The sequence below is a fragment of the Triticum aestivum genome, chromosome 5D (assembly GCF_018294505.1).
Source record: "Triticum aestivum cultivar Chinese Spring chromosome 5D, IWGSC CS RefSeq v2.1, whole genome shotgun sequence".
Lineage (NCBI taxonomy): Eukaryota > Viridiplantae > Streptophyta > Magnoliopsida > Poales > Poaceae > Triticum > Triticum aestivum.
In genome coordinates, this window is record NC_057808.1 from 381905784 (window position 1) to 382049962 (window position 144179).

General features: G+C 46.4%; 2 protein-coding genes, 1 long non-coding RNA gene and 1 pseudogene across 6 annotated transcripts; all 4 read right to left on the minus strand.

Annotated features, from left to right (window-relative positions):
• Positions 1-22623: 22623 nt before the first annotated feature.
• LOC123120681 (cinnamoyl-CoA reductase 1-like) lies at positions 22624-63468 on the minus strand (annotated as a pseudogene).
• LOC123121952 (uncharacterized) lies at positions 24581-29681 on the minus strand. Of its 4 annotated transcripts, none has more exons than XM_044542053.1 (5): positions 29354-29681; positions 29186-29266; positions 28617-28662; positions 26870-26971; positions 24581-25132 (listed from the first exon to the last, which is right to left on the minus strand). In XM_044542053.1, exons 1-5 carry the CDS (start codon positions 29456-29458, stop codon positions 25053-25055), a joined length of 414 nt encoding a protein of 137 aa, XP_044397988.1. In that variant the 5' UTR covers positions 29459-29681; the 3' UTR covers positions 24581-25052. The 4 variants fall into 4 exon arrangements, with proteins under 4 accessions (XP_044397988.1, XP_044397987.1, XP_044397985.1 ...); XM_044542052.1 differs by having other exon boundaries at positions 29186-29270; positions 29354-29680; XM_044542050.1 differs by having other exon boundaries at positions 29186-29678.
• Positions 30224-31942, minus strand: LOC123121953 (uncharacterized). Its single transcript, XR_006459992.1, has 4 exons — positions 31717-31942; positions 31017-31147; positions 30759-30936; positions 30224-30672 (listed from the first exon to the last, which is right to left on the minus strand). It is a non-coding gene; the product is annotated as an uncharacterized lncRNA (long non-coding RNA).
• Positions 63469-65226: 1758 nt separating the features above from the next.
• Positions 65227-69352, minus strand: LOC123125022 (phenylacetaldehyde reductase). The gene is made up of 6 exons (XM_044545564.1): positions 69067-69352; positions 68825-68994; positions 67057-67242; positions 66101-66263; positions 65712-65901; positions 65227-65605 (listed from the first exon to the last, which is right to left on the minus strand). Exons 1-6 carry the CDS (start codon positions 69179-69181, stop codon positions 65398-65400), a joined length of 1032 nt encoding a protein of 343 aa, XP_044401499.1. The 5' UTR covers positions 69182-69352; the 3' UTR covers positions 65227-65397.
• Positions 69353-144179: the final 74827 nt, after the last annotated feature.

Genomic DNA, 144179 nt, shown 5'->3' on the forward strand with positions numbered 1-144179 from the left:
ATGAGCCACTTCGGGCAACACATGACGTATACAAGGAAGATTCCATAAGACTTGGCGCATAAAACAATGACTCGTCTAATCCCTAGGCCTCTAGTGCATTATATAAACCGAGGCCAGGCTAGTCAAAAGATCGTCTCATATTCATTACAACAATCTCGTGGTAGATACCTGTACTATGTACTATACCCCATATCAATATAATCAAAAGCAGGACGTAGGGTATTATCTCTTCGAGAGAGTCTGAACCTAAATAAAATCCTGTGTCCATGTTACCATCGTTCCAAGATGCCTAGTTTAGGATCCCTACCTCGAGTTATGCCGGATTTAGCACTGACACCCTCCTTGCCAACTTATCTATATACCTAAATATTTGAACCCCACTACATATAAAACTTTCAACATGCAAGCCTTCCAACTCATCAAGTGTGCCTCGGTAGCATCCACTAACACAATTTTCAGCCATGCAAACCATATCTTATTATCTCTAATTCTCCCGACATGCAAGCCTCCCACCTCACCAAATGTGGCACATCACCATCCACTGACATTATTCTCAGCCAAGAAACCATATCAACATATTTACTTTTGTTACTAAAAAGAAGTGTAGTACATCCGATAATTATTCTTTGTACTCTCTAAAGGTTGCGAAATGCCCCGATCTAATTGTTGCAACTGCTATGGTATAGTGTACATGCATACTCGTTATTCACACACAATGTAAACACAAAATATTTATAGGTTAAAACAATAGTTTTGCATTTACATTTTTTCCTTCATAACCAATTCATCTGCAATTAATCTTTATATCCCTGCAGCAACACGCGGGGAAATTACCTAGTTTTTTCTAAGGCCAAACCTGTTTAAAATTTGACCAAGTTTATTTAAATAAAATATATTAGCATTTACAAAATCTAATATTTTTTGGGACAGGATCGTCTAAACACTTCTCTCCTAGGATGGTTACCGACGATACCTTTCAACATTTCCACAAGCACAATGGCATATGTGGGAGTACTGGCACCACCACTACCACACTCGATTTTATTACTCGGCAGCATGAAAAAAGCTGAACATTTCGGGAAGGTGGCACGGGTTGTTGGGGAACGCAGTAATTTCAAAAAAAAATCCTACGCACACGCAAGATCCATCTAGGTGATGCATAGCAACGAGAGGGGAGAGTGTTGTCCACGTACCCTCGTAGACCGAAAGTGGAAGCGTTATGACAACGCGGTTGATGTAGTCGTACGTCTTCACGATCCGACCGATCCTATTACCGAAAGTACGGCACCTCCGTGATCTGCACACATTCAGCTTGGTGACGTCCCACGAACTCTAGATCTAGCTGTGGTCGAGGGAGAGTTTCGTCAGCACGACGGCGTGATGACGGTGATGATGAAGTTACCGACGCAGGGCTTCGCCTAAGCACTACAACGATATGACCGAGGTGAAAATCTGTGGAGGGGGCCACCGCACACGGCTAAACAATTGTAACACCCCCAGTGTCAAGCTACAGTAACCCTCTGTGATTAAACTAATCATTTTTCCAAACAATGCTTAATCACCTTTGTTCGATATCCCATTTGAAATTCCAGTCAATTCAAATTCAAGTGAAGTTTGAAGTTGCTCAAAAGTTGATGGAAAAATGTTCATCATTTGTCAAAAATTCCATAACAATTTTTTGTTAAGGAACACAACATCAGTTTTGTGCAAAGATGAGCATTAGCGATTATAACAGCACTAATTCAGCATTTTTAAATGTTATCCTATTTATGAAAAATACCAAATGAATTCCTATGGTCTCCAAAATATTTGTGGCACTGTCTATAATGACCAAGGATTTAATGGAACACCTCCCAAATTTTTCCTAAGTGAAATAGTTGCCCAAATAATTCCCTTTCTCTCTCTGTTAATAAATAAAAGCTAAAACAGAAAAGAAGAAATAGAAAAGGCCTAAATGCTACTATGGGCCTAGGCCTCTAGTTCTACAGTGCCACGGCCCAGCCCATCTGGGGTTTTCCCCTACCTCTGTTCATCAGAGCTCGGTGGATGCCCGTGCGACGTCCACGGCTCAGATCGGCCACGGGGCGGCCATCCGCCACTCTCCGGCGCCTACTTGACCCTCCCACTAACCCTAGCCAGCCCCAGTCTTCCCCTCGCTCTCTCCCTCGCGCCACTGTCTTCTCCCCGACACGAATCCCGGCGGTCGTCGCCGTGCCCTCATCGATCCCGCGACCACCGCCCACCCCAAGCTACGCCACGGCATCCAGGCGGTCCGCCGTCGTTGTCTCCCTCCTCTACGCCCCTCGGCTCATCTCCAGGCCGCCGCTAGCGCTCGCCATCGGGCTCCTCCCCACGCACAGCCGCCACGACCTCGCCGTCGATCCGCTCTCCCTCGACCCCTCCGGCTTCATCAAGCCCTCGACGAGCTTCGCTGTGAGCTGCGCCTCCGATCCCCCCTCATTCCCGCTCTGTTCCGCCTCCGTAACCCGCCCCCTTGATTCGTTGTCGTAGTCGCCGTTCCCGAGCTTGTCCGAGCTCCAGTGTACGCGTATGTGCGCTCCGCTGCCCTCTGTCTCTGCTAACTGCAGCAGTAGTCACACTGCTGCTCCTCTTGCCGCTGCTGCCGCTTGTTCCTACTGCCGCTTATTGCTGCGCCGCTTGCTGCTGCTCTCTGCTATGCTGGCTGCTGCTGCTGCTGGCCGCCTGGCTGTGCCCTGTCCCACGGCCGTGCGTGCCCCGACTTGGCGTAGGTGCGGCCGCCCGCGCCGCTGCCGCTACTGGCCCCGCGCTAGGCCTGCCCGCTGAAGCTGGCAGCGCCCACGGCCGCACCTCTGCTGGTGCCCATGTGTGCATAGCTGCCCATACGTGGCCTATGCCACTACCACCCGGGCCTCCCTCTTGTTAATTATTAGGCCTAGCTAATTAGTGTTAGTGGTAACACTCCAGCAAATACTCTATGACATGTGGCCTCATGTAGTTTAATTTAGTTTAGCTACCTTTATCAGCAGATGTGACACATGGGGCCCCTCTGCTATTTAAACTATTTAACTTTAGTCTAATGCAAAGTATCTCTATGACATGTGGACCCCATGCCCATGTTGACTGGTCAACCTATGACTAGGTCAACCCAGTTCCCTGGCCCCACATGTCAGCCTCTCTGGCTATGTACACAGAGGGTACACCTAGCAATTTCCTGCTTAATTTCGAATTAGTAATAATTCCAGAAAATGCTTTAATCTTTGAAAATTCGTAGAAATTAATCCGTAACTCGGATGAAAAAGTTTTATACATGAAAGTTGCTCAGAACGACGAGACGAATCCGAATACGCTCTCCGTTCATCTGTCACATGCCCCTAGCATGCTGAACATGGAACCGTCCCCTCTCTTTTCATTTGTCCGGAAAACGACAGACGCCGGAAAAACCCCTCCGGATGTTTTCCCTCTCCGTCTGCAACGTCTAGCACTGCATTAGTTCACCCCTAACACCGATTATTGCCATGTTATGCTTTGTGATGCTATGTTTGCTTTATATTTGTTGTTTCTTCCCCCTCTTCTCTCCGGTAGACCCCGAGACCGATGCTGCCCCTGTGATCGACTACGTCGACGACGACCCCTCCTTGGCAGAGCAACCAGGCAAGCCCCCCCCCCTTTGATCATCCCGATATCGCCCATTCCATTCTCTCATGCTTGCATTAGATTTTGCTACTGTAATTGTTTGCTCCTGTTCTAATGCATAGCCTGCTTTTGTATCTGTTGTTGTACCTTACCTGCTTATCCTAAACTGCTTAGTATAGGTTGGTTAATGATCCATCAGTGACCCCCACCTTGTCCTTGTTACCCCTGCTTCATCATCGAAGACCCGATCAACGGAATCAAAGACCAGGCCCCGGCACCGCACATCACTTTCCCTTAGTTGCTCGACACTACTGGGTTACTACCGAGTACCGGGGGTGAGACCTCATCAGCACTTCTGATGTTAACTGTAGTGTAGCTATTCGGTCGTGGTCATCGAGGGTGATTCCGCCTTAACCACTTCCGATATGACTCTGTCGTGCAACCCCTCAAGTGTGAACCTCGGGGGTGGTTCCTCTTACGTTCACCTTGATGATTACATCGAGTGGAATTCACCGGGGGTGATTCCTCGGGTTTTCCCCTTGATGTTTGAACACACGGATACTTGGACTTTATCACTGTTACTTGGAAAGGCAGGTCGACCCTGAGGGGTACCCGTGAGTGATGTGGAGACGGGTTGACCTGGAGGGTGCCCGCGAGATAATTACGAGGCGTGGCCGGGCATTCCTAGCCCTTGCCGCAAGTCCTCGAGACGGGGCAACGGGGTCACATCTTTCGTGAGTCTCTGCTTGTTACAGCGTGCTCCTAATCCACTACGATTTGGATATTTGATCCGAGGGGCCTCTGGCCTGATAGCACTAACCATCACGTGGGCATAGTATGGGCGTTCTGCGTCGTATGCATCAGCCGAAGCTTAATAGACGTCAGCGACTGAGCGGCGCGCGCCGGGTTGGACTGGTAAGCACCTTCCTTTTTGAAGGAGGTAGCTAGGTCTGCTCACTGGCCGCGTAGGCAACGTGCAGGAGTTCCCGGGGAGATGGCCCATGAGCCCTGGGGGCATAGGTTTAGTCCGGCGTGTTGACCTCTCTATTAAGCCTAGGTCGGGTTGCGGCGTATTGTTTGGCCGAGGCCGGGCATGACCCAGGAAAGTGTGTCCGGCCGGAGTTAATCGAGCGTGGTGGGTAAGTTGGTGCACCCCTGCAGGGAAGAAAACATCTATCGATAGCCTGTCCTACGGTAACGGACACTTGGAGTTGTATCCCGATCGATACAACTAGAACTGGATACCTGAGATGAGAAATGGATATGAGAACTGGATAGTATGGCTCTGGGATTGGTTTCTCGCAGGGAGTCGAGAACGGATCTCTGGCCGAGGTTGATAACACTTCTACTACTTTACTTTATGCTACTCTACTCCCTCCTATTGCTGCAAGATGGTGGTTTCCAGAAGATGCTAGTCTTCGATAGGCTAGGTTTTCCCCTTCTCTTCTGGCATTCTGCAGTCCAGTCCACAGATACAACCCCTTTCCTTGATACCGATGCATATGTAGTGTAGATCCTTGCTTGCGAGTACTTTGGATGAGTACTCACGGTTGCTTTGCTCCCCCTTTTCCCCCTTTCTTCTTCTTTCCGGTTGATGCAACCAGATGGTGGAGCCCAGGATCCAGATGCCACCTTCGACGACGACTGCTACTACACTGAGGGTGCCTACTACTACATTGGAGGCCGCCGACGACAAGGAGTAGTTAGGAGGCTCCTAGGCAGGAAGCCTTGCCTTTTTCGATCGTTGTTGCTTTTGTGCTAGCCTTCTTAAGGCAAACTTATCTAACTCATGTCTGTACTCAGATATTGTTGCTCCCGCTGACTCTTGTGTATTCAAGCGTATGTATTCGAGCCCTCGAGGCCCCTGGCTTGTAATATAAAGCTTGTATTATTTTAATTTGTGTCTAGAGTTGTGTTGTGATATCTTCCCGTGAGACCTTGATCTTGATCGTACACATTTGCGTGTATGATTAGTGTATGATTGAATCGAGGGCGTCACAACAATCAACTTGTGTGTCTATGGGGTGCCCCCTCCCCCGTATATAAAGGAGTGGAGGAGGGCAGGGCCGACCCTCTCATGGAGCGCCCAAGGGGGAGTCCAACTCCCATCGGGAGTAGGATTCCCCCTTCCCTAGTTGGGGTAGGAGAAGAAGGAAGAGGGAGAGGGAGAGAAGGAAAGGGGGGTCGGCCCCCTCGCAATTCGGAATGGGCATGAGGGGGGGCGCCCCCACCTTGGCCGCCTCCTCCTCTCTCCCACTAAGGCCAATTAAGGCCCAATGACTCCCCGGGGGGTTTCGGTAACCTCCCGGTACTCCGGTAAATGCCCGAACTCACCCGGAACCATTCCGATGTCCAAACATAGCCTTCCAATATATCGATCTTTATGTCTCGACCATTTAGAGACTCCTCATCATGTCCGTGATCACATCCGGGACTCCCAACAACCTTCGGTACATCAAAACACATAAGCTCATAATACCGATCGTCATCGAACGTTAAGCGTGCAGACCCTACGGGTTCGAGAACTATGTAGACATGACCGAGACTCATCTTTGGTCAATAACTAATAGCGGAACCTGGATGCTCATATTGGTTCCTACATATTCTACGAAGATCTTTATCAGTCAAACCGCATAACAACATACGTTGTTCCCTTTGTCGTCGGTATGTTACTTGCCCGAGATTCGATCGTCGGTATCTCAATACCTAGTTCAATCTCGTTACCAGCAAGTCTCTTTACTCGTTCTGTAATGCATCATCCCGCAACTAACTCATTAGTCACATTGGTTGCAAGGCTTATAGTGATGTGCATTACTGAGAGGGCCCAGAGATACCTCTCCGACAATCGGAGTGACAAATCCTAATCTCGACCTATGCCAACTCAACAAACACCATCGGAGACTCTGTGGAGCATCTTTATAATCACCCAGTTACGTTGTGACGTTTGATGGCACACAAAGTGTTCCTCCGGTATTCGGGAGTCGCATAATCTCATAGTCATAGGAACATGTATAAGTCATGAAGAAAGCAATAGCAACAAACTAAACAATCATCGTGCTTAGCTAACGGATGGGTCAAGTCAATCACATCATTCTCTAATGATGTGATCCCGTTAATCAAATTACAATTCATGTCTATGGCTGGGAAACTTAATCATCTTTGATTCAACGAGCTAGTCAAGTAGAGGCATACTAGTGACACTCTGTTCGTCTATGTATTCACACATGTACTAAGTTTCCGGTTAGTACAATTCTAGCATGAATAATAAACATTTATCATGATATAAGGAAATATAAATAACAACTTTATTATTGCCTCTAGGGCGTATTTCCTTCAGTCTCCCACTTGCACTAGAGTCAATAATCGAGATTACACGGTAATGATTCTAACACCCATGGAGTCTTGGTGTTGATCATGTTTTCCTCGTGAGAGAGGCTTAGCCAACGGGTCTGCAACATTCATATCCGTATGTATCTTGCAAATCTCTATGTCACCCTCCTTGACTTGATCGCGGATGGAATTGAAGCTTCTCTTGATGTGGTTGGTTCTCTTGTGACATCTGGATTCCTTTGCCAAGGAATTCCACCACTATTGTCACAAAAGATTTTCAGTGGACCCGATGCACTAGGTATGACACCTAGATCGGATATGAACTTCATCCAGACTCCTTCATTTGCTGCTTCCGACGCAGCTATGTACTCCGCTTCACACGTAGATCCCGCCGTTCAATATAAATACGTATCCGGTTTGTGACTTAGAGTCATCCGGATCAGTGTCAAAGCTTGCATCGACGTAACCATTTACGACGAGCTCTTTGTCACCTCCATAAACGAGAAACATATCCTTAGTCCTTTTCAAGTATTGTAGGATGTTATTGACCGCTGTCCAGTGATCCACTCCTGGATTAGTTTGGTACCTCCCTGCTAAACTAATAGCAAGGCACACATCAGGTCTGGTACACAGCATTGAATACATGATAGAACCTATGGCTGAAGCATAGGGAATGACTTCCATTTTCTCTCTATCTTCTTCAGTGGTCGGGCATTGAGTCTGACTCAACTTCACACCTTGTAACACAGGCAAGAACCCTTTCTTTGCTTGATCCATTTTGAACTTCTTCAAAATTTTATCAAGGTATGTGCTTTGTGAAAGTCCAATTAAGCGTCTTGATCTATCTCTATAGATCTTGATGCCCAATATATAAGTAGCTTCATCGAGGTCTTTCATTAAAAACTCTTATTCAAGTATCCTTTTATGATATCCTGAAATTCTATATCATTTCCAATCAACAATATGTCATCCACATATAACATTAGAAATGCTACAGAGCTCCCACTCACTTTCTTGTAAATACATGCTTCTCCAAAAGTCTGTATAAAACCATATGCTTTGATCACACTATCAAAACGTTTATTCCAACTCCGAGATGCTTGCATCAGTCCATAAATGGATCGCTGGAGCTTGCACACTTTGTTAGCATCCTTTGTATTGATAAAACCTTCCGGTTGCATCATATACAACTCTTCTTCCAGAAATCCATTCAGGAATGCAGTCTTTACATCCATTTACCAAATTTCATAATCATAAAATGCAGCAATTGCTAACATGATTCGGACGGACTTAAGCATCGCTACGGGTGAGAAGGTCTCACCGTAGTGAACTCCTTGAACTTGTCGAAAACCTTTCGCAACAAGTCGAGCTTTGTAGACAGTAATATTACCGTCAGCGTCAGTCTTCTTCTTGAAGATCCATTTATTCTCGACAGCTTGCCGATCATCGGGCAAGTCAACCAAAGTCCACACTTTGTTCTCATACATGGATCCCATCTCAGATTTCATGGCCTCAAGCCATTTCGCGGAATCTGGGCTCATCATCGCTTCCTCATAGTTCGTAGGTTCGTCTTGGTCAAGTAACATGACCTCCAGAACCGGATTACCGTACCACTCTAGTGCGGATCTTACTCTGGTTGACCTACGAGGTTCAGTAGTAACTTGACCTGAAGTTACATGATCATCATCATTAGCTTCCTCACTAATTGGTGTAGTAGTCACAGGAACTGATTTCTGTGATGAACTACTTTCCAATAAGGGAGCAGGTACAGTTACCTCATCAAGTTCTACTTTCCTCCCACTCACTTCTTTCGAGAGAAACTCCTTCTCTAGAAAGGGTCCATTCTTAGCAACGAATGTCTTGCCTTCGGATCTGTGATAGAAGGTGTACCCAACAGTCTCCTTTGGGTATCCTATGAAGACACATTTCTCCGATTTGGGTTCGAGCTTATCAGGTTGAAGCTTTTTCACATAAGCATCGCAGCCCCAAACTTTAAGAAACGACAACTTGGGTTTCTTGCCAAACCACAGTTCAGAAGGTGTCGTCTCAACGGATTTAGATGATGCCCTATTTAATGTGAATGCAGTTGTCTCTAAAGCATAACCCCAAAACGATAGTGGTAAATCAGTAAGAGACATCATAGATCGCACCATATCTAATAAAGTGCGGTTACGACGTTCAGACACACCATTACGCTGTGGTGTTCCAGGTGGCGTGAGTTGCGAAACTATTCCGCACTGTTTCAAATGAAGACCAAACATGTAACTCAAATATTCTCCTCCACGATCAGATCGTAGTAACTTTATTTTCTTGTTATGATGATTTTACACTTCACTCTGAAATTCTTTGAACTTTTCAAATGTTTCAGACTTATGTTTCATGAAGTAGATATACCCATATCTGCTCAAATCATCTGTGAAGGTCAGAAAATAACGATACCCGCCGTGAGCCTCAATGTTCATTGGACCACATACATTGGCATGTATGATTTCGAATAAATCTGTTGCTCGCTCCATTGTTCCGGAGAATGGAGTTTTAGTCATCTTGCCCATGAGGCATGGTTCGCAAGTACCAAGTGATTCATAATCAAGTGATTCCAAAAGTCCATCAGAATGGATTTTCTTCATGCGCTTTACACCAATATGACCCAAACGGAAGTGCCACAAATAAGTTGCACTATCATTATCAACTCTTCATCTTTTGGCTTCAATATTATGATTATGTGTGTCAATACTATCGAGATTCAACAAAAAATAGACCACTCTTCAAGGGTGCATGACCATAAAAGATATTACTCGTATATATAGAACAACCATTATTCTCTGATTCAAATGAATAACCGTCTCGCATCAAATAAGATCCAAATATAATGTTCATGCTCAACGCTGGCACCAAATAACAATTATTCAGGTCTAAAACTAACCCCGAAGGTAGATGTAGAGGTAGCGTGCTGACGGTGATCACATCGACTTTGGAACCATTTCCCACGCACATCGTTACCTCGTCCTTAGCCAATCTTCGCTTAATCCGTAGTCCCTGTTTCGAGTCGCAAATATTAGCAACAGAACCAGTATCAAATACCCAGGCACTACTGCGAGCATTAGTAAGGTACACATCAATAACATGTATATCACATATACCTTTGTTCACCTTGCCATCCTTCTTATCCGCCAAATACTTGGGGCAGTTCCGCTTCCTGTGACGAGTCCCTTTGCAGTAGAAGCACTCAGTCTCAGGCTTAGGTCCAGACTTGGGCTTCTTCACTTGAGCAGCAACTTGCTTGTTGTTTTTCTTGAAGTTCCCCTTCTTCCCTTTACCATTTTTCTTGAAACTGGTGTTCTTGTTGACCATCAACACTTGATGCTCCTTCTTGATTTCTACCTCCGCAGCCTTTAGCATTGCGAAGAGATCATGAATTGTCTTATCCATCCCTTGCATATTATAGTTCATCACGATGCTCTTGTAGCTTGGTGGCAGTGATTGAAGAACTCTGTCATTGACACTATCATCAGGAAGATTAACTCCTAGTTGAGTCAAGTGGCTGTGGTACCTGAGGGAGTCCTGGATTAGGGGGTATCCGGACGGCTGGACTATATACTTTGGCCGGACCGATGGATAGTGAAGATACAAGACTCAAGACTTCGTCCCGTGTCCGGATGGGACTCTCCTTTGTGTGGAAGACAAGCTTAGCGATCCGGATATTAGATCTCCTTCTTTGTAACCGACTTTGTGTAAACCCTAGCCCCCTCCGGTGTCTATATAAACTGGAGGGTTTGGTCTGTATAGGGACATTCATAATCATCATAGGCTAGCTCCTAGGGTTTAGCCTCTACGATCTCGTGGTAGATCAACTCTTGTAATACTCATATCATCAAGATCAATCAAGCAGGAAGTAGGGTTTTACCTCCATCGAGAGGGCCCGAACCTGGGTAAAACATCGTGTCCCTTGCCTCCTGTTACCATTAGCCTTAGACGCACAGATCGGGACCCCCTACCCGAGATCCGCCGGTTTTGACACCGACATTGGTGCTTTCATTGAGAGTTCCTTTGTGTCGTCGCTGCAAGGCTCTATGGCTCCTTCAATCATCAACAACAACGCGGTCCAGGGTGAGACCTTTCTCCCCGGACAGATCTTTGTGTTCGGCGGCTTCGCACTGCGGGCCAATTCTCTCGGCCATCTGGAGCAGATCGACAACTGCGCCCCTGGCCATCAGCTCAGGTTCAGAAACTTGAACTACACGGCCGATATCTGCGGAGATTTGATCTTTGACGGATTTGGGCTATGTCAGGAGAGTCGAACAGTCACGATGAGGACGGCTTAGACCTGCTGTCGGTTAATACTCGGGAGATCACACCTGCAGGAGCCCCGGACCTAAAACCGGGGCAGATTGCGTCGTCCGAGGACGGGCGGATGGACCCCGCCCTGGAGGACGCACACTCATCGGCGGTAGAGCCGAACACAGACTTCATCCCCAAGGAAGCATGTGTCTCTAGACCCCCGGGCTTGTGTTCGGTTGTAGGTCCCAGACCGCACGCCCCCGAGCCTGCCGATTCTGGCTGGGCTCCGGTAATGGAATTTGCCGCTGTGGATATCTTCCAGCACTCGCCCTTTGGCGACATGCTGAACTCATTGAAGTCTCTCTCTTTGTCAGGAGACTCTTGGCCAAACTATGTCCGGCTCAAGGGGGAAGAAGGCGACGAAGAAATTTGTTGCCCACCCACCACCCACTTCATAGCCACTGTCGACGACGTAACAGACATGCTTGACTTCGACTCTGATGACACCGATGGTATGGACGTCGGCGCAGGAGACGATTCAGAACACCACCGACGGGGCGCTGGACTGCCACCTCATCATATGATATATACATGGTGGATACTCCTAAGGAGGACGGTGGCGACAAAACGGAGGATAAAACCCCCGGACAAAAGCCAAAACGACGACGCAGACGCCGCTCTAAGTCCAGCCACAGTAAACATAGCGATAACAGCGCTAGGAAGATCGACACCCCAGTCAACTTCGAAGGCAACAACGACCATACAGACCCAGCGATGGAGCAAGATGAGCCAGGTCACGCCGAACAGAGCCCGGAGCAGACGCCCGATCACAGTGATCCCGAGGGACGAACTCATCAAACCGCCCCGGGACAGGAGCACAGTCCGGACGACGACGACGGCTTCATCATCCCGGAAACATGTGAGGAACCAGATAACCTCCACAGAAGGCTTATGGCCACTGCGAGAAGTCTAAAGAAGCAGAAGCAAAGGCTTAAAGCCGCACAGGAAACGCTCAATCGCAGATGGAATAAAGTGCTAGACACTGAAGAAAAATACGGCGACGATTGCCACACAAAGAGCTACCCAAAGCGCAAGCTGCTGCCAGAATTCGACGACGAGGCCATTCCACCGAAGAAAAATACGGCCAGTAGGCCGGGCCAACCACCTCATAACCATAATAGAGCAGCTACTGACGCCGCACGCGATTTACGTGGGCTCCTGGATAAAAAGGCCGGCGCGACTAGGTCCATCTACGGATCTAGAGGACACGCCCTGGCGCAGGACTATGGTCACAAAAATGATCAGACTGATCGAGTACCAGTTCGGAATCAGCACCGAACACAACAACAGCCGACTGCACGCCACAACACGTCCAGATACAGAGGAGCTGCTCACCCTCTGTGCTTCACCGAAGAGGTACTGGACCATGAATTTCCACAGGGTTTTAAACCTGTGAACATAGAGGCATATGACGGAACGACAGACCCCGGGGTTTGGACGGAGGATTTTATCCTGCATATCCACATGGCTCGTGGGGACGACCTCCATGCCATCAAAGACCTTCCCCTCAAGTTGAAGGGACCAGCTCGGCACTGGTTGAAAAGCCTCCCCGAAAATTCAATCGGAAGTTGGGAGGAACTCGAGGATGCTTTCAGGGCCAATTTTCAAGGGACCTATGTCCGACCTCCGGACGCGGACGATTTAAGTCACATAATTCAACAGCCCGGAGAGTCCGCCCGCAAGCTTTGGAACAGATTCCTCACTAAGAAGAATCAAATTGTCAATTGTCCGGATGCCGAAGCCTTAGCGGCCTTCAAGCATAGTATCCGGGACGAGTGGCTCGCCAGACACCTCGGCCAAGAAAAGCCGAGGACAATGACAGCCTTAACAAGCCTTATGACCCGCTTTTGCGCGGGTGAAGACAGCTGGTTGGCCCGTAGAGGCACCAGCGACCCAAGTACATCCGAAATTAGGGATGGCAACGGGAAGCCACGGCGCAATAAAAACAAACGTCGAAACAAGGAAGAAAGTCCGGACAACACAACGGTCAACGCCGGATTCAAGGGCTCTCGACCGGGTCAACAAAAGAAGCCATTTAAAGGCAGCAAAGAGGGATCGTCCGGCCTGAACAAAGTCCTGGACAGAATGTGCCAAATTCATGGCACCCCCGACAAACCTGCGAACCACACTCACAGAGAATGCTGGGTCTTTAAGCAGGCCGGCAAATTAAATGCCGAACACAAGGGAAGGGAAATACCAAGTGAAGACGAGGATGAGCCTCGCCAGCCGAACACTGGGGGACAGAAAAAATTCCCACCAGAAGTTAAAACAGTAAACATGATCCACGCGACTCACATACCCACGAGAAGGCGCGAACACGCGCTCAGAGACGCATACGCTGTAGAGCCCGTCACCCCCAAACTTAACCACTGGTCGGCCTGCCCGATCACCTTCGATCACAGGGACTACCCGACTAGTATGCGGCACGGAGGATCAGCTGCCTTGGTGCTCGACCCAATAATCAACGGATACCATCTTACTCGCGTCCTCATGGATGGCGGCAGTAGTCTTAATCTAATATACAAGGACACTGTCCGCAGGATGGGGATAGACCCATCCAGAATCAGCCAAAGTAACACCACCTTTGAAGGGGTGATACCAGGCGTTGAAGCCCACTGCAGGGGCTCCCTCGTACTAGAGGTGACATTCGGTTCCCCAGGCAACTTCAGAAGCGTAGAACTACTCTTCACCATCGCCCCCCTCCAAAGTGGTTATCATGCATTGCTCGGGAGGACGGCCTTCGCCCGCTTCAACGCAGTACCGCATTACGCCTACCTTAAACTCAGGATGCCCGGTCCATGTGGCATCATCACCGTCAACGGAAATACGGAGCGTTCCTTACGCGCGGAAGAGTATGAGACGGCTCTAGCAGCCGGACTCTAAGCGACCTCTAATACCAGAACGCATGATTGGTCGTTAAGACCACGGACACGGTTAGACGAGTCCGGCAGCCCAGATAAACCTGATCTGGGCGCCACACATGTAATCCCATAGAGGACACCAGGGGATATAGATATTTAATAACGCCCAACTCTTGGCTTGACCTTATTAACAGGCCAATGTCTTACAATTTTTCTATCCATTGGTGATAGCCAACTCTTCGCACGCTTACATCATACTCTTCTACATGAGTTTTTCTTTTTTACAGACACCATTCGTGCGACACCCTTCCAGGACACGGCACAGCAGAGACAAAGGCGCAGACGTGCAGCAGGGCCCCGCTCAAAGGTTTCTCTTCAGATTAAGCCCCTGTGTAAACCTTCTTTATTGTCTCTTGCTGCTTACACATCCCATGGGTACTACACCCACAGAGGATACTGCCGTTATTGGCATTTCGCCACGACAGACTAATGCACGTACATGGAAATACAGGGTTCATAATAAAGGGCGTTACTCAGCCCGATATATGTTATAAAGTCCGAATACCTTCGGGAGTGTTCGGCGTCGCGAGTTTGGCCTTATATGCATCAGCTCTGAATCATGTCTTTGGTCCAATGTTGGGTTTGCCCGGCTCCTGGGTTTGCCGCCTTACGTTCCGTTCTTATCGGCTAAGGCAGGCCAAAGGAGAACTACTGCGATTGTGCCCTGGTTATTCCGGATGAGCACCTCAGTAGAGAAAGTCGAAAACTGACTGTCATGATATAGCGAGAGACTGTTCAACCACTCGAAGACTTATCGGAATCTTTAGGATTCCTCCGCATTAACGAAGGACCATTTCCCGGTCATGTACAGATGCGCCCGTATTCGAATGCATGCAAAGGTACAAGGGGCTACATAGTAGCCCCACCATCAAACTCCTATGGCTAAGTGAAAGTGTTAAAGCTATATAGTCTGGTTGCCTAGTTCGCCATGCGATCACCTCCTTAATGGACCAAGACGTTGGATTAAGTGTGATTATGCACATTTTTGCGAACACCCCCGCATCGTATGCGTGGGGGCTGAAGCCAACGACTGCAAACTTTCAGATTACATATATACATAAAACGACCGCACAGGAGGCACAATAGCACTTTCGGGCAAAAAGTATAAACATAGCCTCATAATTAAAATTGTTTTTACAATAAAACGATTTGTCACTCGAACATGACATTCTTCGAGCACTGAGCCTCAATTATACGAGCACCTTCTGTTACCTGCTCCAAGATGTGCTCGGCCGGATCCTGGCTTCCTGCCGGATTCTGGGTTGCTATAACGGTGGCCTCCATATCTGTCCAATATGCCTTAGCGCGGGCAAGAGCCATCCTTGCACCCTCTATGCACGCCGACCTTTTTATGGCATCGATTCGCGACACGGCACCAAGGATTTGTTGCACTAAACCAAAATAACTGTCCGGCTTCGGCCCCTTTGGCCATAGATGGTCTATTACATACCTCATTGCAAGACCGGACAACCTATGGAGCTCGGCCATAGCAGCCATCTTCTTGCTCAATGGCAACGGGCGCGTTGGAGCACTGAATTGTGACCAGAACAACTTTTCCACTTCATTATCTTTTTGATCCTCGAAAAACTTGGCCGCATCAGCCGCACTCTTCGCCAGATCCGCATATGCATCTGAAGGGCTCCAGCGTTGATCCAGAGGAGCATACTTCGGATCTAAGAACTTCATCCACAACAAATAGGGGTTTCCAGCCGCGATCTATCCGACCTGTCGAAGCTCCTCCCGCGCATCCCTAATTTTGGAACGCGTCTCCTTGGCTGCATCAAGGGCCTTCTTCAGGTCAGCTGAATTAGCCTTATTCTCTTTTTCAAGGAGATCATACCGGTCGGCGGCATTTTTTAGCTCCACAGCCATCTCGGCTATTTTGTCTTCGCTTCGGCGACGAGCAGCCTGTTCGGCTCTCAACTCTTCGGCCGCCTTTAGGGCAGCCGCATTGCTAGCCCGGGCTTGTTCCTTGGCCAGGGCAAGTTCTGCCCTCAGGGCTTCCATGGCAGCAGCTTCGTCTACAGTCCAAGCATATAACAGTAACATAATGCTCCTCTTAGTTTTTCCCATAACTAATAAGGAAAGCAGAGCACATACCTTGTGACTCGTTAAGCCGCTTGTTCACAAGTGTGATATCGGCATCAATAACTCCAATCTATCGCCTTAGTTCGGCGACTTCAACGGACTGGTCGGCTGCCGGACCCTTCGCCACCTGGGCATATACACAGTATGATCATTACTCAACGTTGTGATCCTCCGTTTGCCGCCTTAGGCTGGCAACCAGAGTCTCAGGGGCTACTATCTATATGGAGCACACCTAGCGCGTGCGCCACAATCAAGAATTATATATTTCGTTACATACCTCAAAGCCTCTGAGCAGGCTTGTAAAAGCCTCATTCAACCCGCTTGTGGCGGATGAAATCTTCTCAAGCACCGTGCTCATCAATGAACGGTGATCCTCCGAGAGAGCAGCTCGCTCCAGAAGGCCCGTCAGCGTATCCGGCCGATCGCCGAACTGTGTCGGACCTTCCTTATCGCCCCCCGTGGGAGCCGAACGCTGCGGGCTCAGGGCGGCCGAAGTACTAGCCTCTGGCCTCAGCAAATCGGGACTCCTCCGTGACGACACCTCGGGGTCGCCCGCCCCATGAGGCGGCGAGGTCGGTGGGGTTTCACTCTCCATCATCTCCGGAAGGAGATCCCCCGAAGACGAACTCTATCGAGAAGAGCTGCTTGCCGGACTGCAAAGAATGGATCCTGGTTACTATTCTCGGAGGAGGAAGCACTAGCTTCGTATTTACGACTAACTTACAACTTGGTTGAGGGCTGGCCCGTTGGCGGGCATGGTGCGGTGAGGACGCCCTTCGGGGCAGGGCCCTCTGGTGAAGTTTTCTTCCCTTCTCTGGGCACCTCCGTCTCCAAGTCTTCGGAGGCGGCCCTCTTCTTCCCGTGAGGGGAGGAGACCTTAGATTCCCCTCCCCGACTATCCTCCTTTGGGAAGGTAAAAATTCCCCCGGTTTGGATGTGCAATGTGTGAAGTTCTGCTTCTCTGTTCTTCCCTTCGCCTTTCCCTAAGGGCACCTTACTTAGCACACAACCAAGCATCTTGGCTATGGTGGGTCTAGGCGAGCCTTCGGGAAGTGGCGCCGGACACCTGATTCTCTCCGCCTTGCTGAGCCATTCCTGGCCACGGAGGATTTTTTAGAATAGTGTTATGATAAATATAAACAAAGTGTTCGGTTTCTGGGTTACTTACTTGGGTATCTGGGCGGTTGCAGCTCAGGCCCGCATCCTCGGTGGTGTCCGGACACTTTACTTGTGGTCCGAAGAATAACTTACACATCCCTTCGAGCGTCAAGCCGAAGAAGTGCATAATAGTCCGCGGACCTTCCGGATTGAACTCCCACATCCGGAGAGGCCGGCGTTGGCACGGCAACATCCATCGGACTAGCATCACCTGAATTATGCTGACAAGGCTAATGTCCCTCTCAAGAAGCTCCCGGATGCGGCTCTGCAATGTTGGTACATCATTAACAGGCCCCCAATCCTGTCCTACATTGGCCCATGACGCCAGTTGAGGCGGAGGGCCCAAACGGAAGTCGGGGGCGGCCACCCACTTTGTGCCCCTGGGAGCCGTGACGTAAAACCACCTCCGCTGCCATAGATCGGACACATCTGGGAAGGATCCCTCTGGCCAGGGGGCGTCGGCATTCCTGCTTATTACAGCACCTCCGCACTCCGTGTGTCGCCCCTCAATCATCTGTGTCGCCCCTCAATCATCTTCGGCTTCACATTTAAGGTCTTGAGCCATAAGCCGAAGTGCGGGGTGACGTGGAGAAAAGCTTCGCACACAACGATGAACAACGAGATGTGAAGGATGGCGTCCGGAGCCAGATCATGAAAATCCAGCCCATAATAGAACATGAGCCCTCTCACAAAGGGATCAAGGGGGAAGCCTAAGCCGCGGAGGAAGTAAGAAACAAATACGACGCTCTCGTTGGGCTAGGGAGTAGGGATGACCTGCCCTAGAGCAGGAAGCCTGTGCTGCATGTCGGCGGTCAGATATCTGACCTCCCTAAGCTTCGCGATGTCCTCCTCTGTGACCGAGGAGGCCATCCACCGCCCGTGAAGGTTGGATCCGGACATGATTGAAGATCCGAAGTGCTTAAGCTTGGGCTTCGGGTGTTAGAACTCGAGATGCGAAAAGGCGCAAGCGTGGTAGAAAAGAGGGATAGGCCTCGGCCCCTCAATAAAGGGGGTGAATATCAAGCGTCCTCAGCGTAACCGCACGGGACTTACCTAAAAACACGGAGTCATACCAATAGGCGTCGTGGGGTTGCACGCCCCCGTATTGATGGAAGATCCCGCGATAAGAGGAACACGATGTCTGTTCTGGCGAGGCGTGCCAATGAAAAACCGGTCCGTGCTGGGCCAGGCCACAGGGCATGCCGCTAAAAAAAATTTGTTGTCAGCAGATCAGATTTGTGAAGTGTTAGGCTCTCTACGGCGGCATGCGGAAATTATCTCGCACAGCCGGACATGATCCCTAATCTACTTTCGAGTATTCGGAGATGGAACCCGCCTTGCAATGCCGAAGACGAACTGCGCGCCGGACTCATCGTCATTGAAGCCTGGTTCAGGGGCTACTGAGGGAGTCCTGGATTAGGGGGTATCCGGACGGCCGGACTATATACTTTGGCCGAACCGATGGACCATGAAGATACAAGACTCAAGACTTCGTCCCGTGTCCGGATGGGACTCTCCTTTGCGTGGAAGACAAGCTTGGCGATCCGGATATTAGATATCCTTCTTTGTAACCGACTCTGTGTAAACCCTAGCCCCCTCCGGTGTTTATATAAACCGGAGGGTTTGGTCTGTATAGGGACATTCATAATCATCATAGGCTAGCTCCTAGGGTTTAGCCTCTACGATCTTGTGGTAGATCAACTCTTGTAATACTCATATCATCAAGATCAATCAAGCAGGAAGTAGGGTTTTACCTCCATCGAGAGGGCCCGAACCTGGGTAAAACATCGTGTCCCTTGCCTCCTGTTACCATTAGCCTTAGACGCACAGATCGGGACCCCCTACCCGAGATCCGCCGGTTTTGACACCGACAGTACCCAGACATTCTGAGTATATGTTCACTGACAGAACTATTCTCCTCCATTTTGCAGCTGTAGAACTTATTGGAGACTTCATATCTCTCAATCCGGGCATTTGCTTGAAATATTAACTTCAACTCCTGGAACATCTCATGTGCTCCATGACATTCAAAACGACGTTGAAGTCTTGGTTCTAAGCCATAAAGCATGGCACACTGAACTATCGAGTAGTCCTCAGCTTTGCTTTGCGAGACGTTCTTAACGTCATCAGCAGCATCTGCAGGAGGCCTGGCACCTAGTGGTGTTTCTAGGACGTAATTCTTCTGTGCAGCAATGAGGACAATCCTCGAGTTACGGACCCAGTCCGTGTAGTTGCTACCATCATCTTTCAACTTTGCTTTCTCTAGGAAAGCATTAAAATTCAAAGGAACAGTAGCACAGGCCATTGATCTACAACAACATAGACATGCAAAATACTATCAGGTACTAAGTTCATGATAAATTAAAGTTGAATTAATCATATTACTTAAGAACTCCCACTTAGATAGACATCCCTCTAATCATCTAAGTGATCACGTGATCCAAATCAACTAAACCATGTCCGATCATCATGTGAGATGGAGTAGTTTTCAATGGTGAACATCACTATGTTGATCATATCTACTATATGATTCACGTTTGACCTTTCGGTCTCAGTGTTCCGAGGCCATATCTGCATATGCTAGGCTCGTCAAGTTTAACCCGAGTATTTTGCCGTGTGTAAAACTGGCTTGCACCCGTTGTATGTGAACGTAAAGCTTATCACACCCGATCATCATGTGGTGTCTCGGCACGACGAACTTTTGCAACGGTGCATACTCAGGGAGAACACTTGTACCTTGAAATTTAGTGAGAGATTATCTTATAATGCTACCGCCGAACTAAGCAAAATAAGATGCATAAAGGATAAACATCACATGCAATCAATATAAGTGATATGATATGGCCATCATCATCTTGTGCCTTTGATCTCCATCTCCAAAGCACCGTCATGATCACCATCGTCACCGGCGCGACACCTTGATCTCCATCGTAGCATCGTTGTCGTCTCGCCAACTATTGCTTCTACGACTATTGCTACCGCTTAGTGATAAAGTAAAAACAATTACAGGGCGATTGCATTGCATACAATAAATTGACAACCATATGGCTCCTGCCAGTTGCCGATAACTCTGTTACAAAACATGATCATCTCATACAATAAAATTTAGCATCATGTCTTGACCATATCACATCACAACATACCCTAAAAACAAGTTAGATGTTCTCTACTTTGTTGTTGCAAGCTTTACGTGGCTGCTACGGGCTGAGCAAGAACCGTTCTTACCTACGCATCAAAACCACAACGATTTTTTGTCAAGTGTGCTGTTTTAACCTTCAACAAGCACCGGGCATAGTCACACTCGAGTCAACTAAAGTTGGAGAAACTGACACCTGCTAGCCACCTGTGTGCAAAGCACGTCGGTAGAACTAGTCTCGCGTAAGCATACGCGTAATGTCGGTCTGGACAGCTTCATCCAACAATACCGCCGAATCAAAGTATGACATGCTGGTAAGCAGTATGACTATTATCGCCCACAACTCTTTGTGTTCTACTCGTGCATATAACATCTACGCATAGACCTTGCTCGGATGCCACTGTTGGGGAACGCAGTAATTTCAAAAAAATTCCTACGAAAACGCAAGATCCATCTAGGTGATGCATAGCAACGGGAGGGGAGAGTGTTGTCCACGTACCCTCATAGACCAAAAGTGGAAGCGTTATGACAACGCGGTTGATGTAGTCATACATCTTCACGATCCGACGGATCCTAGTACCGAAAGTACGGCACCTCCATGATCTGCACACGTTCAGCTCGGTGACGTCCCACGAACTCTAGATCCAGCTGAGGTCGAGGGAGAGTTTCGTCAACACGACGGTGTGATGACGGTGATGATGAAGTTACTGACGTAGGGCTTCGCCTAAGGACTACAACGATATGACCGAGGTGGAAATCTGTGGAGGGGCACCGCACACGGCTAAACAATCAACTTGTGTGTCTATGGGGTGCCCCCTCCCCCGTATATAAAGGAGTGGAGGAGGGGAGGGCCGGCCCTCTCATGGCGCGGCCAAGGGGGAGTCCTACTCCCACCGGGAGTAGGATTCCCCCCTTCCCTAGTTGGAGTAGGAGAAGAAGGAAGAGGGAAAGGGAGAGAAGGAAAGGGGGGCCGACCCCCCTCCCAATTCGGATTGGGCTTGGCGGGCCCACCTTGGCCGCCTCCTCCTCTCTCCCACTAAGGCCCATTAAGGCCCAATGACTCCCCGGGGGGTTCCGGTAACCTTCCGGTACTCCGGTAAATGCCCGAACTCACCCGGAACCATTCCGATGTCCAAACATATCCTTCCAATATATCGATCTTTATGTCTCAACCATTTCGAGACTCCTCATCATGTCTGTGATCACATCTGGGACTCCGAACAACGTTCAGTACATCAAAACACATAAACTCATAGTACCGATCGTCATCGAACGTTAGGCGTGCGGACCCTACGGGTTCGAGAACTATGTAGACATGACCGAGACTCGTCTCTGGTCAATAACCAATAGCGGAACCTGGATGCTCATATTGGTTCCTACATATTCTACGAAGATCTTTATCGGTCAAACCGCATAACAACATACCTTGTTCCCTTTGTCATCGGTATGTTACTTGCCCGAGATTCGATCGTCGGTATCTCAATACCTAGTTCAATCTCGTTACTGGCAAGTCTCTTTACTCGTTCCGTAATGCATCATCCTGCAACTAACTCATTGGTCACATTGCTTGCAAGCCTTATAGTGATGTGCATTACCGAGAGGGCCCAAAGATACCTCTCCGATACACACAGTGACAAATCCGAATCTCGATCTATGCCAACTCAACAAACACCATTGGAGACACCTGTAGAGCATCTTTACAATCACCCAGTTACGTTGTGACGTTTGATAGCACACAAAGTGTTCCTCCGGTATTCTGGAGTTGCATAATCTCATAGTCATAGGGACATGTATAAGTCATGAATAAAGCAATAGCAACAAACTAAACGATCATCTGCTAAGCTAACGGATGGGTCAAGTCAATCACATCATTCTCTAATGATGTGATCCCGTTAATCAAATGACAACTCATGTCTATGGCTAGAAAACTTAACCATCTTTGATTCAACGAGCTAGTCAAGTAGAGGCATACTAGTGACACTCTGTTTGTCTATGTATTCACACATGTACTAAGTTTTCGGTTAATACAATTCTAGCATGAATAATAAAAATTTATCATGATATATGGAAATATAAATAACAACTTTATATTGCCTCTAGGGCATATTTCCTTCACGGATATCCCTCTCCCCCGGCATCTAGCAGAAGCCCCATCTTCTGGTAGTATTCGATGCTATCCAGGAGTGTCTCCTCCAATTTCCTTGGCTTCCAGCCCAGATTTCTCAATTTTTCCGATGAGGTCGGTGTGATGGGAGAGTTATGTTCCACATCAGTCTTGCTGCAAAAAACAAAGAGAGCTATTCAAACCATGGAAACAAAGCACGACCGTTCAGGAAACAGAATGCACCATTTGCTGCATACAAGGAACGCATGGTAAGAGACCCACCACTTCACGTAATTGTAGTTAGGGCGCGCCTTCCTTAACAATTCCAGCATGGCTTTTGTGGTAATGTAGTTTGATGCGCTGATATATCTTCCAGATGATTCCGGTTTCTTGTATACCATACGCAAAGCATCAGCCACATCACGGACATCGACTATCTCCCTCATCACGTCGTTCATCACATTAGGACCTCCTACAATAAAATTGACAAAAACTAGATAATAAGTAGTTCTTCCAAGACACACCGTAAGATTTTCCATGTTTTCCCCTTAAAAATTGTAATAGTTGAGCCACTCCATAACACGATATGACATGTTTGCCAGATAAGTGATACTACTAGAAATAAACAAGAAATGGAAAAGAACAGGAAATGATGAGGGGACCTTTAATAACATAAGAGAAGAAGTTCGCTGGTCGTATTGACAACTGGTTGTAGTTGTGGGCCAAAAACAATACTAACCGAAAGTACCTTTCTACACCCGGGCTCAAATACTCCTGGTGTGAACAGTGAATTCAAATAAAAAAGAAAAAAAATCAAAAAATTCTGATTTTTTTGTGGCATACTTTAAAAAATGTTTGTTGTGCATGCAAAATTTCATCACGAAATCACATTCGTGAAAGTTGTCGCAATAAAAACAAAATCAGAGCTCCAAAATGCATTTGAAAGTAACATTTTTAGAGCATCAATTTTGTTTTTTTACTCCGCCTTCCACAAATGTGATTTCTTGATGAATTTTTGCGTACACTCCAAACATTCCTTAAATTTTGCCATAATATTTTTTAGATTTTTTGAATTAATTTATATTTTTTGAATTTACTGTTCACCCAGGATCATTTGAGCCTAGGTGTAGAAACTCCACGTCCAAGCCCATTCTTTTTTGCATATTCCCACGTTGTCTCTCCGGTTGCAAGAAAGTACCAACGTTGCCAAGCAAAAGTGTAAAGAGTTGAACTTAGCCCACGAAGGAAATTGAAATACAACGGTGATATTACATGACAAATATATAAAACTCCGACAGAACCACTGAATGACCATTGTTGCCGCCAAAACGAGCCGCCTACATGCTGCTCGCTGCTTCCATAGCGGAGTCAGCCTAACCTTATCAATGAAAACCAGAAGTATTCATGCACGTGCCCTAAGACTAGTGGTCTGGAGCCACAGTCCTCGTCATTGAACCTTTGAACCCATCTGAAGAACCTGGCACCAAATCTTGTTGTTGCATACGCACTATGAGAAACCCTAACCTCGTCGCCCCAAGGCGCTGGCAGGAATCTACGCTAGAGCTCAAATTAATTTTTTTTGACGGGCAAATTTGAGGACGATCGGAGTCCGGAAGACTGACCTGAAGAAGAAGCATCGATATCTGTTCAAGCGCCTCTCCTGCGAGGAATAAAACCCTAACATATCTACTAGTCAGAGCCGAGGCACTAGAATTCCACTCCCCGCCACTGGGCGCCCGGGTGGTAAACAAAGAGGAGGTGAATCCATAACCTCGCCGATGGAGATCAAGGGAAGACAAGCTTGAGACTTCTAATACTAGATGACCCGGTTGCGCCAATGGCGCAAAAAGCGAGTTAGAAGCGATGCTAGTGGTGAGTAAGTAAGATATGTAGAATGAAAGATAATGCAATGTGGATTGTATTGCAGATAATACAATGACTTAGACTAGTTTACAAATAGTAGAATAACTTAAATTGGTTTACAGATAGTAGAATGACTTAGATCAGTTTATAGAAAAACACTTATATATAGGCAGCCTCATGGCTTATTTAGGCATCTTCTTAGTCTGACCATGGTCTTAAGATGATATGTACGAAAAAGCAGTGTCATCGTCGGATAATGCTTGCATGGTAGACTTCCACAGGTACTTGAGGGCCTATAAAAGTTGGTTCCACTGTCAGACCATTTGGAGTAGCCCATATAGTTATTATCTCCAAAATATATTTTCTTTCATTGGTCCATATGACACACTTGTAGAACGAGATATCAGGGAAATCACCAACGTGATAGTTGTTGTTATCTAGCATGCAAAACAATGAGTCGGGATGTCTTCCATTATAGGTGAGGTGAGGATGTCTTCCATTATTGGTGAGGTGAGCTGTAGAACTCAGTTGGTAGTCCTTTAATCCTTATCTCATCTCTTTGAGAGAGGATATGAGATACTGCACCAATAGACACGATGAGAGGATAGCAAGCTACCTGTGGTAGACAGAATAAATGGCTTAGGAGGGGAAAACAGAAATGAAGAGAGTGTATAGTATTCATACTACACAAAGGATAGGTTAACCATGCATGCAATCACCATAAATAGAATTAGCAACAACTACCTATCCGTTACTTGAATGGAACGCAGGTGAATGCATCTCCAATAAGAGAAGAATAGGTAGTGAGCACACAAGTTTGCACTTTACACAGGTAAGTAACTGGATCAGGTCATCAGGTTTGACAATGAGGTTAGAACAAAAGTTTGGTATCAAAAGTAACTTAATACAATTGAAGAGGAAAGGTTTTGTAAGAAAGGTACTCTGTAAGCAATTTCTTCTGGTCAACACAGATGCAAAGAAAAGGTGAAAACACAGTTTATCTTGGATTTTAGGCCTATTATCAAACATCTTGGTTTTTAGGCCTATTATCAAACAACCTGTGAGTGTCACAAAAACAATCAAGTAGGTAAAATCTGGGAGTTATTCAACTAAGTTTGACAATACATGGTTTATTTCCGGCGAAAAATACATCCTCTGGTTTTTAGGAAGATCCAACTTACAAACAACACCGAGCATACGTTCATAGGAATAGATCAACACCGAGCATACGTTCATAATGACCATGGGCAATGGCACGGAATGCAGAACACAATAGATGGTTTAATTTACATGTGCCATCATCATAGGAAAACTAAATACACCTACCACAGATCCTTGAACCTAGAGCAGATAAACAGTTTCAGGTAAAGAAAAGCGGGAATGATTGTTAAGGAGCTATTTCTGTCAAGGATGTCAGTTGTAGTTTCCCAAAGCATAGGAACAACATAAATTAGGGGATTCACTAAGAGTATTATGTTAACAATCTGGTATCACATACATAGCCTAAGTATATACTCACAGGCATGTTCCTTAGTATATAACTAATAGCAAAGAGGCATTGTCGATAAGTTAAACCAAAGTTAATAGTGCAGCATGTTGTCTGTAAAGTCAAGTGACCACGCAGTTTTTTTCCTGGGATAAAAGATGGTGTGATCTTTTCCATGGTCTTTAGTTATTATCTTTCAGCCTATGTATATGAAGTTTTGGTTCACCTGCACTTCAATTGATAGTTTGGTGAAGTCTTGTACTAAAGATCAGAAAACAAGTTGGTGGTTAGCATGTACTGCTCCAATAAACCTGGGTCACCATCTGAATGAAAATGCACCTAGAGGAAGGTGTATCACAATTTCTATCACGGGAAATACACAGGTCGTCATGATACCCCTTAAAAAGGCGCTCTTTGAGGCAGGCAGCTTGGTCCGGACGCCCTCGTTATTAGCATAATTGACTAACTATCAAATGGGCATCCACTCAAATTATCTAAAGGGAGATTATTCTTTGTGGTGGTCCATATATACAAATGTTCAAGTAATGTTATACATGAAATGAAGGTTATATGGTTAACTACATATCAGCATCACTCAAATTATCTGAAGGGAAACTCAGTATTTTTCAGGCTAAAGCACTGAAACGGAGGAGCTACCCCACTTTTCTTTCTTATTATATACAGGTTATACATGAAATAAAATGAAGTATACATGGTGCATAAATGATTATGGAATTGCTCCTCCCTATCCAGACGAATTGATTTCAACTACCAAATCACAGCAGAGAGGACGAACAGTGAATAAATTGGATGGGAAGGAGTTGCAATACCTGTCCAGACGGAGGGGTTGGAGACAGCGAGGTCGCCAGCAAGGACACACATCCAAGCATGTTTATGTTTTTGTGAAACCTGGGAAGGATGTGAAAACTGAGCTGCAAGTAAAACCATAGTTTAGGTTCTGCCGAAAAGTCCCATAGCATGATATCTTCAGAGAGGGGAGCAAGTAGATGGATTAGGACTCCAAGAAAGATCCCGTTACAATAGAAAGAACAGAGAGGGGGACAAGTAGATGGATTAGGACTCCAAGAAAGCATGGACTTTTGGGAGTTGGGTTACGACCACAAGGAAATCAAGCCTGCGGGAAAAGAGAAACACTGAAGAAAGCATCCAACGTCCACCTGACCGGGGGTGCCACTTGTACAGCCATGCCATCGGGTCTCCTTCAGGATATAGATGAAAGAAGAATAGCTAAAGATAATTGCTAGTACTTTAATACCAATGGCAGCAAGGCTAACCTTGTAGAGTGCACTCAGTGCTCAATAGAGTTAAAAAAAGTTTCCTTATTTTTCTATATAGAAATTGGTAGCATTCAAATAATTCAACACCATGTAATCGAGTGGTCGATAATTTTTAGTTCTCGGGGGTAACAGAAATTTCCAATCCTTGTCAGCAAATCCAGGAATGAAGTGAGAGAATGTGCCAGCATATCATGGAAGCATTTATGGTTGAGTAAAAACCATCAACTCGTAGAAAAAGCATAGGATGTTGAAAGTTTGTTATTTTAGATCCATTCATGTAATAAGTTGGAAATATTGAAACAGTGAAACAGAGCAAGGCGATCAGAGACTCGCCCGCGGCGACGCGCGGCTACCTGTGACAGCCTAAAAGTCAAGGCATCAACAAACAAAATGCAGCGGTGAACCTACCGACCATGAAGTGAACTTATAATTTTATACCACCACACTAATTCTACCATAGAAAATACCGTCTTCCAATGGTCATGCATAATACATTAGCCCACTCATGTTCCTGACTTGAAATCATCCAAATCAAAGCTAGCCCATACCAAAATCACAAATAGTAATTTTATTCCAGGAAGTGCAAATTAGTTGTGTTCTCTACCAGACTGGAGCCAGTCAAGTCATAGCTAACACATACCAAAAATACATGAAATAATCACACTGTACAAAGTGGCAAGCTTGATTTAATTAGTAGTCCAAGGGTAAGAAGTTTGCATAGTAGAGGAAAAATGCAGGGAATACAGTAGGCATGAGTGTATACACAACTGTGATCAAAAGACAGTGAACACATATATACGATGGGCATTCATAGGCATGATCAAAAAGTCAGAGAACAAAAAATGAGCACGAACACACATGTGCGGTGGAAATGGTCTGAAAAGGGTGCATCGTAATTAGACATATGGCAGAACCATGGTGGAGCTAATGCAAAGAAGGCACATCTCTTTTTTTCCCTGAGCGGTTGATCTAATTAGTGGGACATAAAACTTTATTTTCATCCTCAGGTGTAAACAAATAACACCTCAGGAAAAGCGTTTGACAATAATGCAGAATCTGCTGAAGCATCATGCACTCCATCATTTTCTGCATCCTCCACATACCGTGAATCAAAAAACATCAAATTAGAATATAAAGATGGAAACATCTAACTGTCAAGCTGGGAGTTGATAGATGGAAGCAGTTAACTATCAAGCTGGGAGTTGATAAAACCAAGTGTTCTTTATGCACAATAGAACCAAATAAGACAGGTCACAACAAAAGAAAGAAAGATTTTTACCATAGTAGCCCTTTAGCCTTGTCGCACTATCTTCTTTCTTGAATATCTCTAGAAAGAAAGAAAGCAGAATATCAGCTCAAACATGATGGCCAAGCAGTAAATCCATAGCTTTCAACAGTTGAACCTGCTTTGCAAAAGAACTAATCAAGGACTGAATGTAAATGTCAGTACAAATTTGAGCAGGTCATCAAGCATATATTATTACACATATATTAATCTGCCCCTGTAGCAGTTTGGATTTTCATCAAACAACTTGTAGGTAGGTGGATACCTAAACGAATCTACACAAAAGAGGAGAGACATGCTGGCGTTAAATCAAAAAAAATGAGTGGAAAAGAGAGGGGAGGAGATTAATAAGGAGGGGTGAAGGGGTGTGGTTACCTGCAAAGGCCAGATGCTGCAAGGTTGGTGTGGCAGAGGATGTGTCGGGGGCTCGGGGCTATCTTACATGGAAGCTCAGCTGCGGTCACCCGTGCTTCTCCTACTGGCCATGGCGGCGCCCCAGGCTCCCGCCGACAAGCAACAAATCAGTGGGAAGTAAATATTTTTTCAGATCAAGGACAACTCACCAGGGGAAGAAGGAAGTGCAGGCCGCTAGCCAAAACACGCGAACGCCGCCAAACGGGAATCGTCACCCCGTCCTGCTCCATCTGCCTATTGATTTTCTGGTCATACGTCATGCACGCCATCCTTCGGCGATAAGGGATTCCAGCCACCGCCGGATCCAACATTTTTACCTTGCCTGGGCCAATGAGTTGGAAGATCTGGCAGGTTGGGGCGCCCTCGGGAAGGACTCTCTGCTTCCTCGCCCCTGCCTCTGAAGCTCTCGCCTCCTCATCCATACCGCCGCGGACTGAGCCGATGACGTCTAGGCCCTGGCTACATGGATGAGACGAGAGGCGGCGGCGGTGGTGGGAGAATTGGGGGAGAGGAGAGGGGGGTGGCTGCGGCAGCAGAAGAATCGAGGAGGAGAGGAGGCGGCTGCGGCACGCGGGTTAGGTCACAGTGCCTCTGACCAATGGTTGACCCACCCCACGGCACTCTTATCCGGTGCCAGTACCCCTCACCCGAGCCACTTATAACCCAAGCCACTGCACCACTGGCCCAAGTGCTAACCGGAGCCACCAAAGCAGCAGGGTAACGCACGGTCGAGTAGGCCAGCGAAAACCCATCCACAGATGTCGACCTCACCCAATCACAAACAGCTAATTATCAGCCAATCGTGCACGCAGCCGCGAGAGAAACCCAGCCTCTGCTCACGGGCCCCATACAGTCACGACCCCATCAGTCATAGAGTTTTAAAATGGCATGACGTGTGCAAATGCAACGAACGGTTGGCCAATCGCAACAAGGTAAAAATGCAAACAGTAAATCCATCGTGGGGTTGAAAATGCCCGACGCTCGCAAGTGCGGTAGAACGGCGGGTTGTCTAGAGCTGTTTATATGTTCGATGGGTGATCGAATACACTCCTAATTATTTTCACTAAGTGTCTTCAGAGTTCAGATGGAAAGTCTGCCCCGTGCGTGCGACATGGCAGGTTCTTGTGTGTTTCCTACTACTAGATGATCAGTTGCGCCCATGGCGCAAAGGCCGAGAGCAAGCCAAAGATTGAAAGAGTGTGCATCAAAATATGTAGACATAGAAGGAAACATATGGATATAAGTACGGATTGATGATAGTCATATGGACAGGATTATCGTAATTTTCTTACATAAGATCCAAAATGATGCCAGATATAAAAGTCTCGATCGGTACTTATAGTAATAATAAGTTACGTAGCAAAGGACTATTGTGACCTGCTTAGATTGGATAAACAACCATGCAGAGGCCCTTGGACGCGCACTTGAAGGTGAAAGCATATGCACATCCTTTCTTCATGTTTGCCTTATGGAAGAAGCTGCTCCAGTTCTTTGTGAGTGTAGCCTTGTTGTCGACGCCCTTGATAAAGAGGGCCATGACACTGGTGGTCCCGTCTCCTGTACTGATTGGTAGCTCATCATGATCAGCATCCATGTGCGGGAAGAGACTTCTCTTAGAAAAGTGTGTGCTACAATACTGCAAAAGAGGATAAAGGTTATTCAGTACATGGTTTGCCGGCAAGTTCTTGTAGGAACTACGAGAATGCATTTGTTTAAGATTACCATTCTTTTGCCGTCAGTAGAAAATGTTTCTGTCATGTGGCATACGTAGTAATGGTCAGGTGTTTTCTTGTCTTCGATGATATTTTGCAGATTGCGAATATTTTTGTTATACAGCTTAACTGTATTTCCCACACACAGTGGGCAGCGAACTCATCTAAGTAGTGCTCACCAGGCTTGCCTGCCAATTTACATAGAACTGTAGTATTTAGTATTTGTCGGAGGAGTTGCTGCAAATAGGAAAGTAATAAGAGTTTTTACAGCGAGTAATGTATTTTCCAGCTTTCAAATGGATATTTCCCCTTTGAACTTTCGGACTGACCCGGCCTTGCGATGAATTTGTACAGCCTGGGGCCAGTATGTGCCATTCCATGGTTATGCATATGATTTACCTGCATAAATTAAGATCAACAGAACAATAAATACATTAAAATCTTTAACTTTTGAAGCTTAGACCATTTAGGAGGCCTCATCAATATCCCGACTAAAGTGTGTCAGGCAGATGAAGGAGGACTAACAGATCTTGGTTCTAAATTTGTGGAGGCTACCATATTGCGTCATATTTTCTCTCTTCAGCTAAAACTAATTAAAAGCATCCATGTCCTGACTTGATAAAATAATCTAGTGTTTTGTTACCTCTTTTCTCTCAAGGATATTTCTCTCAAGAAAATGCTTGCAGCAAAAGTGCATATAAGAAACAACAAGTTGAAAGAATTAAGCTTATTGGCCATAAAGGTACAGGCAAAATAAAAGCAACACATAAAAACCTGGCTATAAAATGCAGTTCAAACAAACCAAACAACAGGAAGCAATAAGAAATAAAACAAAACCATAATATGGCAATATGTTGGAATAGGTAGGTTACATTTGCAAAGTTTATTGTTGTCTGTCTTATCAATAAAGTTTCAATGATAGAGAGATTCAATCTAACAAATCAAATAATAGTCCTAATGGGATGTACCTTGGATTAACTAAACAGGGACCATCTAGCACCATGCAATGGACGAGCAGACATGTAGAATTGACGAGAGAATAAAAAATAGGTCTATGAGGCAGTGAAGATCCATGTGAGATGTCGCAGCTAATCGGTCAGAGAAACAAGCCCAAGCACCTTCTAGAGCAATGAGCGAGTTCATCGGCGAAGCTGTAGTTGCAACCTGGTGTTCCAGTAGAAAAATAGAATAGCGGTGTTATCTTTGTTTGCATATTTTAGATGAAATTGCTCCAGAAGAACCTAATTTCAGTGAAGGAAAGCTATAGCCATAGATCTGGAGATGAATTTTGTGTTCAATACACCGTAAATTTGTCGGGTGGTAGGTGCGACATATGCCAACGGGTGGCTTATCATTGTGGGAGCCAGTAAGACTTCGTCGGTGCCTGGAAACGGGATGAGGCGAAGACATGCACGCCGGCGGATCTTACCCAGGTTCGGGGCTCTCCGTGGAGATAACACCCCTAGTCCTGCTCTGCGGGGTCTCCGCATGATCACTAGATCAAAGTGACTAGCTACAAGTGCTCCTTGAGCTGTCGGATTCGAAGGAGAAGAAGAGCAAGGCTAGCTCTCCCTTTCCTCTCTATATGGTGTGTGTGTAACTCTATGAGACCAACCCTTTGCATGGGTGCCCCGGGGGGTTTATATAGGCCTAACCCCCAGGGGTACAATAGTAATCCGGCTGGATGCGGGCCCCAGCCGTGAGTGTCCGTGCCCGCCGACTTCTCCGCCGGTCTTTGGGTCCCGCCGGCTGCCGGCCTCTTGGTCGACAGACCGGCCCCACCGCTTGGGGGTCTTGTCGGCAGCTGGTTACTGTAGCCTCGCCCCTGGTGACGAGGGCTTTGTCAAGGTAAGCGTGGCTACAGTGTGCCGCCTTGTGGGCTCTCACTGTAGCCTTACCTCGTCTTGTCTCCTTAATGTGGCACATGTTTTGAGGGAGGGGGTAGCCGGCTTCTGGGGGCCGGCTACGCCCCTGGCCGACTAGGGGAGGCCGGGCTGCCTTCGAGCGTCTCTCTGGCTAAAGGGGCCCGCCGCCCACGGGCCGTACTGGCGTCTATCGTGGATGACGTCGAGGCCAACATGGCTACAGTGCCGCGCCGGACGGGAGATGGCTGACCCGTACGGCGTCCTGTGGCCATGCCTGCTTCGGGATTCGGGGGTAGTGGGTTGTACTGTGGCCACGTCCCGACTTATCTCCGTTATGAGAGCGTAGTTTTGGTGGGTGCAGTCTTGGCCGGCTTCTTGGATTCGGCGTTCTTCATGGCCGGCTTTTGGGAGTCGGTGTTCTTCATGGCCGGCTTTTGGGAGTCGGTCCTTTCGGAGCCGGCTTCCTGGAGTCGGCCACCTCGTAGCTATCTTGGGGGAGGTTTCTGGGAATGGGTCGCCTTCTGAGAGCCGGCCCCTGGGATAGCCGGCCGAGGGAAGGCGGCCCTGTGCTTTGAATGCTTGAAGGCTCAAATGGCCTGATAATTTCTTGAATAGCCAGGGGGAGTCGGTTAGGCTACCTGTGGCTATTTACTCCGACAGTAGTCCCCAAAGGTGATTGAGCTTCGAGGTGTGGTGGGAGTCGAGAAGCTCGGTCAGCTTCCTATCTTGACAAGCCGGCAGCTGGGAGCCGGCTTCGGCTAGGCGCGCCGTCTTGGCGAAATTTTTTGAAGTCGGAGGGCGGGAGTCTGCCGGCGCGCGCACCGGGCCGCGGGCCGGCCACTTGCCGCCTGCAAAACACATGGCATCCCTTGGCTAAAAAGCCTGCCAGCCCACGCGCGCGACGAGACGTCGCCGCAGGTCGGGGGCCCACCACTCCTACGCCCGGGCCCAGGCGTGGATTCTCTGCGGCCCAAAGCCGCCCGCACGTCTTCCTGCGGCGGTTTCGGCACGCCTTTAGGGCGTAATAATCGCGGGGCGTGGGGGGAGTGGGTGCAGTTAATCCCACGTCTCACCCCACGCCTCGCCTCCTCGGCTTCGCCGTGCGAAGCTATAAGTAGGGGGAGGGGGAAGCGGCAGGCACTCGCACAACCCTCTCCTCTCCGCCATCTTCTTCTTTCTGCTCTTCCTTGTAACAGCGCCTCGCCGCCGCGCCGTTCTACCGCTCTTTTCTCCGCCGCCGCGCTCATTCTCGCCAGCCCTGCGCCGCGATGCAGTACGGCGGGGATTGGGACGGCTCCAACATCCATGAGGATCACGTCGAGTTCCTCCGCAAGACGCGGCGGCTGCCCGGCGCGGACAAGGTGCGGGTCCGTCTCGCGCTGGAGAAGGAGATCACGCCGGAGCCGGAGGAAGGCGAGCGGGTGGTCTTCCGCTCGCATTTCTTGCGCGGCATCGGCCTGCCGACGAGCGCCTTCTTCCGCTCATTTCTTGAGTTCTACCAGCTCCAGCTGCACCACCTCACCCCGAACACGGTGGTGCTGCTGTCCGCCTTCGACACCTTGTGCGAAGGCTACCTCGGCGTCCTCCCTACCCTCGAGCTCTGGGGGGAGTTCTTCCTGTCCAAGCTGGGCACGCGCATGCAGGGCGTGCCGGCTCAGAGTGGCGCCTTCATCGCGATGCGGAGGGTGACAGCTGACAACCCCTTCCCCGTCATCACGCTGATCCAGTCGGTGAAGCTATGGCAGAAGTCATACTTCTATGTGAAGAACGTCGCCCCGCAGGGCGACTACGTCAATCTGTCGGCTTACGAAGCCGGCCCGCCGGCGGGTAGGCGGCCCCAGTGGTCCTATCGGGCCGTGACGCTGACGCCGGCTGGAGCAGCAGCTGTCGCCCGACTGCGGGTGATGATCCAGTCGGAGGGCCTATCGGGGCCCGACCTGCTGGCCGCCTTCGTCACGCGCCAGGTGCTTCCGCTCCAGAGCCGCCCTCATCTGATCTGTCAGATGAGCGGCCAGCTTGATCCGAGTCGGATGTGCACCAAAGACATGCCGCACGACGAAGTGGCCCATATGGTGAACTACCTTGCGAACTGCAAGCTCTCTGTAGAGTGGCAGTTTGGCAAGGAGCCATATTGCCGAGCTCACCCGCCGCCCACGGTATGTTCTCTTTTTCTCTTTCTCCTCTCTCAGTTTTGTCGCCGAGTTCCTTTTGGCCGACTCTGACTAGTCGGCTTGTCTCGACAGAGCCCTCTTCTTCGGCCTGCAGGCGGGTCGGACACGGAGCGCTGATTCGTCCCCGACCGGGCGAAGCACGATCTGGAGGACCCCGACTTGGGGGCGGCCGCCATGGACGACAACACCGAGGCGGGCGGTGGCCAAGCCGGCGGCGAGGCAGGCGGCTCCTGGCTTGGAGTCAGCTTCGAGGACTGGCCGGACGATGACGAGGCGGAAGTCGTCCCACGCCGCCAGCCGGCGCCTGGCCACGGCGCGGGTTCCTCCGCCGCGCCGCCTGCTCGGGGCGGCGGGCAAAAGCGTCGTGCCGCGCCGGGCTTGTTCGGCAGTCGGCCGAAGAAGCCCAGAGGCGGGGCAGCGGCGACCAGGCGGGAGGAGGCGGCCGCGAAGGCGGCCCGCTTCCGCAAGGCGGTGAGGCAGCCGCAGACGGTGTCGGCGTAAGTATATACTCCTTCGTGTATTCTTTTTTTCTTTTCTCTGACGGTGTCGAGCGGGCTGCTGCCGCCTCCGTCGTTGGGTCGCCGGGAGGATCTGGGAGCACTACTCGCCGCGTGGACCCCCGTGCCGATCTTCAGGCAGCGACGGAGCGGAACGCGCGGGAGGTGCGGGAGGAGCGGGAGGCGCGGGAGGCGGAGGCATTGAGGGCGGCCGCCGCCAAGGCGGCGCAGGAGGAGGAGGCGGCGAAGGCGCGCGCTGACGCCGCGGCCAAGGCCCAAGCGGAGGCTGCGGCTGCGGCGATGGCGGAGGGGGCCTTGCTGGTCACCCCACTGCGCGTCGCGGCGCCTGGGGCCCTAGAGCCCTCGCCAGAAGAAGCCGGCGGTGACCAGCCGGGGCTGGAGAGGGAGGACGACGTCTTCATCCTGGAGAGGGTGGCGGCACCGGCCCCGGCAACTGGGGTGACTCAAGGCGGCCGGCCTGACCTGCCGCCTGTGCAATCAGCCGGGGCGAGCCGGCCGCGAGGACTGATCTGGTGGTCCGGACGCCGTCGCGCCAGCGCACGGGGAAGGCCGCATCAGAGCCGCAGAAGGCTGCATCGGAGCCGCAGCCGGCCGCGGGCTCCAGCTCGTCGGCCCAGGATATGGAGGTGGCCAGCGCCAGCTCGGGGTGGACGCCAGGCGGAGGGACGGCCGTGATGAATGTGGTCGCGCAGGACGTCCGGACCCGGCTTCAAGCCCAGACTACGGCGCTGAGAAAGTACAATGACGAGTTCCTTGCGACGCGGGCGGCCATCCGGGTTAGTCTTCTTGTCTTGCTTTTTTTATCTTGGTTTCTTCCGTGGGGGCGCGTCAGCGCACCCACTGGGTGTAGTCCCCGAGTTCCGAGTCGGCTGCTGAGCAGGCGGCTTGGAACTTCTTAGCGGATTTAGTTTTGTTATTCTTGCTCTTATTTCGCTCTTCTGCCTGTCTTGCAGGACTACTACAACCTCCGCGCGGCTGCCTTCAACTCCCAGGCTCGGGAGCTGACCCAGAAGACCGCTGACCTATCTGAGAGCCGGGGTAAGTGCTTCGTCCTTTATCTCACGTGGGGCGCGTCAGCGCACCCACTGGGTGTAGTCCCCGAGATTCGGGCCGACTGCTGAGCAGTCGGGTCGGATCTTCCTTGACGACTTCTTCTTATTGCTTCTTTTACTTTGCCATCCCTGCAGCGGTCAACGCCAGTCTGAGGGAGCAGCTGGGAGGGTCTCAGGCTACCCTCCGTGTTAAGGAGGCCGAGTTTGCCGCCTTGGCGTAGGAGCGTGACCGCCTGGCCAAGAGGTTGGCTGACCAGGAGGAGAGTCACAAGGCGGCCCTGAAGGCGGTGCAGGACAGCGAGGCCGCCCTCCAGGCCGAGTACGAGACAGAGGCGGCTAGCTGGGCCGAAGCGAAGCAGATGCTGATCAATGGCTATGGCCAGATCGAAGATTTGGTTGACGGTAAGCCGCCTTCTTCTTCGTCCTTTCTTGCTGCTTGCCGTCTTTGGCTCGTTTTCTGACTTGGTGTTTTCTCTTCTTTCTCTTTCTTTCTTGCGCAGAGTACTTCCCTGTCTACTCTACCGCCGCCAACCAGATCATCGGGGCCCGCCGCGAAGCACAGAGGTAGGCTGGCGCCGAGATTGCGCCAAACGCTCGCCGGTCGCTGGAGGAGCAGCTCTTGGCGATCCAGGCCCGCCTCCAGCCGGCTCATCGCCTGCTCCGCCGGCTTCAACGTGCCGGGGCGCAGATGTTGGCCGCCCTCTCGCCTGGCGAAGTGGTTCCCCGCACCCCCAGTCAGACTGCCGACTGGCTGGAGGTGGCGGTCGGCTGCTTCGAAGCCTGGAAGGCTTCGGCGGCTCGGTCCGGCGCCAGGCGGGCGCTGGAGTTCGTCAAGGCCTGGTATCCCGGACTGAGTCTGGACCAGCTGGCCACCTGGCGGCAGCAGGCCGACACGGAGCTGGAGCCGGCGCGGCCGGCTATCATCCGGCGGGCTTCAGCGATCGCTGACTACACCGACACCAGCGCCTTCGCCCCTGAGCTGGACGACAACGGTGTTGCCCAGCCGGAGGAATGGTTCGGGCTGAACCCGGCAGACAGCGAAGACTCGGCGGAGGAGATCGACTCCAGCGACGAGGGCGAAGAGGAGGAGGAGGGTGAAGACGCCGGGCCGGATGGTGGAGCGGCCGGCCAGCCTCAGCTTGACCGTGCCTCCAGTAACACGGCACGCGCGGGTGCACCGCCTGCCGCCGGCGATGATCAAGCTGAGACCCGCTAGCCGGCCACTCCTTCAGCTGGTGACGCCGTCTCCACCGACCAACCCGGCTCCCACACCGCGCCTTTAGTCTAGTCTGCTATCTTTATTTTCCTGTCTTATCACTTTTAGAACAATATTTTGTTAAGTTTGCACAATTCCACTCACTGGGTGTATTCGAACTATGTTGATTGCTGGCCTACTGGGGGCTTTATATGTAAATATGATTATGCATGCATTTGGCTTTCCCTTGTTCTTTGCTTTTCATCCTTCTGCTGTTTCCTTTGCCGCCCTCCCTTGGTTGTCGCCTTCCCAGTCGGACAGTTGCTCTGCAATCTGTGGCTGGAGAAGTGCTTGGCCAATTGGGAGGGCAAGTACTCGAGCTTTGTTGGATTATAGCAAAGTGTTTGGGAAGCCGGCCAGCCGGCTGTCAGAACAGCCGGCAAGCGTGGTAGGAGGCCGTCTTTTCACTATACAAGTTCATTAGTCCCTAGCCGTTTTTTGTGTGGGCATCCTTTCTGTCTTGGCTCTTGCTAGTCGGACAGTCGGTTCTTTGAGCTGCGACTTTCAACAAGAGAGGACTTGTCTGACTTCAGGTAGAATTTTAATATAACTTAAGGCGGCAGTCCCCGGGCCGACTAGTCGAACCCGGTGCCAGACAGGAATCAAATGTAATAATACATTTGTGAATATGACACTCGTCATTCATAGATAAAGGAAGGCAGTCCCCGAGTGCCTCTCGGGGGGCCTGTTGTTTCGTACTTAATACAAAAGGGTAGCATGATACATACTGCTTTTAACTGTAAATCTTCTCAGGAGGTTCGCGTTACATGGTCACTCCGACTCCTTGCCAGAATCATCCCTCTTGCGTGCTCTTGGCTTTTGCGCGTCAATCAGGTAGTAGGAGTCGTTGCCTAGTGCCTTGCTGATGACGAAAGGGCCTTCCCAAGGGCCGAGAGCTTGTGCCGGCCGGCTGTTCGCTGGATTAGCCGAAGCACAAGGTCGCCCTCCTGGAAAGATCTTGGCTTGACCTTGCGGTTTTGGTAACGGCGCAACCCCTGCTGGTAGATGGCGGACCGACTGAGTGCTAACAGCTGGCCTTCTTCCAGCAGGTCGACACCGTCTTCTCGCGCTTCCTTGGCCTCCGCCTCCGTGTACATGGTGACCCGAGGCGAGTCGAACTCGATGTTGGTTGGGATGACAGCCTCGGCACCATATACAAGGAAGAACGGAGTGAAGCCGGTTGACTTGTTAGGGGTAGTACGCAGACTCCAGAGGACAGCCGGCAGCTCATCGAGCCAGCAGCCGGCCGATCGCTCCAGTGGTACGACCAGTCGGGGCTTGATGCCGGAGAGGATGAGTCCATTTGCTCGCTCGACCTGGCCGTTTGACTGCGGGTGGGCAACGGATGCTAAGTCCAGTCGGATACCCTGTGTCGCGCAGAAACGTGCTAGTGCTCCTTTGGCAAAGTTTGTGCCGTTGTCGGTGATGATGCTGTGCGGTACGCCATACCGAGTAGTGATGTCGGTGACGAACGTCATGACAGTCGGCCCGTTCAGCTTCTTGATCGGCTTTGCTTCGATCCACTTGGTAAATTTGTCCACGGCGACAAGCAGATGTGTCAAGCCGCCGCGGGCTGTCTTGAATGGGCCCACCATGTCCAGTCCCCAGACGGCAAAGGGCCAGGTGAGGGGAATGGTCTTGAGTGTAGAAGCCGGCAGGTGTTGCTTGGAACTGAAGACTTGGCATCCTCTGCAGCTCTTGACTATCTCTTTGGCATCTTCCAAAGTAGTCGGCCAAAAGAAACCATGGCGGAAAGCTTTGCCCACAAGTGATCTTGAGGCTGCGTGGTGGCCGCATTCGCCTTGATGGATATCCTTGAGGATTGCCACTCCTTTCTCTGGCTCGACACAGCGCTGGAAGACTCCAGTGACACTGCGCTTGACAAGCTCTCTGTTTATTATTGCATATGCTCCGGCTCGTCGTTGCACTAGTCTTGCTGAGATCTCATCAGCCGGCAGCTCTCTGTTGACTAGGAATTTGAGGATGGGCTGGGCCCATGATGGAGCTGTGACTTCTTCTACTGTTAGTACGGCCACCATGACTCGGGTGGGTGGGTTGGGTGGCGTGGAATTGGAGTCGGCCACCGCTTCTTGTGTTGCTGCAGTCCCCGGGCTGACTGCTGCAGTCCCCGGGCCGGGTTCTGAAGTCCCCGAGCCGGGTGCGACTATGGCAGTCCCCGGGCCGGTTGTCGAAGTCCCGTGCCGCCTGCGGGGTTCCTCCAGTCGGATCCGGCTGCATCGGGGGCAGGCGGTACGAAGATAGAGTCCGACTCTGGAGACGGCTTGATGGACGGCTTGAGGAGGCGCTGGAGGGAGACACCGGTCGGTATAGCTTGTCGGGTGGAGCCGATTCGCGCTAGGGCATCTGCTTGGTCGTTGTCGGCCCGTGGTACGTGAAGGAACTCGCACCCTTTGAAGTATCCACTGATCTACTGGACGAGGAATCGATAGCTCGCCATGTTTGCATCCTTGGCGTCCCAGTCGCCAGATGACTGCTGGACCACCAAGTCTGAGTCACCATAACACAGGATCCGGCGTATGCCGAGTTCTTTGGCTAGCCGGAGCCCGTGTATGAGCGCCTCGTACTCGGCCATGTTGTTGGAGGCGGCGAAGTGGATTTGCAGCGTGTATCTCAGTTTGTCGCCTTTGGGAGAGGTGAGGACGATGCCGGCTCCCAAGCCGGTGCGCATCTTGGACCCGTCGAAGTGCATCCGCCAATGGGTAGAGTCGGGAGCCGGCGGTAGGTACTGGGTCTCGGCCCAGTCGACGAGGAAGTCGGCCAATGCTTGGGACTTGATGGCGGTGCGGGGTTGGTAGAAGATTGTGTATGGTGCCAGCGCAATGGCCCATTTAGCCACCCGGCCGGATGCGTCTCGGCTGCCTATGATTTCGGCAAGCGGGGCGGTGCACACGACCGTGATGGGATGCTCTTGGAAGTAGGGCTTCAGCTTCTTGGCGGCGAAGTACACCCCATAGCACATCTTCTGGTAGTGCGGGTAGTTTTGCTTTGAGCTGGATAGTACTTCGCTTAGATAATACACCGGCCTCTGAACTAGCTGGGCTCGGCCTTCTTCCGGGCGCTGGACCACGACAACTGTACTGACCACTCGGCTAGTCGCGGCAATGTAAAGGAGCATGGGCTCCTTCTCAGTCGGCGCCGCCAGGACAGGTGGAGTAGTCAGCATTTTCTTCAACTCATGAAAGGCTTGGTCGGCTTGGTCATTCCACTCGAAATGAGTGGATTTCTTCATGAGTCGGTACAGGGGGAGGGGCTTCTCTCCTAGCCGGCTGATAAATCGGTTTAAGGAGGCCAGGCACCCGGTGAACTTCTGCACGTCCCGCAACTTGGTAGGAATCTCCATCCTCTCAATGGCCTTGATCTTCACAGGGTTGCACTCAATGCCGCGTCCGGAGACCAGAAAGCCTAGCAGCTGGCCGGCTGGTACTCCGAACACGCATTTCTCGGGGTTGAGCTTGATCTGGAATCAGCGCAAGTTGGCAAATGTTTCTTTGAGGTCCTCCAGCAGGGTGCCGTGCTTCTCTGTCTTCACCACAATATCGTCTACGTAGACGTGGGCATTTCTGCCGAGTTGCTTGAGGAGGCATTTCTGCATGCACCGCTGAAAAGTGGCACCGGCATTCCTTAAGCCAAATGTCATAGTCAGGTAACAGAAAGCTCCGAATGGAGTGATGAAGGCAGTCTTCAGGCGGTCTACTGGGTCCAACTTGATCTGATGGTACCCTGAGTAGGCATCCAAAAAACTCAACAGCTCGCATCCGGCCGTGGAGTCTATCACTTGGTCAATCCATGGCAAAGCAAACGGATCCTTGGGGCAGGCCTTGTTGAGGCTGGTGTAGTCTATACACATACGCCACTTGTTATTCTTCTTCAAAACCAAGACGGGGTTGGCAAGCCACTCTGGGAAAAATACTTCCATAATAAAGCCAGCGGCGAGGAGCCGGCCTATCTCTTCTCCTACGATTCTCCGCTTCTCTTCTGACAGTCGGCGGAGGGGCTGCTTGACCGGCTTCGCGTCGGCTCAGACGTGTAATTTGTGCTCGGCGAAATCCTTCGGGACACCCGGCATGTCCTTTGGGGACCATGCAAAGATGTGTCGATTCTCACGGAGGAAGTCGACGAGCTCGCCTTCCTATTTGCTGTCCAGGTTTGCCCCAATGACAGCAAACCTTTCCGGGTTCTCCGGATCCAGAGGTATCTTCTTCGTCTCCTTGGCCGGCTGGAAGGAGCCCTGCGTATCATAATCTTTGGGGTTGGGGGACAAGGCCGGCTGCTTGCCGGCCATGGCCACAACCCGTTCCAGCATCTTCTTCTCTTCGGCCACTACGAGGGACTCGGCCAGCCGGCTGCTAGCCATAGCGCACTCGATGGACTTCTTGTAGTCGCCGGCTATGGTGATGATCCCCTTCGAGCTCGGCATTTTATCTTCAGGTAGGCGTAGTGGGGCACAGCCATGAACTTGGCCAGAGCAGGTCGGCCAAGCAAGGCATGGTAAGGGCTCTCCAGATCCACTACCTCAAACCAGATCGCTTCTCAGCGAAAATGATCCTTGTCTTCAAAGAGGACATCCATCTTGATCTTGCCGATCGGGGAACAAGACAAACCGGGCACAATGCCATGGAACACGGTCCGGCTTGGCATGAGCTGCTTCGCCTTGATGTTCAGCTTCTCCATGGTATCGCGGTACAATATATTGATAATGCTTCCGCCATCAATCAGCACGCGGGAGAATCGTGCAGCTCGCCTCTCCGTCGCGAGGGTGACATCCAAGACTAGTGCGTAGGAGCCAGGGGATGGCATCACCTCTGGGTGGTCGGCCTGGCTCCAGCTGATGGGCTTCTCGGACCAGTGCATGAACTCGGGGGTCCTAGAGGCGACTGCGTTGACCTCTTGGTGCTGTCGGCGCCGACTACGCTTGTCTTCAACTTGGCTTGTGAAGATGACGTAGGCGGCGTGCTCTTCAGGGAACTCATCTTGAATGGCTCCGACTGCTGGTCGAGCCGCCGGCTGCTGGGGGGCTGGAGGCGGCGGGCCGGGAGGCGGAGGCGGCACCAGCCCCTCACCCTTGGAGATTCGCGTGAGCCAGTGGCACTTTCGGGTCGTGTGGTTGGACGGCTTCGCGCCGCTGTGGAACTTGCAGGGGGCGTCGAGAGTGTGCTCGTAGGAGAAAGCCGGCTGCCAAGCCAGCCTGCCACCCTTCTTCTTGGGAGTGGGCCGCTCTTCGGGCTGCTCATCTTCAACTATGGCCACTTGCCGACTGGTGGAGGGCGGCATAGGGGCCTTGCACTTGTGACCGTTCTGGTAGGGGCGCCGATTGGAGTCGCCAGCCGGCGTCTTGGGAGCCGGAGCGATCACCTTCCCAGAGGCGTCCACTCGAAGCTCGGTCTTCATTGAGGAGTCGGCCGTGGCGTACTTGTCCGCGATGATCAGCAGCTCGTCGAGGGTAGCCGGCTCGTCGCAGAGGAGTCGGTGCTTGAGGAGGGTGCCCTCTCGGCACCCGGCGGTGAAGTACTCGATGGCCTGAACCTCGTGCACCCCCTCGCAGGAGTTGCGGAGCTTGGCCCACCGCGTGAGGTAGTCGCGGGTCAACTCGTTTGGCCCTTGGACGCATAGGGAGAGTTGGCGAGGCTTGGGAGGCCGCTTGTACGTGCTGGTGAAGTTACGGACAAATACTTCCGTGAAGTCCAGCCAACTGTTGATGCTGTAGGGCTTGAGGCTGTTGAGCCAGGTGCGCGCCGTGCCCTGCAGCATGAGGGGGACGCACTTCACGGCTACACGCCGATTGCCGTTGGCTATGCTGACAGCGGTAGAGTAGTCGATGAGCCAATCTTCCGGCTTCATAGAGCCGTTGTACTTAGGCGTGTCTCTGGGGAGCGAGAACCCTTTGGGGAAGGTCTCGTCGCGGATGCGGGGGCCAAAGCATGGCGGACCGACATCGTCTTCTTCTTCTAGCACCAGGGACCGAGCCAGGCGGTCGATCCGGTGGCGGGCGTCGTTCTCGCCGACTCCTTCGCGGTGGCCTACTCGGCCACCAAGAGTCGGATGCGTGACAGGCGGCGGGGTGGGGTATCTCTCCCCTCGAGGCGGGGGAGGAGGCGGATTTCCCTGGCGCTCCACCGCTCGAGGGCGGCCTTCCGCGTCGCGCTCGATGGTGGTACGAGTCCGGCTGCGGCTAGCAGCCGGCTCCTTGTCTTTCCTCACGCGGGCGCCGCTCGCAGTCGGCGACCGGGATGTCGTGGCGTGCTCCCGGCGCGGGGGAGGACTCTCAGCGCGGGCGCCGGCTTCGTGCCGTTATGCGGCCGCGTCGATCAGCTGCTGGATCCGCCTTGTCATGTAGGGGAGCTCATCGGCTCCCAGCCCATTTAGCTCTTCAGCGGCCGCCTGAGCGGCTCGCAGATTCTCGAGCGGGGTGGCGTAGACGGGGCGGTCTGCCCCCAGCATGCTGGCGATAGCCGCGCCGCGCTTCTGGACGAAGCCGGCTCGGCTCGGCCCGCCACGAGGCGGCGTGCCAAAGGCGGCGCGGTCGACTTCGCGCTGGTGAGCCTCGGTGAGGCGTCTCATGGAGGCTATCTTCTGGCCTTCCGCGATGAGGGCGAGGGGGCGTGCCTCCAAGGTCTCGGCGTCGGTGTTGGCCGGGATGGGGACGGATAAGTCGTGCATCGCTGCTTGCAGGGCGTCGTGGGCGTTCTCGCCTGAGTTGGCGACGTGGCTGATCACCAACACTTTGGTGACAGCACTGCTGCCGCTGTCATCTCGAGGGAGGGGGTCGTCGAAGACCACCACGTCGCAGGGGTAGGCGTCGAGCGATGCCGTGTCGGAATCGACAAGCATCGGGTCGGTGGAGCCAACCGACTCCAAGTCTACAGCAGGCTCACCGGAGACGTGAAGTTGGTCGAGGAGGCTAACGAGGCGGCTCTCGGGGTAGTCCGTGCCCGCGTCGGACGCGGGCTCGTCGGAGATGCGAGTCTCGCCGAGCAGATCGGCGAGGCAGCTCGCTGCGCAGGCGTCGTCGACGCCTTGCAGCGCGTCGGGGCAAACGCCATCGGGTGCAGCGGGCTGGCTGCGCTCGCGGGGGAGAAAAAGGGTTCCCGTCCAGAACAGGTCTCCGGACGACGGTGCACCTGGCCCCACGGTGGGCGCCAAATGTCGGGTGGTAGGTGCGGCATATGCCAACGGGTGGCTTATCATTGTGGGAGCCAGTAAGACGTCGCCGGTGCCTGGAAACGAGATGAGGCAAAGACATGCACGCCGGCGGATATTACCCAGGTTCGGGGCTCTCCGTGGAGATAACACCCCTAGTCCTGCTCTGCGGGGTCTCCGCATGATCACTAGATCAAAACGAGTAGCTACAAGTGCTCCTTGAGCTGTCGGATTCGAGGGAGAAGAAGAGCAAGGCTAGCTCTCCCTTTCCTCTCTATATGGTGTGTGTGTAACTCTATGAGACCAACCCTTTGCATGGGTGCCCCGGGGGTTTATATAGGCCTACCCCCCAGGGATACAATAGTAATCCGGCTGGGTGCGGGCCCCAGCCGTCAGTGTCCGTGCCCGCCGACTGGTGGGTCCCACCGGCTGCCGGCCTCTTGGTCGACAGGCCGGCCCCACCGCATGGGGGTCTTGTCGGTGACTGGTTACTGTAGCCTCGCCCCTGGTGACGAGGGCTTTGTCGAGGTAAGCGTGGCTACAGTGTGCCGCCTTGTGGGCTCTCACTGTAGCCTTACCTCGTCTTGTCTCCTTAATGTGGCACATGTTTCGAGGGAGGGGGGTAGCCGGCTTCTAGGGGCCGGCTACGCCCCTGGCCGACTAGGGGAGGCCGGGCTGCCTTCGAGCGTCTCTCTGGCTAAAGGGGCCCGCCGCCCACGGACCGTACTAGCGTCTGTCGTGGATGACGTCGAGGCCAACATGGCTACAGTGCCGCGCCGGACGGGAGATGGCTGACCCGTACGGCGTCCTGTGGCCATGCCTACTTCGGGATTCGGGGGTAGTGGGCTGCACTGTGGCCACGCCCCGTCTTATCTCCGTTATGAGAGCGTAGTTTTGGTGGGTGCGGTCTTGGCCGGCTTCTTGGAGTCGGCGTTCTTCATGGCCGGCTTTTGGGAGTCGGTGTTCTTCATGGCCGGTTTTTGGGAGTCGGTCCTTTCGGAGCCGGCTTCCTGGAGTCGGCCACCTCGTAGCTATCTTGGGGGAGGTTTCTGGGAATGGGTCGCCTTCTGAGAGCCGGCCCCTGGGATAGCCGGCCGGGGAAAGGCGGCCCTGTGCTTCGAATGCTTGAAGGCTCAAATGGCCTGATAATTTCTTGAATAGCCAGGGGGAGTCGGTTAGGCTACCCGTGGCTATTTACTCCGACAAAATTGATTTTCTCTTTATGGAATATGAATTTAAAAATGAGAACTGCAGCTATGTTGCCACTATTTCCCGAGGGTTCTGAGAATGATATGACTTTAGAAATGAAAAGAGAAATGAGGTCTCTGGAGGTGAACAAGCGATGGAAAACACATATGGATAATAATATTACTATTTAGCAACTGCTAAACTAACAACAAGTCAAGTCACCAAATATATATGTAGTAAACCCAAACCTTTTGATTGGTACAAAACTAAGCAGGTAATATTGAGTAAACAAAAATCTTGAAAAGGACCACTCACAGAAGCATGTTACTGCATAACCAGTGGGCATCGGGGTTGCAGTATGACATAGTCGAGATAGTCAGTGGAGTTGACGAAGTCGAAGTGGAGCCATCGGTCACATTCGTGGCACGGGAGATCAATACGGCCACCAAGAGTAACACTCTCTTTTAATAAATGTCCCCCTCGTGGATATATAAGAATCTGAAATGAGAAAGATCTAGTAATGTGCCAATCTTGCGGAGATACTAACAGATTGAAGAAAATCAAACCACTTCAAATAAAAAAAATACTCTTCTGAAATTGTGCTCCTCTTAGAACATACACACTTCCTGTGCATATGGTTGCAGGTTGTATCCATGCCAAGATAGCACCTTGTATGCATAAGATGGACCATATGTTGAATATACAAACAATCAATTTGTTTAGTTTTCTTGTTGTCAGAATAAGAACATGAAACCAACTTCCAGTGAACACATATCTTTAGCATCTATACAATGTACAGGGCGCAGATATATATATTTGTTGACCAAGCAATTCCCTTCTTCCGAGACAAAGACCAAATATATGACTACATATCCCCCCAATGTCCTCTATTTTTTATTGCAACATAACATATTGAGGTATTCTCAGTTTTCTAATCTCGGTGTAATCTGAAATCAGACTGCTAATATAGATGCCTTTATTCACAAAAAGCAAGCAGTGTAAGTAAAGAACGCCTAAAACAAATGAAAAATGCAATTACTGACAACAAATAAATGGCCATTTGTATTTCAGGTAACAGTCCTGAAAAGAAAGAGGACGATGGACCTGAGGGGGAACGGAGGTAGGAGAGCATTCTAGATGGCTATGCTGAGGCGGCTGTTTATTTGATCCATGGTGTAGGAAGCGCCGGTCAACACGGTGGAGCTGCGCCGTGGGAGGGTGCTGGTTTGGAGATCCGCGTGACTATCCAAGCGCTAGTCCACCTCAGAATGGAAGCAAGCGGTGCCTTGCGGGTGCCTCGCCATGCCATGGCAGTGCCCTGTACGAAACCAATGCACATTACGTTTTTCATGACCATGGAAAGATAAACGTGAAGGTCGGGCATACGCTATAACTTGATGATGCATATAAAATATGATGTCTAAGAAAGATTCGGTACACATGGTTCTGAATGTAACGATTGGTGAGCAATTTTCCTATTTGACATTCATTGTTCACCCATATATATGCAACACAAACTGAAGGCATGACACTAGAAAAACATAGATTCAGAAATAGACAACCTCAAGTGGATTTGCTCATTTCAGTTTAGAAATGTGTGAGTTAAAATTTAATGACCTAATGAAGCTGCTGATCATAATCCCATAATATAAAAGATCCCATTGAAATTTCACTAAACAGGAGAGGAGCAATCAATTTTAGCAACCAATGGACTGTAGCGCTAACTGTCCAAGTATCATTTTTCTCAGCACCTTTTATCTTTTCCTTTTTTATCTCCCTCTGAATTTCTCTTTCACTTATACCAGCGGGCATACATACGTCATTTTCCTCAGCAAAAAGTATACTTGATGTCATTGACATTCTTGTCAGCTCCAATGTCTATCCTATGGCACGAACAGTAGTTCAAAGACAGAAAAAAGATGGTTATCTTATATGTAATTATGTATTCAAAATCCTTCACAGCGATGGAGATGACGGTGCACAAAAGTCTCAGAATTACAAACAACAATTCAAAGAAAAAAAGAAGGATGGAATGTGTATTAAAAATATTGTTTATATGTATGAAAACGATTAAAACAAATTGTAGACCAAGATTTGCATATGGTAAATGGGGGAACGAAGGCATGCCTGCAGGAGAAATTCGTCGCATCATGTTGCAAAACCAGAAAAGAAAAATCAAACCCCCTGCCCAGAGCCTCTTCCCAGTGAATTTCTTAAGAGACATAAGCATCACAAATCAATATTTTCCTTCGCATATAATATTCACAAATGGAGTTTTTACACATTATCGATTATCTATGGATTCGTCTTAATAATATGTTTTCCTGATAGACAAGCAATTATAAGTCTCAACATTGTTTTGTTGACACCAGTAACATATTAAAAGTATCAATAAATTTAGGAAAATGGGTGAATAATGGCTAAATTGACAAAAGCAAATAAGGTCCAGAAATCCGTGCACATATGAAAGCATATTTCCTTCCAATAACCCGCTAGGGAGCTGCTCAGATATAGCAATATGCATGGCGAGGAAAGCTTAAGGCACAATACATATTTTCTAGATCTCTAATCTATGACAAATTTCACAATAAATCTTCACATAAAACTGACAAAAGGCCCAAGCACGCATTGTACCATCTGGATAGCACACGTCTTTTTAACCCAAAATCATAGGTGCTAGCAGATTATGAAATTCTGAACATATAATTTATACTACATCTTAAAGTTCACATGAACATTGGCCCAGCAACCTAAAATTACTCCTCATTTCCATGAAAATTCTCTGCATGCTATCGATTTAAAGCATACAGGAATAGAATTACTCCTCATTTAAAAGAAAAAACCTAGAAAAATAATGAGGCAATGAAATAGACATAACTGAAGAAGTGCATACCACACCATGCTACACATCGTCAGGTTTGATCACAAGGCAAGCCTGCTAAACTTCGTGCACAAAAAAGCTGAGTTAGGAAACATTTCAAGTTAATGAGGAAGGAAAGACTCGAATGGAGAACTACATAGAATTTGATAGCACACCTATGAAGCAGTTATCCTTTAAATGCAGAGACGGAATTGGGCATTGATTATTATTTCTATGCCTCTGTAGCCAACACATATATTGGTAGCGTCAACTCATGCCTTCTCTGTTTAAAGTTTTAAAATAGACAAAACTGTGAGAACATGAAGATAGAAAGAAAGAAGAAAGCAGTCAATGTATACCTTTAATCAAATAGTCGAAGGAGCTTATGCACCAGTCATTTGTACGTCCTAATCTGCAGCTAGCACATAAAAATTCTTAAAATGAACATGGAGAAAATTAGAGTAGATACAGCACATACACACTACCATTATTCAGCAAGTCTCGTATATTATAGAAAAACTACTGCAATGAGCACCACATAAAAAGCTTTGACAAGAGTCAAGCAATTTTCTCTGGAACTTACATCCATTAACTTGCATCCCGTGCAGCCTGAAAACTCATGAACTCCACAGCCTTGCCTCGCCACATCCTGATGCCTCGCCGGTCGCTACTGCATACTACAACACTCGGGTGCCATTTACGCCTCAACAGTCAACCGAATGTGGTGTGTCGTCAACTCGTTATCTCATAGAAAGCTGTTTCTACATCCGGCAAATACAAACTGAAAATCTAGAGCCAAATGTATGGCTTAGTTACTCCCTCCCAAGTTCCAACATTATCCTAATCTAGAGCCAAAGCATATGATTTTGTATAGCTGCAGACCAAAGCTTCAAGCATGATTAAAAATCAAGAGCAACGTGATAAGGTGGGAATTAAGTAGGACAACCGACAAGTCTGGCTAACAAAGATGACGATGACACATTACCAGCAAACAAAATATGTAAACTTCTGGTTGTGTGTCCATTCTTTAGATTTTCATCATCTAATAGCAAAATAAACATCAAAGACGTGTGAATGAAGATTGTAGGGAGTAAACAAGGTCATGTTACCCACAACAGTTACAAGCAATGACCAATCCTAAAGCTTCCAGAACTGTATGTATCAAAATTGATGATGACAAAGCATCGAAGGTGCTAGGTTTGAGGGGAGCAAAATGGTCACCTCAGAAGAATCTGGGCCTTGGAGGGGGCACCTCGGCAAGACTTTTGCGCCAAATTCTCTTGCTTCTTCTATTTGGCCTTCTTCTCAACCACAGAGAGAGAGGAGGTAGAGGTTAGCCATTGACCACCATTGGCGCATTGCTCCTGCTGCTCCGCCCGTCGAACGACCTCAGCCTTCCACTCCTCATGGCGCCCCTGCAGCCGAAGTCGTCGTCAATGAGAAAAGGGGGAGGCGTGAGTGAGGCAGGGAGGATGGAAAGGCAAACCGTGAACCAACTCGAGCTCCCAGCCCCCGTCAACGACCCCGTCCGCATCCGCCATATCCACCAACTCCTGCCGCTTCAGCCTGCACGCGCCGGATCCGTCAAGCATCCTTCCCTCCGCTGCAGCTCCACCCCACCATGAAGACCTTGCCGCTCATGCTCTCCACTACGACAAGCTACGCCAGAGGTGAGCGGGGAGGAGGAAGCTGCATGGTGGAGCAAAGAGGGGGCGCGGAGTGGCGCGGCGTGCGACGGCTGTGGGGTTGGGGAAAACCGACACCGGCGCACCTCCCTCTCTCTCTCCTGCAGATCAAATCCAGCGCCGCCGCCGTCGCCGGGAAGCTCGCTGATTGGGCGTCCGGCCTGTTGGACACGGGCTGAACTAATGGGCTGTGAAGATACAAGACCAAAGACTCTCTCCCGTGTCCGTATGGGATTCTCCTTGCGTGGAGGGCAAGCTTGGCGTTCGAATATGACGATTCCTTTCTCTGTAACCGACTTTATGTAACCCTAGATCCCTCCGGTGTCTATATAAACTGGAGGGCTAGGTCCTTAGAGGCCAACAATCATAGACATAGTCATACAGGTTAGACTCCTAGGGTTTTAGCCATTACGATCTCGTGGTAGATCAACTCTTGTAATACTCATATTCATCAAGATCAATCAAGCAAGAAGTAGGGTATTACCTCCATAGAGAGGGCCCGAACCTGGGTAAACATTGTGTCCCTTGTCTCCTGTTACCATCGAGTTTAGACACACAGTTCGGGACCCCCTACCCAAGATCCGCCGGTTTTGACACCGACATTGGTGCTTTCATTGAGAGTTCCTCTGTGCTGTCCTCAAAAGGTTTGATGGCACCTTCAATCATCTACAATAATGTTGTCCGAGGAGAAGTTTTCCTCCCCGGACAGATCTTCATGTTCGGCGGCTTCGCACTGCGGGCCAACTCGCTTGGCCATTTGGAGCAGATCGATAGCTACGCCCCTGGCCGTCAGGTCAGATTCGGGAGCTTGAACTACGTCGCAGATATCCGCGGAGACTTGATCTTTAACGGATTCGAGACCACGGCAGCCGCTCCGCGTCATCACGATGAACATGACTTAAATCTGTCATCGGACCATACTCAGGAGATAGCACCTGTAACTGCTCTGTCCTTAGAACAGGAGCAGATCGCGCCATCCGAAAATGGGAAGCTCAACCCCGCCACGGATGCTGCAGTCTCAGCGGCGTCAGAGCCGCACACAGACCCAGGCTCGAGTGGAATCTGTGTCAACGGAGCCTCGGACTCGTTTCCGGCTTCAGGTTCCGAACCATGTGCGTCCACGTGCATCGAGCTCGATCAGTCATCGATCGTTGAATTCAGCTCCGCGGACATTTTTCGACACTCGCCTTTGGGTGATGTGTTAAACTCGTTAAAAGCACTATCCTTGGCAGGGGGCTCACAGCCGAATTATATCCGGTTCGAACTGGAGGCTGATGACGGAGAACTTCGCTTCCCACCCACCGCCCACTTCATAGCCACTGTCGAAGATTTAACCGGCATGCTCGATTACGGCTCCGAAGACATCAATGGTTGTCGGATTTTGGGTTTCGGCAAACCCTTGAGGTTCGAACACTGGGGTGCGCATGAAGATTTCCCCCTACCGAATCTCGCCCTCACCCTCACCGTGATCTCTAGGGCTAAACTCGACTAACTCGCAACACAAGGGACACAAGATTTATACTGGTTCGGGTGACCGTTGTGGTGTAATATCCTACTCCAGTGTGGTGGTGGTGGATTGCCTTGGAGCCTGATGATGAACAGTACAAGGGAAGAACAGCCTCCTGAGGAGAGGTGTTCTTGTGCTTAGTGAGCTGGTGAAGGCTTCGATCTAGCTCGGGTTCAGTTGTCCTCCCTACTGTGGTGGCTAGTCCTATTTATAGAGGCCCTGGTCCTCTTCCCAAATATTTAGCGGGAAGGGATGCCACAATGGCCAATTTGAAGGGGGACAGCTAGTACAAGCTATCCTGACTAAAGGTGGTCTTCGCCTGCCAAAGGCTCTGGTGGTGACGCCGTCTTGTGCTCCACGGTGACCTCTGTCCTGTCGTCCTGCTGGTCTTGGTCTCATTGCACCAATATGGAAACCTTTGCCTGATGCCTCGGTACTCCTCGCCTGCGCTTGCCTCCCAGAACACCGACAACGGTATGGACGATGATGCCGATGAGGAGCACGGCCAAAACCCGCCGTTTACCGGACGTTGGATGGCCACCTCTTCTGACGACGTGTACATGGTGGATACAACTAAAAGAACTAACGACGATGACAAAGAATATCCAGTTGAGAAGGAACCTCCTGTGATACAGCCAAAACGCCGGCGTCAGCGGCGCTGCTCTAAGTCATGTCGTGGAAAAGACAGCAATACCGGCACAGGAGAAAACAATACCCCAGACGATGCCGAAGATAATGAAGACCCCGTTGAGATATCTTCCAAACAGGAGGAACGGGAAAATGGGCAAGTTAGCCCTGACGAACAGGCCATAAACGACGACTCGAAGGACAGTAATTATCTTCCGCTCTCCGAGGATGAGGTGAGCCTCGGCAACGAGGATTTTATCGTACCCGAGGAACCTCTCGAGCAGGAGCGCCTTAAGCGCCGGCTAATAGCCACTGCAAGGAGCCTGAAAAAGAAGCAGCAGCAGCTTCAAGCTGACCAAGATCTGCTCAACGATAGATGGACTGATGTCCTAGCAGCCGAAGAATAGGGCCTCAAGCGCCCAGCCAAAAGCTACCCTAAGCGCAAATTTCTACCTCAGTTCAGTGATGAGGCGCCGGAGCCCGTACCATCATCACGCAACGCGGCTGACCGACCACCACGCGGTCGGGATAAAGCGGGAACTCAAGCTGAACACCAGCCCGCCCCACCTCATCATAAAGGCAGAGATAAAACAGTTCATGGTTATACACACGACCTTTGACAGGAACTGGACAATAGAGCAGGACATACCAGATCGATCTACGGATCGCGAGGACGTGCCCCGACACGCGACGACGGCTATCTATTCGGACGTGACAAGCCTAGTCACGCCCGGGCCGAAAACTGCAGACGGACTCCATCTGAGCTACGTCGCGATGTGGCCCGATATGGAGGCGCCGCACACCCTCTTTGCTTCACTGACGAAGTAATGGAGCATGAATTCTCAGAAGGGTTTAAACCCGTAAATATTGAATCATATGATGGAACAACTGATCCCGCGGTGTGGATCGAGGATTTTCTTCTCCATATCCATATGGCCCGCGGAGACGACCTCCATGCCATCAAATACCTTCCGTTAAAACTCAAAGGGCCAGCTCGGCACTGGTTAAACAGTCTGCCTGAAAACTCTATTGGAAGCTGGGAGGATTTGGAAGACGCCTTCCGCGACAACTTCCAAGGTACATATGTCCGGCCACCAGATGCCGATGACTTAAGTCACATAGTTCAACAGCCCGGAGAGTCAGCCAGGAAATTCTGGACTAGGTTCCTAACTAAAAAGAACCAGATCGTTGACTATCCGGATGTCGAAGCCCTAGCGGCCTTTAAACACAGCATCCGCGACGAATGGCTCGCCCGCCACCTCGGCCAAGAAAAGCCGAAGTCCATGGCAGCCCTCACGGCACTCATGACCCGCTTCTGTGCGGGTGATGATAGTTGGCTGGCCCGTAGCAAAAACACGACAAGCTAAGGGGGCACCTCCAAGGTCAAAAACAGCAACGGCAAGCTCTGACGCAACAGGGACAAGTGTCGAAGCAATGGTGATAACACCGATGACACTACAGTCAACGCCGGATTCAGATGCTCCAAGTCCGGTCAGCGGAAGAAACCATATAAAAGAAACAACTCGGGGCAATCTAGCTTGGACCGCATACTCGACCGTCCGTGCCAGATCCACGGCACCCCAGACAAACCAGCCAATCATACGAACAGAGATTGTTGGGTTTTTAAACAGGCCGGTAAGTTAAACGCTGAAAACAAGAAGAAGGGATCGCAAAGCGAGGACGATGACGAGGAACCCCGGCCACCGAACACAGGGGGACAGAAGAAATTCCCCCCTCAGGTCAAAATGGTGAACAGGATATACGCTACCCATATCCCCAAGAGGGAGCACAAGCGCGCGCTCAGGGACGTCTATGCGATAGAGCCAGTCGCCCCAAAATTCAATCCATGGTCGTCATGCCCGATCACCTTCGATCGTCGGGATCATCCGACCAGTATCCGTCATGGCGATTCAGCCGCACTGGTCCTTGACCCAATAATTGATGGGTTCCACCTGACACGAGTCCTCATGGACGATGGCAGCAGGCTCAACCTGCTCTATCAGGATACAGTGTGCAAAATGGGCATTAATCCATCACGGATCAAGCCCACAAAGACTACCTTTAAAGGAGTCATACCAGGTGTAGAGGCCCGCTGTACGGGCTCAATCACACTAGAGGTTGTCTTCGGATCTGCAGACAAATTCTGAAACGAAGATTTAATCTCCGATATAGTCCCCTTTCGCAGCGGCTATCACGCACTGCTGGGACGAACCACATTTGCTCGATTCAACGCGGTGCCACATTATGCTTATCTTAAGCTCAAGATGCCCGGACCACGCGGCGTCATAACAGTCAATGGAAACACAGAACGCTCCCTCCGCACCGCGGAGCACACTGCTGCCTTAGCAGCAGAAGTACAGAGTGGCCTTTTCAAGCAGAACCTTAATTCGGCGGCCGAGCTCCCGGACACTGTCAAGAGAGTCCAGACTATTCTGCAGCAGGACAGCTCGGCTCGTCAAGAGCTTGATTAGCAATTTAGCCTCCGTCCCAGTCCCGATCAAGTGGCGGCATTCGCACCGCGCGTACATAACTATGCACTCAAAATACCATGGGCATAGACAGAGGCATAACTAGCTTGTGATCCACAATACGGCTCGACCGCCCCCGGACACATATACTTTCACTGTTTCCCATTTTCTCCTTTTCAGGTTTCTTTTCCACAGGCCTTCCCTGATGGCCTGATCACAGGTCCTTTCGAAGGATCAATACACCAAGACGTCAGCAAGCATGGACGTAGAGGGGAACTTTCAGGTGGTCTCTTTAAAATGACCACTCTACCTATTTTCAAGACCCACACGCAGCTTTCCCTTGGTTGTGGCATATTAAATAGCCTGTTGCTTATGGCACCACTTGTACCAATGCGCTTTGACGTATTAACTAAATTATAATGGAAACAGTTTGCGGCCCAAATTCTATGGCTCTAGCTTACTATCCTCTCTTATTTTATTTTTTGATAACTTTATCAAATAGCACCCGTACACTTTGGTACGTTTCAATTTGCTAGGGGCTTCATAGCGCCCCGCAACACGGCAACAAAGTCCGAACACTTTTTACAGTATAGTTCGGCACCCCGAATTTAGCACTATATGCATTGGCTCTGAATGATGTCTTTGGTCAATAGTTGGGTTGCCCGGCTCATGTGCTTGCTACCTTATGTTCTGTTTTATCGGCTAGGGTAGTAAAGGGAGAACTACTGCGATTGTGCCCTGGTTTACCCGGATGAGCACCTCAGTAGAGAAAGCCAAAAACTGACTGTCATGATGCGGCGAGAGCCGGTCAGCTCTTCAGAGGTCTCAAATCTTTAGAGATTTTTTCCGCATTACGCGAGGGATTGGTACTTGCCTGATCAGGTGTTTACAACATCCTAGTTCGGATACTAGGGGCTGCGCCTAAATTTTTATTGTCAAACTCCTATGGCTAAGTGAGGGTGTTCAAGTCGCATAGTCTGATTGCCTGGTTCATTGCGCTAAACACCTCCTTCAAGGACCAAACAATTGGATCAAGAGTATTTATATTCCATCCCGAACACCCCCGTACTACCTACGTGGGGGTAGAAGCCGGCGACTAGCCAACTCTCAAATTTCATACAACACGACCGCATAGGAGGTAAATGTTTTTAAACAAACATTATATTACATAACAACTTTGTTTCATCATACAAGGCAGAGACAACATGAATGTATTCATTCAAAAATAATGTCTTGCGCACATTGCGTCGCCACAATGCGAGACCCCTCCAGGACGTCTTCAAAATACCGCTCGGGCGTGCCGTGCTCCTTGCCCTCAGGCTGCCCCTCGGCCACAAGCTTGACGGCGTCCATCTTCGCCCACCACACCTTGACGCGGGCGAAGGCCATGCGCGCGCCCTTGATGCAGACTGACCGCTTGACGTCGTCCAGCCGAGGGCAGGCATCTACCAACCACTTCACGAGACCGAAGTAGCTGCTAGGTATAGCTTCGGCAGGTCACAGCCGGATTATTAAAACCTTCATGGCCAGTTCGGCCACCCTATGCAGCTCGACCAGCTGATTTAGCTGATCAGTAAAGGGTACTTGATGTTCTGGCGCAAGGTATTGTGACCAGAACAGCTTCTCCGTTGAGCTCCCTTCTTCGGCCCGGAAGAATTCCGCAGCGTCAGAAACACTGCGCGACAGATCCTTAAACGCCCTTGGAGAACCCCAAATCCGGGTTAGTAAGAAATACTTCTTCTTCACATACTTGCTTTGCATACTAAATGCCTTACCCGCCGCGATTTTCTTGGCTGCCTGGATCTCCTGGAGGGCACCCTGGGCTTCAACCTGGGCCTCTTCTGCGCTTTGGCGAGCCTTGGCGAGTTCGGTCTCTTGAGCCGAAACATCACGCTCCATGGTCTCACACTTTTTCATAGCATCCTGGAGCTCTTGCTGGACCTCATTAAGCCTAGCCTCGTGCTTCTTACGAGCGGCTTGTTCCTTGGTAGCTTTCTCCACGGCTTCGGCCAGGGCCTTTTTAAGGGCCTCGACCTCGGCCGCCGCTCCTACAAATATCATGGCACTACGATCAATACACATCATCATTCTTTCCGAATAAACAGCTAGTTACAACATACCTCGCTTGTCCTCCAGCTGCCTTTTTACAAGGCCGAGCTCTTCTTCGGTCTGCTCCAACCTCTACTTTAGTCTGGAGACCTCCGCAGCATGAGAGGTCGCGGCCAGCAACGACGCCTGCTTATTCATATAAGACATGTTTAGTTAGTTCCCTGCAAAAATGAGTTGATCCTCTGTCCGGCCTTTCTTTCCGAGCACCGGACAATGTCTCAGGGGCTACTGTCTATATTGGGACTTTCTCTTTTGCGACGCTTACCTCAAAACCTATCAGCAGGCTGTTGCAGGCTTCGGTTAGTCCGCTCTTGACGGACTGAACCCTCTCAATCACCGTACCCATAAGGATACGGTGTTCATCCACAATGGAAGCACCTCGTAGCGCTTCCAGCAGATTATCCGGTTCCTCTGGTTGGACAGAGGTCACCGGCGGAATAGGCACACCCCCTTCTTTCAAAGGAGGTTGCTCGCCAGACTCCGGAGCTGTATAGGTCTCCGGAACCGTATTCGGCTGGGGGATGAACTGAACAAGTCCCCCATCGCCAGTCTCCATGGGGGCCTGCTCTCCCATGTGTCCGGCGACTGAGGTCTCGCCATCCGGCGCCTCCTTGAAAGCCTCCTGAACCTCTCCCTGGCCGGGGAAGGTCCTTCGGGACAGCAGCTTGGCGCCGCCCTTGGCCTGGGGAGATTGAGCGGCCGGTGGTGACTCGCTGGCCATCGCCTTCGAATCCAGCGAACCTCCAGATGAGGATCGCAGGGAGCTGTCATGAGCCGGACTGCAATAGCATAATTTAACATATTAATACCATGAAGTAGGGAGGCCGGATACATGGATGTATGCGGGTTTTTAGTACTTACGATGCGACCAGGGGCTTGTTTCGGGGGCATCGCTCCGGGCTGCTGTCAATGTCCCACGCGGAGTTATCCGCAAAGGGGCCCTTCGCCCTCTTGGGCGCCTCCGCCTCCAAATTTGTGGAGGCCACCCTCTTCTTCATCCCCCCATCCGGGGGAGAGTTGCTTTCTTCCTCCTCCGTGTCATCGTTTTCAGCGGCGGAGGAGTGAGTCTTGTCTTCGGACGACACGTCCGAAGCTCCCTTGCGGCAGGGGCCACTCCGGACCCCCTTGGCCTTCTTCTTCGACGTCTTCTCCCGCGCCTGATAGGGCGCCGGGACCAGCATCTTCGCCAGGAGCGGGATGACTGGTTCCTCGGGAAGCGGAGCCAAACATTGAATCCGCTCCGCTTTCTCTGTCCATACCTGGAAAAATAAAAAATAGTAAAGTTTAGATATCCTCCTTGAACAAGCAAGTAGAGGATGCGCCTTGAGACATGAAAGACTTACCGCACTGGCGGGATGGGCAAGATCGTGCCCGCGGTCCGAGTCTATGGCCGGCGGCATCTCATTGCCCTTAAAGAGCAACTTCCAGGCATCTTCGTGGGTGGTTCCGAAGAGCCTTTCCAAGGTTTGGTGCTTCTCTGGATCGAATTCCCATAAAGGGCAGGTTCGGCTTTGGCATGGGAGGATCCGGCGAACTAGCATCACCTGGATCACGTTGACGAGCTTGATGTTTTGGCCCTGCTCTATCAGTTCATCCGACGAAGACCAATTTTGGCCCTGCTCTATCTAGGAGGTGAGCTGCATTGGAGCTCCGGACTTGAATTCGGGAGCCGCGGCTCAGGTGGTGTCGCGGGGCTCTGTGATATAGAACCACAGTTTCTGCCACTCCTTGACGGTCTCCACAAAAGTACCTTTGGGACATGTGACATTGGGCAGCTTGCTCACCATGGCGCCTCCGCACTCCGCGTGGTGGCCATCCACCACCTTCGGTTTCACGTTGAAGATCTTGAGCCACAGACCGAAGTGGGGTTGGATGCGGAGGAAGGCCTCACACACGACAATGAATGCCGAGATGTTGAGGAAAGAGTTCAGGGCTAAATCATGGAAATCTAGCCCGTAATAGAACATAAGTCCGCGGACGAAAGGGTGGAGAGGAAACCCTAACCCGCGGACGAAGTGGGGGATGAACACCATCCTCTCGTTGGACTTCGGGGTGGGGACGATATGCCCCTTGGGTGGAAGCCGGTGGACGATTTCTTTCGCCAGATACCCGGCCTCCCGAAGCTTGGTGATGTCCTTCTCCTTAACGGAGGAGGCCATCCACTTGCCTTGCCCTCGAGATCCGGACATGGTTGAGTGTTTCCTTGAGGTGGAAAAGATGAGGACTTGGGCGCTGGAGCTCGAGAATGGAAGGGAAGAGAAAGAGAGAAGGCGTGGGTGAAGAAAGGGAATCCTTATCTCCTTATAAAGGCAGTGAATATCAAGCGCCTCCCCACTCGCCTTAAAACTCGCCTGTTCCCAAGGGCTGTGTAAACGGCACGATAGGATTACCCACGCCCGTATTGATGAGAATCCCGCAATAAGGGGACACGATCTCTGCTTCGACAAGGCGTGCCAATGAAAACCGGGTCTCGAAACGCGGGACGGCAGACGAAAACGGTTCGAAATAATGACCGGGCAGACGTGATGTCACATTACAAAAAGGTGTCAGCGGATTGGACTCGTGAAATATTATACTCTCTGCGGTTGTGTGTGGTACTTGTATTGCAGATCCGGATACATTCGTTGCGTCCGAAGACTATTTTGGAGTATTCGGAAAAGGGAACCCGCCTTGCAATGCCGAAGACAATCTGCGCGCCGGAGACCTCGTCATTGAAGCCTGGTTCAGGGGCTACTGAGGGAGTCCTGGACTAAGGGGTCCTCGGGCGTCCGGCCTGTTGGATGATACGTCCATTTTGCATCATGCTTTTATATCGATATTTATTGCATTATGGGCTGTTATTACACGTTATGTCACAATACTTATGCCTATTCTCTCTTATTTTACAAGGTTTACGTGAAGAGGGAGAATGCCGACAGCTGGAATTCTGGGCTGGAAAAGGAGCAAATATTAGAGACCTATTCTGCACAGCTCCAAAAGTCCTGAAACTTCACGGAAGCAGTTTTTGGAATTAATAAAAAGTACTGAGCGAAGAAAGTACCAGAGGGGGGATACCCACCATCCACGAGGGTGGGGGGCGCGCCCTACCCCCCTGGGCGCGCCCCTGCCTCATGGGCCCCCTGGCAGGCCTCCGGTGCCCATCTTATGCTATATGAAGTCTTTTACCCTGGAAAAAATCATAAGCAAGCTTTCGGGAAGAAACACCACCGCCACGAGGCGGAACCTTGGCGGAACCAATCTAGGGCTCCGGCGGAGCTGTTCTGCCGGGGAAACATCCCTCCGGGAGGGGGAAATCATCGCCATCGTCATCACCAATGATCCTCTCATCGAGAGGGGGTCAATCTCCATCAACATCTTCACCAGCACCATCTTCCTCAAAACCCTAGTTCATCTCTTGTATCCAATCTTTGTCCCAAAGCCTCAGATTGGTACCTGTGGGTTGCTAGTAGTGTTGATTACTCCTTGTAGTTGATGCTAGTTGGTTTATTTGGTGGAAGATCATATGTTCAGATCCTTAATTCATATTAATACCCCTCTGATTATGAACATGAATATGATTTGGGAGTAGTTGCATTTGTTCCTGAGGACATGGGAGAAGTCTTGCTATAAGTAGTCATGTGAATTTGGTATTCGTTCGATATTTTGATGAGATGTATGTTGTCTCTCCTCTAGTGGTGTTATGTGAACGTCGACTACATGACACTTCACCATTGTTTGGGCCTAGAGGAAGGCATTGGGAAGTAATAAGTAGATGATGGGTTGCTAGAGTGACAGAAGCTTAAACCCTAGTTTATGAGTTGCTTCGTCAGGGGCTGATTTGGATCCATATGTTTCATGCTATGGTTAGGTTTACCTTAATACTTCTTTTGTAGTTGCGGATGCTTGCAATAAGGGTTAATCATAGGTGGGATGCTTGTCCAAGGAAGGGCAGCACCCAAGCACCGGTCCACCCACATACCAAATTATCAAAGTAACGAACGCGAATCATATGAGCGTGATGAAAACTAGCTTGACGGTAATTCCCATGTGTCCTCGGGAGCGCTTTTCTCTATATAAGAGTTTGTCCAGGCTTGTCCTTTGCTACAAAAAGGATTGGGCCATCTTGCTGCACCCTATTTACTTTCATTACTTGTTACCCGTTACAAATTACCTTATCACAAAACTATCTGTTATCGATAGTTTCAGTGCTTGCAGAGAATACCTTACTAAAAACCGCTTATCATTTCCTTCTGCTCCTCGTTGGGTTCGACACTCTTACTTATCGGAAGGACTACGATAGATCCGCTACACTTGTGGGTCATCATTGGACATGGGACGGACTAATGGACTGTGAAGATACAAGACCAAAGACTCTCTCCCGTGTCCGGATGGGATTCTCCTTGGCGTGGAGGGCAAGCTTGGCATCCGAATATGAAGATTCCTTTCTCTGTAACTGACTTTATGTAACCCTAGATCCCTCCGGTGTCTATATAAACCGGAGGGCTAGGTCCTTGGAGGCCGACAGTCATAGACATAGTCATACAGGCTAGACTCCTAGGGTTTTAGCCATTACGATCTCGTGGTAGATCAACTCTTGTAATACTCATATTCATCAAGATCAATCAAGTAGGAAGTAGGGTATTACCTCCATAGAGAGGGCATGAACCTGGGTAAACATTGTGTCCCTTGTCTCCTGTTACCATCGACCTTAGACGCACAGTTCGGGACCCCCTACCCGAGATCCGCCGGTTTTGACACTGACACTTGCCTCCGCACCCGGGGCGGACGAGATGCGGGGGGGAAGGCGGGGGGGGGGGGGGGGCTGAGGTGGGAGGAGGAGGAGGAAGGGGCGGCGGCTAGGGGGAGGAGGCGCCCTGGGGGGAGGGGTGAGGTGGGAGGAGGACGAGGAGGGGGCGGCGGCTAGGGTTACGCGGGCTGCCTTTTTCTTTCGCTCGCTGCCGCCTCCGCTGCTTTTCCTTTCGCTCGCTGCCGCCCTCGCATCGCTGAACTATTCACAGCCTACGTGGATAGCGCGAGTCTGCCTAGCACCCCAGCAGGGTTTATATGTTCAATTATATAATAGGCTTCTTATATCACGATGGACATTGCGACCAACTTTTTATCGATTCTTAACTTCAAATATACTAACCTCATTTTCCATGCAAACTTTTTTGTCCGACCAGCAACTCACGTCTTGGGGTTTACCCTGAGGCCAATTCGGATTGAAATGAACAGAAGCAGTGGATGACACCATCATAACTTTCTTTACCTTTATAGTTGAACAAACTTCTAGAATATTCGAGGTGCCCTTCAGAGTAGGTGCAATTACTTCCGACTGCAAGTTCAAATTGGCATAAGATTAGAATCATACCATCAAAGATTTTACAACAACAACACTTGTAATCATCTCAACAACAGTAAGTCGATTTCTTCTAAGAGTCTATCTATCTCTATCAGTTATCAATCTATATCTATTCATCCCTAATATTAAAGGGAGGTGCATTTCTCAGATTTTTTGGTTTGTTCGCCGTCGACAAGAAAAAAATAACAATCCGATGTGGTACTAAATTTTTGCATATCCGTCTGCTACAAAAGGAAAAATATTTGTCCATAATTCCATACGTGGGCCGCGTGCACTATGGCCCAGCTAAGCTAGCCCACCTATTTTCCTACCTACACAGATGGGAAACCCCTATTTGCCACACCATGCGGCAAATAGCTGGAGCTTCACACGGGCGCCCAAGACTGGGCCGGCCTATTTTTATTTTTTCTGTGGTTTTTTCTATTTTTCTCTGTTCCTTTCTCTTTTTCTTTCTTATTTCTTTTTTCTTCGAATTTTATTTTCTTTTTCCCTTTTTGTAAACTTAATATTTTAAAAATAATTAAGAATTTCTAATTTTGTTCAATTTTTCAAAAAATATTAATAATTCCAAAATTTTGTTCCCATTTCAAAAAATATTCGAAACATTAATTTTTTATGTGTTTCAGATTTTCCCAAAATTCTATTGCCATTTTCAAAAAATATTTATATTTTCCAAAAAAAGAGAATTTAGAAAAATGCTTTAGTTCTTTCCAAATTCGAAAAATATATTTTCTTTTAGTGTAATATTATTTTTTTGTATTTTTCTAAAATATCCGGGATTTAAAAAATTGTTCATGTTTCTAAAAAATCAGAAATTCATAGTTATTATTATTATTTTGAAAAGTTCAAAAATAATCAATAAAAAGGAAAAAATGTTTCGTACACTGTAGTACGTTCTTATATTCGCGATGGCCATGGATTAGCTGGACGTGTTTGTTCGAATGGCTATCAGCATGTGGTCGGGTCTTTGAGTGTGTAAGTTTGATTCTTCAACGTGCTTTTTTTTTTTGAATTTTTACTCGTGGCTTACAAACACAAGCTGTTTAGGTGCCTGCCAGTAGGCTGGCCGAGATAAACCCTGATAAAGAAGGGACATTTATGCCTGGTTATGCTAATGAAACAGGATTTATGCGCTACAGTTAGTAATCCATCCGATTACGCCGTTGTATGAGAGAGTGGTTGAAGTAACCATGCCCCGAAGTTCGCCAGGCAGCCACCAAATGGGAAGGCAACCACAACCTCGAGACGGAGGTGGACCCGGAGAAAAAAAGGCACGAGTTGGATGGTAGATGCCATGCTGACCAACCCAACAATTATCAGGATCTCAGAGGACAAACATAACCCGGGAGAAGACTGCAACTCCTCGCCGTAGAGACCTTTTTTGATGGACACATCAATTATATCTCCTGTTGCTTCTCACAAAAACAATTATCTCCCGTTGCAACGCAGGGACATATGTGCTAGTTATATACTAAAAACACAATCTGAAGAAAATAGAGGGATTTGCTAGAAAAACCCATGTTAATCAGAAAAATACGGGCCTACAATCTAGAGGAACTTTAAAATTTGTGACCGTTCAATCTACCTAACATAACATGGTGGACCCAAACCTTTTAGCATATGTACTTATCACTTTATGGGCCGGTGGTGGGCCTTTTTATTTATTTATGGAGGAATTCAGAAGGTGGAGAGCTAGCAGATCCATAGAAAAGGGTCCAGAGTGAATATGAAAAGTAACGTGCAATCGTGCATATGTACGAACAAATTTTTGTGAGAAGTGCATGTGCAGGAACATGGTGGTGTTAGATTAAATAAAGCAATGGCAAAGAGTCGGTGTTTGATTTGTTTCTCAGAATAAGATGTATGGCGCCTTTTATTTCACCTATTTATATATCAAGATGCATACCAATTAGATAATTTTGATGAGGTCGCATGAAGAAAGAGAGGGTTGAGTACCATATCATGATACCAAATTATAATAAACACTGTACTAGTATGTGTCTTGCATGGCAATAAATAAGGTCATATAAGATATTGAATTATGATATTATGCGTTATGGAGATAGTATCATATGCATGATACTAACTTATGATACTACTCACTATGGACAGCCTCATAGAACTCTTTTCTTCTGAGAAGGATTACCTCGTCTAAATAAAATAGAAGTCCAAGTTAATCTAGAGATGGTGATCTCAAAGTAACTACCTCCACTTGCATCAACTTTGATATCATGAGGCCAGAATAGTGAATGGTAGTATAGAAAGCAAAAGTGCTATTGTGAGCTCGAGCTCACAGGCACCCTTGGCTATGGTACAGACGAAAAAAATATTTAGAAAGTTCAAAAAAATCTGAATTTTTTTGGCAACATACATTGATATCTTTTCCACATGCGTGCAAAATTTCATGACAAAATGACATTCATGCAGGTCTCGGCAAAAAAAAACAAAATCAATGCTCCAAAATGCTTAAAAAAACAGTTTTTTTGGAGCATGATTTTGTTTTTTTTTTTGCCGAGCCCTCCAAAAATGTCATTTCATCATGAAAATTGGCACGCATGTAGAAAAAACATGAAAGTTTCTTGACAAAAAAATTCAGATTTTTTGAATTTTTTTACTATTTTTTCGGATTTTACTGTTCATCCAGGATCACTGGTGCTCGGGATCACATGCTCCATGTCCGCATTATATAAGCATTTACAAACTTGAATATTTTACATTGGGGCAGGACCGTCTAAACACTTCCAGTCCTGTCTTCTGGGATGGTTACCAATGATACCATTCAATATTTTCACAAGCACAATGGCGTATGTACGAGCACCGGCACCACCACTACCACACTCGATTTTTACTTGGCCGCATGAAAAAAGCTGAACATTTCAGGAAGGTGGCACGAGTATCCATTTCCCTCGGCATCCTGCAGAAGCCCTGTCTTCTGGTAGTATTCGATGCTATCCAGGAGTGTCTCCTCCAATTTCCTTGGCTTCCATCCCAGATTTCTCAATTTTTCCGATGAGGTCGGTGTGATGGGAGAGTTATGTTCCACATCAGTCTTGCTGCAAAAAACAAAGAGTTGTTCAAACCATGGAAACAAAGCACGGCCGTTCAGGAAACAAAATGCGCGATTTGCTGCATACAAGGAACACATGGTAAGAGACCCACCACTTTACGTAATTGTACTTAGGGTGCGCCTTCCTTAACAATTCCACCATGGCTTTTGTGGTAATGTAATTTGGTGCACTGATATATCTTCCAGATGATTCTGGTTTCTCGTATACAAGAAGCAAAGCATCTGCTACATCACGGACATCGACTATCTCCCACATCACGTCGTTCATCGCATTAGGACCTCCTGTAATGAAATTGACAAGATTTCAGTAGGCAAAAAACGGGATAAGTAGTTCTTCAAAGACACACCATAAGATTTTTCATTTTTCCCCTTAAAAGTTCTAGTGGATGAGCCACTGCATAATATGACATGTTTGTCAGATATAAGTGATATTACTACAAATAAACAGGAAATGGAAAAGAACAGGAAATGATGAGGGGACCTTTTATAACATAGAGAAGAAGTTCGCTGGTGGTATTGACAACAGGTTGTAGTTGTGGACCAAAAACAATACAAGGGCATACTGTTACGATGTCTAGCCCATTCTTTTCTGCATATTCCCAGGATGTCTCTTCAGCAACAGTTTTTGCAAGAAAGTACCAAAGCTGCCAGCCAAAATTGTAAAGAGTTGAACTTAGCCCTGGGACTAGAGAAGAAAACTGAAATACGACAGGGATATTACACAACAAATATATACAACTTTGACACAACCACCGAATGACCATTGTTGACGCCAGAACGAGCCGCCGACACACTGTTTTCACCGCTCCCATACCGAAGTTGGCTCACTTTGTCGAGGACAGCCGAAAGTCTTTGTGCATATGACTAAGGACCAGCCCCCCCGAAGGCGCGGTCATCGTTGTCATTGAACCATTGGATCCATCTACACAACCTAACAGAAAACTCGTCGTCGAGTACACACAACAAGAAATCCTAACCTCCCCGCCCAAGAAACTGGCAGGAATCTACGCCAGAGTTCAGTCTAATATGTTCTGACGGACGAATTTGAGGAGGATCCGAGCTAGAAAGACAGACTCAAAGAAGAAGCATCACCCCTACAAGGAATAAAACCCTAACCTATCTACTAGTCGGAGCCGAGGCACTAGAATTCTACTCCCCACCACCGGCCGCTAGAGCGGTAGGCAGAGAGGAGGCGAACCCACGGCCTCGCCAGCGGGGATCGAGGGAAGAAAAAGTTTTGAGTTCTACTATGGGTGATCGAATATGCTCCTAATTACTATCACTAAGTGCCTTCAGAGTTTAGATTGAAAGTTTAGACTGTGTGTGCGACATGGAAGGTTTGTCTGTGTTTCCTTCTCCTATATAATAGGCTTCTTAGTTCTTACATCACAATGCACGTTGCAACCGACGTTTTTTCTAAACTTCAAAGATACTAACCTCATTTTCCATGCACACCTTTTTGTCGGACCAGCAACTCTCATCTTTGGGTTTATCCTGAGGCCAGGTCGGGTTGAAATGAACAGAAGCAGTGGATGACACCACCACAACTTTCTCAACCTTCATAGTTGAACAAACTTCTAGAATATTCGAGGTGCCCTTGACAGCAGGCACAATTACTTCCAACTGCACGGTTAAAATTGGCACAAGATTAGAATCATACCATTAATTTTTTTACAATTCCAGCAACGCTTGTAATTGTCTCAACATCAGTAAGTCACTTTCTTCTAGGAGTATCTATCTCTGTCAATTATCAATTATATACTAAGAACACAATACGAAGGAAAATAGAGAGATTTGCTAGAAAATCCCATGTTAATCAGAAAATACCGGCCCCCAATGTAGAGGAGTTTCCAAAATTATAAAACTGTGGCATATGTATGAGCGTCTGGGTCAGTGGTGGACCTTTTATTTATTTAGTTATCGAGGGGTCCTTTAAGTGGAGAGCAAGCAGATTTAGAGTGCTCATTGTTTTAACGAAAAGAAAAAAGATCCAGAGTGCTCATGAAAAGCAACATGCATATGTACGAACTTTTCTTCTTTTGCAAGAAGGGCATGTGTAGGAACATGGTGGAGTAGGATTAAATAAAGCAATGACGAAGAGACGGCGTGTTTGATTTGTTTCTCAAAATAAGATGTATGGCACCTTTTATTTCACCTATTTATACAGCAAGATGGTATTTTTCTTACTGTGGTATAAACATCAGGCATGTTATTGTCCTGAAATGATTATTATTTTTTGCAAATGTTTTGGCTAGAATGGAAGATGACGGGACAACATCTATGCAAACACTTGTGAATATACTTAAGTAAATACATGGTTTTCTTTTGCGAAAGTATGAAAATAACCAAATTGCACGGAAATATTACTATAGACTTCCTTTGATATTTTTTGGTACAAACGAGTTCTGAATAGTATGATATTTTGTATCCAAAATATGACCATATGCTTTCACTTTGTACAGACACTGAGAAAGGACGTGTTTATGTTTTCACACCAAAATATACAAATATACAACCATGATTAACGTTATAAGATGTTTTTACTCACTCCACTATAAATAATTGAAGTTCTAATAAGATTGTGCTAGCTCAAAAAAATTATGTTTGACCAAGTCTATAGAAAAATCTGGTAAGATCTACGATATCAAATATGTGTAGCTTTATAATATATTTTACAGTGAATCTAATGAAGCACAGAAGTGGATATATTTTTAAATAGACTTGGTCAAATATAATGAAGTTTCACTACGAACAAACTTCAATTACAGGGTTCAAGTCAGGGGGGTAAATTAAACCAGACATAAGCCGACGAGACATAAGTAGATATCGATCAATGGTAAATTTATATCAGTTTTGCTAAAGCATATCTAGATGTGACATAAGTATTGCACATCTAAGTCCTATGTCATTGATCTTACGTTGAGATTCGTGTGGATATTTTTCTTTTTTTCCCCTTTTTATGCTTGATTCACTTATTTAGATGTGCAATAACTAGAGCACATCTAGATGTGCCCTAGACACGCCCTAGTCGACGACAACGAAAACAATAGAAAAACCAATATTCTGTTGAACAATTTCCTGATGGCTGATGCTACTACTACCGTTATGAGACTCCATGGATCCACGAAGAAATCGTGGGAATTATGCAAATTTGGGAACTAGTAACAGTTCGACGCACACGGTGAATCGACAGATGTGTACTTGCCTCGGGATCGACGAGCTTATCCAGGGGCACAGGGGATGCGACATGGAAGACGCCCTCGCACCCCTCGACGGCGGCGGCCAGCGCGGTGCGGTCGAGTACGTCGGCCTTGAACAGGCGCAGGTTCTCCGCCGCCCCGTCCAGCTGCATCAGATGGGCGTTCTTCGGATCACCTGAAACAGCACCCCGCCATTACCAACTTGGCCGGAGGATCATAGCAAATACAGTACCAAGGCGAGACATACATGGGTCGCGGAGGGTGGCGTGGACGGCGTAGCCCCGGGAGAGGAGCAGCTTGACGAGCCACGAGGCGATGAACCCGCCGCCGCCGGTCACGCACACGGGTCGCGGCGGTGCCATCCTCCTCCACCTCCTCCCCCTCTACCTGAGTCAACACCCACGGGACAGGGATGGTTTGCTACTTTGCAGGAATGCTGCTGCCTCTTCGGCCTCGTCGGCTCTTTCTATGTCTGCGTCTCAGCCTGGTGGCTTGAGACTTTCTCCACCCACTTGCCGGTAGAGTCCACGGCGCAAATCGGCAGCAAAAGATTACGCCGAGTAAACAAGGACTCCTCCAGACAGGGTGTCGAGACGAGAAAGGAGTTTTTTTTTTTTTTTTTTTTTTTTTTTTTTTTTTTTTTTTTTTTAAGAATCGACAAAGGAGCAGTTGGTGCATAAACTCGGAAGTCGGAACCCATCGCGCCGCGACCTTTTCGTCGCCGGCGGGATGGCGCCAAATGCCTCAAGTGCGTTTCTGGTTGTTACTAGCGATCTAGCCATGCACCTGCGCACGTCCTCGTACATGTACTTTTCTTTTCTTTTTTTTTGCGGGTACCTACATGTACTTTTCGAATCCTCGTAATCTACATGTAATTTTATTTTGCGAGGTACAACGCACATACACTTGTTTCTACGCACATCGTATCCCTATGAAACATCGTAATTTACATTTTTTTTTTGGGATACTGAGTAGGCATGGCATAGCTGTCTTCGTATTCGACAATGTCACCTCCCATTGAACGAGAATTGCCGGAAAGATAAAAATAAATTTAAAAAAAATACAAGCATCGGTGTCAAATTTAGGACTTGATTTATACTCCCTCCGTCCGGAAATACTTGTCATCAAAATGGATAAAAGGGGATGTATCTAGACGTATTTTAGTTCTGAGACATCTTTTTTGTCCATTTTAATGACAAGTATTTTCGGACAGAGAGAGTATTTGTTAGGTTCAAAATAGCGGATAGTGTGCTTATAATGTTTTTTTAATCTAAAATGACCAATATGACCTATGTTTTTTAGATGAAAGGCGCATGGGGCTACACATCGATTGGGTGATAATCGGGTCGGATCCGCCGCCTCACAGCCGTTGGATGGCGTGCCGGACAGCGATCCGGTCTCTTCCAACGTCACCTGTTCAGGTGTGCCCTAGTTGTTTGCAACATGACATTTGTTGCACTAGGGCGTTTGCAACATGAACCATGTTGCGGCCGCCTCCAGCTTGGATAACGTTGCAAACACCCCTTTTGATCACCGGTTGCAATATGGACCATGTTTTTGGTTACCCGTTGCAACATGGACCATGTGAAGGTCACCACTAGACCTTCGGACGACAACATCACCCATCACAACTCATTATCCTCGTTGGTGGCATTTGTAGCACGGCGGTGCCTCCCGTCACTGATGTACAACAGTGTCGCCGTGGGTTCCCCTGGGGGTGGGGTGTGGGGGGGGGGGGGGGGGGGGTTGGTTGGTTGCAATGTGTGGCTGCGTCACGACCTGTCACCTGATTGCGATACTTGGTTGTGCTTGGGAGACATGTGTTCGTGCTGGCCTGCTGCTACGACTAACAAGAACGAAGAAAATGCTTGCATGTGATATCCATGAGGTGGCGAATAGGGGGTGGGGACGAAAGGGGATGAGTCGCCTCGCTTCAGGATGGATTGAGTGTCTGTCGAAGAGATAAAGATGGACAGATCGAGCGGTGTGTGTGCCTATATGATGACACATGGTGCATGCTTGAGGCGATGAGCGTCGCGCATTTTCAGCCAGCTGAGTACAAGCTCTTTCCAACTAATAAATCGCAAAAGACAACAAGGTTCAAAGCAATATACGGAAGTTAAACATAGACATATTACCGATCAAGCTCAACAAGGAGCAACAATTTAGAAATAAACACAGGAACATTCTATTGGGGAACATAGTAGAAAACCAAAAAAAATACCATACTAAAGAACACACTCATGAACACTATGATGATCAATCTAACCATCACAACATAGCAGAGATGAAGATGTGCAGATTCCCACAGCTAGGTTATAAGGTCGGGAGAACTTTCCCCGGTTGAGAATCGAACGTATAATCCTGCAGTATACATGTGTACCGTATGAGCGGTTCGGCAGCACTTCGTCGTCCAGGACAAAGGGAAATCGGAGAACTAGAGGTGGAGAAGTCTTGCCGAGTGAGAGAGAGGTGGCACAGAGAGGGGGGCGGGGCGCAACCTTGCAAACTTGTGTGTTTGGGAGGCTGCTCCTCCCATCTATTTATAGGTGGAAAGGCGGTGGGGCTTGGAGGAGGGGCGGCCCCTAGGGCTGTTGGGAAACATTGCATGAAAAACAAAAAAAATTCTACGCACGCGCAATGATTTATCCATGGAGATGCATAGCAACGAGGGGGAGAGTGTGTCTACGTACCCTCGTAGACCGTAAGCAGAAGCGTTTGACAACGCGGTTGATGTAGTCGAACTTCTTCTAGCTCTGACCGATCAAGTACGGAACGTACGGCACCTCCGAGTTCTGCACACGTTTAGCTCAGTGACGCCCCTCACCTTCTTGATCCAGCAAGTTGTCGAGGTAGTAGATGAGTTCCGTCAGCACGGCGGCGTGGTGACGGTGACGGTGAAGTGATCTGCGCAGGGCTTCGCCTAACCACTACGAAGATATGACCGTGGGAGTAAACGGTGGAGGGGGGGGCGCCGCGCACGGCTAGGCCATTGTCTGGTCTGTGCTAGCCACCCCCCACATATACATAGGTGGGGGAGAGGGGAGGCAGCCAAGGAGGCACCCAAGTAGGCCAAATCCTAGTTGGGGCCTTCCTATGGCCGGCGCCCCCCCCTTTCCTTATCTGCCGGAGGGGGAAGGAAAGAGAGGGGGAGAGGGAAGGAAGGGGGAATCCTATTCCCTCTTTTTCCTTCCCTTCCCTCTTTCCTTCTCCTTCTTGGCCAGCCCATATGGGGGGCGCACCAGCCCCTTGTGGCTGGTGTGTTTCCCCTCTTGGCCCATAAGGCCCATATCTTTTGCCAGGTGTGACGCCCCCGATTCAATCGTACACTAATCATACACGCAAACGTGTACGATCAAGATCAGGGACTCACGGGAAGATATCACAACACAACTCTAAAAACATAAATAAGTCATACAAGCAACATAATACAAGCCAGGGGCCTTGAGGGCTCGAATACAAGTGCCCGATCATAGACGAGTCAGCGGAAGCAACAATATCTGAGTACAGACATAAGTTAAACAAGTTGCCATAAGATGGCTAGCACAAACTGAGATACAGATCGAAAGAGGCGCATGCCTCCTGCCTGGGGTCCTCCTAAACTACTCCTGTTCGTCGTCAGCGGCCTGCACAAAGTAGTAGGCACCCGGGGTGTAGTAGGAGTCATCGTCGACGGTGGCGTCAGGCTCCTGGGCTCCAGTATCTGGTTGCGACAACCAGGTAGAATGGAAAGGGGAAAGAGGGAGAAAAGCAACCGTGAGTACTCATCCAAAGTACTCGCAAGCAAGGATCTACACTACATATGCATGGGTATCTGTGTAAAGGGGCAATATCGGTGGACTGAACTGCAGAATGCCAGAATAAGAGGAGGATAGCTAGTCCTGTCGAAGACTACGCTTCTGGCAGCCTCCATTTTGCAGCATGTAGGAGAGAGTAGATGGTAAGTTCACCAAGTATCATCGCATAACGTAATTCTACCCGGCGATCCTCCCCTCGTCGCCCTGTGTGAGAGCGATCACCGGGTTATATCTGGCACTTGGAAGGGTTTATTTTATTAAGTATCCGGTTCTAGTTGTCATAAGGTCAAGGTACAACTCCAAGTCGTCCTGTTACCGAAGATCACGGCTACTCGAATAGATAAACTTCCCTGCAGGGGTGCACCACATAACCCAACAAGCTCGATCCCATTTGGCCGGACACACTTTCCTGGGTCATGCCCGGCCTCGGAAGATCAACACGTCGCAGCCCTACCTAGGCACAACAGAGAGGTCAGCACCCGGTCTAAATCCTATGGCGCAGGGGTCTGGGCCCATCGCCCATTGCACACCTGCACGTTGCGAACGCGGCCGGAAGCAGACCTAGCCTAGCAGGCGTTCCAGTCCAATCCGGCGCGCGCCGCTCAGTCGCTGACGTCACGAAGGCTTCGGCTGATACCACGACGTCGAGTGCCCATAACTGTTCCCGCGTAGTTGGTTAGTGCGTATAGGCCAGTGGCCAGACTCAGATCAAATACTAAGATCTCGTTAAGCGTGTTAATTGAAGTATCCGCGAACGCTGACCAGGGCCAGGCCCACCTCTCGCCTAGGTGGTCTCAACCTGTCCTGTCGCTCCGCCACAAAGTAACAGTCGGGGGCCGTCGGGAACCCAGGCCCACCTCTACCGGGATGGAGCCACCTGCCCCTTCAGCCCCCATCTCCGAACAGTAGCATAAGTAATGTATAACAGTATAAAGTATATAGCATATGCCCGTGATCACCTCCCGAAGTGATCACGGCCCAGTAGTATAGCATGGGAGACGGACAAGAGGGTAGGGCCACTGATGGAATACTAGCATCCTATACTAAGCATTTAGGATTGCAGGTAAGGGTAACAACTGTAGCAACAATGACAGGCTATGCAGCAGAATAGGATTAACCGAAAGCAGTAACATGCTACACTACTCTAATGCAAGCAGTAGAGAGGAGAATAGGCGATATCTGGTGATCAAGGGGGGGGGGCTTGCCTAGAAGCTCTGTTGCACAAGAAGAAGGGTCGTCGGTGATGTAGTCGTACTCAAACGCATCAACGCCGGTCTCGGGGTCTACCGGAGAAGAAGAGGGGGGAAGAAACAGTAAATACGGAGCAAACAAAGCATCACAAAATATAACAAGGCAATACGCGGTTCGAAGGTGATCTAACGTAGGGATAGGTGATACCGGCGAAGGGGAAAAACATCCGAGAAAGTATCCCCGGTGTTTCGCGTTTTCGGACAGATGAACCAGAGGGGGAAAGTTGCGTGTTTGCTATGCTGGTGATGTTTGGCGGACAAATGGACCGCGTATTCGGATCCATCTCGTCGTTCTGAGCAACTTTCATGTACAAAGTTTTTCCATCCGAACTACGGTTTATTTTATATTAGTTTTAAAAGATTTAAATCATTTTAGGATTTATTTAATTATTTTAATTCAAAATTATCCAGAATAGTGTTTGCTGACATCAGCATGACGTCAACAGTCAACAGGGGTGTTGACTGGTCAAAATGACATGTGGGTCCCGTTTGTCATTAACTAGACTAACTAATCATGATTAATTAGTTTAATTAGTTGTTTAGTTTAATTAATCAAAATTAATTAAGTTAATTAATTAATTATTTTTATTTATTTCCAATTCTTTTTTTATAAAATGTTCTGGGGCCGTGGGGCCCCCGTGTCATAGGCCCTGTGGGCCTTAACGGGCACGGGCGGTGGTTAACGGGGCGGCGCTGGAGGCGGGCGCACGGGCGCGTGCCCGAGGCCACTAGGGGAGGCGGGCTCCGGTGAGCCGTGGGAGCAGCGGCGGATGGGGCTGGCGCGGCCGGGCAGAAGCAGGCGCGGCCCGGCGGTGCGCCGGTGGCCAGGGCTAGCAAGCCGCGCGGCGGCCAGGCGAGCGGATGGCGCGGCCGGTAGGAGCGAAGGGCGCGCGGGCGCACGGGGGTTGCGGGCAGCGACGAGAGCGGCAGCGGGCGCAGGACGGCGCGGCGTGGTAGGGCGACGGCGGCGCGAGGCTGCAGCAGCAGCCGTGCAGCGGCGGCAGGAAGGGGAGGCCAGGGGCGCGACGCGGGCGCGGCGGAACTGCGGGCGAGTAGCGCAGCGGCAGAGGAGGCGAGCAGACGCGGGCGGCAGGGGCGCGTCAGGAGCAGGCGAACGACACGGGCGGCGGCTACGCGGGGGACTGCGGGCGCGCGAGCTCGCACGCAGCCATGGGCACGAGGCAACCATCGGCGCGGGCCGCGCGGGCGGGGCGCCATGAGCGCGAGCGCGGGGCAGAGGAGAAAGGGGGAGGGAGGTGCGGTCCTCATGGCGGTTTGTAGGGTTCGGGGCAACGGTGCTCGGGGAGGAGACGGAGACGACGGCGACGCGGTGACGAGGTGCAGGTCGGCGAGGTGGTTCCGGCGAGTTCCGGTGATGGCGCGCGGTGCGGCGACGCGGTCACCAGGACGGGGGGCGAGCGCTCCCAATCCAGATCGGGTCGTGGGGTGGGGAGAGGAGCGAGTGGGGGAGTGGTGTGTGTGTGGGGGGGGGGTTAGGGTTTCGGGTGAGAGGGGGATATGGGGAGTGGCCGGCCTGGTGGCCCGGTTGGGTTGCAGGCTTGCTGGGCCGGAGCCCGAGGGTTCTTTTCCTCTTTTTTTTGTTAGTTATTTTTCTGTTTTGTTTCTTTTATTTATTTATTTTTCTTTTACTGTTTTACTTTTAGTTTTCTTTTATTTTAGTTTTATAAAAATTATCACTAGCACCTAAATTAATACTTTTAAATATACTACTGCCACATTAATTCTCAACCCAAATTAAAATAGTTTAATATTTTATAAAATTTAAAAGGCATTTATTTTAATATTTAAACCTTTATTTTAATTATTTTGAACACTTAAACATTTTATTAAATTTAGGTTTCTCCACCATTATTACCCATGATTTATTTAACACCCTTACAACATTTTAGTTTTGACTTTTGAAAACTTTAAATGTTTGACTTGATTTTGAATTTGAATTGGTTTTGAACTAACGCGAGATTAGCAACAGTAACTAAGGTGACACGGCATGACTAACAGGGAATTACTGTCGCTTAAATATCCGGGCGTCACAATTCTTCTCCACTACAAGAAATCTCGTCCCGAGATTTAAGAGATGGAGCAAGGGGGAAAGATCTGGTTACGAAATTCTAATGGATCTTCTTGGTCTTGGATGCTCTTCTTGAAGAGGTCGATCCCTTGCATTGACGTCTTCATTTCTCTGCTTCAAGTCATGAAGATGAAGTCGGCATCCTTTCTTCGGGGGTTCCATCATACTTACGAAAGAATAAGGGGGGGGGTATTCGGGGAGAACGAACCTCTACAAGGTTTACTATCTGGTCGATAACATCGGGGAAGGTGGCAGAAAGTAACTCTCGAATTGAAACTTAAGAACATATCGAGAGCAAAGTAATGAGGTTTTATGGGAAGTTTCGAGCGAGCAGGTAATAGTTCGATGCCTGAAACAGGGCGTGAAAGGGGCTCAAAGCAATCGGGAATAAGTATTGCGTCCGGTAACAGATTTGATGATCTCTCGGAAGGTGGCTCGTGAATTACATATGAGGCCACACGCGAGGAACAACCTTGGGAAGAGGGGGTGCAGGAGAGTCAGGTTTCGATCCTGTGGAACTGTGGGTTATGGGCCCACCATGTGGGTTAAAATAGGAAGGCGGTGATGTCTTGCACGATCATGCAAGCAAGGCATGTCAGAGGCTAGCCGGTCAGTTATGTCGGCAACATCGATACCAAGGGCAAGGGACGAAGAGAACCGTTTTCCTGCTCGTTGAACGAGGCGGACCAATAGGCAGAGTTCTCGTCCATCGGTGGCTACCGGAATGTCATCAACAATAGTAATAGGGTCTTGCTGACAGAATTGTACAACGAGGGGGTTACATAAGTAGGAGAATATTACTGCTTAGATCATATAGATCACAAGAATGGTTAATCCAAACAATGGAAAGGAAAATATGATTATCAGATTAAACAGAACAATGGAAAGGAAAATTTGTTTAAACACATATTTCAGGGGTATATCCTTCCCAAGGACAAGCAGAATGATATCCATGACAGGATATAACATAGAAAACTCTTTAGGAAAGGGGAGAGAAATTTCATGACATTACCCATACAACGGTGTTTGGATAATTAATAAAGAAAATCTAGCATTGCGCTTTCAATGCTCTTGTTGATGAACGGAGTACCACAGACATGCTTCGAGATAGCATTGACATGGTCATCAAGTAAAGGTTAGACTTTGGATACACAAAAGGATCCATCAGGAACGACTTATAGAATAAGTCTTACAATTTCCTCATGGAAGAATGGATAACCTTGTTAAAAAGGAAACTATAACAATAGGTCCTCCGGCCAGGTGTGTTAGGCATGACATCACCTTACCGGGTCATATAAAGGCCAATGTTATAACTCTTGGAAATATGTCCCAACCACCATATCTGACCAAGATTCAGATCTGATTAGTGCCAGGATACCTCAGACTCGGGATGTCTGAGAAGAAAAGGTGCAACACAAATTGACGAGATGACATTGTAAGATTCTCGGGAAATGAACTATGGAACGAGTTCTGAAACAAGAGTTCATCATTAAACCAAGGAGAGGGTGAGGAGATGGTTGATGGACTCAGCGTCAATACATTGAGATTTCCAAAATATGGATCTCCACAATTATGTGAAAAAGGAGATAACATTTGTTAGATCAAATGGTATAATGATGTATGCTCGAGGGAAACACACACAATCAAACATTGGTTGAGAGGTGCACCCAAAATATGGGCTGGGTTGCACGACCAATGTCAGAATGGTGATTCAATAATCAATAGTCTAAGAATGAACAGCTGACCATTAACTTCAAAGCAATAGGGTTGCTAGAAGGGCAGAATCCAAACAGCACCGTTCACTTGTTGGTACCCCGGTTAGAATCAACACGGTGACCAAGAAAGAAGAGTGACGGTGAGAAGCATCACTATACCAAGAATTCTTAAGAGGTGGAGCAATCCTCACGACATTCTTGACATAAAAGATGGTAATACTCCAAGGTAGAACATAACATAAGTTGGATAGCAAGAAACTCAAGGTACAACACAATTCGTGAACCAGTTTTGTGTTGCGGAAATGCAAGAATGTTGTCGATGTTAACACAATCATCGAGGGGGCTAGGATGATATCTCTTATCATGAATTCGATTGATATCCTGGAAACGCTCAGAATGTTGATGATGATCACGACACATTTGTCGAGAGGTTTCATGAAGATGTAATCGGCCGGCGATGACATCAAATCAAAGGAATGATGAAGCGAAAGGTTATTGGAACCAAGGGTACGACGCCAACTCGGAATCAAGCTTGTTGTTCAAGGAAAAATGATATGACGAGGAAAGTTGACGTAAGCTTAGCTCATCATTGAAAATTGTGCTTCGAGAAGAAGGACCAGGTAGCACAGTTAAAAGTTACACGATAATGATATAGCCTATTAGGCTATGAACGACTTGAAGGATTAATAAGCTCATAAGCAACGAAATACTTAGAGTTATTGAATCGGAGTGCGGAATTGATTCACTTATCGGTGTCCTTGAGTGTCTAACAACTCAGAACCCAGGGGAAATTGGAATCGGTGAGAAATAATACTTGAAGAAGAACTCATAAGAAGTAATATGGTTCTGTGATATTATCGAGATACCACGGGGTAATACTCAAAGGTAGATCATAATAGAGGTTGGACGGGTGCATTGATCTATAGAGGACAAGTGGTTTTAACTTGTCTAAGAAATTGAATCAAAGGGGAACAATATGGTCAGAATCACATTTGTACATGATCAAACCACAGATACAAGCACTTATAACAAGGGGTAACTATTTTGCGAGAAGCTTCCATCATAAGATTTGCATCGTGTCAATGGGCATGAACGCAAAGTTCAAGGTCGACTCCCACTTCTTCAATGCATAACCTTTCATTCACTTCTCGCGTTTGATGAAGTTGTAGTGTTGAAATTTTATCTGGCAAAATACCAGAAGAGTATGACTCATGAAAACTTTCGAGTTCACACATATTATGGAAGGCATAGGTTCAACCCATCGGGGGATCGTGGAAACATATACCACAAGCTTCAATAGTAAATATCACCAGCTCGAAAGCAGAGCATGGTTGGCCAAATCAAGGAATAGGATTTATCAAAGGCATTATGTATCAGGGAAAGAACTTCCAAAGTGATTGAATATGAAGGACGTTGTCGGATAAAATCCAACAAGGTTCTGATGGTCCATAAAGGATCTGATGTGAGTATCGGCTCACAACCAGAGGAAGAATCAATGCAAAGACATTGGATTATAGAAACAACTGAGTGAGTTAGAGCTCAATTGCAAAGTAATTATGATTTACAAAGCGAAGGATCAGAAGCAGACGCTCTGATCAAGGATGGATAAGTTCAATAGACTTAGGGGCACAATCGACGACAATTTGATTGGTGAGAACCAGCTCACGTTTAAAATGACGTCTGAGCCGGAAGGATGAATTCTAGGATCTGATTGAGGATTGCGAGCATTCGCACCAAATTGAATCAACGGACTCAAAATGATAATGACAAGAGATGCCAATAAGATTATAGACTTATGGGATTAACCATAATGCAAGCAAGTAAGAATTTCAAGAGCAATAGGCTACTTAGGATTTTCAGAAGTTCAAATAGTATTTTGAAGACTTTTGTGAAATACATGAATCAACTGGGGATGAGCAAATATCCGGTGAGTGCTAGAAATTATCCATAGTGGTATTCATGTGGCAAAGAACAGCAAGGCAGTAAGCTCAAAGGATTCTCGGAACAACAGAGAGAATTTCAGGGTATCTTGTAATAACAAGATCAACTAGGAATAAAAGTAAGAACGGCAAGTGTATGTATTTATACATAGGGATATTTAGGTGGTAGGGAATTGCAAAAGCAACGCCATAAAGTCTCAAGAGAACATCGGAGAGTATCTTCGGATTCTTCTGGTGCAGCAGACGATCATCTGTGATAAGGGGCTCTCCGGGAGAAAGTATTATCGAGAACCTAGAGTTAGAGTTAGTAAAATCGTTTAACCCGAAGAGCAGAGATGTCAGAGTCCCAGAGTATAGGTTGAGGAATAAAAGATCGTACTACCACCCAATGGCAACATGTGCCCGTAAGACACACAACCATGTTAGTAAAAGTTTTGCAATGTCTACACTCGACTTCGGCCAAGGAGTTGGAAAGGGGGATTCTTACAGGCAGTCGGCTCTGATACCAACTTGTGACGCCCTCGATTTGACCTTACACTAATCATACATGCAAACATGTACGATCAAGATCAGGGACTCACGGGAAGATATCACAACACAACTCTAAAAACATAAATAAGTCATACAAGCATCATAATACAAGCCAGGGGCCTCGAGGGCTCGAATACAAGTGCTCGATCATAGACGAGTCAGCGGAAGCAACAATATCTGAGTACAGACATAAGTTAAACAAGTTGCCATAAGATGGCTAGCACAAACTGGGATACAGATCGAGAGAGGCGCAGGCCTCCTGCCTGGGATCCTCCTAAACTACTCCTGGTCGTCGTCAGCGGCCTGCATGTAGTAGTAGGCACCCGCGGTGTAGTAGGAGTCGTCGTCGATGGTGGCGTCAGGCTCCTGGGCTCCAGTATCTGGTTGCGACAATCAGGTAGAATGGAAAGGGGGAAAGAGGGAGAAAAGCAACCGTGAGTACTCACCCAAAGTACTCGCAAGCAAGGATCTACACTACATATGCATGGGTATCTGTGTAAAGGGGCAATATCGGTGGACTGAACTGCAGAATGCCAGAATAAGAGGGGGATAGCTAGTCCTGTCGAAGACTACGCTTCTGGCAGCCTCCATCTTGCAGCATGTAGGAGAGAGTAGATGGTAAGTTCACCAAGTATCATCGCATAGCATAATCCTACCCGGCGATCCTCCCCTCGTCGCCCTGTGTGAGAGCGATCACCGGGTTATATCTGGCGCTTGGAAGGGTGTATTTTGTTAAGTATCCGGTTCTAGTTGTCATAAGGTCAAGGTACAACTCCAAGTCGTCCTGTTACCGAAGATCACACCTATTCGAACAGATAAACTTCCCTGCAGGGGTGCACCACATAACCCAACACGCTCGATCCCATTTGGCCGGACACACTTTCCTGGGTCATGCCCGGCCTCGGAAGATCAACACGTTGCAGCCCTACCTAGGCACAATAGAGAGGTCAGCACGCCGGTCTAAATCCTATGGCGCAGGGGTCTGGGCCCATCGCCCATTGCACACCTGCGTGTTGCGAACGCGGCCGGAAGCAGACCTAGCCTAGCAGGCGTTCCAGTCCAATCCGGCGCGCGCCTCTCAGTCGCTGACGTCACGAAGGCTTCGGCTGATACCACGACGTCGAGTGCCCATAACTGTTCCCGCGTAGTTGGTTAGTGCGTATAGGCCAGTGGCCAGACTCAGATCAAATACCTAGATCTCGTTAAGCGTGTTAATTGAAGTATCCGCGAACGCCGACCAGGGCCAGGCCCACCTCTCGCCTAGGTGGTCTCAACCTGTCCTGTCGCTCCGCCACAAAGTAACAGTCGGGGGCCGTCGGGAACCCAGGCCCACCTCTACCGGGATGGAGCCACCTGCCCCTTCAGCCCCCATCTCCGAACAGTAGCATAAGTAATGTATAACAGTATAAAGTATATAGCATATGCCCGTGATCACCTCCCGAAGTGATCACGGCCCAGTAGTATAGCATGGGAGACGGACAAGAGGGTAGGGCCACTGATGGAATACTAGCATCCTATACTAAGCATTTAAGATTGCAGGTAAGGGTAACAACTGTAGCAACAATGACAGGCTATGCAGCAGAATAGGATTAACCGAAAGCAGTAACATGCTACACTACTCTAATGCAAGCAGTAGAGAGGAGAATAGGCGGTATCTGGTGATCAAGGGGGGCTTGCCTAGAAGCTCTGTTGCACAAGAAGAAGGGTCGTCGGTGATGTAGTCGTACTCAAACGCATCAACGCCGGTCTCGGGGTCTACCGGAGAAGAAGAGGGGGGAAGAAACAGTCAATACGGAGCAAACAAAGAATCACAAAATATAACAAGGCAATACGCGGTTCCAAGGTGATCTAACGCAGGGATAGGTGATACCGGTGAAGGGGAGAAACATCCGGGAAAGTATCCCCGGTGTTTCGCGTTTTCGGACAGATGAACCGGAGGGGGAAAGTTGCGTGTTTGCTATGCTAGGGATGTTTGGCGGACGAACGGACCGCATATTCGGATCCATCTCGTCGTTCTGAGCAACTTTCATGTACAAAGTTTTTCCACCGAACTACGGTTTATTTTATATTAATTTTAAAAGATTTAAATCATTTTAGGATTTATTTAATTATTTTAATTCAAAATTATCCAGAATAGTGTTTGCTGACGTCAACAGTCAACAGGGGTGTTGACTGGTCAAACTGACATGTGGGTCCCGTTTGTCATTGACTAGACTAACTAATCATGATTAATTAGTTGTTTAGTTTAATTAATCAAAATTAATTAAGTTAATTAATTAATTAATTATTATTATTATTATTTATTTCTAATTCTTTTTTTATAAAACGTTCTATGGCCATGGGGCCCCCGTGTCATAGGCCCTGTGGGCCTTAACGGGCACGGGCGGTGGTTAACGGGGCGGCGCTGGATGCTGGCGCACGGGCGCGTGCCCGAGGCCACCAGGGGAGGCGGGTTCCGGTGAGCCGTGGGAGCAGCGGCGGATGGGCCCGGCGCGGCCGGGCAGAAGCAGGCGCGGCCCGGCGGTGCGCCGGCGGCCAGGGCTAGCAGGCCGCGCGGCGGCCAGGCGAGCGGATGGCGTGGCCGGCAGGAGCGAAGGGCGCGCGAGCGCAGGGGGGCTGCGGGCGGCGACGAGAGCGACAGCGGGCGCAGGGCGGCGCGGCGCGGTAGGGCGACGACGGCGCGAGGCAGCAGCAGCAGCCGTGCAGCAGCGGCAGGAAGGGGAGCCCAGGGGTGCGACGTGGGCGCGGCGGAACTGCGGACGAGCAGCGCAGCGACAGAGGAGGCAGGCAGACGCGGGCGGCAGGGGCGCGGTAGGAGCGGGCGAATGACACGGGCGGCGGCTACGCGGGGACTGCGGGCGCGCGAGCTCGCGCGCAGCCACGGGCGCGAGGCAACCATCGGCGCGGGCCGCGTGGGCGGGGGCGCCGCGAGCGCGAGCGCGGGGCAGAGGAGAAAGTGGGAGGGAGGTGCGGTCCTCACGGCGGTTTGTAGGGTTCGGGGCAACGGTGCTCGGGGAGGAGACGGAGACGACGGCGACGCGGTGACGAGGTGCAGGCCGGCGAGGTGGTTCCGGCGAGTTCCGGTGATGGCGTGCGGTGGCGGCGACGCGGTCACGAGGGTCGAGGGGGGACGAGCGCCCCCGATCCAGATCGGGTCGTGGGGTGGGGAGAGGAGCGAGTGGGGGAGTGGTGTGCGTGGGGGGTTAGGGTTTCAGGTGAGAGGGGGATATGGGGAGCGGCCGGCCTGGTGGCCCGGTTGGGCTGCAGGCCTGCTGGGCCGGAGCCCAAGGGTTTCGTTTCCTCTTTTTTTTGTTAGTTTTGTTTTCTGTTTTGTTTCTTTTCTTTTTATTTATTTTTCTTTTACTGTTTTACTTTTAGTTTTCTTTTATTTTAGTTTTATAAAAATTATCACTAGCACCTAAATTAATACTTTTAAATATACTACTGCCACATTAATTCTCAACCCAAATTAAAATAGTTTAATATTTTATAAAATTCAAAAGGCATTTATTTTAATATTTAAACCTCTATTTTAATTATTTTGAACACTTAAACATTTTATTAAATTTAGGTTTCTCCACCATTATTACCCATGATTTATTTAACACCTTTACAACATTTTAGTTTTGACTTTTGAAAACTTTAACTGTTTGACTTGATTTTGAATTTGAATTTTGAATTGGTTTTGAACTAACGCGAGATTAGCAAAAGTAACTAAGGTGACACGGCATGACTAACAAGGAATTACTGTTGCTTAAATATCCGTGCGTCACACCAGGGGTGTCCCGAACCCGTTCCGGTGACCCGATATGTACCCAGTACCCTCCGGAATACTTCCGGTGTCCGAATACCATCGTCCTATATATCAATCTTTACCTCTCGACCATTTCGAGACTCCTCATCATGTCCGTGATCTCATCCGGGAATCCGAACAACATTCAGTCACCAAATCACATAACTCATATAATACTATATCGTCATCGAACGTTAAGCGTGCGGACCCTACGGATTCGAGAACTATGTAGACATGACCGAGACACCTCTCCGGTCAATAACCAATAGGGGAACCTGGATGCTCATATTGGCTCCTATATAGTCTGCGAAGGTCTTTAACGGTCAAACTGTTATGACAACATACGTAATTCCCTTTGTTCATCGGTATGTTACTTGCCCGAGATTCGATCGTCGGTATCTTCATACCTAGTTCAATCTCGTTGCCGGCAAGTCTCTTTACTCGTTCCATAATACATCACCTCGTGACTAACTCCTTAGTCGTTTGCTTGCAAGCTTATGATGTGTATTACCGAGAGGGCCCAGAGAGACCTCTCCGATACTCGGAGGGACAAATCCTAATCTCGATCTATACCAACTCAACAAACACCTTCGGAGATACCTGTAGAGCATCTTTATAATCACCTAGTTACATTGTGACGTTTGATAGCACACAAGGCATTCCTTCGGTATCCAGGAGTTGCATAATCTCATAGTCGAAGGAATATGTATTTGACATGAAGAAAGCAATAGCAATAAAACTGAACGATCAATATGCTAAGCTAACGGATGGGTCTTGTCCATCACATCATTCTCCTAATGATGTGATCCCATTATAAAATGACAACTCATGTCCATGGTTAGGAAACCTTAACCATCTTTGACCAACGAGCTAGTCAAGTAGAGGCTCACTAGGGACATAGTGTTTGTCTATGTATTCACACATGTATTTAGGTTTCCAATCAATACAAATTCTAGCATGAATAATAAACATTTATCATGAATAAGGAAATATAAAATAACAACTTTATTATTGCCTCTAGGGCATATTTCTTCAGTCTCCCACTTGCACTAGAGTCAATAATCTAGTTCACATCGCCATGTGATTTAACACCAATAGTTCACATCGTTATGTGATTAACACCCATAGTTCACCTCGCCATGTGACCAACACCCAAAGGGTTTACTAGAGTCAATAATCTAGTTCACGTCGCTATGTGATTAATACCCAAAGAGTACTTAAGGTGTGATCATGTTTTGCTTGTGAGAGAAGTTTAGTCAACGGGCCTTTCACATTCAAATCCGTATGTATATTGCAAATTTCTATGTCTACAATACTCTACATGGAGCTACTATAGCTAATTGCTCCCACTTTCAATATGCATCCAGATTGAGACTCTAAGTCAGCTGGATCAGTGTTAAAGCTTGCATCGACGTAACCTTTTACGATGAACTCTTTATCACCTCCATAACCGAGAAACATTTCCTTAGTCCTCTTAGGTAACTAAGGATAAATTTTGACCATTGTCTAGTGATCTACTCATGTATCACTATTGTACCCCCTTACCAAACTCATGGCAAGCTACACAATAGGTCTGGTACATAGCATGGCATGCTTTATAGAACCTATGGCTGAGGCATAGGGAATGACTTTCATTCTCTCTCTATCTTCTGCCGTGGTCGGGTTTTGAGTCTTACTCAACTTCATATCTTGTAATACAGGCTAGAACTCCTTCTTTGATTGATCTATTTTGAACTGCTTCAAAATCTTGCCAGGGTATGTACTCATTGAAAATCTTATCAAGCATCTTGATCTATCTCTATGGATCTTGATGCTCAATATATAAGCAGCTTCACCGAGGTCTTTCATTGAAAAAATCTTATTCAAGTATCCTTTTATGTTATCGAGAAATTCTATATCATTTCCAATCAGCAATATGTCATCCACATATAATATCAGAAATGCTACATAGCTCCCACTCACTTTCTTGTAAATGCATGCTTCATCTTAAGTCTGTATAGAACCATATGCTTTGATCACCTCATCAAAGCGTATATTCCAACTCCGAGATGCTTGCACCAGTCCATAGATGGATCGCTGGACCTTGCACACTTTGTTAGCACCTTTAGGATTGACAAAACCTTCTGGTTGCATCATATACAACTCTTCTTCGAGATATCCATTAAGGAATACAGTTTTGACATCCATTTGCCAGATTTCGTAATCATAAAATGTAGCAATTGCTAACATGATTCAGATGGACTTAAGCATCGCTACGGGTGAGAAAGTCTCATCGTAGTCAACTCCTTGAACTTGTCGAAAACATTTTGCGACAAGTGAAGCTTTGTAGACAGTAACATTACCATCAGCGTCAGTCTTCTTCTTGAAGATCCATTTATTCTCTATGGCTTGCCAATCATCGGGCAAGTCCACCAAAGTCCACACTTTGTTCTCATACAAGGATCCAATCTCAGATTTCATGGCCTCAAGTCATCTGTCGGAATCTGGGCTCATCATATCTTCTTCATAGTTTGTAGGTTCGCCTTGGTCTAGTAACATGACTTCCAGAACAGGATTACCGTACCACTCTGGTGCGGATCGTGCTCTGCTTGACCTATGAAGTTCAGTAGTAACTTGATCTGAAGTTTCATGATCATCATTGGCTTCCTCTCTAGTTGGTGTAGGCATCACGGGAACGGATTTCTCTGATGTACTACTTTCCAATTTGGGAGAAGGTACAATTACATCATCAAGTTCTACTTTCCTCCCACTCATTTCTTTCGAGAGAAACTCCTTCCCTAGAAAGGATCCGTTCTTGGAAACAAAGATCTTGCCTTCGGATCTGTGGTACAAGGTGTACCCAATTGTTTCCTTAGGGTATCCTATGAAGACGCACTTTTCCGATTTGGATTCGAGCTTATCTGGCCCAAGCCTTTTGACATAAGCATCGCATCCCGAAACTTTAAGAAACGACAGTTTAGGTTTCTTGCTAAACCACCATTCATACGGTGTCGTCTCAACGGATTTAGACGGTGCCCTATTTAACATGAATGCAGCTGTCTCTATTGCATAACCTCAAAATGATAGTGGTAGATCGGTAAGAGACATCATAGATCGCACCATATCTAATAAAGTACGGTTACGATGTTCGGGCACACTATTACGCTGTGGTGTTCCGGGTGGCGTGAGTTGTGAAACTATTCCACATTGTTTTAAACGAAGGCCAAACTCGTAACTCAAATATTCGCCTCCACAATCAGATCGTAGAAACTTTATTTTCTTGTTACGATGATTCACCACTTCACTCTGAAATTCTTTGAACTTTTCAAATGTTTCAGACTTGTGTTTCATTAAGTAGATATACTCATATCTGCTCAAATCATTTGTGAAGGTCAGAAAATAACGATACCCGTCGCGTGCCTCAACACTCATCGGACCGCATACATCGGTGTGTATTATTTCCAATAAGTCATTAGCTGGCTCCATTGTTCCGGAGAACGGAGTTTTAGTCATCTTGCCCAGGAGGCATGGTTCGCACGTACCAAGTGATTCATAATCAAGTGGTTCCAAAAGTCCATCAGTATGGAGTTTCTTCATGCGCTTTACACGAATATGACCTAAACGGCAGTGCCACAAATAAGTTGCACTATCATTATCAACTCTGCATCTTTTGGCTTCAATATTATGAATATGTGTATCACTACTATCGAGATTCAACAAAAATAGACCACTCTTCAAGGGTGCATGACCATAAAAGATATTACTCATATAAATAGAACAACCATTATTCTCTGATTTAAATGAATAACCGTCTTGCATCAAACAAGATCCAGATATAATGTTCATGCTCAACGCTGGCACCAAATAACAATTATTCAGGTCTAAAACTAACCCCGAAGGTAGATGTAGAGGTAGCGTGCCGACCGCGATCACATCGACTTTGGAACCATTTCCCACGGGCATCGTCACGTCGTCCTTAGCCAATCTTCGCTTAATCCGTAGTCCCTGTTTCGAGTTGCAAATATTAGCAACAGAACCAGTATCAAATACCCAGGTGCTACTGCGAGCATTAGTAAGGTACACATCAATAACATGTATATCACATATACCTTTGTTCACCTTGCCATCCTCCTTATCCGCCAAATACTTGTGGCAGCTCTGCTTCCAGTGACCAGTCTGTTTGCAGTAGAAGCACTCAGTCTCAGGCTTAGGTCCAGACTTGGGTTTCTTTTGCTGAGCAGCAACTTGTTTGTTGTTCTTCTTGAAGTTCCCCTTCTTCTTCCCTTTGCCCTTTTTCTTGAAACTGGTGGTCTTGTTGACCATCAACACTTGATGCTCTTTCTTGATTTCTACCTCCGCAGCCTTTAGCATTGCGAAGAGCTCGGGAATCGTCTTATCCATCCCTTGCATGTTATAGTTCATCACGAAGCTCTTGTAGCTTGGTGGCAGTGATTGAAGAATTCTGTCAATGACGCTATCATCCGGAAGATTAACTCCCAGTTGAATCAAGTGATTGTTGTACCCAGACATTTTGAGTATATGCTCACTGACAGAACTATTCTCCTCCATCTTGCAGCTGTAGAACTTATTGGAGACTTCATATCTCTCAATCCGGGCATTTTCTTGAAATATTAACTTCAACTCCTGGAACATCTCATATGCTCCATGACGTTCAAAACGTCGTTGAAGTCCCGGTTCTAAGCCGTAAAGCATGGCACACTGAACTATCGAGTAGTCATCAGCTTTGCTCTGCCAGACGTTCATAACTTCTGGTGTTGCTCCTGCAGCAGGTCTGGCACCTAGCGGTGCTTCCAGGACGTAATTCTTCTGTGCGGCAATGAGGATAATCCTCAAGTTACGGACCCAGTCCGTGTAATTTCTACCATCATCTTTCAACTTTGCTTTCTCAAGGAACGCATTAAAATTCAACGGAACAACAACACGGACCATCTATCTACAATCAACATAGACAAGCAAAATACTATCAGGTACTAAGTTCATGATAAATTTAAGTTCAATTAATCATATTACTTAAGAACTCCCACTTAGATAGACATCCCTCTAATCCTCTAAGTGATCACGTGATCCAAATCAACTAAACCATGTCCGATCATCACGTGAGATGGAGTAGTTTTAATGGTGAACATCACTATGTTGATCATATCTACTATATGATTCAAGCTCGACCTTTCGGTCTAAGTGTTCCGAGGCCATATCTGCATATGCTAGGCTCGTCAAGTTTAACCTGAGTATTCCGCGTGTGCAACTGTTTTGCACCCGTTGTATTTGAACGTAGAGCCTATCACACCCGATCATCACGTGGTGTCTCAGCACGAAGAACTTTCGCAATGGTGCATACTCAGGGAGAACACTTATACCTTGATAATTTAGTGAGAGGTCATCTTATAATGCTACCGTCAATCAAAGCAAGATAAGATGCATAAAAGATAAACATCACATGCAATCAATATAAGTGATATGATATGGCCATCATCATCTTGTTCTTGTGATCTCCATCTTCGAAGCACCGTCATGATCACCATCGTCACCGGCGCGACACCTTGATCTCCATCGTAGCATCGTTGTCGTCTCGCCAACTTATGCTTCTAGGACTATCGCTACCGCTTAGTGATAAAGTAAACCGTTACAGGGCGATTGCAGTGCATACAATAAATCGACAACCATATGGCTCCTGCCAGTTGCCGATAACTCGGTTACAAAACATGATCATCTCATACAATAAAATTTAGCATCATGCCTTGGCCATATCACATCACAACATGCCCTGCAAAAACAAGTTAGACGTCCTCTACTTTGTTGTTGCAAGTTTTACATGGCTGCTACGGGCTGAGCAAGAACCGTTCTTACCTATGCATCAAAACCACAACGATAGTTTGTCAAGTTGGTGTTGTTTTAACCTTCTCAAGGACCGGGCGTAGCCACACTCGGTTCAACTAAAGTTGGAGAAACTGACACCCGCCAGCCACCTGTGTGCAAAGCACGTCGGTAGAACCAGTCTCGCGTAAGCGTACGCGTAATGTCAGACCGGGCCGCTTCATCCAACAATACCGCCGAACCAAAGTATGACATGTTGGTAAACAGTATGACTTATATCGCCCACAACTCACTTGTGTTCTACTCGTGCATATGACATCTACGCATAAAACCAGGCTCGGATGCCACTGTTGGGGAACGTAGTAATTTCAAAAAAATTCCTATGCACACGCAAGATCATGGTGATGCATAGCAACGAGAGGGGAGAGTGTGTCCACGTACCCTCGTAGACCGAAAGCGGAAGCGTTAGCACAACACGGTTGATGTAGTCGTACATCTTCACGATCCGACCGATCAAGTACCGAACGTACGTCACCTTCGAGTTCAGCACACGTTCAGCTCGATGACGTCCCTCGAACTCCGATCCAGCCGAGCTTTGAGGGAGAGTTTCATCAGCACGACGGTGTGGTGACGATGATGATGTTCTACCGACGCAGGGCTTCGCCTAAGCAGCGCTACGATATTATCGAGGTGGACTATGGTGGAGGGGGCACCGCACACGGCTAAGAGATGAATGATCAATTGTTGTGTCTCTAGGGTGCCCCCTGCCCCCGTATATAAAGGAGCAAGGGGGGAGAGGCTGCCGGCCAGGAGGAGGCGCGCCAGAGGAGTCCTACTCCCACCGGGAGTAGGACTCCCTCCCTTCCTAGTTGGAGTAGGAGAAGGGGGAAGGAGGAGGGAGAGAGGAAGGAAAGGGGGCGCCGCCCCCCCCCCCCCCCCCCCCCCCGTCCTTGTCCAATTCGGACTAGAGGGGGAGGGGGCGCGCGGCCTGCCCTGGCCACCTCTCCTCTTCTCCACTAAGGCCCATGTAGGCCCATTAAACTCCCGGGGGGTTCCGGTGACCCCCGGTTCTCCGGTAAAATCCCGATTTCACCTGGAACACTTCCGATATCCAAATATAGGCTTCCAATATATCAATCTTTATGTCTCGACCATTTCGAGACTCCTCGTCATGTCCGTGATCACATCCGAGACTCCGAACTATCTTTGGTACATCAAAACACATAAACTCATAATATAACCGTCATCAAACTTTAAGCGTGCGGACCCTACGGGTTCGAGAACTATGTAGACATGACCGAGACATGTCTCCGGTCAATAACCAATAGCGGAACATGGGTGCTCATATTGGCTCCTACATATTCAACGAAGATCTTTATCGGTCAAACCGCATAACAACATACGTTGTTCCCTTTGTCATCGGTATGTTACTTGCCCGAGATTCGATCATCGGTATCTCAATACCTAGTTCAATCTCGTTACCGGCAAGTCTCTTTACTCGTTCTGTAATACATCATTCCGCAACTAACTCATTAGTTGCAATGCTTGCAAGGCTTATAGTGATGTGCATTACCGAGTGGGCCCAGAGATACCTGTCCGACAATCCGAGTGACAAATCCTAATCTCGAAATACGCCAACCCAACAAGTACCTTCGGAGACACCTGTAGAGCACCTTTATAATCACCCAGTTACGTTGTGACGTTTGGTAGCACACAAAGTGTTCCTCCGGTAAACGGGAGTTGCATAATCTCATAGTCATAGGAACATGTATAAGTCATGAAGAAAGCAATAACAGAATACTAAACGATCGAGTGCTAAGCTAACGGAATGGGTCAAGTCAATCACATCATTCTCCTAATGATGTGATCCCGTTAATAAAATGACAACTCATGTCAATGGTTAGGAAACATAACCATCTTTGATTAACGAGCTAGTCAAGTAGAGGCATACTAGTGACACTCTGTTTGTCTATGTATTCACACAAGTATTATGTTTCCGGTTAATACAATTCTAGCATGAATAATAAACATTTATCATGATATAAGGAAATAAATAATAACTTTATATTGCCTCTAGGGCATGTTTCCTTCACCGAAACCTCTGGAACACTTTCCAAAACATCTGAAACATTTCTGGTACCTTCCTCTCATTCTCCTATGATCTCATAGTACTCTATCAACCACTAAATGTTAAGTGTGAGACCGTGCAGGTCCAGTTATATATGGACATGAGCCAGAACCCTTCCGTCAATAATAAAGAACGGGGTCTGGACACCCATATTAATTCCCACATACATAAGAAGATCTTTATCGAGTGACCCCTTTCATTTCCATACACAATTCTCAACTTCGCGATACATAACAAAGCCATATAGTAATCAACTACAAGATGTAATCAACACTACTAGTCACCCACAAGCACCAATCTATAGTTCCAGTAACAAGATTGAATACAAGAGATGAACTAGGGTTTGAGATGAGATGGTGTTGTTGAAGATGTTGATGGAGATTGCCCTCCCCAAGATGGGAGAGTTGTTGGTGATGATGATGACGATGATTTCCCCCTCCGGGAGGGAAGTTCCCCCGGCGGAATCGCTCCGCCGGAGGGCAAAAGTCCTCCTGCCCAAGTTCCACCTCGAGACGGCGGCGCTCCGTCCCGAAAGCCGCTCTCCTTATTTTTTCTAGGTAAAAATGACTTATATACCAGAAGATGGGCACCGGAGGTGGGCCGAGGAGGGCACAACCCACCAGGGCGCGCCCAGGTGGGTTGTGCCCACCTGGTGGGTCCCCTCTGGTAGTTATTTGCTCCAATAATTCTTAAATATTCCATAAAAAATCTCCGTGAAGTTTCATATTGTTTGGAGTTGTGCAGAATAGGTGGCCTGACGTAGCTTTTCCAGGTCCAGATTTCCAGCTGCCAGAATTCCCCCTCTTTGTGTATACCTTGCAAATTATGAGAGAAAAGGCATTAGAATTACTCCAAAAAGCATTATTATGGATAAAAACATTATAAATAACAGTAAGAAAACATGATGCAAAATGGATGTATCAACTCCCCCAAGCTTAGACCTCGCTTGTCCTCAAGCGAAAACCGAAATCGAAAAACATGTCCACAAGCTTTGAGAGAGAGGTGGCGATAAAAACAAAATACGGACATAGAAGCATCATGTTGATTATTATAACAGCAACAAAATTAAACATAGGACTTTTACCATAGAACTTTTATCATATACTTCTTATGAATAAGTAACAGTTCATCACATAATCGAAGTATAAAGCAAAAACTCTATTAGAAACCAACAAACTATGTTCTCAGTCAACTTTACAACTACAATTCATCATCTTTTCAGGAAGGGTCACGTGTCGGAGCCTTTAGGCAAGTCCACATACTCAACCATCATATAGTCTTTTATGATTGCTAACACTCACCTCATACCCATGAGCAAAACGTTTCAACCGGACACATAGAAAGATAGGGGCTTATAGTTTCGCCTCCCAATATACTCACCTCGAGGGTGATGTCAACAATAATAACTCATGCTATCTATATTCAACTGGACATATGTGCCTAGATCTTTCCTCACCACATGATGCTTACCAAAGGAGAAAAATAAAAAGGAATAGAAGAAAAGTTTGACTCTTTGCATAAAAGTAAATACATAAAAGTAAAAGATAGGCCCTTCGCAGAGGGAAGCAGAGGTTGTCATGCGCTTATTTGTTTGTATGCTCAATCCCTTAGTACAAGAAAACATCATGTTGTATTTCCCCTTAAGATGACAACCTTTATTATACAGTCTGTCGCTTTTATTCTTTGCCATCCAAGTTCGTACAACGCTCAATTTTCTCTTACACTAAATGATCTCACACTTTTAGAGGCAATTTTTATTGCCCTTTTTGCACCGATGACAACTTACTTGAGGGATCTTGCTCAATCCCTAGGTAGGTATGGTGGACACTTGAAAAATATTTGGGTTTAAGGGTTTTTGGATGCACAAGTAGTATCTCTACTTAGTGCGGAATTTTTGGCTAGCAAAGATAGGGGGCAGGCACCACATGTTGAAGGAACTACGACAATATGACTTCTATGTGAATATAAACAAACATAAACCATTAAGTTGTCTTCCTTGTCCAATGTCAACAATTTTGGCATATAATATTTTGATGAGGGCTCACAATCACAAAAGATTTCTAGGATAGTACATTTATATGTGAATCTTCTCTTCCCTTATTAATTCTTTCATGAGTTGCATCATTGACTAATGCCATGTTTGTCAATCTCTAATAAAATTTCCTACTTATACTTTTCCTTATGTGGTGCTATCACCTACCATAGGATTAGTATATGATCTTATTGATTTATTTCCTTTCTCTTTTTCTTTCTTTCTTATTTATTTCTTTTCTTTATTTGAAACATGAAAGTAAAGAAAGCAAAAACTCAAACTAAACTTTATTATATGACTTGCACACGATTACAATGATAGATCACTAAGCAAACTCTCAAATAAGAAAGGATTGAACTAAACTTTATTTCATCTAAAGAAAAAAGATCGAACTAAGATAAGTAAAAGCGAAAAGATAGTGGGGTGATACGATATCGGGGCACCTCCCGCGGAAGCCAAGGGGAGTGCCCATACCCGATACTCAGTTCTCCTTTGGTGGTGAAGAAGATGGTGGTGGTGATGAAGAAGGTAATGGTGGTGGTGAGAAGGTAGAGGGTTTGCCCTTTGCTTCCTCCAACTTCTGACGGGGAGTAAAACTCTCCATCATCAACTCGTAATTATCTATCTCGAGTTTTATTATCCTCTTGCATAACGCCTTCATGCTTTCGTTCTTGAACCGGGGAGGAATCGATTCATCTTCATCCTCTTCGGAGGTCCAGCTATAGTGCTTCTCATCCCCATAGGACTTGGGGTTTGCGATGAGATCAGCAACATAGCTCTCTCCCTTAGAGTCTTGGGACGACATATTTTCAGATCTATGCAGAAAATAGCAAGAAAAGATAATAGAGGATTTTCTCCGCGATATGGTGGTTAACAGGTTCGGGAAGTATATATAGATCTTTTATCTTGGAGGACAAGTACCCAGAAGAAAAACGGAGTACGGAAGGTGTCCCAGGGGGGCACAACCCACCTAGGCGTGCCAGGCAAGCCTGGCGCGCCCTGGTGTCTTGTACCCACCAGGGGACGCTTCCTGGAAGTTTCTTTATTTCCAAAATTCTAAAATATTCCAAAACTGATAAAAAATATATTTGCGGATTTTTCGGAGTCCGTTTACTTACCGTATCACGTACCTCCTTATTTTCACGATTCTGGAGTGTTCCGGAAGGACTCTTTTATGTGTTCTTTCGGTGTCAAAGTTTGGATAATATTACTTTCAACATTAATAGGCGTACCTGAGATATAATGCTTTATTCGTTGCCCATTGGCAACCTTCGGGTTAGTACCTTCGGAATTATTTACTTTGATGGCACCCAACCAGTAAACCTCCTCGATGACATATGGGCCTTCCCATTTCGAGAGGAGCTTTCCTAAAAAAATCTAAAACGAGAGTTGTACAAAAGAACATATTCTCTGACTTTAAACTCACGCTTTTGGATTCTTTTGTCATGCCATCTTTTAACTTTCTCTTTGAATAACTTTGCATTTTCATATGCTTGGGTTCTCCATTCATCTAATGAGCTAATATCAAATAACCTCTTTTCACCAACAAGTTTGAAATCATAGTTGAGCTCTTTGACTGCCCAATATGTTTTATGTTCTAACTCAAGAGGCAAATGACAAGCTTTTCCATAAACCATTTTATAAGGAGACATACCCATAGGATTTTTATATGCTGTTCTATAATCCCAAAGTGCATCATCTAATTTCTTATACCAATTCTTCCTGGACCTATTAACAGTCTTTTGCAAAATTAATTTTATTTCTCTATTGCTAAGTTCAACTTGACCACTAGAGTGAGGATGATAAGGTGATGCAATTCTATGATTAACATCATACTTGGCAAGCATTTTACGGAAAGCACCATGAATAAAGTGTGAACCACCATCAGTCATTAAATATCTAGGGACTCCAAACCTTGGGAAAATAACTTCCTTAAGCATTTTAATAGAGGTGTTGTGATCAGCACTACTGGTTGGAATAGCTTCTACCCATTTAGTAACATAATCAACAACAACCAAAATATGTGTATACCCATTAGAGGAAGGAAAAGGTCCCATGTAATCAAATCCCCAAACATCAAATGGTTCAACAACAAGTGAATAATTCATAGGCATTTCTTGACGCTTACTGATATTACCTATTCTTTGACATTCATCACAAGATGAGACAAACTTACGGGCATCCTTGAAGAGAGTAGGCCAATTAAATCCAGACTGCAATACCTTATGAGCAGTTCTATCTCCAGCATGATGCCCTCCATAAGCCTCGGAGTGACATTTCCATAGGATTTGTCCCTGTTCATGCTCAGGTATACAAAAGTTATGTCTTAAATCATAGACAAATTTTTTCTTTTGTTGGTATGTAAAGCTAGGTGGCAAATATTTAGCAACAATGTAATTAGCATAGTCAGCATACGAAAGAGTACTATTAGCAACATTTATTGCAGCTAACTGCTCATCAGGAAAACTATCATCAATAGGTAGTGGGTCATCAAGCACATTTCAAGCCTAGACAAGTTATCATCTACGGGGTTCTCAGCTCCTTTTCTATCAATGATATGCAAATCAAATTCTTGTAACAAGAGAACCCAACGAATAAGTCTAGGTTTAGCATCTTTCTTTTCTATAAGATATTTAATAGCAGCATGGTCTGTGTGAACAGTTACTTAGGAATCAACAATATAAGGTCTAAATTTATCACAAACAAACACAACTGCTAAGAATTATTTTTCAGTAGTAGCATAATTTCTTTGAGCACTGTCTAGAGTTTTACTAGCATAATGAATAACATTCAATTTCTTATCAACTCTTTGTCCTAGAACAGCACCAACAGCATAATCACTACCATCACACATAATTTCAAAAGGCAAGTTCCAATCAGGTGGTTGAACAATAGGTGCAGAAATTAAGGTTTTCTTGAGTGTTTCAAATGCTTCAAGAAAATCATCATAAAAAACAAAAGGAATAACCTTTTGCAAAAGATTAGTAAGAGGCCTAGAAAAATTAGAAAAGTCTTTGATAAATCTCCTATAGAAACCAGCATGACCTAGGAAACTACGAATACCTTTGATGTCCTTAGGACATGGCATTTTCTCAATTGCATCAATCTTAGCTTGATCCACTTCAATACCTCTTTCAGAAATTTTATGACCCAAGACAATGCCTTCATTAACCATAAAGTGGCACTTCTCCCAATTCAAGACAAGATTTGTTTGTTCACATCTCTGCAAAACTCGATCAAGATTGCTTAAACAATCATCAAAAGACTTCCCATAAACAGAGAAGTCATCCATGAAAACCTCAACAATCTTTTCACAAAAGTCAGAGAATATAGCAGTCATACATCTTTGAAATGTAGCAGGTGCATTACCTAAACCAAAAGGCATACATCTATAAGCATAGGTTCCAAAAGGACAAGTAAAAGTGGTCTTTTCTTGACCAGGTTGAGAAACAGGTATTTGTGAAAAGCCAAAATATCCATCAAGGAAGCAAAAGTGTGTGTGCTTAGATAATCTTTCGAGCATTTGATCAATAAAAGGCAAAGGGTAATGATCTTTTCTAGTTGCTTTGTTCAATTTTCTAAAATCAATTACCATTCTATAGCCTGTAACAATTCTTTGTGGAATAAGTTCATTCTTATCATTAGGAACAACAGTTATACCTCCTTTCTTAGGGACACAATGAACATGACTTACCCATCTACTATCAGCTATAGGATAGATTATACCTACTTCCAGAAGTTTTAGTATTTCTGTTCTTACCACCTCTTTCATCTTCGGATTTAACCAACGTTGGTGATCAACAACGGGTTTAGCATCAAGTTCCATTTTAATTTTGTGCTGACATAGAGTGGGACTAAAGCCCTTTAAATCATCAAGAGTATATCCAATAGCAGCCCGGTGCTTCCTTAGAACTTTCAATAATCTTTCTTCATCATGTTCTGAAAGGTTAGCACTGATAATAACAGCATATATCTTCTTTTCATCCAGATAAGCATATTTCAAAGTGTCTGGCAATTGTTTTAATTCAAACACAGGATCACCTTTAGGTGGAGGAGGACCTCCTAGAGTTTCAATAGGCAAATTGTGTTTAAGAAGAGGACGTTGTTCAAAGAAAATCTTGTCTATTTCATTTCTTTCAAGCATATGTAAATCATTTTCATGGTCTAGAAAATATTGTTTTAAAGGATCAGTAGGTGGCACAACAATAGAAGCAAGACCAATTAATTCATATTTACTAGGCAATTCTTTTTCATGAAGATTTCTGATGTCTACTACGCAACCTTCTTCTTATAGACGTTGTTAGGCCTCCAAGCAGAGGTTTGTAGGACAGTAGCAAATTTCCCTCAAGTGGATGACCTAAGGTTTATCAATCCGTGGGAGGCGTAGGATGAAGATGGTCTCTCTCAAGCAACCCTGCAACCAAATAACAAAGAGTCTCGTGTGTCCCCAACACACCCAATACAATGGTAAATTGTATAGGTGCACTAGTTCGGCGAACAGATGGTGATACAGGTGCAATATGGATGGTAGATATAGGTTTTTGTAATCTGAAAATATAAAAACAGCAAGGTAACTAATGATAAAAGTGAGCGTAAACGGTATTGCAATGCTAGGAAACAAGGCCTAGGGTTCATACTTTCACTAGTGCAAGTTCTCTCAACAATAATAACATAATTGGATCATATAACTATCCCTCAACATGCAACAAAGAGTCACTCCAAAGTCATTAATAGCGGAGAACAAACGAAGAGATTATTGTAGGGTACGAAACCACCTCAAAGTTATTCTTTCGGATCAATCTATCACAGAGTTCTTACTAGAATAACACCTTAAGATACAAATCAACCAAAACCCTAATGTCACCTAGATACTCCAATGTCACCTCTAGTATCCGTGGGTATGATTATACGATATGCATCACACAATCTCACATTCATCTATTCAAACCAACACAAAGTACTTCAAAGAGTGCCCCAAAGTTTCTACCGGAGAGTCAAGACAAAAACGTGTGCCAACCCCTATGCATAGGTTCATGGGCGGAACCCACAAGTTGATCACCAAAACATACATCAAGTGGATCAATAGAATACCCCATTGTCACCACGGGTATCCCATGCAAGACATAAATCAAGTTTTCTCAAATCCTTAAAGACTCAATCTGATAAGATAACTTCAAAGGGAAAACTCAATCCATTACAAGAGAGTAGAGGGGGAGAAACATCATAAGATCCAAATATAGTAGCAAAGCTCGCGATACATCAAGATCGTATCACCTCAAGAACACAAGAGAGAGATCAAACACATAGCTACTGGTACATACCCTCAGCCCCGAGGGTGAACTACTCCCTCCTCGTCATGGAGAGCACCGGGATGATGAAGATGGCCACTGGTGAGGGATCCCCCCTCCGGCAGGGTGCCAAAACAGGGTCCCGATTGGTTTTTGGTGGCTACAGAGGCTTGCGGCAGCGGAACTCCCGATCTATTCTGTTCCCCAAAGGTTTTAGGGTATATGGATATATATAGGTGAAAGAGGTCGGTCAGGGGAGCCACGAGGGGCCCACGAGGGGCCCACGAGGGTGGAGGGCGCGTCCCCCTGCCTCGTGCCTTCCTCATTGATCTCCTGACGTGCACTCCAAGTCTCCCGGATTGTTTTCTTTCCAAAAATAACTCTCCCGAAGGTTTCATTCCGTTTGGACTCCATTTGATATTCCTTTTCTTCGAAACACTGAAACAAGGGGAAAAAACAGGAACTGGCACTGGGCTCTGGGTTAATAGGTTAATCCCAAAAATCATATAAAAGTGCTTAGTAAAGCACATTAACATCCAAAACAGATAATATAATAGCATGGAACAATCAAAAATTATAGATACGTTGGAGACGTATCAGCATCCCCAAGCTTAATTCCTGCTCGTCCTCGAGTAGGTAAATGATAAAAACAGAATTTTTGATGTGGAATGCTACCTAACATATTTATCGATGTAATTTTCTTTATTGTGGCAAGAATATTCAGATCCATAAGATTCAAAACAAAAGTTTAATATTGACATGAAAACAATAATACTTCAAGCATACTAACAAAGCAATCATGTCTTCTCAAAATAACATGGCCAAAGAAAGTTATCCCTACAAAATCATATAGTCTGGCTATGCTCTATGTTCATCACACAAAATATTTAAATCATGCACAACCCCGATGAAAAGCCAAGCAATTGTTTCATACTTTTGATGTTCTCAAACTTTTTCAATCTTCACGCAATACATGAGCGTGAGCCATGGATATAGCACTATATGTGGAATAGAATGGTGGTTGTGGAGAAGACAAAAAGGAGAAGATAGTCTCACATCAACTAGGCGTATCAACGGGCTATGGAGATGCCCATCAATAGATATCAATGTGAGTGAGTAGGGATTGCCGCAACGGATGCACTAGAGCTATAAGTGTATGAAAGCTCAACAAAAGAAACTAAGTGGGTGTGCATCCAACTCGCTTGCTCACGAAGACCTAGGGCATTTTGAGGAAGCCCATCATTGGAATATGCAAGCCAAGTTCTATAATGAAAGATTCCCACTAGTATATGAAAGTGACAACATAGGAGACTCTCTATCATGAAGATTATGGTGCTACTTTGAAGCACAATTATGGTAAAAGGATAGTAGCATTGTCCCTTCTCTCTTTTTCTCTCATTTTTTGGGCCTTCTCTTCTTTTTTGTGGCCTTTCTCTTTTTTTTTCTTTTTTTTAGTTCGGAGTCTCATCCCGACTTGTGGGGGAATCATAGTCTCCATCATCCTTTCCTCACTGGGACAATGCTCTAATAATGATGATCATCACACTTTTATTTACTTACAACTCAAGAATTACAACTCGATACTTAGAACAAAATATGTCTCTATATGAATGCCTCCGGCGGTGTACCGGGATGTGCAATGAATCAAGAGTGACATGTATGAAAGAATTATGAACGGTGGCTTTGCCACAAATACAATGTCAACTACATGATCATGCAAAGCAATATGACAATGATGGAGCGTGTCATAATAAACGGAACGGTGGTAAGTTGCATGGCAATATATCTCGGAATGGCTATGGAAATGCCATGATAGGTAGGTATGGTGGCTGTTTTGAGGAAGGTATATGGTGAGTGTGTGATACCAGCGAAAAGTGCGCGGTATTAGAGAGGCTAGCAATGGTGGAAGAAAGAAAGTGCGTATAATCCATGGACTCAACATTAGTCATAAAGAACTCATATACTTATTGCAAAAATTTACAAGTTATCGAAGCAAAGTATTACGCGCATGCTCCTAGGGGGATAGATTGGTAGGAAAAGACCATCGCTCGTCCCCGACCGCCACTCATAAGGAAGACAATCAATAAATAAATCATGCTCCGACTTCATCACATAACGGTTCACCATACGTGCATGCTACGGGAATCACAAACTTTAACACAAGTATCTCTCAAATTCACAACTACTCCACTAGCATGACTCTAATATCACCATCTTCATATCTCAAAACAATCATAAAGAATCAAACTTCTCATAGTATTCAATGCACTTTATATGAAAGTTTTTATTATATCCCTCTTGGATGCCCATCATATTAGGAATAAATTCATAACCAAAGCAAATTACCATGCTGTTCTAAAGACTCTCAAAATAATATAAGTGAAGCATGAGAGTTCATCTATTTCTTCAAAATAAATCCACCGCCGTGCTCTAAAAGATATAAGTGAAGCACTAGAGCAAACAACAAACTACTCTGAAAGATATAAGTGAAGATCAATGAGTAGTCGAATAATTATGCAAATATGTGAAGACTCTCTAACACTTAAGAATTTCAGATCTTGGTATTTTATTCAAACAGCAAGCAAAGCTAAAGAAAATAAAATGACGCTCCAAGCAAAACACATATCATGTGGTGAATAAAAATATAGCTCCAAGTAAAGTTACCGATGAATGAAGACGAAAGAGGGGATGCCTTCCGGGGCATCCCCAAGCTTTGGCTTTTTGGTGTCCTTAGATTACCATGGGGTGCCATGGGCATACCCAAGCTTAGGCTCTTGCCACTCCTTGTTCCATAATCCATCAAATCTTTTACCCAAAGCTTGAAAACTTCACAACACAAAACTTAACAGAAAATCTCGTGAGCTCCGTTAGCGAAACAAAACAAAACACCACTTCAAGGTACTGTAATGAACTCATTCTTTATTTATATTGGTGTTAAACCTACTGTATTCCAACTTCTCTATGGTTTATAAACTATTTTAATAGCCATAGATTCATTAAAATAAGCAAACAACACACGAAAAACAGAATCTGTCAAAAACAGAATAGTCTGTAGTAATCTGTAACTAACACAAACTTATGGAACTCCAAAAATTCTACCAAAATAGGACGACCTAGATAATTTGTTTATTGATCTACTGAAATTGGAATCAGTATTTTATCACGTTCTGGTGATTTTTAACAATTGTTTTCGTGAACAGAAGGTTTCTGGAATTTTCAGCAAGATCAAATAATTATCATCCAAGAAGATCCTATAGGTCTTACTTGGCACAAACACTAATTAAAACACAAAACCACATCTAAACAGAATCTAGATGGATTATTTATTACTAAACAGAACCAAAAAGCAAGAAACTAAAATAAAATTGGGTTGCCTCCTAACAAGGGCTAACGTTTAACGCCCCTAGCTAGGCATGATGATTTCAATGATGCTCACATAAAAGATAAGAATTGAAACATAAAGAGAGCATCATGAAGAATATTACTAGCACATTTAAGTCTAACCCACTTCCTATGCATAGGGATTTTTTGAGCAAACAACTTATGGGAACAATAATCAACTAGCATAGGAAGGCAAAACAAGCATAACTTCAAAACTTTAAGCACATAGAGAGGAAACTTGATATTATTGCAATTCCAACAAGCATATATTCCTCCCTCATAATAATTTTCAGTAGCATCATGAATGAATTCAACAATGTAACCAGCACCTAAAGCATTCTTTTCATGATCTACAAGCATAGAAAATTTACTACTCTCCACATAAGCACATTTATTCTCATCAACAATAGTGGGAGCAAACTCAACAAAATAACTATCATGTGATTGAAAATTAAGATCAAGATGAAAAGTTTCATGGTTATCATTATTCTTTAAAGCATATGTGTCATCACAATAATCATCATAGATAGGAGTCATGCTTTCATCATAGTAAATTTGCTCATCAAAGCTTGGGGGACAAAAAATATCATCTTCATCAAACCTAGCTTCCCCAAGCTTGTGGCTTTGCATATCATTAGCATCATGGGTATTCAAAGAATTCATACTAACAACATTGCAATCATGCTCATCATTCAAATATTTAGTGCCAAACATTTTAATGCATTCTTCTTCTAGCACTTGAGCACAATTATCGGAATCCTTATTTTCACGGAAGACATTAAAAAGATGAAGCATATGAGGCACCCTCAATTCCATTTTTTTTGTAGTTTTCTTTTATAAACTAAACTAGTGATAAAACAAGAAACTAAAAGATTCGATTGCAAGATCTAAAGATATACCTTCAAGAACTCACCTCCCCGGCAACGGCGCCAGAAAAGAGCTTGATGTCTACTACGCAACCTTCTTCTTGTAGACGTTGTTGGGCCTCCAAGTGCAGAGGTTTGTAGGACAGTAGCAAATTTCCCTCAAGTGGATGACCTAAGGTTTATCAATCCGTGGGAGGTGTAGGATGAAGATGGTCTTTCTCAAGCAACCCTGCAACCAAATAACAAAGAGTCTCTTGCGTCCCCAACACACCCAATACAATGGTAAATTGTATAGGTGCACTAGTTCGGCGAAGAGATGGTGATACAAGTGCAATATGGATGGTAGATATAGGTTTTTGTAATCTGAAAATATAAAAACAGCAAGGTAACTAATGATAAATGTGAGCGTAAACGGTATTGCAATGCTAGGAAACAAGGCCTAGGGTTCATACTTTCACTAGTGCAAGTTCTCTCAACAATAATAACATAATTGGATCATATAACTATCCCTCAACATGCAACAAAGAGTCACTCCAAAGTCATTAATAGCGGAGAACAAACGAAGAGATTATTGTAGGGTACGAAACCATCTCAAAGTTATTCTTTCGGATCAATCTATCACAGAGTTCGTACTAGAATAACACCTTAAGATACAAATCAACCAAAACCCTAATGTCACCTAGATACTCCAATGTCACCTCTAGTATCCGTGGGTATGATTATACGATATGCATCACACAATCTCACATTCATCTATTCAAACCAACACAAAGTACTTCAAAGAGTGCCCCAAAGTTTCTACCGGAGAGTCAAGACAAAAACGTGTGCCAGCCCCTGCATAGGTTCATGGGCGGAACCCACAAGTTGATCACCAAAACATACATCAAGTGGATCAATAGAATACCCCATTGTCACCACGGGTATCCCACGCAAGACATACATCAAGTGTTCTCAAATCCTTAAAGACTCAGTCCGATAAGATAACTTCAAAGGGAAAACTCAATCCATTACAAGAGAGTAGAGGGGGAGAAACATCATAAGATCCAAATATAGTAGCAAAGCTCGCGATACATCAAGATCGTATCACCTCAAGAACACGAGAGAGAGATCAAACACATAGCTACTGGTACATACCCTCAGCCCCGAGGGTGAACTACTCCCTCCTCGTCATGGAGAGCGTCGGGATGATGAAGATGGCCACCGGTGAGGGATCCCCCCTCCGGCAGGGTGCCAGAACAGGGTCCCGATTGGTTTTTGGTGGCTACAGAGGCTTGCGGCGGCGGAACTCCCGATCTATTCTGTTCCCCGAAGGTTTTAGGGTATATGGATATATATAGGCGAAAGAAGTCAGTTAAGGGGCCCACGAGGGTGGAGGGCGCGCCCCCTGCCTCGTGCCTTCCTCGTTGATCTCCTGACGTGCACTTCAAGTCTTCCGGATTGCTTTCTTTCCAAAAATAACTCTCCCGAAGGTTTCATTCCGTTTGGACTCCGTTTGATATTCCTTTTCTTCGAAACACTGAAACAAGGGGAAAACAGGAACTGGCACTGGGCTCTGGGTTAATAGGTTAGTCCCAAAAATCATATAAAAGTGTTTAGTAAAGCCCATTAACATCCATAATAGATAATATAATAGCATGGAACAATAAAAAATTATAGATACATTGGAGACATATCGATTTCTACTAAACTTGGAAAAATTAAACTCATGAGACTCATCACCAAAGCTAACACCGACAGTTTGTTTCTTACTATATATCTTAGCATTAACTATGTTCAAGAAAGGTCTACCAAAGATAATGGGACAGAAGTCATCTTGTGGGGGAACCAAGGACAAGAAAATCAGTAGGGTATTTTATTTTCCCACACAAGACTTCAACATCTCTAACACTCCCAACCGGTGATATAGTGTCTCTATTAGCAAGTTTAATAGTAACATCTATTTCTTCTATCTCAGCAGGTGCTATGTCTTTCATAATTTGTTGATATAAAGTGTAAGGAATAGCACTCACACTAGCACCAATGTCACATAAACCATGATAACAGTGATCTCCTATTTTAACTGAAATAACAGGCATGCCAACAACAGGTCTATGTTTATCTTTTCTATCAGGTTTAGCAATTCTAGCAGCTTCTTCACAGAAGTAAATAACATGCCCATCAATATCCTCTTCCAAGAGATCTTTAACCATAGCAATGCTAGGTTCTACTTTAATTTTTTCATCAGTTTTAGGTGTTCTAATATAGCATTTGTTAACCACAGTTGAAGCTTTAGCATGTTCCTTAATCCTAACAGGGAAAGGTGGTTTCTCAATATAAGCAAAAGGGACAACTGGATCAACATTATAAAGTATAGTTTCTTCTTTAACTGGTACTGGTTCTTTAATTTCTTCTTTAATAGGTGGGTGATATTTAAACCACTTATCTTTAGGGAGTTCAACATGAATAGCAAATGATTCACAAAAGGAGGCTACTATCTCAGAGTCAAGTCCATATTTAGTGCTAAACTTTTGAAAAGCATCGGTATTCATAAAAGATTTAACACAATCATACTTAAGTTTAATACCTGACTCTTTACCTTCGTCGAGTTCCCAATCTTCAGAGTTGCGTTTAATTCTTTCCAAAAGATCCCACCGGAATTCAATAGTCTTCTTCATAAAAGAACCAGCACAAGAAGTATCAAGCATGGTTTGATCATTACGAGAAAGCCGAGCATAAAAATTATGGATAATAATTTCTCCTGAGAGCTCATGATTGGGGCATGAATATAACATTGACTTAAGCCTCCCCCAAGCTAGAGCGATACTTTCTCCTCATGAGGCCAAAATTTATATATATAATTCCGATCAAGATGAACTAGATGCATAGGATAAATTTTTTGGTCGAACTCTAATTTCAAACGATTCCAATTCCATGATCCAATATCATCGCATAGCCTATACCATGCCAATGTTTTTCCCTTCAAAGATAAAGGGAAAACCTTTTTCATCACCTCATCTCCGAGTAAACCTGCAAGCTTAAACAATCCACAAATTTGTTCCACAGATATCAAGTGCATATCAGGATGTTCGGTTCCATCTCCTGCATAAGGATTAGCTAGCAGTTGTTCTATCATACCCGAAGGAATTTCATATTAAATATTTTCAGTAGGTGCATGATAACCCACAAGTATGGGGGATCACAACAGTTTTCGAGGGTAGAGTATTCAACCCAAATTTATTGATTCGACACAAGGGGAGCCAAAGAATATTCTCAAGTATTAGCAGTTGAGTTGTCAATTCAACCACACCTGGATAACTTAGTATTTGCAGCAATGTATTTAGTAGCAAAGTAGTATGGAAGTAACAGTAACGGTGGCAAAAGTAACGGTGATAGTTTTGTAGTGATTGTGACAGTAGCAATGGAAAAGTAAATAAGCGAAGAACAATATGTGAAAATCTCGTAGGCATTGGATCGGTGATGAATGATTAAGCCGGATGCGATTATTCATGCAACAGTTATAACATAGGGTGACACAGAACTAGCTCCAATTCATCAATGTAATGTAGGCATGTATTCCGAATATAGTCATACGTGCTTATGGAAAAGAACTTGCATGACATCTTTTGTCCTACCCTCCCGTGGCAGCGGGGTCCAAATGGAAACTAAGGGATATTAAGGCCTCCTTTTAATAGAGTACCGGACCAAAGCATTAACACATAGTGAATACATGAACTCCTCAAACTAAGGTCATCACCGGGAGTGGTCCCGATTATTGTCACTTCGGGGTTGCCGGATCATAACACATAGTAGGTGACTATAGACTTGCAAGATAGGATCAAGAACTCACATATATTCATGAAAACATAATAGGTTCAGATCTGAAATCATGGCACTCGGGCCCTAGTGACAAGCATTAAGCATAGCAAAGTCATAGCAACATCAATCTCAGAACATAATGGATACTAGGGATCAAACCCTAACAAAACTAACTCGATTACATGATAAATCTCATCCAACCCATCACCGTCCAGCAAGCCAACGATGGAATTACTCACGCACGGCGGTGAGCATCATGAAATTGGTGATGGAGGATGGTTGATGATGACGACGGCGACGGATTCCCCTCTCCGGAGCCCCGAACGGACTCCAGATCAGCCCTCCCGAGAGAGATTAGGGCTTGGCGGCGGCTCCGTATCGTAAAACGCGATGAATCCTTCTCTCTGATCTTTTTCTCCCCGAAGTGAATATATAGAGTTGGAGTTAAGGTCGGTGGAGCTCCAGGGGGCCCACGAGGCAGGGGGCGCGCCTACGGGGGGTAGGCGCGCCCCCACCCTCGTGGACAGGGTGTGGGCCCCCTGGCCTTGATTCTTTCACCAGCATTTTTTATTAATTCCAAAATAATTCTTCGTTGAGTTTCAGGACATTCCGAGAACTTTTATTTCTGCACAAAAATAACACCATGGAAATTCTGCTGAAAACAGCGTCAGTCCGGGTTAGTTCCATTCAAATCATGCAAGTTAGAGTCCAAAACAAGGGCAAAAGTGTTTGGAAAAGTAGATACGACGGAGACGTATCAACTCCCCGAAGCTTAAACCTTTGCTTGTCCTCAAGCAATGCAGTTGATAAACTGAAAGTGATAAAGAAAAACTTTTACAAACTCTGTTTGCTCTTGTTGTTGTAAATATGTAAAGCCAGCATTCAAGTTTTCAGCAAAGATTATGAACTAACCATATTCACAATAACACTTAGGTCTCATGTTTACTCATGTCAATGACATAATCAACTAGCGAGCAATAATAATAAATCTCGGATGACAACACTTTCTCAAAACAATCATGATATGATATAACAAGATGGTATCTCGCTAGCCCTTTCTGAGACCGTAAAACATAAATGCAGAGCACCTTTAAAGATCAGGGACTGACTAAACATTGTAATTCATGGTAAAAGAGATCCAGTCATAGTCATACTCAATATAAACTAATAGTAATGGATGCAAATGACAGCGGTGCTCCCCAGCTGGTGCTTTTTAATAAGAGGGTGATGACTCAACATAAAAGTAAATAGATAGGCCCTTCGCAGAGGGAAGCAGGGATTTGTAGAGGTGCCAGAGCTCAATTTTAGAGCAGAGATAAATAATATTTTGGGCGGCATACTTTCATTGTCAACATAACAATCGAGAGATCTCGATATCTTCCATGCTACACACATTATAGGCGGTTCCCAAATAGAATGGTAAAGTTTATACTCCCCCTCCACCAACAAGCATCAATCCATGGCTGGCTCGAAACAACGAGTGCCTCCAATTAACAAGAGTTCCGGGGGAGTTTTGTTTGCAATTATTTCGATTTGATTTGCATAAAGCATGGGACTGGGCATCCCGGTAACCAGCCATTTTCTCGTGAGTGAGGAGCGGAGTCCACTCCTCTTGAGAATAACACGCCTAGCATGGAAGATACAGACAGCTCTAGTTGATACATGAGCTATTCGAGCATACAAAACAGAATTTCATTTGAAGGTTTAGAGTTTGTCACATACAAATTTACTTGGAACGGCAGGTAGATACCGCATATATAGGAAGGTATAGTGGACTCATATGGAATAACTTTGGGGTTTAAGGGATTTGATGCACAAGCAGTATTCCCACTTAGTACAAGTGAAGGCTAGAAAAAGACTGGGAAGCGACCAACTAGAGAGCGACAACTGTCATGAACATGCATTAAAATTAATAAACATTGAGTGCAAGCATGAGTAGGATATAATCCACCATGAACATAAATATCGTGGAGGATATGTTGATTTTGTTTCAACTACATGCCTGAACATGTGCCAAGTCCAGTCACTTGAATCATTCAAAGGAGGATACCACCCTATTATACCGCATCACAACCATTTTAATAGCATGTTGGCACGCAAGGTAAACCATTATAAACTCCTAGTTAATTAAGCATGGCATAAACAACTATAATATCTAATTGTCATTGCAAACATGTTTATTCATAATAGGCTGAATCAGGAATGATGAACTAATCATATTTACAAAAACAAGAGAGGTCGAGTTCATACCAGCTTCTCTCATCTCAATCAGTCCATCATATATCGTCATAATTGCCTTTCACTTGCACGACCGAACGATGTGAATAATAATAATATGACTAAGCTGGAATCTGCAGATGGTCAATACAAAGGAGAAGACAAGATAATATGGGCTCTTGGTTAAATCAACAATAATGCATATATAAAAGCCACTTCAGCATTTTCATTATGGTCTTCTCCTCTCGACCCCCAAAGAAAAGAAAAGAAATAAAACTATTTACACGGGAAAGCTCCCAACAAACAAAAGAAGAACATGAAATCTTTTTGGGTTTTCTTTTAATTACTACTACTACTATAGCATGGAAAGTAAACTAGCTAAAAGCTACAACTAATTTTTTTTCTTAAGGTTTTTCAAACACACAAGAAGAAATCATAAAAAGGGAAAATAAACTAGCATGGATATTACAGTGAAAAAGTATGAGCACCGACAACTAGCATGAGTGTGTGAATATGAATGTAATGTCGGTGAGAAATACGTACTCCCACAAGCTTAGGCTTTTGGCCTAAGTTGGTCTACTGCCACGGCTGGCCTGGCGGATATCCAAAGTTGTAGTTGGGGTCGTACTGAGATGTAGCGGCTATTGCATGATGGGTTGCTGCTTGAAGGTGAGCTGTCTCAGTCCTCCTCTCGTACTCGTTTGCCTCCTCCCTGGTTATAACATGTCTCCCTTTTGCCTGAAAGTCAAAGAAAGTAGGAGCAGGGAGAGCGACGTGATATGTGCGTCGTCTATCAAAGATTAGTCGGTACTGGAGGAACCGATCGTTCCTCTCAACAAACTGATGACGAACCATAGCTTCATAATCTAAATAAACAGGAGGCAACTCAACATCATACTCACGTATGGGTATATCAAGAAAATTAGCTAAACGGGTTGCATAAATGCCACCAAAGAAATCTCCATTAATTCTATTATTATGCAACCTACGTGCAACAATGGCTCCCAAATTATAATGTTTATATCCTAATACAGCACTCCTGAGAACACTGAGGTCAGGGACACACATGTGACATGCTTCATCCTTACCATTTATGCACCTACCTATGAAGAGAGCAAAATAATGTATAGCAGGAAAATGAATGCTCCCTATGGTAGCTTGTGTTATATCTCTAGACTCCCCCACAGTTATACTAGCAAGAAAATCTCTAAACTCAGATTTGCGAGGCTCACTAGTGCTACCCCATTGTGGAAGTTTGCAAGCAGTATTAAAATCCTCTAAGTCCATAGTATAAGAATTTTCATAAAGATCAAATAGGACAGTTTGAGAATTGCGTGATGATGAAAATTCAAACCTTCTCACAAAGGAATCACTGAGATAGTGGTACTGGCGGCACTTATCTGCCTCGAAGCTCCCAAGATCAGCGTTACGCACATATGCGTCAAATTCCTCCTTGATTCCTGCTCGAACCATAAAGTCCTCTGACGGCCATTCACAAGCCCGCACTTGAGCTTCCCTCGGTGGTTCATCGTCCGCATCGCGTATTGCGAGCCTGGGTCCTTGCTTCCTTGAAAGACCACCTTGGTACATTTTCCTAAACATATTTCTTCCTCTGAAAAAATTCTGAAATTTTTAGTAACTTCAAAATAAAAGTGAACCAAACTCAACAAAATTGATAGCAACTACTCCTACAAGTGCCTAGAGGCCATATCATGCATTAGAACTACTTGGGACCAAATAAATTTGACATGCAAGCTCAAGAACAGGGTCACCTAAGCAGCAAAAATTTGCAATGAATAAAGCACTAGAACAAAAACTAATTGGACCATTGGAGGAGTCACATACCAAGAACAATCCCCCAAAGCAGTTTTGTGAGTGGAGCTTTGAGCAAGGAGATCGAAAATCGCAGCAAAATGAGCTAGAACTCGTGCTTGAGCTGGTTGGTGATTTTTTGGGAGGAAGAAGGAGTGTGTGGTGGCTGGAATAAGTGGAGGGAGCCACCATGGGCCCACGAGGCAGGGGGCGCGCCCAGGGGGGTGGGCGCGCCCTGGACCCTCGTGGCCAGGTGCTTGCTCCCCATGCTGTGTTCTCAGTGCCAGATATTCTCAAATATTCTAGAAAAAATCTAATTCATTTTCGAGGTATTTGGAGAACTTTTATTTTTGGGGTATTTTTTATTTCACGAATAAATCAGAAAACTGACAGAAAATACTATTTTTGCTTTATTTAATCTAAATAACAGAAAGTAAAAGGAGGGTACAGAAGGTTGTGCTTTCTAACTTCATCCATCTCATGCTCATCAAAAGGAATCCACTAACAAGGTTGATCAAGTCTTGTTAACAAACTCATTTCGAATAACATGGAACCGGGGAAATTTCGAATAACACTGTGTTACCTCAACAGGGATATGCACATCCCCAACAATAAGAATATCATATTCTCTTTTTGACAGTAGGAAGAGGAAATTCAAAACCTCCAATAGTAATCGATGGAAATTTTTCCAATAGAATTTATACTGTGGACATGAGGTTGTTTCCTCGGAAAGTGTACCGTATGCTCATTACCATTAACATGAAAAGTGGCATTGCCTTTATTGCAATCAATAACAGCCCCTGCAGTATTCAAAAAGGATCCTCCAAGAATAATAGACATACTATCGTCCTTGGGAATATCAAGAATAACAAAGTCCGTTAAAATAGTAATGTTTGCAACCACAACCGGCACATCCTCACACATACCGATAGGTATAGCAGTTGATTTATCAGCCATGCGCAAAGATATTTCAGTAGGTGTCAACTTATTCAAATCAAGTCTACGATATAAAGAGAGAGGCATAACACTAACACTGGCTCCAAGATCACATAAAGCAGTTCTAACATAGTTTCTTTTGATGGAGCATGGTATAGTGGGTACTCCTGGATCTCCATGTTTCTTAGGTATTCCACCCTTAAAAGTATAATTAGCAAGCATGGTGGAAATTTCAGCTTTCGGTATCTTTCTCTTGTTTCTAACAATATCTTTCATATACTTAGCATAAGGATTCATTTTGAGCATATCAGTTAAATGCATACGCAAAAAGATAGGTCTAATCATTTCAGCAAAGCGCTCAAAATCCTCATCATCCTTTTTCTTGGATGGTTTAGGAGGAAAAGGCATGGGTTTCTGAACCCATGGTTCTCTTTCTTTACCGTGCTTCCTAGCAACAAAGTCTCTCTTATCATAACGTTGATTCTTTGATTGTGGGTTATCAAGATCAACCGCAGGTTCAATCTCTACATCATTATCATTGCTAGGTTGAGCATCAACATGAACATCATTATTAACATTATCACTAGGTTCATGTTCATCACCAGATTGTGTTTCAGCATCAGAAATAGAAATATCATTGGGATTCTCAGGTGTGTCAATAATAGGTTCACTAGAAGCATGCAAAGTCCTATCATTTTTCTTTTTCTTCTTTTTAGAAGGACTAGGTGCATCAACATTATTTCTTTGAGAATCCTGCTCAATTCTCTTAGGGTAGCCCTCATGATACAAAGGTTCCTGAGTCACTTTACCTCCTCTAGTTGCAACTCTAACAGCAAAGTCATTATTCTTACTATTCAATTCATTGAGCAAATCATTCTGAGCTTTAAGTACTTGTTCTACTTGAGTGGTGACCATAGAAGCATGTTTACTAATGAGTTTAAGTTCACCCTTAACTCTATATATATAATCATCCAAGTGTTCAATCATATAAGCATTGTGTTTCAATTCTCTACCAAAATAAGCATTGAAGTTTTCTTGCTTAACCATAAAGTTATCAAAATCATCCAAACATTGGCTAACAAACTTAGTAGGAGGGATTTCAGCTTTATCAAATCTATAAAGAGAATTTACCTTTACTACATGTGTTGGGTTATCAAGACCATGTATTTCTTCAACACGCGGCAAATTAAGACCATGTATTTCTTCAATAGGAGGTAAATTCTTAACATCTTCCGTTTTTATACCTTTTTCTTTCATGGATTTCTTTGCCTCTTACATATCTTCGGGACTGAGAAATAGAATACCCCTTTTCTTCGGAGTTGGCTTAGGAGTGGGTTCAGGAAGTGTCCAATTATTTTCATTAGTTAACATATTATTCAATAGCAATTCAGCTTGATCAACTGTTCTTTCCCTGAAAACACAACCAGCACAACTATCCAGGTGGTCTCTGGAAGCATCGGTTAGTCCATTATAAAAGATATCAAGTATTTCATTTTTCTTGAGAGGATGATCAGGCAAAGCATTAAGTAATTCGAGAAGCCTCCCCCAAGCTTGTGGGAGACTCTCTTCTTCAATTTGCACAAAATTATATATTTCCCTCAAAGCAGCTTGTTTCTTATGAGCGGGGGAATATTTAGCACAGAAGTAATAAATCATATCCTGGGGACTACGCACACAACCAGGATCAAGAGAATTAAACCATATCTTAGCATCTCCCTTTAATGAGAATGAAAATAACTTAAGGATATAATAGTAGCGAGTTTTCTCATCATTGATGAACAGGGTGGCTATATCATTTAATTTAGTAAGATGTGCAACAACAGTTTCAGATTCATAGCTATAGAAAGGATCAGATTCAACCAAAGTAATTATCTCGGTATCAACAGAGAAATCATAATCCTTATCAGTAATAAAAGATAGGTGAAGTATCATAAGCAGGATCATATTTCATTCTAGCATTCAGAGTTTTTTCTTTCAGCTTAGCTAATAATTTCTTAAGATCACTCGTATCATTGCAAGCAAGAAAGTCTCTAGCAGTTTCTTCATCCATAACATAACCCTCAGGCACAACAGGTAATTCATATCTAGGGGGAGAATCTTCATCATCACTTTCATCAATATTACCAGTTTCAATAATTTCATTCTCTCTAGCCCTAGCAAGTTGTTCATCCAGAAATTCACCTAGTGGCACAGTAGTATCAAGCATAGAAGTAGTTTCATCATAAGTATCATGCATAGCAGAAGTGGCATCATCAATAACATGCGACATATCAGAATTAATAGCAGAAGCAGGTTTAGGTGTCGCAAGTTTACTCAAAACAGAAGGTGAATCAAGTGCAGAGCTAGATGGCAGTTCCTTACCTCCCCTCGTAGTTGAGGGATAAATTTTGGTTTTCTCATCTTTCAAGTTCCTCACAGTGACCAGCAGATATAAATCCCAAGTGACTCAAAGAATAGAGCTATGCTCCCCGGCAACGGCGCCACAAAATAGTCTTGATAACCCACAAGTATAGGGGATCGCAACAGTTTTCGAGGGTAAAGTATTCAACCCAAATTTATTGATTCGACACAAGGGGAGCCAAAGAATATTCTCAAGTATTAGACGTTGAGTTGTCAATTCAACCACACCTGGATAACTTAATATCTGCAGCAAAGTATTTAGTAGCAAAGTAGTATGGAAGTAACAGTAACGGTGGCAAAAGTAACGGTGATAGTTTTGTAGTGATTGTGACAGTAGCAACGGAAAAGTAAATAAGCGAAGAACAATATGTGAAAAGCTTGTAGGCATTGGATCGGTGATGAATGATTAAGACGGATGCGATTATTCATGCAACAGTTATAACATAGGGTGACACAGAACTAGCTCCAATTCATCAATGTAATGTAGGCATGTATTCCGAATATAGTCATACGTGCTTATGGAAAAGAACTTGCATGACATCTTTTGTCCTACCCTCCCGTGGCAGCGGGGTCCAAATGGAAACTAAGGGATATTAAGGCCTCCTTTTAATAGAGTACCGGACCAAAGCATTAACACATAGTGAATACATGAACTCCTCAAACTAAGGTCATCACCGGGAGTGGTCCCGATTATTGTCACTTCGGGGTTGCCGGATCATAACACATAGTAGGTGACTATAGACTTGCAAGATAGGATCAAGAACTCACATATATTCATGAAAACATAATAGGTTCAGATCTGAAATCATGGCACTCGGGCCCTAGTGACAAGCATTAAGCATAGCAAAGTCATAGCAACATCAATCTCAGAACATAATGGATACTAGGGATCAAACCCTAACAAAACTAACTCGATTACATGATAAATCTCATCCAACTCATCACCGTCCAGCAAGCCTACGATGGAATTACTCACGCACGGCGGTGAGCATCATGAAATTGGTGATGGAGGATGGTTGATGATGACGATGGCGACGGATTCCCCTCTCCGGAGCCCCGAACGGACTCCAGATCAGCCCTCCCGAGAGAGATTAGGGCTTGGCGGCGGCTCCGTATCGTAAAACGCGATGAATCCTTCTCTCTGATTTTTTTCTCCCCGAACATGAATATATAGAGTTGGAGTTGAGGCCGGTGGAGCTCCAGGGGGCCCACGAGGCAGGGGGCGTGCCAGGGGGTAGGCGCGCCCCCACCCTCGTGGACAGGGTGTGAGCCCCATGGCCTTGATTCTTTCGCCAGTATTTTTTATTAATTCCAAAATAATTCTCCGTTGATTTTCAGGTCATTCCGAGAACTTTTATTTCTGCACAAAAATAACACCATGGCAATTCTGCTGAAAACAGCGTCAGTCCGGGTTAGTTCCATTCAAATCATGCAAGTTAGAGTCCAAAACAAGGGCAAAAGTGTTTGGAAAAGTAGATACGACGGAGACGTATCAGTGCACGTATGCATGGGGTACTCCATTGTGGTCGACGGTGAGATCCTGAACACGCCAACGGCTTGCAAGAGGTGACAAGCAGCACAATAGGAATGTTCGCCTTCACAGGGCGCTTACTCCGCCGGCGCCAGAAATGCCGATGACCCAAAAGTATAGGGGATCATGTAGCTCTTTCGATAATAATGTGCGCCAACGCGAGCAGAAGGAAATGGCAAGTAGTTTTAGTAAGGTAATGGTCTGCAGTGCTGAAATGGGTGGTAGTTCTGATGCAAGACTAGGAACGAGCGAGTACAATCTGTACAAGTTGCAGCAGGTACCCAGTCCTGCGGAAAGGACAGGCCAAACGGTCTCTTATGATAAGGAAAGCGTTCTTGAGGGTACATGGGAATTTCATCTAGTCACTTCATCATGTTGGTTTGATTTGTGTTCGCTACTTTGATAATTTGATATGTGGGTGGACCGGCGCTTAGGTGCTGTTCTTACTTGAACAAACCTCCTACTTATGATTAACCCTCCCGCAAGCATCCGCAACTACGAGAAAAGTATTACGAATAAATTCTAACCATAGCATTAAAATTTTGGATCCAATCGGTCCCTTATGGAATAGCGCATAAACTGGGGTTTAAGCTTCTGTCACTCCCGCAACCCATCATCTAATTGGTACTCCACAATGCATTCCCTTATGCCCAAATATGGTGAAGGGTCATGTAGTCGACGTTCACATGACACCACTAAGGGAATCACAACATACATACTATCAAATATCGAACACATATCAAGTTCACATGATTGCTCGCAACATGATTTCTCCCGTGACCTCAAGAACAAAAGTAACTACTCACAAATGATAAACATGTTCATGATCAGAGGAGTATTAAATAGCATATTGGATCTGAACATATAATCTTCCACCAAATAAACTGTCATGGAATTGTCACGGCAGATGTCGTAGCGGAAGGACTTAGTTGTGGAACCATCGCGACGAGGTTAGCTTAAAGGGGTTAAAACGGGACAAAGGACATGAGGAGTTTATACTGGTTCGGCCCCTTACAGTGAAGGTAAAAGCCTAATCCAGTTTGAGGTGGTATTGCTAGGGTTTCGATTACCAGGGAGCGAATACACTTAGCATGGCTTTCGATCTGTTGTTTCTTGCCCTAAACCGCTGCCGGGTCGTCCCCTTATATACACGGGTTAACGCCCCGCGGCTTACAGAGTCCCGGCCGGCTCATACAAACGTGTCCGGCCCGGTGACTTATCTTACATGCCTTAAAATACAAGCCACGTACACATGGTGGTTTACACTTACGGGCCTCAAGCCGCCTTTGGGTTTTGGGCCCTTTAACAAGCCTACTACACGAACCGCCATCTTCAACATATTCATGGGCTTGGTTTATGAACCGTCATTGGGATAACCCGGCCCCTCCTGGGTGGGTCATATCCAATAGTCATATCCCCAACATTAGGCCCCAGGTTGATTTGAACTTGTTCATGTCAATCTTCAACACTTAGAAAAATCCTTCTTCATCTTCTTGTGAGATATTGTAACCCGCCATGACATCATCTCCTGAAATTGCGGTAACCTGCCGTGACGTCACCTGTTATTAATATTACGTACGACCCAAATCTTCATAAATCTTCTCTTTTAATGAACCTCTGGAAATCGAGGCGCTTGCGCCGTCACATATCCATTTTCTTGTCTCCTCGATTCCCGCGCATGCCACTTATCCTTCCAGCCTTATAAATAGGGCCACGGGTCCTCTTTTCACTCTCCCCCTATTGCCTTCTCGTCTTCATCTTCTTCCTCGCAACGCTCCAGTGCGCCTGAGCTCCGCCGCCGTCGATCTTCGTCCACTGCTTCAACTCCGGCCGCTGCATCACCCTGGATGAACCAGAATGCTGCGGCGCCCCTCCACTGTTCATCAACGTCGGTAAGCATTCACCTTTCCTCTTAATAGATCTGCCTTAGGGTTTCCCTGTTCATCAGTGTTCATCACCGTTCCTCCTTCTCTTTCCTAGATTGCATAGTTTTGATCTGAAAACAACACACATCTTTTGCGGTAGTAGTTTTAGCACTTGTTTTTTAATATCAGAATATATCCTCATTGCAACAGATCTCATCTGGGCATCCCCACTTCTGCTGCCGCCACCTTAGGTTTAGATTTTATTTCATTTCTCTGAACTGCTGCAGATCCAATCTTATAGCTCCAATCTTTGAAACCTGTTTGTCCCAACACTTAGTAAAATTTGCTCTTCGATAGATGTTGAGTACCATTGCTGTCACGGCAGCTTACATCACCAGTTATAATTATCCATATATCATTAGGCCCCATTTAAGCCGCCATTCTGAATATATACTGTAGCTTTTTATTTCTGGCTTAATGAATCAATTTGAACCGGCAATTTTTTTCCTTTAGGCTTCTCTCTTCACGATGCCGCCAAAGACAGTCACTTCATGTAACTGGGTTCCCTCCATTGTCACTGAGAACACACTCAAAGACTTTGTCAAAATCGGGTACTTGCCAGCAAAGAATGTCATGCATTATCGCGCCCCTGATCGAGGCGAAGAAAGACCTCAGCCAAAGGATGACGAAGTCATTGTTTTTACTGATCATATGAATCGGGGCTTCTCACCGCCCAGTTCTAAATTTTTCCGAGACGTTCTGCACTTCTTTCAACTCCATCCTCAAGACATTGGACCCAATTCCGTGTCAAACATCTGCAACTTTCAAGTCTTCTGCGAAGTATACCTTCAAGAGGAGCCCAGTGTCGAACTCTTTAGGGAATATTTTTATTTAAACCGACAAAATGAGTTTACGAACGGACCCAGCTTGGAACTTGGCGGAATCTCAATTCAACGAAGAAGAGATGCCATCTTCCCCTATGCTTGCTTGCCGAGTCACCCCAAGGATTGGAACCAGACATGGTTTTACTGCAAAGATACCTCTCCGGCTGATGAAAATCCATTGCCCCGTTATCGTGTCCAACGTCTTGACCCAAAGCATCATCTTCCTGAAAAGCTTATCGCTGCTGAACGTAAAAAAGCTTGTACCCACTATTGCGAAGGTCAAGGCTCTGCTGGGAAATGGGTTAATCGGCATTGACTTGGTTCGGTGCTGGGTTTCTTGGCGAATCATACCCTTGAGCCGTCGGCCCGGCTTAATGTGTACTTACACGGGCGGCATAAAAGATCCACTACGCCACAGCTCTGTGCGTTTAACTGACGAAGCCATCAATGAGATGACAAAGTCCCTTCTAAATGAAGATCCAGAAGACTGTAGCAAAGTGGGTCTGAATCCTTTTTGCAAACTTAACCTGCCACCGGTTGTGAGTCTCCAACTTACTTACTTTTACCTCATCATTTAAATACTTAATTAACTCAACTTTGATGACTTTCACAGGCTAACTCTGATTTTTGGAAAAAGAAATATGACCATGAAGCTGCCAAAAAGGCCAGGGCTGCCAAGAAAGCCGCCAAGAAAACCCTAAGAAAGAAAACCAAGTGCTTCTGATATGTTTGAACTGAATGAAAGCTCTGAGTAGGATGTAGCCCTTGACTCCCTTGGCTCCTTTTTCAATTATCTTATTGACACTAATTATTATTAGGATGACACGGGGGCCAGCCAAGTAGTTCAAGAAGAGGTAACTATTATTTCCTCTGGCTCAGCACTTTTGCCAAGACAGAAAATTCGACGAGTAACCCGGAAAGTAAGCTTTTCACACCCCTTAGCTCATTTGGATCCTCACTTTCTTTTGAAGCAACAGCAGCACGAGAACCGGCGACAGACTCGAAACAACGGAGGTGAAGAATTATCCTCCAGCTTACCAAATACTCCAGTTCGACGAAAACGTCAAAATGAGGTCCTTCTGAACTTAAACTCTTTTCACCCGCTGGCGGGTCTCATTGGCCAGCCACTTAATTCTTCCGATTCAAACTACCAGGAGGTTTCTCGTTCTTCCTCCGGCGACTCATCACAGACCCAACTGCCGCTTTTAAAACTGCCCCTGGGTAACAACAATTACTTTTATTCTGTACCTCCTTATGCTTTTATAATTGTACTGACTTGTCATAACCCGTACAGTGGCCAAGCAAAACCTAGTAAGAAGGCAAAGGTGACCAAGCCGGCTGAAGATCCTAAAGTCGTTGAACCGGAGCAGCAAGTTCCAGCACCAGACGTTTCTGAAAAACAACTAGAAGAACCTGCCCATGATGTTCCGTCGGAAATTCCTGGTCTCTCCTATGACCACACAGATCTCAATCCTTTGAATACTGAATCATCAAGCCCACTTAAACAGTCAGAAGAGCACAGTGAAGATGTAATGATCACTGGCACTGGCTTTAAAGAATCGAGAAATCCAACTGTCTTGGCTAAGCACTCCACCAAGCAAGAGGTCATTGAAAGACGGAAAGTGAGGTTTGATGTCTCCCACTATGCACAACTGAGTAGTAGAGAAGTACTCTCTGGCTACCTCAACCAAGTTCACACCAGCCGCAATCTTGAAATTGACATGGTGAAGCAGATGCAGCAAAAATATGAGGTATGAATTCCTGCTTAAATAAGTTATGTCCATCCTACCAGCCCCCAAGTCTACTGGGTATGATAAAATTGAATAGGATGTAGACTTTAGAATAACCATGAGCATCTATAGTAGAACCCTTCCAAGGCCGACTTTTCACCATTATAGTCAGACCGGATTTTAAACAATGAACATTGCATCCGTAGTCCCTAAGGGCTAGTTCAATCATCATGAATGAGCCGGTCCTGTTCACCATTGTTTATAAAGAGAGCTTACCTGTATAGCCGCCATAACCCGGCTGTGATTGTTTACAGCACAACCGGGTTACCATAAGCAGTAAGGAGACACAAGCGATATGCATTAGCCCCCAAGTGCCAAGTGCTCTTGCTTGCAAAGTGCTTGGGACTTACCGACATGAGCCATTGTATGAAGAACATTTGGCAGGCATTAGCCCCCAAGTGCCAAGTGTTGTTGCTTGCAAAAGGATTGGGACTTATATTCCTGTAACCCGGATATGAATGTATTTGCAACTCTGTACCTGTACAGGATGCCACTGCTGAACTTCAATCACAATTGGCTGATGCAATGACCCGGCTGGAGAATCAAGAATCTAATACCCGGAAAGCTGAGTCAAAATTCCAATTTAGCGTGGCTGAAACAGAAAAGATGAAGACCAATTTTGAGGCGAAGAGAAACGCTTGGGCAGAAGAAAAGACTGCTTTGACGTAGCGAGCTGAAAAAGCAGAGGCGGCTCTTCAAGAGGTGACCACTGAGCTCACCGGTTTAAAACACCGTGTATCCCAGATGGTTTCTGCTATCTTTGGTGAGTCGCCTTGCTAATCATCAAAAGTGAATCTTTTCTTTGATAGTATAAAGCGCCTCTAACCAATCTATGACTTACTCAGGTCCCAGGAGCAGCAATCTTAACCAAGATATGCTTGTGAAGCTCAAGGCTGTTTACACACTTGTTGAACAGCTATACACTGGAGCTCAGCGTGCACTGGCCACAATTTCACCGACTAATCAAGCACCTACTCTCTTGATAGATGTCTTGAAAAAACTTTCTGTGCTGCCTGCTAGGATGGACGAGATAAAGCGGTTGTCTGCAAGAGCCGGTGCCGTGACAGCTTTGAGCCGGCCCAAGGCATGGTTACTAGAGCTAGACCCGTCTGAGGTAGCTAATGGATATCCAAGCTTGAAAGAAGACGGCACTTCATTTGATCAAAAGGACTTTGCTGCCTGTGTGAAAGAAATACGTCCTTTGGCCAGTCTGATTGCAAATGAAACGGATCTGTCAAAATACCACCCGGCTTACAGTATGGAGAATCAGAAGATGCCCACGCCGGCTTATAAAGTGATGGATCTAATCCCTCCAATCCGTAAGCATACTTTCGCCCCTGAAGTTGAGCTATCTGAACTTATAGATGATGAGGCTGAATTTCAAGCTTTATGTGGCATCGATTGGTCATCACCAAATTTCCAGACGGCGGAAGAGGACGAAGAACCGGAAAAGGATGATCCATAGGCCTCAAGTCAGCAAGGCCAAGAAGAGTGAACCGTCGGGCGGTTTATATATGTTGATCCTTTGAAAACACTGGATCTTGTTTGGCTCATGGAGTCATGTACTAGGCTAGCGAAACTTTAATCTGTCGTGCCATCGTGCATGTTTCTGTTTTGCGCAATACTACTGATCCGCCAGTTTAAGAAACTATCACTTTATGCTTATGGTAGCGTTGATTTATGCAGATCGGATTGATCATTACCCTGCACACAAACGGATCACAAGTGCCCTGGCGGTTTACCGCCGGGCCGGGTCATGATACCCAATTGAAACCACTGGGGACGGATAGTCCATAACCAGGGCTGGTCTAACCACAATGTTGACACAATTGTTAAATAAAGAATCGTACCTGTGGTGTGTGCTTAGACTGCCGGCTTATGAGTTCCATGCAGTTAGAGTTTTTAGAGCTATAACTCTAAACATAAGATTATTATTCTCTGGCGACTTAGAGTCTGCCATCCTGGCGGGTTGTAAAGACCCAAAGATGCTTCAAATATGAGACATAAATAGGGCAGCTTGGCCCGATTTGTAAAAACCATATGGCAAGAAAAAATAGATTATATGAAGAAAAAATAAGAAATCAAAAAATTCGAGGCTTTTGCAGGCCGCCAAGCCAAAGTTTCTTCTTCAATGAAACTAGCCTGATGGCCACTGGAAGGTACGCGCTTTCCGTGAGCCGGCTCTCACATGACCCAATCGACATTTGAACCTAGATAAGTTCAGGTCTTATTTAAAGATAGACTTATCAGGAGTACGCAGGGTCGAAGTAGCATCGTGCATCACAGTCCGATTTATCCATGTTTCAAGGAAGGCGGCTTATGAGCCTGGATCTATCCTGACTATCTGTAAGTCGTGCTCTCACATGACAAACCAGCGTTTTAACCTTAACAAGCTAAGGATCTTTGGTGAATACACCGTAAAAGATTGATTGTTAAGAGTTCGGCGGGTCAATCAGGATTACCTGATGAAGAAGCAGCTGGTATACAGGTAGGATGACCCGGAAAGGTTATGTCCTCTTTGGTGAATACACCTATGTTTGAACAAGATAACCTGGTCAAGAGGGTAGTAATGCTATGTTCTCTTTGGTGAATACACCTATGTTTGAACAGGAAGCCCCCAAGTGACATATTTATGAGTTGTGCTCATCGGGGACCTATGTTTGAGCTATGATGTGCATCCAACTCTCTTTGATCCCTGTAATTTGGGCGTCAAGCCTCTTTAAGTGAACATGTAAGACGATGATAAAGACTCAGCTTCAAAGAAGTGAAACGACAGAGGCCCTGAATTATCAGGGATGCCGGCTTTATTATACTGTTTATAATATATACATCATCAAACTATGTACATCATGAGAGCCGGTGGCTCAAGTATAGTAGGGCCGAAGATGAGCAATATTCCACGGCCGACGGGTCTCCTCCTCCGATGTGCGTGAGTCCTTGTGGTCTCGAACGTCGATAAGATAGTATGACCCATCATGTAGATTCTTGCTGACCACAAAAGGTCCTTCCCAAGGCGGTGATAGTTTATGCATATCAGTTTGAACCTGGATAAGCCGGAGCACCAAGTCGCCTTCTTGAAAGGTTCTGGTTTTGACCCGGCGGCTGTGATAACGACGTAGATCTTGTTGATAAATCGTTGAACGAGCCGCCGCGAGGACGCGCTCCTCATCCAACAGGTCAAGTGCATCCTGACGTGCCCTTTCATTATCAGCTTCAACATAAGCCGCCACACGGGGCGAATCGTGACGGATGTCACTAGGGAGAACCGCCTCTGCTCCATAAACCATGAAGAAAGCTATATAACCCATAGATCTGTTGGGGGTTGTATTGATACTCCGTAACACTAAAGGTAACTCCTCCACCCAACAACCCGGCGTTCTTTGCAAAGGAACCATAAGCCGGGGCTTGATGCCTCGCAGAATCTCTTGATTAGCTCGTTTCGCTTGACCATTAGACTGGGGGTGAGCCACGGAGGAAACATCAAGTCGAATATGCTCTCGTTGACAAAATTCTTTCATAGCACCCTTGGACAGATTAGTGCCATTATCCGTTATAATGTGTGGGGAAAGCCAAAACGGAAGATCACCTTCTTGATGAATTGAACCGCCGTTGCTGCATCACACTTGCTAACCGGCTCTGCTTCAACCCACTTAGTAAACTTATCAACTGCCACCAAAAGGTGGGTTTTCTTATCTTTGGACCTCTTGAAAGGCCCGACCATATCAAGCCCCCAGGTCGCAAACGGCCAAGTAATTGGAATCATCCTCAACTCTTGAGCCGGAACATGAGCTCGTCGTGAAAACTTCTGACAACCGTCACATTTGCTGACCAAATCCTCAGCATCTGCATGAGCCGTCAACCAATAAAACCCATGACGAAAAGCCTTGGCTACGAGAGATTTAGAGCTGGCATGATGACCACAATCTCCTTCGTGAATCTCTCGCAGAATCTCACGCCTTCTTCAAGAGAGACGCAATGTTGAAACGCCCCTGTGACACTGCGATGGTGCAACTCCCCATGGACAATCATCATTGACTTAGACCGTCAGGTTATCTACCTGGCCAAAATCTCATCCTCAGGCAACTCGCCCCGGGTCATGTAAGCCAAATACGGAACTGTCCAATCAGGAACGGCATGAAGAGCCGCCACCAATTGTGCTTTCGGGTCAGGAACAGCAAGATCCTCCTCTGTAGGCAATTTGACAGAAGGGTTAAGCAAAATATCCAGGAAAATGTTAGGTGGCATCGTCTTACGCTGAGACCCTAACCGGCTTAAAGTGTCAGCCGCCTCATTCTTCCTGCAATCAATATGCTCAACTTGGTAAACCTTGAAGTGACCCGCAATGGCATCAACCTCTCGACGATAAGCCGCCATGAGTGGATCCTTAGAATCCCAAGTGCTAGAAACTTGCTGAGCTACCAGATCTGAGTCGCCGAAGCACCTCACCCGGCTTAAGTTCATCTCCTTAGCCATCCGAAGACCATGGAGAAAGGCCTCATACTCAGCTGCATTGTTAGTACAAGGGAACCTTAACCGGAGAACATAAGAAAATTTATCACCTCGTGGGGAAGCTAAGACAACTCCAGCCCCCGAGCCTTCCAACTGCCTGGATCCATCAAAGTGAATAGTCCAATATGTGTTATCCGGCTTTTCCTCAGGCGTCTGCAACTCTGTCCAATCATTGATAAAATCCACGAGTGCTTGTGACTTGATGGCCGTACGAGGCACATACTTTAAACCATGAGGTCCAAGCTCAATGGCCCACTTGGCTACCCGACCTGTGGCTTCTCTATTTTGGATGATATCCCCTAAAGGAGCAGAACTAACCACAGTAATGGGATGACCCAGAAAATATTGCTTGAGCTTTCGACTTGCCATGAAAACCCCATACACAAGCTTCTGCCAATGTGGATACCTCTGCTTGGACTCAATAAGTACCTCGCTGATGTAGTAAACCGGCCATTGAACCGGATACTCCTTGCCTGCCTCTTTCCTTTCCACCACAATGGCGACACTGACAGCCCAGCCATTGGCAGCCACATATAACAACAAAGGCTCCTTATCAATAGGAGAAGCAAGAACCGGCGGCTCAGCCAGTTGCTTCTTAAGCGCCTCAAATGCCTCATCAGCAGCATCACTCCAGACAAAATTATATGTCTTCTTCATCATCTGGTACAGAGGGATAGCCTTTTCTCCTAGGCGGCTTATGAACCGGCTCAAAGCCGCTATCTGACCCGCCAAGCGTTGGACGTCATTAACACACTTTGGCTTAGTGAGGGAAGTAATGGCCTTGATTTTCTCCGGGTTAGCTTCGATACCTCGGTCTGAAACGAAAAACCCCAAAAGCTTACCCACCGGTACACCAAAAACACACTTGGCCGGGTTAAGCATCATTTTATAAACCCGGAGATTGTCAAACGTCTCCTTCAAATCATCAATCAGGATCTCCTTCTTCCTGGATTTCACCATAATGTCATCTACGTAAGCATGAACATTACGCCCGATCTGATTGTGAAGGCAATTCTGCACACACCGCTGGTAAGTCGGCTGGGCACTCTTGAGCTCGAAAGGCATAGACACATAGCAGAAGGCTCCAAACGGAGTAATGAAAGCTATCTTCTCCTAGTCCTTGACTGCCATCTTGATCTGATGATAACCAGAATAAGCATCCAAAAAACTCAAACGCTCACAACCCGCCGTAGCATCAATGATTTGATCAATACGAGGGAGAGCAAACGGATCAGCCGGACAAGCCTTGTTTAAGTCTGTGTAGTCCACACACATTCGCCAAGTGTCGTTCTTCTTAAGCACCAACACCGGGTTAGCCAACCACTCAGGATGAAAAACTTCAACGATAAACCCGGCCGCCAAGAGCCGGGCCACTTCTTCACCAATGGCCTTCCGCCTCTCCTCGTTAAAACGACGAAGGAATTGCTTGACCGGCTTAAACTTCGGATCAATATTAAGAGTGTGCTCAGCGAGTTCCCTCGGTACACCCGGCATGTATGAAGTCTTCCATGCAAAGATATCCCGGTTCTTACGGATGAACTCGATGAGCGCACTTTCCTATTTCGGATCCAGATTAGCACTGATGTGAACTGCTTAGATGAGTCGCCAGGAACAAAATCAACCATTTTAGTGTCATCTGCCGACTTAAACTTTAGCAAAGGATCATGTTCTATGGTTGGCTTTTTCAAGGACGTCATGTCCGCCGGGTCAACATTATCCTTGTAAAATTTCAGCTCCTCCGTTGCACAAACAGACTCAGCATAAGCAGCATCGCCTTCTTCACACTCCAAGGCCACCTTGCGACTCCCATGCACTGTGATGGTGCCCTTGTAACCTGGCATCTTAAGCTGCAAGTAAACATAACAAGGCCTCACCATCAATTTAGCATAAGCCGACCGCCCAAACAGAGCATGATAAGGGCTCTTGATTTTAACCACTTCGAAGGTTAGGGTCTCAGATCTGGAATCATACTCATCTCCAAAAGCAACCTCCAAAGATATCTTACCCACTGGATATGCCGACTTACCCGGCACCACACCATGAAAAACGGTGTTTGACGGCTTAAGATTTTTGTTGGTCAGTCCCATGAGACGGAAGGTTTCATAGTAAAGTATATTAATGCTGCTGCCTCCATCCATGAGCACCTTAGTAAATTTATAGCCCCCAATCTGAGGTGCCACCACTAGAGCCAGGTGACCCGGATTGTCAACCCGGGGCGGATGATCCACACGACTCCATACAATAGGCTGCTCCGACCACCGCAAGTAACGCGGCACCGCTGGCTCAATAGCATCCACTGCCCTCTTATGAAGCTTCTGATCCCGCTTACACAAGCTAGTAGTGAAGACGTGGTACTGCCCACTATTCAATTGCTTGGGGTTGCTCTGATAACTAGACTGTTGCTGCTACTGATTCCCCTGAGTATTCTGCTGGTTGTAACCACCTTGATTGCCTTGGCCGTGAAATCCAGAATTTGAGACGCCGCCTCCATGACCCGGACCATGAGGGCCGGACCCTGAACCGCCATTCGTACCATGGTTGTGTTGGAAAGACTCCCTGAATTGTCTCATAATACTGCAATCCTTCCACAGATGGGTAGACGGCTTCTCCTGTGTTCCGTGCTTCGGACATGGCTGATTCATTATTGCTTCAAGGTCAAATTTTGTCCCTTGAGCCGGCCTCCCCTTATGACGCTGGTTATAATTCCGTGCACCGGTGTTAGCCACAAAATCATCAGCTTTACGCTTACTGTTACCGCCCTGATTGGCCGGGTTGTGTTGTTGTCCCCTCATACCACTACTCTTCTTTCCCTTTCCCGATCTTTCATCCTCAGAGTCGGGGTCCTTGGTACTATCAGAGTCGGCATACTTGACAAGAGCCGCCATGAGCTCCCCCATGTCACTGCAATGACGTTTAAGCCGCCCAAGCTCCTGCTTGAGTGGAAGGAAACGGCAATTTTTCTCCAACATTAAAACCGCTGAGCCGACGTTGATATTATCTGAAGAATGTATGATAGTCGAGACCCGGCGCACCCAGCTGGTCGTCGACTCGCCCTCAGCTTAAACACAAGAAACCAAATCCACGATCGACATAGGCTGCTTGCATGTATCTTTGAAATTTTGGATAAACCGGGCCTTCAGCTCTGCCCACGACCCAATGGAGTTGGCATGCAGCCCTTTCAACCAGGTACGAGCCGTCCCTTCCAGCATCATGGTGAAATACTTAGCATATGCAGCCTCACTAACATCCAGCATCTCCATAGCCATCTCATAACTCTCCACCCAAGCCTTAGGGGGCTGATCTGCTGTGTAATTAGGCACCTTACAAGGACACTTGAAGTCCTTGGGCAAACGCTCGTTTCGCAGAGCCGCCGTTAAACACAGCACACCCCAAGCTCTAGAAGTTACACCTACCTCCACTGAAGCCGTCGGGTAAATCGGCGCGTGTTGATGAGCCGCCAGCTCGGCCTCCCGACGCGCTCTGCCCTGATCCACCAAATTCTAGGCATTGGCACCATTGCGCGTCGGGTCATGCCCACGAGGTTGGTTATGACGCTGCTAAGTACTTGAAACTGCTGGCGAGTCAATGTGCCTGTTGTAGCTCCGGCTTGGATGAGGGGTCGAATGAATCTGATCACAACTATAGGAATAAGCCTGCTGCTGTACTAGCGCCGTTTGAAGAAGTTCCCTGGCCCTTCAGGTTTCAACCGCCGTTGGAGACTCGCCCTCGACTGGCAGAGCCGCCAATCGCGTAGCTGCAGCAATCATATTGTCTAAAGGGTTGGAAAAATGACCCGACGGCGTTACCACATGCTGAGGCGGGGTGTTATTCATATGCAGAGAACCTGTCACGCGCGGCTGAACCAGCGCTCCATCCCCTGGCGCTTCAGCCATCTGGTTTATCACCGGCGGGTTACTGGCCCCGGCTCCAGGTGTGTTGAAGAGGTTCCTCGACTCATAAACCAAGGGCAGACGACTCCGGTGTTTTCTCCTCAAGACTTCGTTTGAAGCGTTCTGATCCACCGTGAGCCGGTATGAATCTGCTATGCTTGGGCGTTCAACACGGCCCGCTCTACAGTCATCCTAGCGTTCTCCGCCGCCAACTCTTCCTTGGCTTGTGCTATCTCATCACGCAGCTTAGCCACATCCACCTTATACTGTTCCTGGTTGTGCGGGGTTACCTCCACTCCCATCAGAGCTGCCAGAGCCTCCAACAAATCTGTTAAAACTTGAGCCGGCGGGTGTGCTGATCCGCCAGCACCCGCTGCCGTTACCGCCACTGTGCTGATCCGCCAGCACCCGCGGTGGCTATCGAACTAAGAACCGGCTGGGTGCCAGCCATGAAGATCGCCACCCTGTTCGGCGGCTCATGGGGGTCCGAAATACTGTCACCATTGGAACAGCTCCCAAGCTGTCCATCTTGTAGTTGATACATTGAGTTGGTCTCGCCCGTGGACGATTCACCATCAGAGTAGATGGCAGTCTCACCGCCAGACACAGAGCCTTCCAATTCAGCCCCATGGATAAATCCAACAAAGGCACGCTTCACAGCGGGTTGAACCCGGGCAGGTCGTGCACGCTGAGCCGTCTCGATGATGTCGGTGCAGATGTCCGGCTCAGGGCCCGGTTCGCCGATCTTGCCGATGAAGACGTGGATTCCGCCGAAGGGGACCCGGTACACGTACTCAATTGAGCCGGCCTCGGGGCCCCAGCCTGCATCGTCGATGTAAAGCTTGCCGCGGCGACTCTTGGTCATCCGGCCCACAGCGTGTCCCTTGATCCCTTTAAAGCTGCCCTTCAAGAACTCAAAACCACCGTGCGCAGGCCCCACGGTGGGCGCCAACCGTCGTGGAATTGTCACGGCAGATGTCCGAGCGGAAGGACTTAGTTGTGGAACCATCACGACGAGGTTAGCTTAAAGGGGTTAAAACGGGACAAAGAACACGAGGAGTTTATACTGGTTCGGCCCCTTACGGTGAAGGTAAAAGCCTAATCCAGTTTGAGGTGGTATTGCTAGGGTTTTGATTACCAGGGAGCGAATACGCTTAGCCTAGCTTTCGATCTGTTTTTTCTTGCCCTAAAGCACTGCCGGGTCGTCCCCTTATATACACGGGTTGACACCCCGCGGCTTACAGAGTCCCGGCTGGCTCATACAAACGTGACCGGCCCGGTGACTTATCTAACATGCCTTACAATACAAGCCACGTACACATGGCGGTTTACACTTACGGGCCTCAAGTCGCCTTTGGGTTTTGGGCCCTTTAACAAGCCTACTACACGAACCGCCATCTTCAACATATTCATGGGCTTGGTTTATGAACCGTCATTGGGATAACCTGGCCCCTCCTGGGCGGGTCCCATCCAATAGTCATATCCCCAAATAAACCATATAGTAATCAACTACAAGATGTAATCAACACTACTAGTCACCCAGAAACACCAATCTATAGTTCTGGTAACAAGATTGAATACAAGAGATGAACTAGGGTTTGAGATGAGATGGTGCTGTTGAAGATGTTGATGGAGATTGCCCTCCCCAAGATGGGAGAGTTGTTGGTGATGTTGATGATGATGATTCCCCCTCCGGGAGGGAAGTTCCCCCGGCGGAATCGCTCTGCCGGAGGGCAAAAGTGCTCCTGCCCAAGTTCCGCCTCGAGACATCGGCGCTCCGTCCCGAAAGCCCCTCTCCTTATTTTTTCTAGGTAAAAATGACTTATATACCAGAAGATGGGCACCAGAGGTGGGTCGAGGAGGGCACAACCCACCAGGGCCCGTCTGGGCTCCCTGGCGCGCCCAGGTGGGTTGTGCCCACCTGGTGGGCCCCCTTTGGTAGTTCTTTGCTCCAATAATTCTTAAATATTCCATAAAAAATCTCCGTGAAGTTTCAGCATGTTTGGTGTTGTGCAGAATTGGTGGCCTGACGTAGCTTTTCCAGGTCCAGATTTCTAGCTGCCAGAATTCTCCCTCTTTGTGTATAACTTGCAAATTATGAGAGAAAAGGCATTAGAATTACTCCAATAAGCATTATTGTGGACAAAAACATTATAAATAACAGTAAGAAAACATGATGCAAAATGGACGTATCAAAGTTCACGATATTCTCATCGTTTAAGGATGTGAGTTAACGCATAATATGACAATACCGATAATGGGTGATGATGGGATCTCGTGGTAAATCATAAGTGTAGTGCACTAAACACAAAACTAATTGGACCAATGGAGGAGTCACATACCAAGGAGCAATCTTTCAGAAAAAAATCAGAAACGAAGCTCCGAGCAAAGAGATCGAAGAATGTTCGCAAACCACCAAGAACACGAGCTAGAAAATTTTGTGGATTTTTTCTGGAGGTAGGAGAAGATGGGGGCATGGGCACCATTTTACGGGGGCCTTGTGGGCCCCACCCGGCCACCCACGTGGCCATCGGGGGGAGGTGACCAGCCCGCGTGGGTGCCTAGTGGGTCCCCTTGGGTGACCCTAGGTGCCACTATCTCTCACATTTTTCGCGATAATTCATATAATATTTCCAGATTTTTTCAGGAACTTTTATTTTTAAACCTTTTATTGTGTATAGAACTTAGATTCTGGGTAAACTAACTATTCTAAATCAATTAAACTCCAAAAAAACTTAAATAAATAGAAAATAAAATAATGGGACAGAAGTTGGTGTTCATGGAATTCACCAATCATATGATTTTTCAAAAAGAACTAATTAATATGGTTGATCAATTATTATTAATAAAATATTTTTGATCAACATAAAACTGAAGAACTTCATATAACACACATGTTACCTCAACTTTGATAGGCATGGTTCCAATCAAAATACTTTGATATTTCTTTTCTGGAATCAAAATAGGAAATTTAAATTCTCCAATAGTAATAGTCATATTTTTTTTCAATGGAATTGATTCCATATCCTATTTGCCTTCTTAGGAAAATAAACCGTATGCTCATTGTCATTGACATGAAAGGTAACTTTACTTTATACAATCGATAATAGCACATGCAGTGTTATGAAAAGGTTTCCCGAGGATAATAGACATATTGTCATCGTCAGACATCTCAAGTATAACAAAGTTAGTGAAGATCGTAATATTAGCAACCATAACGGGAACATCCTAATATATGCCAAGAGGTACTGCAGTAGTTTTGTCATATGTAAAGGTATCCTAGTAGGTGCCATCTTGTGCAAATCAAGTCATTTATAAAGCGAAAAGGGCATACCACTAAATCTAGCACCCAAATCACATAAGGCATTTTAAACATAATTATTCTTAATGGAGCATGGTATAGTGGGTAACCCTTGATCTCCGAGCTTTTCAGGTATTTTTCCTTTAAAAGGAAAATTGGCAAGCACAATAGATCTTTATTTTTCATGCATTTCTTTTATTAGTGACAATATCTTTCATATATTTAGAATAAGGAGGAATCTTAATAACATCAATCAAAGGAATTCACAGAAAAAGAGGTGAGTGATATTCAACGAATCTATCAAAAAATTCATCTTCTCTAGATTTATGTGTCTTCCTAGGGAAATGGCATGGATGTTTCTGCACCCAAGGTTCTCTTTCTCTACCATGTTTCCTAGCAACAAATTCTCTTTTACCATATCTTTTAGTTTTATGAGGTGGGTCATCATGTTCTACTTCTACTTCTACCTCATCCTTTTCAGAGTCATTGTCATTACGGGAAGCATCATTATTGTCCTGACTAGGTTCATGTTCTTTACGATCCTGGGTCTCAACATGAGAGATAGAAACATTATTAGGATTCTCAATAGGTTCTTTATCAATATTAGGTTCCTAGAAACATGCAAAGTATTGGTTTTATTCTTCTTTTCCTTCTTTCTAGGAGAACTAGGAACACTATTATTAACCATTTGAGAATGTTTTTCAATTCTTTTACGATGACCTTCATGATATAGTGGATCTTCAGTGGCTACTCCACCCCTAGTATCTACTCCATAAGCATGTTTATTATGATGTTTAGAGATATCTCCGGGAAAATCTTGTTGAGCTCTAGTGACTGGTTGACGTTGAGTTTGAACCATGGAGAAAAACTTACATAAACCTTTAACATCATTAGCAGTCATTTCCAACACATCATGCAAACATTTAGTGATACTAGAATTTTGTTATAGATGGGCATGTAATTGGATATCAAAGTAATTTTGTTTAGCAACAAAATTATCAAAATCCGCTAGGCATAGGCTAAGAGATTTGTTATAAAGAACATCATATTCATGAAATTTATAGAGAGAATGTACCTAAACTACCTTGGTAGTAATGGTCGGTTCACATAATTCTTCAATAGGAGGTAAATTCTTAACATCTTCATGTTTACTTTCTCTTTCATAGATGTTGGGGAACGTAGTAATTTCAAAAAAATTCCTACGCACACGCAAGATCATGGTGATGCATAGCAACGAGAGGGGAGAGTGTTGTCCATGTACCCTCGTAGACCGAAAGCAGAAGCGTTAGCACAACGCGGTTGATGTAGTCGCACGTCTTCACGATCCGACCGATCAAGTATCGAACGCACGGCACCTCCGAGTTCAGCACACGTTCAGCCCAATGACGTCCCTCGAACTCCGATCCAGACGAGTGTTGAGGGAGAGTTTTGTCAGCACGACGGCGTGGTGACGATGATGATGTTCTACCGACGCAGGGCTTCGCCTAAGCACCGCTACAGTATTATCGAGGTGGACTATGGTGGAGGGGGGCACCGCACACGGCTAAAAGATCAAACGATCAATTGTTGTATCTAGGGTGCCCCCCTGCCCCCGTATATAAAGGAGCAAGGGGGGAGGTGCGGCCAGCCAGGAGGAGGCGCGCCAGGAGGAGTCCTACTCCCACCGGGAGTAGGACTCCCTCCCTTCCTTGTTGGACTAGGAGAGGAGAGGGAAGGAGAGAGGGGGAAAGGAAAGGGGGGCGGCCTTGTCTAATTCGGACTTGGGGGGAGGGGAGCGCGGCTGCCCCTTGGCCGCCTCTCCTCTTCCACCAATTAGGCCCATGAGGCCCAATAGCCTCCTCGGGGTTCCGATAACCCCCCGGTACGCCGGTATATATCCGATAACCCCCGGAACCATTCCGGTGTCCGAATATAGTCATCCAATATATCAATATTCATGTCTCGACCATTTCGAGACTCCTCGTCATGTCCGTGATCACATCCGGGACTCCGAACAACCTTCGGTACATCAAAACATATAAACTCATAATATAACTGTCATCGAAACGTTAAGCGTGCGGACCCTACGGGTTCGAGAACTATGTAGACATGACCGAGACACGTCTCCGGTCAATAACCAATAGCGGAACCTGGATGCTCATATTGGCTCCCACATATTCTACGAAGATCTTTATCGGTCAGACCGCATAACAACATACGTTGTTCCCTTTGTCATCGGTATGTTACTTGCGCGAGATTCGATCGTCGGTATCTCAATACCTAGTTCAATCTCGTTACCGGCAAGACTCTTTACTCGTTCCGTAATACATCATCCCACAACTAACTCATTAGTTGCAATGCTTGCAAGGCTTGAGTGATGTGCATTACTGAGAGGGCCCAGAGATACCTCTCCGACAATCGGAGTGACAAATCCTAATCTCGAAATACGCCAACCCAACAAGTACCTTTGGAGACACCTGTAGAAGACCTTTATAATCACCCAGTTACGTTGTGACGTTTGGTAGCACACAAAGTGTTCCTCCGGTAAACGGGAGTTGCATAATCTCATAGTCATAGGAACATGTATAAGTCATGAAGAAAGCAATAGCAACATACTAAACGATCGAGTGCTAAGCTAACGGAATGGGTCAAGTCAATCACATCATTCTCCTAATGATGTGATCCCGTTAATCAAATGACAACTCATGTCTATGGCTAGGAAACATAACCATCTTTGATCAACGAGCTAGTCAAGTAGAGGCATACTAGTGACACTCTGTTTGTCTATGTATTCACACAAGTATTATGTTTACGGTTAATACAATTCTAGCATGAATAATAAACATTTATCATGATATAAGGAAATAAATAATAACTTTATTATTGCCTCTAGGGCATATTTCCTTCAGTCTCCCACTTGCACTAGAGTCAATAATCTAGATTACACAGTAATGACTCTAACACCCATGGAGCCTTGGTGCTGATCATGTTTTGCTCGTGGAAGAGGCTTAGTCAACGGGTCTGCAACATTCAGATCCGTATGTATCTTGCAATTTTCTATGTCTCCCACCTGGACTAAATCCCGAATGGAATTGAAGCGTCTCTTGATGTGCTTGGTTCTCTTGTGAAATCTGGATTCCTTCGCCAAGGCAATTGCACCAGTATTGTCACAAAAGATTTTCATTGGACCAGATGCACTAGGTATGACACCTAGATCGGATATGAACTCCTTCATCCAGACTCCTTCATTTGCTGCTTCCGAAGCAGCTATGTACTCCGCTTCACATGTAGATCCCGCCACGACGCTTTGTTTAGAACTGCACCAACTGACAGCTCCACCGTTCAATGTAAACACGTATCCGGTTTGCGATTTAGAATCGTCCAGATCAGTGTCAAAGCTTGCATCAACGTAACCATTTACGATGAGCTCTTTGTCACCTCTATAAACGAGAAACATATCCTTAGTCCTTTTCAGGTATTTCAGGATGTTCTTGACCGTTGTCCAGTGATCCACTCCTGGATTACTTTGGTACCTCCCTGCTATACTTATAGCAAGGCACACATCAGGTCTGGTACACAGCATTGCATACATGATAGAGCCTATGGCTGAAGCATAGGGAACATCTTTCATCTTCTCTCTATCTTCTGCAGTGGTTGGGCATTGAGTCTTACTCAACTTCACACCTTGTAACACAGGCAAGAACCCTTTCTTTACTTGATCCATTTTGAACTTCTTCAAAACTTTGTCAAGGTATGTGCTTTGTGAAAGTCCAATTAAGCGTCTTCATCTATCTCTATAGATCTTGATGCCCAATATATACGCAGCTTCACCGAGGTCTTTCATTGAAAAACTCTTATTCAAGTATCCCTTTATGCTATTCAGAAATTCTATATCATTTCCAATCAGCAATATGTCATCCACATATAATATTAGAAATGCTACAGAGCTCCCGCTCACTTTCTTGTAAATACAGGCTTCTCCAAAAGTCTGTACAAAACCAAATGCTTTGATCACACTATCAAAGCGTTTATTCCAACTCCGAGAGGCTTGCACCAGTCCATAAATGGATCGGTGGAGCTTGCACACTTTGTTAGCTCCCTTTGGATCGACAAAACCTTCCGGTTGCATCATATACAACTCTTCTTCCAGAAATCCATTCAGGAATGCAGTTTTGACATCCATTTGCCAAATTTCATAATCATAAAATGCGGCAATTGCTAACATGATTCAGACAGACTTAAGCATCGCTACGGGTGAGAAGGTCTCATCGTAGTCAATCCCTTGAACTTGTCGAAAACCTTTTGCAACAAGTCGAGCTTTAAAGACAGTAACATTACCGTCAGCGTCAGTCTTCTTCTTGAAGATCCATTTATTCTCAATGGCTTACCGATCATCGGGCAAGCCAACCAAAGTCCACACTTTGTTCTCATACATGGATCCCATCTCAGATTTCATGGCCTCAAGCCATTTTGCGGAATCTAGGCTCACCATCGCTTTTTCATAGTTCGTAGGTTCGTCATGGTCTAGTAACATGACCTCCAGAGCAGGATTACCGTACCACTCTGGTGCGGATCTTACTCTGGTTGACCTACGAGGTTCCCTAACAACTTGATCTGAAGTTCCATGATCATCGTCATTAACTTCCTCACTAATTGGTGTAGGCATCGCAGAAACCGGTTTCTGCGATGAACTACTTTCCAATAAGGGAGCAGGTACAATTACCTCATCAAGTTCTACTTTCCTCCCACTCACTTCTTTCGAGAGAAACTCCTTCTCCAGAAAGATTCCGAATTTAGCAACAAAAGTCTTGCCTTCGGATCTGTGATAGAAGGTGTACCCAACAGTCTCCTTCGGGTATCCTATGAAGACACATTTCTCCGATTTGGGTTCGAGCTTATCAGGTTGAAGTTTTTTCACATAAGCATCGCAGCCCCAAACTTTAAGAAATGACAACTTTGGTTTCTTGCCAAACCACAGTTCATAAGGCGTCGTCTCAACGGATTTTGATGGTGCCCTATTTAACGTGAATGCGGCCGTCTCTAAAGCATAACCCCAAAACGATAGCGGTAAATCAGTAAGAGACATCATAGATCGCACCATATCTAGTAGAGTACGATTACGATGTTCGGACACACCATTACGCTGTGGTGTTCCGGGTGGCGTGAGTTGCGAAACTATTCCGCATTGTTTCAAATGAAGACCAAACTCATAACTCAAATATTCTCCTCCACGATCAGATCGTAGAAACTTTATTTTCTTGTTATGATGATTTTCAACTTCACTCTGAAATTCTTTGAACTTTTCAAATGTTTCAGACTTATGTTTCATTAAATAGATATACCCATATATGCTTAAATCATCTGTGAAGGTGAGAAAATAACGATATCCGCCATGAGCCTCAACATTCATCGGACCACATACATCTGTATGTATGATTTCCAACAAATCTGTTGCTCTCTCCATAGTTCCGGAGAACGGCGTTTTAGTCATCTTGCCCATGAGGCACGGTTCGCAAGTACCAAGTGATTCATAATCAAGTGGTTCCAAAAGTCCATCAGTATGGAGTTTCTTCTCCTGAACAGCAACTTGCTTGTTGTTCTTCTTGAAGTTCCCCTTCTTCTTCCCTTTGCCCTTTTTCTTGAAACTGGTGGTCTTATTGACCATCAATACTTGATGCTCCTTTTTGATTTCTACCTCCGCAGCCTTTAGCATTGCGAAGAGCTCGGGAATCGTCTTATCCATCCCTTGCATGTTATAGTTCATCACAAAGCTCTTGTAGCTTGGTGGCAGTGATTGGAGAATTCTGTCAATGACGCTATCATCCGGAAGATTAACTCCCAGTTGAATCAAGTGATTGCAGTACCCAGACATCTTGAGTATATGCTCACTGACAGAACTATTCTCCTCCATCTTGAAGTTGTAGAACTTATTGGAGACTTCATATCTCTCAATCCGGGCATTTGCTTGAAATATTAACTTCAACTCCTGGAACATCTCATATGCTCCATGACGTTCAAAACGTCGTTGAAGTCCCGGTTCTAAGCCGTAAAGCATGGCACACTGAACTATCGGTAGTCATCAACACGTGACTCCCAGGCATTCACAATGTCTGCAGTTGCTGGCGCAGGTGGTACACCTAGCGGTGCTTCCATGGCGTAATTCTTCTGTGCAGCAATGAGGATAATCCTCAAGTTACGGACCCAGTCCGTGTAATTGCTACCATCATCTTTCAACTTTGCTTTCTCAAGGAACGCATTAAAATTCAACACAGCAACTGCACGGGCCATCTATCTACAATCAACATAGACAAGCAAGATACTGTCAGGTACTAAGTTCATGATAAATTTAAGTTCAATTAATCATATTACTTAAGAACTCCCACTTAGATAGACATCCCTCTAATCCTCTAAGTGATCACGTGATCCATATCAACTAAACCATGTCCGATCATCACGTGAGGTGGAGTAGTTTCAACGGTGAACATCACTATGTTGATCATATCTACTATATGATTCACGCTCGACCTTTCGGTCTCCGTGTTCCGAGGCCATATCTGTTATATGCTAGGCTCGTCAAGATTAACTTGAGTATTCCGCGTGTGCAACTGTTTTGCACCCGTTGTATTTGAACGTAGAGCCTATCACACCCAATCATCACGTGGTGTCTCAGCACGAAGAACTTTCGCAATGGTGCATACTCAGGGAGAACACTTATACTTTGATAATTTAGTGAGGGATCATCTTATAATGCTACCGTCAATCAAAGCAAGATAAGATGCATAAAAGATAAACATCACATGCAATCAATATAAGTGATATGATATGGCCATCCTCATCTTGTGCTTGTGATCTCCATCTCCGAAGCACCGTCATGATCACCATCGCAACCGGCGCGACACCTTGATCTTCATCGTAGCATCGTTGTCGTCTCGCCAATCTTATGCTTCTACGACTATTGCTACCGCTTAGTGATAAAGTAAAGCATTACAGGGTGATTGCATTGCATACAATAAAGCGACAACCATATGGCTCCTGCCAGTTGCCGATAACTCGGTTACAAAACATGATCATCTCATACAATAAAATTTAGCAACATGTCTTGACCATATCACATCACAACATGCCCTGCAAAAACAAGTTAGACGTCCTCTACTTTGTTGTTGCAAATTTTACGTGGCTGCTACGGGCTTAGCAAGAACCGTTCTTACCTACGCATCAAAACCACAACGATAGGTTGTCAAGTTGGTGTTGTTTTAACCTTCGCAAGGACCGGGCGTAGCCACACTCGGTTCAACTAAAGTTGGAGAAACTGACACCCGCCAGCCACCTGTGTGCAAAGCACGTCGGTAGAACTAGTCTCGCGTAAGCGTACGCGTAATGTCGGTCCGGGCCGCTTCATCCAACAATACCGCCGAACCAAAGTATGACATGCTGGTAAGCAGTATGACTTATATCGCCCACAACTCACTTGTGTTCTACTCGTGCATATAACATCAACGCATAAAACCAGGCTCGGATGCCACTGTTGGGGAACGTAGTAATTTCAAAAAAAATCCTACGCACACGCAAGATCATGGTGATGCATAGCAACGAGAGGGGAGAGTGTTGTCCACGTACCCTCATAGACCGAAAGAAGAAGCGTTAGCACAACACGGTTGATGTAGTCGTACGTCTTCACGATCCGACCGATCAAGTACCGAACGCACGGCACCTCCGAGTTCAACACACGTTCAGCCCGATGACGTCCCTCGAACTCCGATACAGCCGAGTGTTGAGGGAGAGTTTCGTCAGCACCACGGCGTGGTGACGATGATGATGTTCTACCGACGCAGGGCTTCGCCTAAGCACCGCTACAGTATTATCGAGGTGGACTATGGTGGAGGGGGGGCACCGCACACGGCTAAAAGATCAAACGATCAATTGTTGTATCTAGGGTGCCCCCCTGCCCCCGTATATAAAGGAGCAAGGGGGGAGGTGCAGCCGGCCAGGAGAAGGCGCGCCAGGAGGAGTCCTACTCCCACCGGGAGTAGGACTCCCTCCCTTCCTTGTTGGACTAGGAGAGGAGAGGGAAGGAGAGAGGGGGAAAGGAAAGGGGGCGGCCTTGTCCAATTCGGACTTGCGGGGGAGGGGCGCGCGGCTGCCCCTTGGCCGCCTCTCCTCTTCCACCAATTGGGCCCATGAGGCCCAATAGCCTTCGGGGGGGTTCCGGTAACCCCCCGGTACTCCGGTATATATCCGATAACCCCCGGAACCATTCCGGTGTCCGAATATAGTCATCCAATATATCAATCTTCATGTCTCGACCATTTCGAGACTCATCATCATGTCCGTGATCACATCCGGGACTCCGAACAACCTTCGGTACATCAAAACATATAAACTCATAATATAACTGTCATTGAAACGTTAAGCATGCGGACCCTACGGGTTCGAGAACTATGTAGACATGACCGAGACACGTCTCCGGTCAATAACCAATAGCGGAACCTAGATACTCATATTGGCTCCCACATATTCTACGAAGATCTTTATCGATCAGACTGCATAACAACATACGCTGTTCCCTTTGTCATCGGTATGTTACTTGCCCGAGATTCGATCGTCGGTATCTCAATACCTAGTTCAATCTCGTTACCGGCAAGTCTCTTTCCTCGTTCCGTAATACATCATCCCACAACTAACTCATTAGTTGCAATGCTTGCAAGGCTTAAGTGATGTGCATTAACGAGAGAGCCGAGAGATACCTCTCCGAAAATCGGAGTGACAAATCCTAATCTCGAAATACGCCAACCCAACAAGTACCTTTAGAGACACCTGTAGAGCACCTTTATAATCACCCAGTTACGTTGTGACATTTGGTAGCACACAAAGTGTTCCTCCGGTAAACGGGAGTTGCATAATCTCATAGTCATAGGAACATGTATAAGTCATGAAGAAAGCAATAGCAACATACTAAACGATCGAGTGCTAAGCTAACGGAATGGGTCAAGTCAATCACATCATTCTCCTAATGATGTGATCCCGTTAATCAAATGACAACTCATGTCTATGGCTAGGAAACATAACCATCTTTGATCCACGAGCTAGTCAAGTAGAGGCATACTAGTGACACTCTGTTTGTCTATGTATTCACACAAGTATTATGTTTCCGGTTAATACAATTCTAGCATGAATAATAAACATTTATCATGATATAAGGAAATAAATAATAACTTTATTATTGCCTCTAGGGCATATTTCCTTCAGTCTCCCACTTGCACTAGAGTCAATAATCTAGATTACACAGTAATGATTCTAACACCCATGGAGCCTTGGTGCTGATCATGTTTTGCTCGTGGAAGAGGCTTAGTCAACGGGTCTGCAACATTCAGATCCGTATGTATCTTGCAAATTTCTATGTCTCCCACCTGGACTAAATCCCGGATGGAATTGAAGCGTCTCTTGATGTGCTTGGTTCTCTTGTGAAATCTGGATTCCTTCGCCAAGGCAATTGCACCAGTATTGTCACAAAAGATTTTCATTGGACCCGATGCACTAGGTATGACACCTAGATCGGATATGAACTCCTTCATCCAGACTCCTTCATTTGCTGCTTCCGAAGCAGCTATGTACTCCGCTTCACATGTAGATCCCACCACGACGCTTTGTTTAGAACTGCACCAACTGACAGCTCCACCGTTCAATGTAAACACGTATCCGGTTTGGGATTTAGAATCGTCCAGATCAGTGTCAAAGCTTGCATCAACGTAACCATTTACGATGAGCTCTTTGTCACCTCCATAAACGAGAAACATATCCTTAGTCCTTTTCAGGTATTTCAGGATGTTGTTGACCGCTATCCAGTGATCCACTCCTGGATTACTTTGGTACCTCCCTGCTAAACTTATAGCAAGGCACACATCAGGTCTGGTACACAGCATTGCATACATGATAGAGCCTATGGCTGAAGCATAGGGAACATCTTTCATCTTCTCTCTATCTTCTGCAGTGGTCGGGCATTGAGTCTTACTCAACTTCACACCTTGTAACACAGGCAAGAACCCTTTCTTTGCTTGATCCATTTTGAACTTCTTCAAAACTTTGTCAAGGTATGTGCTTTGTGAAAGTCCAATTAAGCGTCTTGATCTATCTCTATAGATCTTGATGCCCAATATATACGCAGCTTCACCGAGGTCTTTCTTTGAAAAACTCTTATTCAAGTATCCCTTTATGCTATTCAGAAATTCTATATCATTTCCAATCAGCAATATGTCATCCACATATAATATTAGAAATGCTACAGAGCTCCCGCTCACTTTCTTGTAAATACAGGCTTCTCCAAAAGTCTGTACAAAACCAAATGCTTTGATCACACTATCAAAGTGTTTATTCCAACTCCGAGAGGCTTGCACCAGTCCATAAATGGATCGCTGGAGCTTGCACACTTTGTTAGCTCCCTTTGGATCGACAAAACCTTCCGGTTGCATCATATACAACTCTTCTTCCAGAAATCCATTCAGGAATGCAGTTTTGACATCCATTTGCCAAATTTCATAATCATAAAATGCGGCAATTGCTAACATGATTCAGACAGACTTAAGCATCGCTACGGGTGAGAAGGTCTCATCATAGTCAATCCCTTGAACTTGTCAAAAACCTTTTGCAACAAGTCGAGCTTTATAGACAGTAACATTACCGTCAGCGTCAGTCTTCTTCTTGAAGATCCATTTATTCTCAATGGCTTGCCGATCATCGGGCAAGTCAACCAAAGTCCACACTTTGTTCTCATACATGGATCCCATCTCAGATTTCATGGCCTCAAGCCATTTTGCGGAATCTGGGCTCACCATCACTTCTTCATAGTTCGTAGGTTCATCATGGTCTAGTAACATAACCTCCAGAACAGGATTACTGTACCACTCTGGCGCGGATCTTAATCTGGTTGACCTACGAGGTTCCGTAACAACTTGATCTGAAGTTCCATGATCATCATCATTAACTTCCTCATTAATTGGTGTAGGCATCGCAGAAACCGGTTTCTGCGATGAACTACTTTCCAATAAGGGAGCAGGTACAATTACCTCATCAAGTTCTACTTTCCTCCCACTCACTTCTTTCGAGAGAAACTCCTTCTCTACAAAGATTCCGAATTTAACAACAAAAGTCTTGCCTTCGGATCTGTGATAGAAGGTGTACCCAACAGTCTCCTTTGGGTATCCTATGAAGACACATTTCTCCGATTTGGGTTCGAGCTTATCAGGTTGAAGTTTTTACACATAAGCATAGCAGCCCCAAACTTTAAGAAACGACAACTTTGGTTTCTTGCCAAACCACAGTTCATAAAGCGTCGTCTCAACGGATTTTGATGGTGCCCTATTTAACGTGAATGCGGCCATCTCTAAAGCATAACCCCAAAACGATAGCAGTAAATCAGTAAGAGACATCATAGATCGCACCATATCTAGTAGAGTACGATTACGATGTTCGGACACACCATTACGCTGTGGTGTTCCGGGTGGCGTGAGTTGCGAAACTATTCCGCATTGTTTCAAATGAAGACCAAACTCATAACTCAAATATTCTCCTCCATGATCAGATCGTAGGAACTTTATTTTCTTGTTACGATGATTTTCAACTTCACTCTGAAATTCTTTGAACTTTTCAAATGTTTCAGACTTATGTTTCATTAAATAGATATACCCATATATGCTTAAATCATCTGTGAAGGTGAGAAAATAATGATATCCACCATGAGCCTCAACATTCATTGGAGCACATACATCTGTATGTATGATTTCCAACAAATCTGTTGCTCTCTCCATAGTTCCGGAGAACGGCGTTTTAGTCA

Excerpts from the sequence above, each read along its gene's own strand:
- LOC123121952 (XM_044542050.1), bottom strand. The coding sequence starts at position 29,458 with ATGGATGAGGAGGCGAGAGCTTCAGAGGCAGGGGCGAGGAAGCAGAGA. Across the intron at positions 28,663-29,185 it reads TGCACTTCCTTCTTCCCCTG|ATATTCAAGAAAGAAGATAG; the intron begins GTGAGTTGTCCT and ends TTCTTTCTAGAG. Across the intron at positions 26,972-28,616 it reads AAGGCTAAAGGGCTACTATG|CTCAGTTTTCACATCCTTCC; the intron begins GTAAAAATCTTT and ends TTTTACTTGCAG.
- LOC123125022 (XM_044545564.1), bottom strand. The coding sequence starts at position 69,181 with ATGGCACCGCCGCGACCCGTGTGCGTGACCGGCGGCGGCGGGTTCATC. Across the intron at positions 65,902-66,100 it reads TCTTCTCTATGTTATAAAAG|GAGGTCCTAATGCGATGAAC; the intron begins GTCCCCTCATCA and ends ATTTCATTACAG. Across the intron at positions 65,606-65,711 it reads AAGTACAATTACGTAAAGTG|CAAGACTGATGTGGAACATA; the intron begins GTGGGTCTCTTA and ends TGTTTTTTGCAG.